Below are 112,469 nucleotides of genomic sequence, written 5' to 3' on the forward strand. Positions count from 1 at the left end.
TAGATGTGTTCAGTCTTAAGTCAATAGAATGGCATGTATGTCCAAATCCTGGAAATTACAATAATCAACCATGCCTCTTTAGAGAAATGAGGCTTTTTATCTTAGAAACTTTCATTTCCCTTAACTATAGATAAATTGCTAGCTTTTAGAAGAGCTACTAGAACACCTGTTCAATTTCTGTGGTCACATTCAAGCTGGACAATTGATTTAGCCTACATGCTACTTCCAATGTTTTATTCAGTTTTATGAGATAAACAGGCTCTTGCTGCTTCCATTCTTCTTGAATCACAATGTGCATGCGTGCTCAGTTTCTTCAAGTCATGTCTGACTCTGCGACCCATCAGGCTCCTCTTTTCATGGGATTTCTCCAAGCAGGAATACTGGAGCAGGTTGCCATGCCCTCCTCCAAGAGATTCGACCCAGGGATGAACAGTGTCTTGTGTCTCCTGCATTGGCCAAGGGGTTCTTTACCACTAGTGCCACCTGGGAAGCCCTGAATCACATTTAAATTCAAATCATCCAAAGGAAAAGGACTGTATAGTCAAAGCTATGGTTTTTCTAGTAGTCATGTACAGATGTGAGAGTTGGACCACGAAGGCTGAGCACCAAGGAATTGATACTTTTGAATTGTGGTGCTGGAGAAGACTCTTGAGTCCCTTGGATAGCGAAAAGATCAAATCAGTCATTCTTAAAGGAAATCAACCCTGACTATTCATTGGAAGGACTGATGCTGAAGCTAAAGCTCCAGTCCCTTGGCCACCTGATACAAAGAGCTGACTCATTGGAAAAGACCCTAATGCTGGGAAAGATGACTGAGGGCAGGAGAAGGGAAAGATAGAAGATGAGATGTTTGGATGGCATCACTGACTCAATGGACATGAGTTTGAGGAAACTCCAGGAGATAGTGAAGGACAGGTAAGCCTGGAGTGTTGCAGTTCACTGGGTCACAAAGAGTCAGACATGGCTTAGCAACTGAACAACAATATCTAAAGGCAAAGCAAAGAAGAGCTTTTGTAGACAAAAGGATTGGGCTAAACACTAATGCTCTGAAGTAGGCATTTAGTCATTAAGAGATACCTTAGCTAAAGTTTTATATTTTCAAGTGTTTTGAGCAAAGTAGTATCTCCAGTAGTCCTATGTTCAGCAGTGGATCAAATAAAAATCATTTGTTGGAACTCAGTCTATTCATGAATATTTTACTTAACAGTAGGATGTTACTCCATTAATACGAAAGTTTACTAATATCTAGTTTTCTCTAGATAGTCACTTTCTAAATCATAGGATCTGCCTTCTAATTGTGTATATCAGTGTCTTTTTTTTTTTTTAAACGAATCTTTACCAAAGTTCAGGGCTGGCACAAAGAAGGAAGTATAACATAATAAATTAGAAATGCCACTAGATATGGCTATTCTCAGGTTCTTTGCAGTTTTTTATAGCCCTAGGATGCCTTCCAGTTAAGCAGGTTATAAAGTAGCCTACTCTCTCTCATGGGAATTTCCTAAAGTACACCTTTCTCTCCTCAGAATCCAGGCCCCGTGAATATTATTTTAAAAATCTTTCCCTTTGGTAATAATAAAATAAGAGCCATTTACTATGCATAAAACCCTAATTTTCTTTAAATCTCTTAATAGGAACCAAGTTACATTCTGTGAGAAGAAGCTTTCTCAACCTTCATCTGTAGGTTTGAAACCTCGATTGATATTCTCGAAGCCCACACTTTCATCCTAGAAAAGATATCAGAGCAGAGGATTCAATTCTTACTCCACCTTCTTCCACTGATTCTGTTAAGTAGAGTCTCGGATAACTGTTTTATCCAGTAATAGAAAACAACTAGAGCCATGTGTGGTCTGGTAACATATATGAGGGATTTTGATGTGCCTAAGGTTAAATGTTTTTGCTTTTTTAAGGGAGGTAAAAAATCTTAGTAGCCAGAACACTGGAAGTACAGGATAAAATCACGGTTTCCTTTATTAATTCACACACACTTAAATAACACAGACTTATATTCTGTAACAAACAGAACAAAGGTTATATATATAGAACAAGTATCTTGATAAAGTTTGAAAAGTTTGGTCATCATCTGGCTCTTATCCACATGATGTCATATACAACCACTTAAAAACATCTTTGGTGTTTGGATTTTACAGTTTTATTCCAGATGTTTTATATTTTTTAGACACAGCATGGCATATATATAGAATATACATAGGAACAAGTCATTTGTTGCAATAAGATAAATTCAAAAAAACTATCTTATTAGGGAGATAATATCTATAGAAGAGTCTAGCTTCCACATTACTTTGTTTTCATTATACTTAGGTTTGTTTATATTCTACTTACATTAAATATTTTTTATAAAACTTTTCAAATTCTAGGTTTACATTAGAAATTTTGCCAGATATTAATATATAGACAATTTGTATATATAATATCTGGAAATCTTTCATATGACCATGTATTTTATATCAATTACTATGGCTAAAGTTGACACTATTCTTAAATATACTTAAAGGTATCTCCATATCTGCTTTTTGCCATCTTTTGTTATTCATATGAGAAGTATAAAGGTTCTTATAGCATCTTAGCAAGTATAAGCATTCACTGCATATATCATATACAATTCAATACATTTTTCTTTTAACACAGTGACACTGTCAATATTCCTTTGTATCTTTCATTCAGGTCTTAGTTTGTGAGATTTCTGGACTTTCAAAACATTAACTTGGACTAAGTAAAACTTAAGCATAACATTATTTTTCACCTTTTAAATACAAAGCTTGATTGTCTGCTTTTACAGATTAGAAAAATTTATTATTAAAAAAACCACACTAAGTAGAACTTTTTAAATTAAAAAATGGCCATGCCAATTTCTCTTTAAGTGCTGCCTGTTTAATATATATCCCAATTTTCTTCTGCAAAAACATTATATTCTTTTTAATAATAAAAATAGAAATTATTACATAAATAAGCAATATATAAACTGACTACATGGAAATTTATTATAGCATTTATTTACATTTGATTGCACAATGCTAGGAGTCTTATTTTTTTTCACTATTTTAATTTCATGTCCACTCAAATAACTAGAGTTGGTTTGCACCTCTATTAGGAAAGAATAAGAAATACATATTTTTTAATTATATATTAAACTTTCTTATATATTAGAAAGAAAACCCAGTTATAACGGGTTAAGTTTTTTTAACCCTGTCTCATAAAGAATAATGAACCACCATTGACGTATATATTTTTGGAGTATTTCACCAAAATGTTTCTGGGCTAAAATATTTATGTTTAGGAATAAGATATAATATAGCACAGTTATAGAATAAATAATACAAAGATAATCTGACACATCCAAAGGCCATTCCATCTATTGAGAATATTTTATTTTCCTACATTAATTTTGAAAGCATGCTGTTTGTTATGGTCCAGTGTTCTATAATTAATTAGAGCCCTAATCAAAAAAAAATCATGAAACAATCTAATTACTCCACTTGTCTTGTATTTTCAGTATACATTTTAATCCCATATTTATAATTCAGGCTTATTTAGTATACACCAAAGCATTTTTTTCTAAAAATTTAATAAATTTCTAGAGTGCAAGAATAATTGCATTTTGCTTCAAAAACAGATTTACATTGGTATTTTTCTTAGGTAATATATTGTAGGCAAATGTACTCTTTGCCAAAATGTTTTCCTGTATTTCCACAGTGCATTCACTAAATTCTGTAAAGATTACGTTACTTCATCTTTCTCTTCAGATATAAAATATTTTTAAAATGCAGGTAGTATTAATGTATCCCCCCAAAAAACCTGTTCCATTTAAATTGTGATGTTTTCCTCTTATTTTATAGCTAATATAACACATCCATGATAGCAAAAGCAGCTTTAATAACTATGAGATCAATGTTTTAGCTTTTAATTATCATGTCCTTTTCGTTATAAGTCATGATATAAAAATGAACTAAGAAGACTAAACCTTAGCCTCATAGTTCTGAAACAACCAATGACAGTACATAAAGGAAATGTTTAATTAATATAAAAAGTATTACCTAAAAAAGCATATCTTTTTTGTTTTGGAGAAAAAATCTAAAGTATAACAATTTTAAAGTATACAGTAACAATTTGAGATTATTTTTAATACTTTCAGTGTGTTTCTTGCTAGTCATATTTAAGATCTTAGTTTTCAAAATGTCTTAACTTTGGTACCAAAGCAAAGAAAGCTACACAATATCCACTTATATAACATACTTTTAACAACACATAAAAGAAACTTCCTAAAATCCTTAGTAATATTCCTATTATGCAAATTATTTTTTTAAAGATACTAATAGATGTAAATTTTTCCTACCCTATAAAGTCAACCTTAGGATTATTTTATTCAGGCAATATCCAATTGTTTATGAGAATAGTTCTCAGTAAAATAACACATTTAATATCCTAATGTCTATGTGGAAAGAAAACTGAAAATAAACTCAGCAACAATCCTATGTTTACAAATACATTTTTATGCCTGTGCCCTATCTATGTGTCTGTCTTTAGAGAATGACTTGTTTAAAACTCAAGCTCAGACTTACCTGTCCTCACATACTGAATATTTAAAACATCTACCTCTACAGACTTACCGATGATGGGTTTTGATAACTTGGTTGAATTTGGTTAGTCTCTTTCACACTTCACTAGTTAAGCAGTAAGTTTTCACTATTTTTCCTTTTTTTTTCTGTCTGAGATTAGGGTGATTTCTTAGTTTCTACACTTAGCTACAGTGTAAAAACTGTTATACATTTATGTTGGGACATTCTTTGTGTCCCAGAACTGATAGATTCATTTTTAGATGATCTTAATACATTATGGAAAAAGGAAGATGTGCTATATACTCTTAGGGTAGAAAATTGATTTTATGACATTAGTTACATCTAAAAATGTTTTACTCAAAATTTGTTATGAATTAACTACCTTCCAGAAGCTGATTTTTATGTGGACATTTTAATAAGAAAAAACTTTATTCTTTGAGGATTATTAACTAATAGACTTTAACTGGGTCAATGTCATCACGAACATTAAGAATATTTCTATTACATTCAGCAAAAAATACTCCATCCAAATCTTAAAATGGTGTGAACATCCAACCATCAACTTTCATACAATTAACCATACATATTTTCAAACAATTCATTTTATCTTAGTACTTAACAATTTTCTTCTATAATACCAAAATGGGCTTCTTATACACTGTAACATTTATTTAATCACATTCCAGTAATGAGTTGTAAAATGAAACTCAACTCAGGACTAAAAAGTTTCTCTTTTTAAAAATTTAGGGAGTTTCCATAGAATAAGTTTTATAAAAATTTAAATATAAAGAGTTAATACAATAATTTGAATTTACCAAGACTGAAGATTCTTTGCTTTAGGAAAGCCTTTGTAAATTCCTTTAGTAAGTGAATTTTAATGGTAATCCTAAGAATGTAGATTATGTAGACTATGTAGGATACTTTTTATATTTCACTCTGATTCTATTAGCAATTCATAATTTACGATGCAAATACTGGGAAAGTACCCATCATGCCTTGCTAACTATGGGACTGGATAGTTTGAATTTAAAGCATTTGGAAGAAATTACTTAAAACATAACATAAAGATGTAGCTGTTCCTAGCTTCCAAGTTAACAAGGACTTTAATATACAATTTAGATGATAACCGAGAGACCTATATACACATAAGTTTCATCCTAAACTTCTTCAGGGTGTAGCCCATGTCCGACTTTAGCTACATTTCATTAAAAAAGTAAAATATGACAGTGTCCTTTATGAAATTCATAATAAAGTCTATATAGAATTTGCAGAAGTTAAAACATGTCTTGACTGGCATATGTGACATATGTCAGATATAATTTACCAGTAGTTATCCAATATGTGGCATTTTAGCTAACAGGGTGGTATTTGCTTTAGTAGTAACTGGAGTCAAGGGCATTTAATCTGGTTCCTGCAAGCTTGTTAGGAAAGATGTCATAAGAATATAGTAATAAATGTTCAGTAAAGTCATACAACTTAAATTGTTAGTAAGTAGATGAGTCTTTTAATAAGTTCATTTGTACTAAAACTGTATGTATGAAATGAAAAAGTTTCAGTGTGACCTCTAATAAAATTCTCTGGCTTTATTACTATAATAGTTAATTCAAATAAAACTTGAATATTGCCATGTTTTCATGTTTAGAGATAAATGTATAAAGTATTAATTAGTAAAATGTTATTTTTAAATACTTGGATTCATGAATTTATGACAACATACTTTCACTTAGAAAACTGTTGGATTCAAAAATTTGGAACACTTCTGAAAATAAGAAACAATAATCTTAAGGAAAAAGAAAAAAGAGATTATAGAGTTATTAAAATTTTTAACCATTTACACCAATACACATAAGCACCATATATAAAGGAAACTGTTGAAAGCAAGAAAAGGAATATATTTCATTATAAGCTAAGTATTTTTCCTAGGTTTCTTTTTTGGCACTTGTATGTTTCATAACCTAGCTATCAAGAACTAACTCATCTTGAAACACTGATTAATGTATTTCAATTAAGTGTTCTTTTTTAGACTTTTCATTTTCAGATCTTTGGATCTGATTTTACTATTTCCTCTTCCTCACAGTACAAGGCTCAGTATACACTCAGAGACTGTTGTGGTGTTGGTGTTAAGGATGGTGCTGAGGCTCTGGCACTAAAACAAGTTTGAGTCTAGGCTTGTTTTATAAACTGTTTAAGTTTAGCTAAGTTACTTAACTTCTTTGGTGTCTCAATTTCTTATCAGTTAAACAGAGTTAAAGGAATACTTACTAAGGTTGATGGAAAGAGTAAATGAGAACACAAATAAGGAACATAGAACTGGTGGTCCTCTCCCTTCACCTTCACTTATTATTGAATTAACAAAAAATTGGTAAAATTATGGCCATGGGATTGTTCTCTTTTAATAATCTAGAAAGGACTCACTGAACAGGTATATTTGTTGGCATTTCTACTGAAAAAGCAAGTTATTATTTTCACAGAAGCATGCATGGAAAAAGACAAGGTTTTAAGAGTCACAAAACCTTACCTGCTATAACTTTTTCATTTTTTTCTGCCCTTAGAAATGATGATACACTAAGTGGTGAGCATTAAAGACTGAAATGCTAACATATAGTGTAAGTTATTTTACTTTCTCATTGCCTAGTTTCTCAGAACTCACAAATGGCAGTTTAATTTCTTTCCAAATTTGAACATTTCTTGTCATCTTCAATTTTAACTTTTTATATTTTGAGGCTGTTATATTATACAAGTTTAATTGTTAAAACTTACTGGTATATTGTTATTTTTATATTCAGTCTAACTTCATCTTTAGTAATAATTATCCCTTCAAAATAGATTGTCTACTATTATGATGCCAGCTTTTTTTTTGGTTAATATATGCCTAATGTTTCTTCATGTCTTATTTTCTGTTATGTTTAAGTATATACCTTTTAACTACATATAGCTAACTTTTAAAATTTAAGCTTCAATATTGCTTCCTTTGGACAGAAAGTCCATCCTATGACATTTTAATTACCAATATATTTGTATTTATTTCTGCCATGCCGTTATGGGTTTTCTTTCACCATATTTTTCATTTTTCTTTGCTCTTTTTTTCACCTTCCTGTCTTCTGTTGTATTGAGTTCTTTAACATTTCATCTGGCTAAGAAGAAATACATTCCAGTTGTGTTATTTTAGTGATTAACCAAACTGTGTAACATGCTTGTTAACTTTTTATTTTTAGTATTTATAGCCTTTTAACCAGTAGATATTTCTAGATTATTTCAAAGGAAGTCAAAACTACTGACACTATCATATTTAATGTGTTCCAAAGTAAAGGTTATTATCCTTTTAAAATATTTTAATTAGGAAAATGTATAATTAGTCACTTTTATTGACTGTATTAAGAGAATAAAACAATGATTCATATCTGTATCAATCATAAACTAGTTCTCGAAGGTTCACTGCCTGTTCAATCCCATAAACCAGTAAGTGTCAACTAATGAAGTGGTATATGTACCTTGAGAGTGGTAGCATAGAGGTTAGTACCATTTTACCCATACCATACACTAAGATAACTGGCATCATCCATTTCCAGTTATTCCTAGAGCTGTCCCTTCAGCTTACCTAAGTGAGTCTTCTAGGCCCTCTGCAAATGTTTCATCCAAAAATCCTTAATGACGTGAAGGCAGATCTCATCTTTCCTTGGGGTTATTTTCTTCTTGCAGATCATACATTTGGTTTCCTGAAACATCCTGACATTTCATACCATCATGTTCTTAAGTAAGAAGCTGTGGACTTATGGTGAATAAACTGTGTCAGGACCAAATGGGAGTGAAATACAGTTCATAGCCAAGGATGAACTTCTCTAGTCTCACCTTACTTTGGTGAAGATCCAAGTAAGGCCGAAGCTCCCAAAAGCGATACACGAGAAGAAGCACAGTAGAGAGTATATTATTTGTAGTTGTCTATACCACAGGAAGATCCTCTTGGTATATACCTCTTCCCAATCCCCTTTACTCACCATGGAAATTTAAGTAGAAACTGATTAATATAATTAATGTAATCTAAAGCAAAGTATTTTAAATATGGTCAACTATTCCATTAGATGGTTCCTCTTAATTCACAGGATCTATACAGGGTAAAACTAAGAAGTCAATTTCACCTCTAAACTGTCTGCTTCCTTCCCCTCAAGCCAAAGTAGTTCTTGATAGAAGAAAGCAGCTTAGGCTAGGATTCTCTTATCCTCTGCCTCAAAAAAGAGTAAGACCCTCTCCTTGAAAGGTTAAAATCCTCACTAATTGACCTTAATTAACTTGGTTGTTACTGTTCTGGCCTTCCAGCAATATTAACCTCCAAATATAGTGTGTTCCTATTGATAGAAGTTAACCAACCCTATCTAAAGCTCCTAGAAGAACAAGGGGCAGGGCCAACTGTGTTTGCTGAAATGACATATTTTATACCGTCTTAGTTTTGCAAGGGGCTACAAGGCTTTGTTCTAGAACTGATCCCCCTAATTTGTAATCTTGGTTACCTCCACCTGGGCCCAAGCTCCCTGCAATCTCTCTGAACTAGTTAACTTTTGCAGCAAAAACAGACACATCACTGCCAGTAGGTCCACATCTTTTCAGGTCCACTGATATTCATTCTGGCAAAAAATGAGGACAAGGACCTATGAATGTTTACAGCATCCCAGACCTCATTAGCAAGAACAGTTATTCTGCATCTGGTAGAACTATGGATGGGGTGGGGACTGCCTCCAGGAGACAAATATTATACAGTAACTTTATGGACCAAGTCTTAATCAAGAGACATGCCTGCTTCCCCACTGTAACTCAAAGTTACACTAATGCATGCTGACACTGCAACTACCCACGCGCTCAGGGATGAAACAGATAGCCAGTAAACTATCCCTACCATAATGCCCAAGAAGCAGTGTGTTGATTGCTCAGTACTGCCGCCTGCTACTCAAAGTTCATGATTATTTCATCCTAGTTGGAGGCCCAAAACCTGACCAACTATTGGCTTTACTTCAGTTTGAGAACTTCCCAGATCCAAAGAGTTATGTGCCAATAATAGATACAGCTATGGGGGGTTGGGGGTCTTTACCTAAGTGTAAGGGTCTATATCTGAGAGTCCTTGTAGCAGCCTAAGCCTTCTTGAGTGATCAACTTAATACTCAATTCCTCAGGCTCTTCTCAGTCCCTATAGAGTCACACAGGTGCTCAAGAAAAATAATAAGGCCTACTTCCAGAATAAGTGTGAGATTTCAATGAAATGAGACTGTAACTATTTCTTGTTCCTGCCTATTCTTGATCCCCATATAGCCATAGGTCTTCTGACTTCTGAGGTGTCTATCTGTGAGTTCACTTGTAGAATAGCCCTCTAATACAATGGTGCCATATATACATTGCCCACAACTTCTTGCATGACTTCATAGTAGACTGTAGTCTTCTGAGCTGACAGCTTATTATTACTTTAACATGACATTCCATGGACACCTGCTCAGTGCTCTTATCACCTCCTGCAACACTGCCTCCAAAAATACCCGAATATCAATATTTGAGAGCCTTAGGGTAATATTGGGAGAAACTTCCCTTCTCGTCAAGGAATCCACAAGATGCCAGATAAGGTGTTAGCAGTTCTGGAACAGGGAAATTCTTAGAAGTCTACATACAAGTTTATCATCTTTTCCCACAAAGTGGTTAAGGTGTACTCTTAGAAGTGCATGTCTTCCAGTTTTAAGTTTCACCTATTCTCTACTTGCCATTCTTAAACTGCTCAATCAAACTGAACATACCAACTCAGTACTCAAAGGATCCCTGCTTTACCTATTCTGCCTCCTGCAGAGAATCTAACTGGTTCATCTTCCATATCACAACAGAATAAGTCCTATCCAACTTACCACATTTCTTCACTCAAAATATCCTGTCTTCTGTAATAATTATATCCTTTCTTCTCGGCTCCCCCTGTTTTCCTGTGTCCTCTGCTACCACAAACACTCTGGTAGAACTTAAGTGCCTACACAAATGACAAGACTGCACAAATGGAACTCCATTAACACCCAGCAAGCCAAGGTGCAGTGTACTAACCGGCATTCAGTTCAGTTCAGTCACTCAGTCGTGTCCGACTCTTTGTGACCCCAGCACGCCAGGCCTCCCTGTCCATCACCAACTCCCAGAGTTCACTCAGACTCATGTCCATCAAGTCAGTGATGCCATCCAGCCATCTCATCCTCTGTCGTCCCCTTCTCCTCCTGCCCCCAATCCCTCCCAGCATCAGAGTCTTTTCCAATGAGTCAACTCTTCGCATGAGGTGGCCAAAGTACTGGAGTTTCAGCTTTAGCATCATTCCTTCCAAAGAAATCCCAGGGCTGATCTTTAGAATGGACTGGTTGGATCTCCTTGCAGTCCAAGGGACTCTCAAGAGTCTTCTCCAACACCACAGTTCAAAAGCATCAATTCTTCAGCGCTCAGCCTTCTTCACAGTCCAACTCTCACATCCATACATGACCACTGGGAAAACCGTAGCCTTTACTAGACGGACCTTAGTCGGCAAAGTAATGTCTCTGCTTATTAGGCCATAGCAAAGACCATTCCAGTGAAAGACACTGTCCCCCCATTCATGATAGGGGCTGTAAGACTTATAATGGCACGACAAAGGCAGAGATTATCAACACTGCTTTCCAAGTCTGTTTGCCTTCATCCATGTAAATATCCCATCTCTTTCACTGCTCTGCTCTCCAGCCCCAAGAGATATTATATGCCATCCTAGGTCCCAGTAATCTACCCTAGTAATCCCAGCAGATAACTGGAATATGTCCTATGGAAAGCCCAAGATTACATTATGAAGAATAAGGAGGATCTAAAGGAACACTGGTAGAAATGGTCCTTCCACCCTTAGAATGCCTTCAAGCATTCTTTTCTAAGCAATGTTCCCAAGCAACCAGAAATCTCTCACTACCCTAATAAACAGAAACTGAAGCTGAACAGTAGCACCGAGAATAAATGTGGGGGAACTACTAGCACAATAGTTTACTTCATAGTGAGCTCTCTCTGCTTGCTACCATGCTTAGAATGGATATCTCAAGGCAAGTTCCCATTTTAAACTTTGCCCTAGCTGTCTAATCACCTATGAGATTAGCCATGAGAGGTAGTCTGGGCAAATAATGCTGGCTTACTATGTTGTAGTCACTGTATAAATTGATACCCTAACATCTTCTCTGTGATGTTCTCTTATGGAGCCTCGGAGAGATCCCTAAGTCCAGTTTGAGATTCCTGGAGCACTGATCATTTCCTCCCTTCACCATCACCTTCAACAAACGCAACAGAACTGATCTGAATAAGGTACTTAGAAAACTTTTAAACTTTTAATAAGTTAAAGGAGCAAAACAAATAATAAAAACTACTTGAAAGTAAATGTATTAAATTTATAATAGCTATTCCACAATTTCTATACTGTATTATACATACTGATTGACCAAAAGAAATCATATAAGGTAAATTATATATGTGGATAACAAAATTAAGACCAAGAAATATAAAGAAAAGATTACCCTTCTGAACTTTCTACAGATTTTTTTAAATCACACCTGTAAACCTAATGTTATTAAAAGTTTAAAAAAATTTTAACATACCAAGTAAATCAGGAGAGCTTTACAATTTATCATGGTCCAAACACATGTGATAGTTACTTATTAGCTGACTAAACATCTAATGCAGTGAATGTCCTTTTTCAGTAGTCTGAAATGAGGATTTTGATCTTTTTTATTGCTTACTGTAAAACAGCAGTGATTGCAGTTATCCTTATTTTAAGAAAATAAATTTTTTTCTTTAAATTATACAAACTTACAAAGCAGAAAATTTATTTTAAATATTCTAAAACCTCGTTAAGTAATTAAATATGTGAGACTAGAGCCATCTACCGGTTAAAGTATAATGGTACAAAGCACAACTACTGGAAAATTAACTAGCAAAACTGGGAGTCAAGATTGTTAAGAATTAAAAATAAACACAGGCAAAAATCATCTAATCTAGGACACTGGTTTTTAAAGGTTTAATGAAACAATGTTTTCAACAGAAGACTCAACATATATAACAAAGTAAAAGCTGAGGTAGGGGGCCTCCAACCCCCACTCTCATTTTGCCTAGCAGAGGCCAGGCCAATGAAAAACAAGCCAAGAGAGGTAGTCTGGGCAAATGACTGTGGTTTGGACGGAGGTACACAATGAGAAGGAATAGTATCAGCAAAGTTTTCTCTTACCCCTGGAGACATCTCAGAGACACTGGGGTACAAAGGACAGTGGTTAATGGACACACAGAACTGAAGAGTAGGGAGTAGGCTCCTGAAAGGCTATCAAAATTCACAGGGACATTACTTATGTGCTCATTTGATGCAACACTTTAGAAAGCATTAATATAATTTCCCTGAAAATGCAAAAAATTAGAAAATAACAAATTTACTTTTTGACAACAAGCTAATAAGAACTGAGTTTCTAGGTCTTGTGGGCTTTTACGAGCCAGGACCTAGACTGGTCCAGTCTTGGAAACAAAACTCCAGTTTCAGGTCCCAGTCTCCTTCCTTCAAAAGGTGATGGATGTCCATAGAATCGAGACAAGAAATGGAGCTCTCCAAGGCTCCTCTCTGTGGAAGAAACCCCCAACCTAGACAGCAGCCTGTCAGCTAGGCTTGGGGTGACAGGCTGGAGCAGAGTTCCAAAGACTCGCAAACACTCCAAGGCCACATGAAGCACAGTACCCAGCCAGGGAGCATCCACCGGGCTCTCCCAGTTCAGCTTCCATGGCGCATGCCTTTGGACAAAGCCGTTAGTCTGCCGGACACAGCTGGACACTGCCTCCAGAGCCTTATAGATCTGAAAGTTATCATAGTGGTCTGCTACCTGCTTGGGCAAAGTGGCCACTGCGCTCACTAGAGCATAGTCCTCTGCCTGAGCACGACCTGACGGCCCCACCAAGCCTGGCTCACTGGGAAAGCAAGTAGTGCAGAAAGCCGGATAGATCCCAGAAGGATTGATCCTGTTGGCAGTACATCGGTTCAGGAGACCTCCCAAAGCATCTGCCAGCTCAGAATCCAACAACTTAACCACCTTTTCATCATAGTAATCGCAATCCCAGCTGGGGACACCCTGCCGAAGAAGAAAGTAGCGGAAGCCATCCACCGTATAGCGGTCAAGACAAGTCCTGGGATCCACCACGTTACCCAAGCTCTTGGACATCTTCTGACCACAGACTGTCCAGTGGGAATGGACATAGATGCGGTGTGGTGGGCTCATGCCGGCCCCTAAGAGGAGGGCAGGCCAATAGATAGCATGGAATTTGAGAATGTCCTTGCCTATGATATGAGAGGTGTTCGGCCACCAAGATCTGAACTCAGCGTTTGGGTAGCCAATTACAGTAAGGTAGTTGACCAAGGCATCCAGCCATACGTAGACGGTCTGTGAATCGTCCCCGGGCACCGGAATGCCCCAGTGCAAGTGGCTACTCCTTCGAGAGACCGATAGGTCCGGCAGCTCCTCCTCCAACCACTGAAGGACTGTGTGATGGAATGGCTCCGGTGTTATGGCCTCAGGGTCGCCCCGCAGCCACTGCTGGAGCGGCTCCCGGAACTGGGAAAGCCTAAAAATGTAGTTTTCTTCCTTGGTCCAGGAGACCGGGTGTCCGCTCTCGAGAGATACAGGACACAAATCCCCCGACGGGCCGGGCTGCCTGGTGACCTTGGCTTCAGGCAGGAAGCACTCGTCGGAGGCGCAATACCAACCTTCATAGAGGCCCTTGTAGAGAAGACCCCGAGCCTTCAGCATCCCCCAGAAATGCTGCACAGCTATCCGGTGCCGGGCCTCGGTGGTGCGGATGAAGTCGGTGGAAGAGATGTCAGCCTCCCGGAAAAGCTGCTGGAACTGGGCAGAGACTCTGTCGCACAGCTCGGACGGAGCCAGGCCCGCGGCGGCGGCTGCCTGCTGAATCTTCAGGCCGTGCTCATCGGTACCCGTGGAGAATCCCGTGGCGGCGTCACTGGGAACTCGGAGGCGATGGTGTCGGCACAGGGCGTCCGCCAGGAGCGCGGAGTACAGGTGCCCGATGTGCGGCGCGGCGTTCACGTAGAAAATGGGTGTGGTAAAGTAGGCGCGCGAGTCGCGGGCATCGTCGCGGACACCAAGAGGGCCCGAGCTGTAGTGGCGTAAGCTAAAGTCCTCCAAGAGCGAGACCCTACTCGCCCCCCGGCGTCCTAGCAGCCGGAAGGCAGAAACTCGCAGCATGACGCCCGCGGATCTCCAGCGGCGGAGGGGGCGTTCTGGAAGCACGTGTGAGGGGCGCATGCGCAGCCGGGCCGCACCGCCGCTTCCGGCCAGAAAGCCAATGAAGTCCGGCCCCGAGCTCCGGCCCTCCGCCGCCCCTCCCGCGCTCCTCCCTCCACGGGCCTCTGAGCAGATGTTGTGAGTTGTGGGAGCGAGCGAGCATAGCTTAGAGGAGCTGAGTGTAGGAGAGGTTGCGAGCGAGCATAGCTTAGAGGAGCTGAGTGTAGGAGAGGTTGTGAAAGCAGATAAGTTTGTATCTGTAATATGCTGCTTGTCCTGCTCTGGGATATAATTTTATATTTATGGATCTGTTTTTTGGTTGTTGTTGTTGTTTTTTTTTTCTCCAGGCTGAGTTGCTTGTGGGGAAGAATTTTATATTCAGGCATTCCTCAAACTGGTCAGTGACCAGTTGCAGGAGTATACCCTCTACATAGCCCGGTCAGCGTAGGAATCTAAAATATCATATACATTTTCCTCTCAGAACCTAGTGGATACAATAAATCCAGAAGGGAGGAGGGAGAAGGGAAGGAAGAAAAATAATGACCTAAATAAAGCACTTGAGGAAAGGGTAAGATCTGAAAAAGTAAAAGAAATATTTTCTTCAAATGCATTTTTTGTTGAATCCATGAAAGAGGTTAGCCTGTGATATGTCCAGTCTTTGCAGAGATTATGGAGATTCAGAAAGCTGGAATGCTTTCCCTGTGCACCTAAGGAGAAAAACAATCTTCAGATTTATTTCTCAGTGTAGTTGCCAGTAGTATTCTAAAATGATCCTGAGGTTCTCCTAGAGAAGTGTTTTTCATGTTTGCTTTTAGTAAGGGAATCCTAGCATTTTTAAAAAGGATGTCTCCAGAGCCCAGAACTGGATTCATATTAAACCTTGCTTCTTGACAAACTCTCATCTTTGGTCTATGACTGGCCATCTTTTTTCTCTCCCATTTAACTTAATGATTTAATAATAACATAACTTTATTATATTATTTTAATAAAGCAAATGTAATGCCTGTGAACCTACAATCCAGTTTATAAACTGGAAGTGGTTTTCTCTGTGTGATCCCAGCAGCGCTGCATTAAAACAGCACCTGGAACCTTGTTAGAAATGCATATTCTTAGGCCCCACACTCACCTCCTGAATCAAAAAACCTGGGGGCTCCCAGCCATCTAGGTTTTAATGAGCTTTATAGGAATTCTGATGCACACTAAAATTTGAGACCCACTGAACTAGGAGATCATTGGCGATTTAGGTCTATGTACTCTTTTTCTCCTTGTATTCCTGTCTTCTTCCCAGAGGTAATCATTGTCCTGAATCTTGCATATATGTTACTATATATATAGTATGTCTAAGTCTATAGAGACAAAAGCCTTGAGAGTCCCTTGTACTGCAAGGAGATCAAACCAATCAGTCCTAAAGGAAATCAACCCTGAATATTCATTGGAAGGACTGATGCTGAAGCTCCAGTATTTTGGCCACCTGATGCCAAGAGTGGACTCATTGGAAAAGACCCTGATGCTGGCAAAGATTGAGGGCAGGAGAAGAGGGGGGCAACAGAGGATGAGCTGGTTGGATGGCATCACTGACTCAATAGACATGAATTTGAGCAAACTTGGAAATAGTGAAGGACAAGGGAGCCTGGTGTGCTGCAGTTCATGGGGTCGCAAAGAGTTGGATAGGATTTAGAAAGTGCACAACAACAAAGCAACATATTGTTTAATTTTGCATGTATTAAACATTCTAAAAAATGATATCATGGGAATTCCCTGGTGGTCCAGTGATTAGGCCTTTTCACTGCATGGCCCAGGTTCAATCTCTAGTCTGGGAACTAAGATTGCAGAAGCCATGCTGGCACAGCCAAAAGAAAAAAAAGATATCATACTACCTGTAGTAGATTCATCCTTTTTGCCTGTAACTCTATAATTCATTTTGACTGCTGCACAGTAATTTATGAGTTGAGGTGTACAGTAAGTTGGATCTGATTTCTGTGGTGATAGAGAAAGTAGATGCTCTATAGGAGTTACAACAGATATACAAATAGCCTTTGGGTACTTAGTTGATATGCTGTTTGGTCAAGTAGTTTAAGAAAGGGCAAGAGAAGGATAGATAAAACTGGAAGGTATGTACAGTACCCTCCAAAACTAGGAGAAAAATCCAGTATCTGAGAAATCAGATTCTCCAGAAATTTTTTCTCCATAATTCTTTCTTTTACCTTGTCCATGTAATCAATTCTTAAACATAAAAATATGCTATTTTCCCCTCATCTTAAAAAGAAAAAAATTCTCAATCTCCACTACTGCTCCATTTTTTTCCTTCCCTTTATAGCAGAACTCCTTAAAATAAATGGCTGGTAATACACATTTAAGTGGTTCAAGTTTTTTACTCTTAGAAACAGTACTGCTATTAACCTTCTCATCTATATATATCTCCTGGTTCTTACATGTTCAAGTTTCTCATGGGTGTATATCTAAGAGTGCTATTGCTCAATCATATAGGATGTAAAAGTTCAGTTTCACAAGATAATGCTATTTTCTAGCATGATTAAACAAATTTATATTCCCATCAGTGCTGCTGCTGCTGCTGCTAAGTCGCTTCAGTCGTGTCCAACTCTGTGCGACCCCATAGACGGCAGCCCACCAGGCTCCCCCGTCTCTGGGATTCTCCAGGCAAGAACACTGGAATGGGTTGCCATTTCTTTTTCCAATGCATGAAAGTGAAAAGTGAAAGTGAAGTCACTCAGTCGTGACTTACCCTTAAAGAATTCTCCCTAATTCTTGATATCATCCACTTCTTCATTTTTGACAGTCAAATAAGTATAAAATGAGTTATCTCACTAATATTCATAGAAACACTAGTCTCAATAACCAAAAGGTAGAAACAACCCAAATATCTATGTTCTGATGATTAGATAATCAAATATCCAGGCAGTGGAATATTATACAGCTGTATAAAGTACCGATAAATACCACCACATAGATAAATCTTTAAAAGTAACCGGACACAAATGACCACATGTTTTATATTCCATTTATATGAAATAGAATAGACAAATGCGCAAAAATACATACTAGTGGTTGCCTCGGGGTAAAGGAAGGTTGGAATGGAAGGAAAGTGAATGCTTAAAGGATAGAGTTTACTATGTGGGGGGTAATAAAAAATTCTAGTGCTAGATAATGATCATTGTACAGCACTGTGAATGTACAGCTGACCCTTGAACAACATGGATTTATCCACTTATATGCAGATTTTTAAATACACACTACACAATTCACTGTTGGTTGAATCCACTGATGCAGAGGGGCTTACTGTAAAGTTACACTCAAATTTTCCACTATATGGAGGTTTGTGCTCCTAACCCCCATGTTGTTCAATGATCAACTGTCCTTAATGCCACTGAATTGTACACTTTAAAATAGTTAAAATGAAACCCTAAAGAAGCCACCAGAAAATTACTAGAGCTAATCAATTAATACAGTAAAGCCACAGGATATAAAATTAATACACAGAAATGTCTTGCATTCTTCCTATACACTATCAATGAAAAATCAGAAAGAGAAATTAAGGAAACAATCCCTTCACCATTGCAACAAAAAGAATAAAATACTTAAGAATAAACCTACCTAAAGAGACAAAAGACTGTATACAGAAAACCATAAGACACTGATGAAATCAAAGACGACAAAAACAAATAGATATACCATATTCTTGGATTGGAATAATCAATACTATGAAATTGATTATAAGATATGGTAACTCACTCCAGTATTCTTGCCTGGAAAATTACATGGATGGAGGAGCCTGGCAGACTATAGTCCATGGGGTCATAAGGAGTCGGACACAACTGAGTCTGCACACCCAAAGCAATCTGCCAATTCAGTGCAATCCCTATCAAATTACCAAGGGTATTTTTCACAGAACTAGAACAAAATTTTTCACAATTTGTATAGAAACAAAAGACCCCAAATAGCCAAAGAAATCTTTTCTTTCTCAAGCCATGCCTTCCTCCCAAACTCATGTCTCTTATGTCTCCTGCATTGGCAAGTGGGTTCTCTACCACTAGCAACACCTGGAAAGCCCTCTCAAAGCAATCTTGACAAAGAAAAATGGAGCTGGAGGAATCAACCTTCCTGACCTCAAACTATACTACAAAGCTATAGTCATCAAGACAGTAAGGTACAGGCATAAAAACAGAAATATAGACCAATGGAACAAGATAGAAAACCCAGAGATAAACCCACACACCTATGGGCATCTTATCTTTGACAAAGTATGCAAGAGTATTCAGTAAATAAAAGACAGCTTTTTCAAAAAGTTGTGCTGGGAAAACTGTACAGCTATATATAAAAGAATGAAACTAGAACACCTAACACCATACACAAAAATAAAGTCAAAATGGATTAAAGATGTAAATGTAAGGCGAGAAACTATAAAGCTTTAGTGGAAAATGTAGGCAGTACACTCTTTGACATAAATCACAGCAAGATCCTCTTTGACCCCCCACCTAGAGTAATGCATATAAAAACAAAAATAAACAAATGGGACCTAATGAAACTTAAAATCTTTTGTACAGCAAAGGAAACAATAAACAAGATTAAAAGACAACCCTGAGAATGGGAGAAAATAATTGCTAATGAAACAACTGACAAAAGATTAATCTCCAAAATATATAAGCAGCTCATATAGCTGAATATCAGAAAAACAAATAGCCCAATAAAAAATAGGCAGAATAAAACAGACATTTCTCCAAAGAAGACATATAGGTGGCCAATAAACAAAAATATGCTCAGCATTGCTCATTATTGGAGAAATGCAAAATAAAACTACAACGAGGTATCACCTCACACCAGTCAGAATGGCCATCATTGAAAAATCTAAAAAGAATAAATGCTAGAGAGGATGTGGAGAAAAGAGAACACTCTTACACTGTTGGTGGGAATGTAAATTAATATAGCCACTATGGAGAATAGTATGGAGATTCCTTAAAAAACTAAGAATAAAACTAGCATATGACCCAGCAATCCCTCCATAATAGAAAAAGACACATGTACTCCCAATGTTCATAGCAACACTATTTACAATATCTAGGACATGGAAGCAACATAGATGTCCATCAACAGATGAATGGATAAAGACAATGTGGTACATACATATAATGGAATATTACTCAGCCATAAAAAATGAATTTGAGTCAGTTCTAGTGAGGTGGATTAAACTAGACCCTGTTACACAGAGTGAATTAAGTCAGAGAAAAACAAATATCATATATTAATGCATATATATGGAATCTAGAAAAATGAAATTGATGAACTTGTTTGCAGGGAAGGAATGGAGATGCAGATATAGAGAACAGAATTGTGACTAGAGTAGGGGAAGGAGAGAGTGGGATGAATAGACAAAGTAGCATCAACATATATACACTTGCTAAGTCACTTCAGTCGTGTCTGACTCTGTGTGACCCCATAGACGGCAGCCCACCAGACTCCCCCGTCCCTGGGATTCTCCAGTCAAGAACACTGGAGTGGGTTGCCATTTCCTTCTCTGATACATGAAAGTGAAAAGTGAAAGGGAAGTCGCTCAGTCGTGTCCAACTCCCAGCAACCCCATGGACTGCAGCCTACCAGGCTCCTCCGTCCATGGGATTTGCCAGGCAAGAGTACTGGAGTGGGGTGCCATTGCCTTCTACACTACCATGTATAAAATAGCTGGTAAGAAGTTACTATGTAACACATGTTGCTCAGCCTGGTACTCTGATGACCTAGAAGGGTGAGATGAGATGAGAGGAGAGAAGGGAGGGATGTGATATACACATAATTATGGCTGAATTGTGTTGTTGTACAGCAAAACCAACACAAAATTTTAAAGCAATTTTCCTCCAATTAAAGAATAAATTATAAAAAATAAACGTTAAAATGGTAAGTTTTTATTGCTTGTATTTTACTGTAATAAAATGTTATCTCACTGTGGTCTTGATTTGCATTTCCCTAAACAGAAGTAGGGGGCTCCCCAGGTTATGCTAGTGGCAAAGAACCTGCCTGTCGATGCAAGTAGACATAAGAGACGTGGGTTCAATCCCTGGGTCGGGAAGATCCCCTGGAGGAGGGCATGGCAACCCACTCCAGTATTCTTGCCTGGAGAGTCCCATGGACAGAGGAGCCTGGCAGGCTGCAGTCCGTGGGGTCGCAAAGAGTCAGACAGGACTGAGCAACTAAGCACACAGCACGGTGCTTTTAATAAGTCATTAATTACTTAGGAAATTTGACTACACTTTGAATCTAACCTTACATTAAATAGTTAAAACTCAATATTGGTCTGCTAGGTTGTGAATTCTGGAGAACATAAACTGGCTTTTTGATCTTTGTGTCCACATAGTGCCTTACTATATAGTAGGCATTTCATAAAACTGGTTGTTTTGAGGGGTTTTTTTTTGCCTTGCTTGCATGCAGAGTCACTTTCAACTCTTAGCGATCCCTATGGACTATAGCCCACCAAGCTCCTCTGTCCATGGGATTTCCCAGGCAAGAATACTGGAGTAGGTTGCCATTTCCTCCTCCAGGGGATCTTCCTGACCCAGGGATCAAACCCAAGTCTCCTGAGTCTCCTGCATTGGCAGGCAGATTCTTTACCACTGAACCACCAGGGAAGTCCTCTTTTTTGGATCAGGACCACATAAAATAGATTGAATTTTAAAATTTTATGATTATGCAAAAACTTTTCTCTCTACGGAATGGGTTGGATGATACATATCTCTTAGAAGCTTTAAGACTTCAGTGAACTCACATGTTCCAAACTTGAGTAGTTACCATGAGAATAATATGCTACCGATTACAAAGAAAGCTGAGCACCAAAGAAATAATGCTTTTGAACTGTGGTTCTGGAGAAGACTCTTGAGAGTCCTTTGGTCTGCACGGAGATCAAACCAGTCAATCTTAAAGGAAATCCACCCTGAATTTTCATTGGAAGGACCGATGCTCAAGCTGTAGCTCCAATATTTGGCCACTTAGTGTGAAGAAGATGACTGATTGGAAAAGACCCTGATGCTGGGAAAGATTGAGGACAGGAGGAGAAGAGGGTGACAGAGGTTGAAATGGTTGGATGGCATCACTGACTCAACTGGCATGAGTTTGAGCAAACTCCAGGAGATAGTGTAGGACAGGGCAGCCTGGCGTGCTGCAGTCCATGGGGTCACACACAGCTTAGCAACTGAACAACAAATTATGGAGAATGGTTTCACAAAGCTCATTCATTCATTCATTCATTCAAAGACTAACTGGGGCCATACTGGAACATAGACAACTGATATTATATCTCCATCATATCTAACCACATAAGAGTCTGCACTTGGGAAAACCCCCTATACAGTACAGAACTGAAAACTGTCCCTGAAATCTATAATTGACAGCAAATATAAATCAATAGAAAAAAATGACCAATGTTAAAAAACATTTATTCCAGAAATGTATCCTACTTAATGTGATTACTCAATATACAACAAACCTGGGGATACACGACAGGCAAAAGATTATCTATGAAAACAAATATGATTGTGACAGTTGAATATCAGGGGAGGAAAGAACTGACTATCTTACCATTTATATTACAATTAGCAGATACATCAAAAGTTAAACAAGAAATAAAGATGGGATGAATAGGTAGAGCACAGATTTTTAAGACAGTGAAAACAATTCTGTATGATACTGCAATGGTGGATATATGTCAATATATATTTGTCAAAAATTTGCTGTACCTATTTGTCAAAAGGTACAACACCAGGAATTAACTCTAATGTCATCTAAGGACTCTGAATAATAATGATGTGTGAGTGATGTGTGATTAATTGTAACAAATGCACCATAACAGTGCCACAATGGTGCTGGGTGTTAGTGGAAGGTTGTGCCTGAGTGGGGATAAGAGGATTTATAGAAACTTTCTGTACTTTCCACTCAATTTTTCTGTGAATCTAATATTATTCTAAAATATCAAGTTTATTTAAAAAACAAAATAACAAAACCAGAAAACAGACATTTTTTTCAAATGGAAAAATATATTATTGAAGAAATGTACGTTTTTCTTAAGTACAAGTTGGAGATGCAAGACATTGTTTAACCAAAAGTATTTGTCTAAAAATGTACAAGCATTAAAGAGATATGGAGCAAAGATGTATGATAACAAACAAAAGCTTACTGCCCAAAATATAGTTATAAAGAAAAATCTAAAACTTCCCTGTTGTTCCAGTGACTCCAAGCTTCCAATGCAGGGGGCGCAGTTTCCATCCCTGGTCAGGGAACTAAGATCCCACATGCCATGCAGAAGAGACCAATAAAAAGAAAAAACATCTAACATTAATATCTTAAACAGTTTATAACCAACTACATATTTCTGTAAATAATGTAAATAAATTATTTACTCATTAGAATACATTTTCTCAGCTTATTTCTGATTTCCTTATATGTAAACTATTTCCTCTGACCATTTATGAAGTAAAGTCAAAGAATTTAGTAATCAATCCAAAGTAGGGAAAAATGTAATCTTTATAAAATTCTTCACCATAAAACATTGAAAATAACCAAAATGCTGTTTATTAAATGCGTAATATTAATATAAATCCTATATAGTTAAAATAGGAGGAATGTGTGTCATATTGACATGGAAATAGTGTTTTGAAATATCATTAATAGTCAAAAATTTCTTTTGTTGGGCTTTTTGAGAGAAAAATGATTAAGCGAAGCAATTCTGAACTAAAGGAAGTGCATTTCCTTTTTCTAGAGATAATAGAAATTCTTTGAGGACATAATGATGCATCTTAGTCATTCATCTGTTCAATCATCAGCTCTCAACTGGACTACTGCAGTACTTTCCAGAATGACTGGCCTTCCCCCATTTTGATCCTATTAAGACCATCTTCCTCAAATCAACCATAGTAACCTACCAAAAACACTTATGTCACTTGCTTGTTGCAAACTCCTCCTTTAATTTTTCCATTTGATTATATGATTTTCCTTTGTTGTATACAAAATAAAGTCAAAATTCCCTTTGTGCAACTTAGAAAGCCCATTACACTGACTCTTGCCTCCCTTAAAGCTTAGTCTTCTTTCAAATTTTATGCTCCAGTAGTTCTCAACTGTGTTGTACTCCTTCAAATTCATGCCATACTTTTCCATGATTCCGTAGTATGGTTCATGCTTTTGCCTTTTCCTGGCACATACTCCCCAGCTCTATTTATCTATCTTATGCATACTCATCCTTGAAAACAGCTCTGTTATACTTTCCAAGCTGAGTTACAGGCTCTTTCGAGAGTTTCTATAGCATCCTATGCATGCTATCTTCAGTTCAGTTCAGTTTAGTTCAGTCGCTCAGTCGTGTCTGACTCTGTGCGACCCCATGAATCGCGGCATGCCAGGCCTCCCTGTCCATCACCAACTCCCAGAGTTCACTCAGACTCACGTCCATTGAGTCAGTGATGCCATCCAGCCATCTCATCCTCTGTCGTCCTCTTCTCCTCCCCCTCCCCTCCCAGCATCAGAGCCTTTTCCAATGAGTCAACTCTTCACATGAGATGGCCAAAGTACTGGAGTTTCAGCTTTAGCATCATTCCTTCCAAAGAAATCCCAGGGCTGATCTCCTTCAGAATGGACTGGTTGGATCTCCTTGCAGTCCAAGGGACTCTCAAGAGTCTTCTCCAACACCACAGTTCAAAAGCATCAATTCTTCAGCTCTCAGCCTTCTTCACAGTCCAACTCTCAGATCCATACGTGAATACTGGAAAAACCATAGCCTTGACTAGATGGACCTCAGTCGGCAGAGTAATGTCTCTGCTTTTGAATATGCTATCTAGGTTGGTCATAACTTTTCTTCCAAGGAGTAAGCGTCTTTTAATTTCATGGCTGCAGGCCCCATCTGCAGTGGTTTTGGAGCCCCCCAAAATAAAGTCTGACACCGTTTCCACTGTTTCCCCATCTATTTCCCATGAAGTGATGGGACCTGATGCCATGATCTTCGTTTTCTGAATGTTGAGCTTTAAGCCAACTTTTTCACTCTCACCAAGAGGCTTTTTAGTTCCTCTTCACTTTCTGCCATAAGGGTGGTGTCATCTGCATATCTGACGTTATTGATATTTCTCCTGGCAATCTTGATTCCAGCTTGTGTTTCTTCCAGTCCAGCGTTTCTCATGATGTACTCTGCATATAAGTTAAATACACAGGGTGACAATATACAGCCTTGATGTCCTCCTTTTCCTATCTGGAACCAGTCTGTTGTTCCATGTCCAGTTCTAACTGTTGCTTCCTGACCTGCATACAGATTTCTCAAGAGGCAGGTCAGGTGGTCTGGTATTCCCATCTGTTTCAGAATTTTCCACAGTTGATTGTGATCCGCACAGTCAAAGGCTTTGGCATAGTCAATAAAGCAGAAATAGATGTTTGTCTGGAACTCTTTTGCTTTTTTGATGATCCAGAGGATGTTGGCAATTTGATCTCTGGTTCCTCTGCTTTTTCTAAAACCAGCTTGAACATCAGGAAGTTCACGGTTCACATATTGCTGAAGCCTGGCTTGGAGAATTTTGAGCATTACTTTACTAGCGTGTGAGATGAGTGCAATCGTGCGGTAGTTTGAGCATTCTTTGGCATTGCCTTTCTTTGGGATTGGAATGAAAACTGACCTTTTCCAGTCCTGTGGCCACTGCTGAGTTTTCCCAATTTGCTGGCATATTGAGTGCAGCACTTTCACAGCATCATCTTTCAGGATTTGAAATTGCTCAACTGGAATTCCATCGCCTCCACTAGCTTTGTTTGTAGTGATGCTTTCTAAGGCCCACTTGAAATCAGTGGAGAAATAACTCCAGAAAGAATGAAGGGATGGAGCCAAAGCAAAAACAATACCCAGCTGTGGGTGTGACTGGTGATAGAAGCAAGGTCCGATGCTGTAAAGAGCAATATTGCATAGGAACCTGGAATGTCAGGTCCATGAATCAAGGCAAATTGGAAGCATGCTATCTTAGCAGCTACCAAATCAAATTAAAATTATCTGTTTATAAGTCTGTCTTCCCCATTAAGAATTCAGTTTCTTTAGGGCAGAGGCCACATTTAGTCAGCTTGTGTACCCAGCCAGCATTTAATTTAGTGCCTGGAACATAGCAGATACTTAATAATACAATGATTATTTAATAAATAATTTACCAAGTACAGCAATAGGGGTTCAGTTCAGTCATTCAGTCATGTCCGACTCTTTGCAACCCCATGAATTGCAGCACACCAGGCCTCCCTGTCCATCACCAACTCCCGAGTCTACTCAAACTCATGTCCACAAGTCGGTGATGGCATCGAGCCATCTCATCCTCTGTCATCCCCTTCTCCTCTTGCCCCCAATCCCTCCCAGCATCAGGGTCTTTTCCAATGAGTCAACTCTTCACATGAGGTGGCCAAAGTATTGGAGTTTCAGCTTTAGCATCAGTCCTTCCAATGAACACCCAGGACTGATCTCCTTTAGAATGGACTGGTTGGAACTCCTTGCAGTCCAAGGGACTCTCAAGAGTCTTCTCCAACACCACAGTTCAAACGCATCAATTCTTCAGTGTTCAGCTTTCTTCACAATCCAACTTTCACATCCATACATGACCACTAGAGAAATCATAGCCTTGACTAGGTGGACTTTTGTTGGCAAAGTAATGTCTCTGCTTTTCGCTATCTAGGTTGGCCATAACTTTTCTTCCAAGGAGTAAGCGTCTTTTAATTTCATGGCTGCAGTCACCATCTGCAGTGATTTTGGAGCCCAAAAAAATAAAGTTTGACACTGTTTCCACTGTTTCCCCATCTATTTCCCATGGGAAAGTGATGGGACCGGATGCCATGATCTTCGTTTTCTGAATGTTGAGCTTTAAGCCAACTTTTTCACTCTCCTCTTTCACTTTCATCAAGAGGCTTTTTAGTTCCTCTTCACTTTCTGCCATAAGAGTGGTGTTATCTGCATACCTGAGGTTATTGATATTTCTTCCAGCAATCTTGATTAGTGAGCTTCAGATATTCTATTTGTGCCATTCTACAGCTCATAGCAAAAGAGAACATGAAAAATGACAGGTAAGGAAACACTGGGAATAGTCAGATCAGTCACACTAAATCAGAATCTGCTGTCTTTCTAGCCAAATTTACCCAGAAGTTGCTTATGACCAACCCTGCTCATCCTTGAGAATGAAAGACTATGGAATTTTCCTCTGTTAAAAAACACTTCTGAGAAGTAAGCTATTTAAAGAAGGCAGAAAGAAGAGACAAGAGGTCACAGTGATCTACAAACTAAATAATCTATCCCTTTTTGAGAGTTTTCATGTGCACTCTTCGATGTAACTGAAAAATCTTTTCAGACTTGTGTTCTATAAAATCTGAAATTGATCAAGATTTGCTTTGTAAATAATGGGAATGGTGGCAGAATCACTTCCTTTCTATTACTATTCTCAACCCTGTTTTATAATGTAAAAGCACATTAACAAATTTATTTTATGCTATTTGCCAATCATGATGTTAAGATATGAGATAAGATTATCTCTTTCAACCTTCATAACAAGCCTGTGAGGTAAGTACTATTATTAACTCCATTTTACAAGGGAGGAAATTGAAACTTGGGAGGTCTGTAACTTGCCCAAGATCACGTCTCTAGTAGGCATTAGAAGTTGTATTTGAACCCAGGTAGTCTGATTCCAGGGCTCACAGTTCTGATTAGTATATCATACTCATCAGAATGATATGTAAATAGTAAAATACAGTAACACTCATTACATTGTTCCATTATGAATTGTTCTTGACTTCAGGTAAATAGCAACTTGTAAGGCTGAATGAATCAAGTTGTCAGTTGTTGTTTAATTGAGGATACTCCGGGACCTGTGGAAGTGTTAGTTACTATCATAAGTCTTCTAACAGAATATTTTAAACTTTATAGATGTTAGTGAAATTAATAATCCACATTAATGTCTCTTCTTTGCAGTTAAATCTTTTTATTATGTTTAATATAAACATTTTATTTGTGGCAGTTTAGAATATGATTTTTCCAACAACAACAAAAAAAAACCTTCATGTGGAAAGAAATCCTCAAAAGTGCTATCTAAAGACTAAGAATGGAGTTTTAACTTTAACTTTTTTCCTTCTAGACTCCAGAAATAGTTTCCTGACTTCCTTTCTGGAAATGATTTTTGTTTCCAACCACGTCGAGAATCCATTTTTTTCATTCTCTCTCTCTCTCTCCTTTTGCTTTCTTGGTAGTAGCAGGGAGGAAGGAGGGGGTGGGCGCAAGAAAGAGGGAAATGAGAAAACAGAAAAAGAATTGCATGCCACTATGTCTGAATATAGCCTCTACTTGTAGGTATTTCCATCTGATTTGCACTTTTGCCTTTTTATTTCCGTTTCTGGACACCTTCTTTATCATCCAGCCAACTGGAATAGACAAAGCACTGTTGGTGCCCTGAGCGACAGAACTCTGGTAGGGGGCTGGCTGTAAATTGACGTGGCATGGAAATTCTCCGCTAAGTTGTAGCAGCTTGCATGTTTCTACTAAGATCAAGCCCAGCCTCCCAGAGCTGTAGCTTAATCATCATGGGTTCAGCGACTTTACAGAAAAATGGATAGAAAAAATCTTCAGCTCCTTTCTTTGGACTCAAATGTTTTCTTTTTGAGTATCTATGTTTTAGCGGAAAAAATCCAAGCAGTTAAGTCTGTAACTTTCTTTTTGCAGCTTAAACAACAGAGTTTGCTGGTCTCCCTCCCCTATTCTGCAATTTAATTCCTTACAGATTTTGCCATGGGGTGCGGACTTAGAAAGCTAGAAGACCCTGATGATAGCAGCCCTGGAAAAATATATTCTACCCTGAAGAGACCGCAAGTGGAAACAAAGACAGAATTTGCTTACGAATATGTATTGCTGGACTTTACATTACAAGGTATTTTTGCTTCTATTTTATTTGTTAAATGAAAAATTTCAAAGATAAAGGACTACTAGTTTTTTAAAGGGTTGATTTGTGGCTTTTTACATGGTGCTTCTTAATTAGATTGTGCAATCAATCTAACAATAATGCTTTGTTTCTTAATTACATTCTGAAAGATTTCAGTTCTGTTTGCTTTGTTTTTTGTAAATTTGGCTCATATGTACTTTATAAAATTAGAAAAACTGCTTGGAAACAGTTCTTTCACTTTTAAATCAAATGCTTATTTGTAGAAGGATACATGAAAAACGCTTGCTTTCTCGGCCAAGTAGCTATAGCCTTAATGACAGTTTATGTTTTGAAAAAGATCTGAAAGGCACAAGAAGGTGGCATGTAGGAAATGTTACTTGCATCATGTGGAAGGATATTTGCTAAGACAATTCTGAGGCCTCCAACTGTGTTAAATGTTGTGATTGTGCTAGTCACTTGATATTTTTGACCAAACTAAACCTGAAGTTTGAAAATACAGTAAAAAAGAAAAAACTATAGTCTTCTGTAAGATACTTCCTTTGCTGGATACCAGGTCTCTAACAGAGAAACTCCCTGTTCCAGAAAGTTGGAAACACAAATAAACAAGCCCAGATGGCAGCCTTGTGCACGGAATAGAGGCAGCTCGACTTCACAAATACTTTACCTCACTTCTTTTGGAAACTTTACTGTACAATGACATTGATAAAACTTAGTTTTTAAAAAGCAGAAGTATATCTTTAATTATAGGGTACTAAAAATGAAGTTGAGTGTCTTGCTTGCTATTAGAATGTCCAGATATTAGTATTAAGTTCTTGGTGGCAAGTTATGCTTTTAAATTCTAATAAGCTGCACATTTATTAGTTAATAGATTTATACTAAGTATATTATCAGGTTGGATATTAATTTCTTTTAAACACAAATTCTCCATTTTTTGGTTTGTTCTGTAAACAGTGCATCTTTGTGCAAATAGCAAGAGCAGCCCATTTTTCTTTGTCAAAAACTGAGCTAGCCAGCAAACAAACTCCCTTCTAGAGGCATATGCAAAGTCTGTACATATTTTTAATGTATTTACTTTTCCATTTTTACCTAAGGTTAAGGCTACCAAAAGGAAAACTGTCAATATTCTTACTTTTCTTTTTAATGATGAAAGTTAAAAGTAGATAAAGATAATGGTGATAATCAGAGAAGTAACTACTCAAATGAATTTTTCTATACTTTTTCAAAAACCATCGTTTGAGAAAATATTTGTAATGCGGTGCTATATTTTCTCCATTGATTGTCGTTGTCAGTTAATTTTTAGGACTGATTTTTATAAATTCAAGGACACAAACACATATTTTCCTTAACCTCAAAACCTTATCTGTTCATAAATATTAGGCCAGAGCCATTCTGATCTGTGCTTTAAGATTTGCTACACAAATCCCCATAGGTCTTAAAGTAACTTGAATTTTTTTTCTGATTTATTTCTTCCCAACAGTGTTAGCAATGTCAAACAAATTTGTTTAAATGCAACCATCCTTGAATCAGAAAGATCTACAGTTTTCTTCAAAAGTCATTTTTGTTTTGTTATTATTAGAAGCCCTTTTCTCTGTGAAAGGAGTAAAATTTCTACCTTTCACTCTACGTGTTTGGATGAGATGATAGAGTATTATAATATAAACTGGAGATATGGGCATAGTTTGCAAACGCTAACTCAGAAAGCAAGCATGTATTTTAAAGTTGCACCTGGTTCCTATTTGGTCCAGGCGCCTAGTCTCCTGGTGTTCCCTTTCTCTCTGATTCTTCCACATGTTTTTGGTTTTGTTTTGTTTGTGTCTCTGCCTTTGCTTCAGAAGCCAAACTCAGTATCAGCCCAGCTCCACAAATCACCTTGTTCTCTTCTGTTGTATCTCACCCCCACCTATTCCTCTAGTGTACAGAGAAGTGAGTCACATGGGGGTTAAAGCACGCCAGCCTTCTAGGTTTAGCCCCAGCCATTCTGACCTGGAGTTGCTGTAAGGACTACTGAATAGTGGCATCTTCTGCCTCTCAGAGGCCATGTGCAGTGAGCAACCTTCCAGGAAACAAAATGGTCTGGTGGCAACAGCTGTGTGTGCTCATGAAGAGCCTGTCTCTTACATTGTTCTCCTCTGTTTTTCCCAATAGAGAACATGGGATAGGGAGTTAGTCCCAGTGGGGCAGGAGACCCTTTGAAATTTTCAGTGCCCTGTGTTATAGTGGCTAGAATTATCTTGAACAATTTGTTTTCCATTTAGTTCCATTCCCTCTATGTGTGTGTGTGTGTGTGCCTTTCCCACACCTGTTTTTTAGTGCAGTGGGGACTTTGAGCCATTATTTATATATCTCTGGTGGTGGTGGTGGTTTAGTTGCTAAGTTGTGTCCAACTCTTGCAACCCCATGGACTATAGCCTGCCAGGCTCCTCTGTCCATAGGATTCTCCAGGCAAGAATACTGGAATGAGTTGCCATTTCCTATGGGAGAAATAATAGTCTAATCATTAAACACACAAGGGTCTGGAGTCAAGTTCCTGGCTTCTGAATCTAGGCTCTTTCACTCACTAACTTAGCAAGTTTATGAACTTTGCTGTATCTCAGCTTCCTCATCTATAAAATGGGGATTCTAATGGTGCTTACATAATAGAATTGTTTTAAGGATTAAAGGAGATTATACAAAATAATCTCTTTGAAAAAGTACTTGGCATTTAGTAAGCAGGGCTTCCCAGGTGGCTCAGTGGTAAAGAATCTGCCTGCAATGCAGGAGACACAAGTTCAACCCTTGGGTAAGGAAGATCCCTTGGGTGAATAAATGGCAACCCACTCCAGTGTTCTTGCCAGGATAATCCCATGGACAGAGGAGCCTGACAGGTTACAGTCCATAGAGTCACAAAGAGGCAGACATGACTGAGTGACTGAGCACCCATGCACAGAATCACTTATTAAAAGTTAAGTATTAAAAAAAAAAAGTTAAGTATTATCCCTCCTAGCTTTATGCCACGTCTACTAATTGCACTATTGAGATTTCAGCACAGTCTTTGTGATAAATTTTCTGAATTATTGTATAGTAATCTATACATGTGTATTTATGAGAGTGTGTGTCAGAGTTTCTGACACACATTACAGAATTTATTAGTGAAAAGTTAAATGAACTCTGCAAATGATCGAGAAGGGTTGGTTTGCCTTCTTGTGCAATCCCAGAAAATAATCTGAATAACCATGGCCTTAAAGATTTTTAGAGCATGTATAGCTTTATGATTAAAGAGAAATTTCTATAATATTAGAAACCCAAAAGAAGGATGGATGGTAACTTCCTTATTTTACTTTCTAATAGAATTAAAAATGCATTGAGAAAAATTTTGCTGGGCCCTGGCTAGCTTTCTTATTATGAGAACAGAAACTCTCATTGTCTTTTGTTATCATTGTTACAGTAATAAATATATTGATGTATGGATTCCATAGAAGATGCTGATAAGTAATGAAATACAAAAAGAAATAACACATAGTTTTTGCCTTATGGTATTTTAAATTCTAATTGGTCAGACTGGACAAGATTATGAACTCCTCAAGGTCAGGAAGTATACCATGTCCACCTTTGCATTGCTGTGTTTGGCACACTGTTTGGCACAAGACTGATGGCCAATAAGTGGTGCTGAAATAATGGGCTTCTCAGGAGGTGCTAGGGGTAAAGAAACTACCTGCCAGTGTAGGAGACATAAGAGACGAGGCCTCAATTCCTGGATTGGAAAGATCCCTGGATCAGAAAGATCCCCAGATTGGGAAGATCCCTTGGAGGAGGGTATGGCAACCCTCTCCAGTATTTCTACCTGGAGAATCCTGTGGACAGAGGAGCCTAGCAAGTTACAGTCTATAGGGTGGCAAAGAATTGGACTTGACTGACAATGTGGACCTGCAATGAGGAGAGGATGCAAGGGGCATTTGTAACAGACATTACCAAAGAGGAACTTAGCCTGTGGCTGGCTGGATAGAAAGGAACAGAAAAAATGAGAAATCCAGGATAACTTCCCAGTTCTGAGCCTGAGTAACTGTGGGAATAACCATGCCTCCCACAGTTCGAGGGGCATCCCACAAAGAGTCAGTGGGTGAAACAGCAATTCCATTCCAGGCACGATGTCTGTGAGGTGGCAGTGGAACATCCTGGCAGAGAGAGTTATAGGTACACGGCTGGAGATGATGACTTCCAGGAGGACTTGAAGTAAATAAAGTCTTAAAAGAGGAGAATATGGGCAGAGCATAAGTGTCTTGGGCTGAGTCATCAGGCATATTTAATGATATTGAGGACTATTCAACAAAAATGACAAAGTCTACAAGTCATTCCCTTGTAGCTCAGTCAGTAAAGAATCTGCCTACAATGCAGGACACCTGCGCTCAATTCCCTGGTTGGAAAGATCCCCTGGAGAAGGAAATGGCAACCCACAACAGTATTCTTGCTTGGAGAATCCCATGGAACAGAGGAACCTGGAAGGCTACGGTCCATGGGGTTTCAAAGAGTTGGACACGGCTTAGCAACTAAACCACCTCCAACAAAAATGACAGAGTCTGAGGACAACTGCAACTTATATAGCACCAGAGAAAACAAGGAAACGAAGAGTTTCAAAAAGCAAGAAATGATCAGTAATTTTAAATACTAGAGAACTTTCAAGAAGAATGAAAATGCAGCACTGAAGAGAATGCATCTAAAAATCATCAAGAGATGAATAAAATATCAGAAATGAGGGAAGGAAGGAAAGAAAGAAGGTCAGTCCAGCTAAATTTTCTATATCTGTTTGACTCATAAGTTCTTGAATATTTTCTCAAGCCATCAAAAGATTTTCAAATGTAAAATGCTGCATAAAAAGAAATTTATAGCAAAAATTGCTAAATTTACTCAAGCATCAACATAATCTTTGACATGGTGCCTAGCGCAAACTCCTACCAGGTGAAAAACTGCATACAGACTTTTATGTTTAAATTGGTGGGATATTTTGGTTTAAAAATGTAATAAAACCTCACAATTTCAGACTGTTATGAAAGAGAAAGATCCCATTCTGACCTGGGGGAGTAGGGAATCTCTGATAATAGCATGCAGTTAACCCACTTGTTAGCTAAGATGGTAAGGCATCTGCTAACAATTTGGGAGACCTGGGTTTGATCCCTGGGTCGGGAAGATCCCCTGGAGAAGGAAATGGCAACCCACTCCAGTACTCTTGCCTGGAAAATCCCATGGACCAAGGAGCCTGGTAGGCTACAGTCCATGGGGTCACAAAGAGCTGGACACCACTGAGCAACCTCACTTTCACTTTTCAACCCACTTGGATAAATATTGATGTTGGGAGGAAAATACATTTCTATTGGCAATCTACATTATATTGGGGTTTTTTCTTATATCTGGGTGGACATTTATTTATTCTCTGAACTAACACTTACTCAGCACCTACTGAGCTCGGAATGAGGATACAGAGATAGGTAAAGCCTAGTCCTTGACTTGTAAGAACCTGCATCCTAGTGAGCATCCTGCTGAGGGGCATTCATTTATGGTGCAAACACTCTATGCTGTGATACAGGCTTCGCTAGAAACCTGAGGGTTGTAGAGGTGGAAAGAAGAGCACCTCCACTTGATAGGTAGATCCAGAAAGACTCCTTAAAAGACATCCCACCTCAGGCTTCCCCCAAGTGGTAAAGAATCCACCTACCAATACAGGAGACACAGGTTGAATCCCTGGTCTGGGACGATGGCACATGCCCATCATGGCGACTAAGCCCATGTGCCACGTATACTGGGTCAGTGCTTTAAAACCAGGAACCACAACTACTAAGCCCATGTGCCAAAACTACTGAAGCCCATGCCCTACAGTCAGTGCTTCACAACAAGAGAAGCCACTGCAATGAGAAGCCCACATATCGCAATGAAGAGTAGCCCCCACTCACCACAAGAAGAAGCACGCACAAAGCAATAAAGGCCCAGTACAGTCAAAAATAAATAAATATAATTATTTTTTTAAGAAAAAAAGCTTGCTTAGTTGCTAAAAAATGTTTAAAAAAAATTTTTTTAACTGCCACCTCCTATCATCTAAAGAATGAGTGGAAGTTAGACAAAGATTTGTATCCATAATACATAAAATGAAATTGAAAATCAAGAAGGAAAAAACAACTGAATAGAAAAACGGACAAGAAATTTGGACAGGTAGATGACAAAACAGGAAATCCAAATGGCCAACAGACATATGAAACTGTGCTCAGCTTCATTAGTAATCAGGAAAAATACATGCTAAAACCACAATGAGAAACCACTACAAATTATCCAAAAAACAGCTAAAATGTTGAGAAAATGAAAGTCATTTTCAACTCTTTGTGACCAGGCTCCTCTGTCCATGGAATTCTCCAGGCCAGACTATTGGGGTGGGTAGACATTCCCTTCTCCAGGGGTTCTTCCCAACCCAGGGATTGAACCCAGGTCTCTTGCATTGCAGGTGGATTCTTTACCAGGGAAGCCCCTAAAATGTCAAAAGACTGCTGATACCAGGTGTTTTTAAACTGGTACAACCACTTTGGAAAAAAAATGCTCTATCATTATATCTTTAGCAAAGATCCATATCCCAGTGGAAGCGTGGCTACGCATTCACCGGCAGCACATACAAAAATACTGATAGAAGGACTACTTGTAATAACCCCAAAAGAGTGAACAACTTAGAAATCTACAAACAAGAGATTAGAAAAGTAAATTATGGTATATCATATGATGCAGGGCTTCCCAGGTAGTGCTAGTGGTAAAGAACGAGCCTGCCAGTTCAGGAGACACAAGAGATGCAGGTTCGATCCCTGGATCAGGAAGATCCTCTGAATTGGGAAATGGTAACCCACTCCAGTTCTTGCCTGGAAAATTCCATGGATAGGGGAGCCTGGAGGGCTACAGTCTATGGGGCTGCAAAGAGTCAAACACTACTGAGCGACTGAGCACATGTACCTGTACATACAATGCAACCCTATACTATGGAAGTAAGACTCAGTTCAGTTCAGTTCAGTCGCTCAGTTGTGTCCAACTCATTGCGACCCCATGAACCACAGCACACCAGCTTTTTCTGAAAAGGGCCAGATAGCAAATATTTTAGGCTTTGTGAGCCATGTGATCTCTGTCCTGACTACTCAGCTCAGCCAATGTAGAGTCAACATACCATATGCAACAAAACAGGCCATAGGCAGTACTTTTGTGGTCCTCTACTATAATGCAATCAGAAAAACAAATCATAACTACACAAACTGTACCAGATGAATCTCACGAGCTTAATGTTCAGTGAAAGAAAACAAACACAAAAGCACATATTGTATGATTCCATTCACATAAAGCTCCGAAAATTGGGAAAACTGAACTATAGTGTTTATTTACATGCTTCAGTCATGTCCGACTCTTTGCAACCCTACGGACCATAGCCCACCAGGCTCCTCTGTCCGTGAAATTCTCCAGGCAAAAATACTGGAGTGGGTTGCCAAGCACTTCTCCAGGGGACCTTCCCGACTCAGGGATCAAATCCACGTTTCTTATGTCTCCTGCTTTGGCAAGCATGTTCTTTACCATGAGCGCCACCATTCTTGTATAGTTAATTAAGAAGAGCAAGGAATTGAGAACCATAAAAGTCAAAGAAAAAGTCAAGTTAGCACGGAGTGGGAGAAAGGGATTGTGATTGGAAAGGGCGGAATGGTAGGCTTCTGAAGTGCCTGTCATTTTCTGATTTTTGAATGGATGGCATTACCAAATGTTGGCACTTTTAAGTATGTTTTGTGCTTTTTGACAAGGTTAAAAAAAAAAAGCTAAGTAGGAAGTGGGAGTAAGGCAAACAAGGCTGAAAGACAAGATGAACAGACTCAGAAACAAGAGAATATTTCATGGTTTGGGAACTGCAAATAGAATAGGTGGAGTGCAGCACATGAAGGAGGCAGCCGTGGAACACAGACTGCAAGAGTTTTAAGTGGTCATGATGTGATCTTTTGCACAGCTGCCTATAATGAACTATGTAGTTCCTCGAGTTGGAGTGTATTTCAAAACTACAACTGTATTACTTCAATTAAATATATTAATGAGTGACTACAAAGATGGTAACTTTTATTGAAAACAAAAAGTTACATAATTTGGATGTTCCTTATATAGTAGTTTATATTTCTAAGTAACAAAACATTTTGACAAGTAGCGTAAACCAGATACTCCTTTTAATATCCATACATTAAATTGCTTAATAATTTATAGAAATCAAAAGCTTTAGTGCAGCTCATGTCTGAATTTTCACAAATTTTGAATTAACAAAATTGCAAATGAAGTTTTACTTTCCTGTAGGTGCTAAAAGGGCTTCCCAGAGGGCACTAGTGGTAAAGAATCTGCCTGCCAATGCAGGAGACATAAGAGACACAGGTTTGATCCCTGGATCGGGAGGATCCCCTGGAGGGTATGGCAACCCACTCCAGTATTCTTGCCTGAAGAATTCCTTGGAGTCATTCTGTCTGGTTCAGTCACAGCCTTTGTTGTTGTTGTTGTTGTTCTGTTGCTCAGTTGTGTCGGACTCTTTGCAGCCCCATAGATTGCAGCACACCAGGCTTCCCTGTCCTTCACTATTTCCTGGAGTTTGCTCAAACTCATGTCCATTGATTCAATGATGTCATCCAACCATCTCATCCTCTGCTGCCCCTTCTCCTGCCTTCAATCTTTCCCACTCTCAGGGACACAGCCTTACCACTCACTAACAATCTGGGCAAGTTACCAAACCTCTCTCTTCCTGAGTTTCCTTATCTGAGAATAATGACAATATCTACTTTATGGAGTTTTTGTAAGGACTTATTAATATTAGGCATGTAAAGCACTTTACATAGTGCCTGATACAGAATACCTTGGTATATGTTACTTGTTATTTTTTACTATAATTGCTAAATAAAATAGGGAGTTTGACAGTCTGTTCCCTTTTGAAAATATGGTAAAATTACTTGCCAGTGTTTGCATATTGTATCTTTATCTGAGGAACTAATGTTTCATAAATATTTCAAAAATACATACCAATCTTCACAAAAAAACACATTTGTATGTGTTGGACTTTTTTCATAGAGTTACATCATCAGGGCGAAGCTTTTGGTATTGAACAAGTTCTTAGCTTTATACTAAAAGAATGTGACTTTTTTTGTATTTTTAAAATTTGATCTTGTCTATGAAGTTTTTAAGCAAAGGACCATAAAAAATTGTACTGATATTTTATTTCAGAAACTATGAGGAAAAATGACAGAACATTACATAACCTTCTATATGTTTACATTTTAATGAGAAAAAAATCCACACTGCATGTGGGTAGTTTTCAAAGCAACTACAAAATACTTTCCTTCACAATGGCCTTGTAAAGTATAATAAAGTATTACAAATCATGTAGCATTGATTGAATAGCAACCAACCCCACCCATTACTGCTGTCAACAACATTTGTTCCTTCTCCCAAGGAACTGAGAAGGAACTCTTGGTGGCTGAGGAGCTAAGAGCAAGATGGCTCACAGCTGCTGCTAACTGCCTGTGCTCTACAGTTCTAGCCAAAACAACCATGCCTCCCCCCTAATTTCCTAAGTTTTAAAGTAATAGAGTCTCTGATATTACCACCCCAGTGTAAGGAGATCAAATCAAAGGCTTGACGCAGACACCAAGCCTATCACAGAGACGTAATTATCCACTCTAGTGAGCACTTAGGCACTCTTGGTGGCTCAGAGGTTAAAGCATGTGCCTGGAATACTGGAGACCCAGGTTCGATCCCTGGGTAGGAAAGATCCCCTGGAGAAGGAAATGGCAACCCACTCCAGTACTCTTGCCTGGAGAATACCATGGAGGGAGGAGCCTGGTAGGCTTCAGTCCATGGGGTCACAAAGAGTCGGACAAGACTGAGTGTCTTCACTCACTCAGTGAGCGCTGATGAAAATACCTCACTCTATGGGTACAGCTGCCCTTCCTAACATCTCTAAGCTGAATCAGGTTGCCAGTCTCTTTTCAGCACAGTTTAAAGCATTATTAAGAATAGACAGGATTACATGAAGGGATGTTCTCAACAAAACTTCCAGATTTATTTCTCTTTTCCTTGCTCCTGGAATTACTTTTTTGAATGACACTGGCATGTTTATTTATTTATTTTATTCTATTATTATTTTTTTTTTTACTTTACAATACTGTATTGGTTTTGCCATACATTGACATGAACCTACCACAGGTGTATGATTCAGTTCAGTTCAGTCGCTCAGTCATGTCCGACTCTTTGCGACCCCATTAATCGCAGCACGCCAGGCCTCCCTGTCCATCACAATCTCCCAGAGTTCACTCAGACTCACGTCCATTGAGTCTGTGATGCCATCCAGCCATCTCATCCTCGGTCGTCCCCTTCTTCTCCTGCCCCCAATCCCTGCCAGCATCAGAGTCTTTTCCAATGAGTCAACTCCTCACATGAGGTGACCAAAGTACTGGAGCCTCAGCTTCAGCATCATTCCTTCCATAGAAATCCCAGGGCTGATCACCTTCAGAATGGACTGGTTGGATCTCCTTGCAGTCCAAGGGACTCTCAAGAGTCTTCTCCAACACCACAGTTCAAATGCATCAATTCTTTGGCGCTCAGCCTTCTTCACAGTCCAACTCTCACCTCCATACATGACCACAGGAAAAACCATAGCCTTGACTAGACGGACCTTAGTCGGCAAAGTAATGCCTCTGCTTTTGAATATACTGTCTAGGTTGGTCATAACTTTTCTTCAAGGAGTAAGTGTCTTTTAATTTCATGGCTGCAGTCACAATCTGCAGTGATTTTGGAGCCCCCCAAAATAAAGTCTGACACTGTTTCCACTGTTTCCCCATCTATTTCCCATGAAGTGATGGGACCGGATGCCATGATCTTCGTGTTCTGAATGTTGAGCTTTAAGCCAACTTTTTCACTCTCCACTTTCACTTTCATCAAGAGGCTTTTTAGTTCCTCTTCACTTTCTGCCATAAGGGTGGTGTCATCTGCATATCTGACGTTATTGATATTTCTCCCAGCAATCTTGACTCCAGCTTGTGTTTCTTCCAGCCCAGCGTTTCTCATGATGTACTCTGCATAGAAGTTAAATAAGCAGGGTGACAATATACAGCCTTGACGTACTCCTTTTCCTATCTGGAACCAGTCTGTTGTTCCACGTCCAGTTCTAACTGTTGCTTCCTGGTCTGCATACAGATTTCTCAAGAGGCAGGTTAGGTGATCTGGTATTCCCATGTCTTTCAGAATTTTCCACAGTTTATTGTGATCCACACAGTCAAAGGCTTTGGCATAGTCAATAAAGCAGAAATAGATGTTTTTCTGGAACTCTCTTGCTTTTTCCATGATCCAGCGGATGCTGGCAATTTGATCTCTGGTTCCTCTGCCTTTTCTAAAACCAGCTTGAACATCAGGGAGTTCACAGTTCACGTATTGCTGAAGCCTGGCTTGGAGAATTTTGAGCATTACTTTACTAGCATATGAGATGAGTGCAATTGTGTGGTAGTTTGAGCATTCTTTGGCATTGCCTTTCTTTGGGATTGGAATGAAAACTGACCTTTTCCAGTCCTGTGGCCACTGCTGAGTTTTCCCAATTTGCTGGCATATTGAGTGCAGCACTTTCACAGCATCATCTTTCAGGATTTGAAATAGCTCAACTGGAATTCCATCACCTCCACTAGCTTTGTTCGTAGTGATGCTTTCTAAGACCCACTTCACTTCACATTCCAAGATGTCTGGCTCTAGATGAGTGATCACATCATCATGATTATCTGGGTCGTGAAGATCTTTTTAGTATAGTTCTTCTGTGTATTCTGCCACCTCTTCTTAATATCTTCTGCTTCTGTTAGGTCCATACCATTTCTGTCCTTTATCAAGCCCATCTTTGCATGAAATGTTCCCTTGGTATCTCTAATTTTCTTGAAGAGATCTCTAGTCTTTCCCATTCTGTTGTTTTCCTCTATTTCTTTGCATTGATCGCTGAAGAAGGCTTTCTTATCTCTTCTTGCTTTTCTCTGGAACTCTGCATTCAGATGCTTATATCTTTCCTTTTTTCCTTTGCTTTTCACCTCTCTTCTTTTCACAGCTATTTGTAAGGCCTCCCCAGACAGCCATTTTGCTTTTTTGCATTACTTTTCCATGGGGATGGTCTTGATCCCTGTCCTGTACAATGTCACAAACCTCCATCCATAGTTCATCAGGCACTCTATCTATCAGATCTAGGCCCTTTAATCTATTTCTCACTTCCACTGTATAATCATAAGGGATTTGATTTAGGTCATACCTGAATGGTCTAGCAGTTTTCCCTATTTTTTTCAATTTAAGTCTGAATTTGGTAATAAGGAGTTCATGATCTGAGCCACAGTCAGCTCCTGGTCTTGTTTTTGTTGACTGTATAGAGCTTCTCCATCTTTGGCTGCAAAGGATATAATCAATCTGATTTCAGTGTTGACCATCTGGTGCTGTCCATGTGTAGAGTCTTCTCTTGTGTTGTTGGAAGAGGGTGTTTGCTATGACCAGTGCAGGCAAAACTCTATTAGTCTTTGCCCTGCTTCATTCCGCATTCCAAGGCCAAATTTGCCTGTTACTCCAGGTGTTTCTTGACTTCCTACTTTTGTATTCCAGTCCCCTATAATGAAAAGGACATCTTTTTGGGGTGTTAGTTCTAAAACGTCTTGTAGGTCTTCATAAAACTGTTTAACATCAGTTTCTTCAGTGTTACTGGTTGGGGCATAGACTTGGATAACTGTGATATCGAATGGTTTGCCTTGGAGACCAACAGAGATCATTCTGTCGTTTTTGAGATTGCATCCAAGTACTGCATTTCAGACTCTTTTGTTGACCACGATGGCTACTCCATTTCTTCTGAGGGATTCCTGCCCGCAGTAGTAGATGTAATGATCATCTGAGTTAAATTCACCCATTCCAGTCCATTTTAGTTCACTGATCCCTAGAATGTTGACGTTCACCCTTGCCATCTCTTGTTTGACCACTTCCAATTTGCCTTGATTCATGGACCTGACATTCCAGGTTCCTATGCAATATTGCTCTTTACAATATCGGATCTTGCTTCTATTACCAGTCACATCCACAACTGGGTATTGTTTTTGCTTTGGCTCCATCCCTTCATTCTTTCTGGAGTTATCTCCACCGATCTCCAGTAGCATATTGAGCACCTAATGACCTGGGGAGTTCCTCTTTCGGTATCTTATCATTTTGCCTTTTCATACTGTTCATGGGGGTTCTCAAGGCAAGAATACTGAAGTGGCTTGCATTCCCTTCTCCAGTGGACCACATTCTGTCAGACCTCTCCACCATGACCCACCCATCTTGGGTTGCCCCACAGGCTTGGCTTGGTTTCATTGAATTAGACAAGGCTGTGGTCCTAGTGTGATTAGATTGACTAGTTTTTTGTGAGTATGGTTTCAGTGTGTCTGCCCTCTGATGCCCTCTTGCAACACTACCATCTTACTTGGGTTTCTCTTACCTTGAGCTTGGGGTATCTCTTGCCGAGGAGGAGCAACCCGAGGAGTGGTAGCTGAGCAGGCACAGGAGGGCCTAGAGGAGCTATCCCATGTTGAAGGTCAGGAATGGCAGCAGTAAGGAGATATCCCTTGTCCAAGGTAAGGAGCAGCGGCTGTGTTTTGCTGGAGCAGCTGTGAAGAGATACCCCATAGGTGTACATGAGTTCCCAATCCTGAACCCCCTCCCACTACCCTCCCCATATCATCTCTCTGGGTCATCCCAGGGCACCAGCCCCAAGCATCCTGTATCCTGTATCAAACCTAGACTGGCGATTTGTTTCTTACATGATAGTATACATGTTTCAATGCCATTCTCCCAAATCATCCCACCCTCTCTCTCTCCCACAGAGTCCAAAAGTCTGTTCTATACATCTGTGTCTCTTTTGCTGTCTCACATACAGGGTTATCATTACCATCTTTCTAAATTCTATATATATGTGTGTTTGTATACTGTATTGGTGTTTTTCTTTCTGGCTTTCTTCACTCTGTATAATTGGCTCCAGTTTCATCTACCTCATTAGAACTGATTCAAATGTATTCTTTTTAATGGCTGAGTAATACTCCATTGCGTATATGTACCATAGCTTTCTTATCCATTCGTCTGCTGATGGATATCTAGGTTGCTTCCATGTCCTGGCTATTATAAACAGTGCTGCGATAAACACTGGGGTACACATGTCTCTTTAAATTCTGGTTTCCTTGGTGTGTATGCCCAGCAATGGGATTGCTGCGTTGTAAGGCAGTTCTATTTCCAGTTTTTTAAGGAATCTCCACACTGTTCTCCATAGTGGCTGTACTAGTTTGCATTCCCACCAACAGTGTAAGAGGGTTCCCTTTTCTCCACATCCTCTCCAGCATTTATTGCTTGTAGACTTTTGGATCACAGCCATTCTGACTGGTGTGAAATGGTACCTCATTGTGTGTGGTCTTGATTTGCATTTCTCTGATAATGAGTGAAGTTGAGCATCTTTTCATGTGTTTGTTAGCCATCCATATGTCTTCTTTGGAGAAATGTCTATTTAGTTCTTTGGCCCATTTTTTGATTGGGTCATTTATTTTTCTGGAATTGAGCTGCAGGAGTTGCTTGTATATTTTTGAGATTAGTTGTTTGTCAGTTGCTTCATTTGCTATTATTTTCTCCCATTCTGAAGGCTGTCAACATAATAAAAGCTATATATGACAAACCCACAGCAAACATTATCCTCAATGGTGAAAAATTGAAAGCATTTCCCCTAAAGTCAGGAACAAGACAAGGGTGCCCACTTTCACCACTACTTTTCAACATAGTTCTGGAAGTTTTGGCCACAGCAATCAGAGCAGAAAAAGAAATAAAAGGAATCCAAATTGGAAAAGAAGAAGTAAAACTCTCAGTGTTTGCAGATGACATGATCCTCTACATAGAAAACCCTAAAGATTCCACCAGAAAATTACTAGAGCTAATCAATGAATATAGTAAAGTTGCAGGATATAAAATCAACACACAGAAATCCCTTGCATTCCTATACACTAATAATGAGAAAGTAGAAAAAGAAATTAAGGAAACAATTCCATTCACCATTGCAATGAAAAGAATAAAATACTTAGGAATATATCTACCTAAAGAAACTAAATATATATATATAGAAAACTATAAAACACTGATGAAAGAAATCAGAGAGGACACTAATAGACGGAGAAATATACCATGTTAATGGATCAGAAGAATTAATATAGTGAAAATGAGTGTACTACCCAAAGCAATCTATAGATTCAATGCAATCCCTATCAAGCTACCAGTGGTATTTTTCACAGAGCTAGAACAAATAATTTCACAATTTGTATGGAAATACAAAAAACTTTGAATAGCCAAAGCAATCTTGAGAAAGAAGAATGGAACTGGAGGAATCAACCTGCCTGACTTCAGGCTCTACTACAAAGCCACAGTCATCAAGACAGTATGGTACTGGCACAAAGACAGAAATATAGATCAATGGAACAAAATAGAAAGCCCAGAGATAAATCCACACACCTATGGACACCTTTCTTCGACAAAGGAGGCAAGAATATACAATGGATGAAAGACAATCTCTTTAACAAGTGGTGCTGGGAAAACTAGTCAACCACTTGTAAAAGAATGAAACTAGAACACTTTCTAACACCATACACAAAAATAAACTCAAAGTGGATTAAAGATCTAAATGTAAGACCAGAAACTATAAAACTTCTAGAGGAGAACATAGGCAAAACACTCTCCGACATAAATTACAGCAGAATCCTCTGTGATCCACCTCCCAGAATACTGGAAATAAAAGCAAACATAAACAAATGGGATCTAATTAAAATTAAAAGCTTCTGCACAACAAAGGAAACTATAAGCAAGGTGAAAAGACAGCCTTCGGAATGGGAGAAAATAATGGCATGTTTAAAGTAAGTCACAATGTCAGATAAGAAAGAGAATCTGCCAACAGAGTGAATCCCAGCCCTCTTCTCACCACCATCCTCCTGTCTCCACTAAGAAGAAGATTCAGTGACACTGGGTCCACATGGCCACATGGCAACTACTGGACCAGGGCTGCTGCACTCTCAGATGTGGTATTAAGTCTTCTCCAGGTCCCTTCTCCAGCACAGCACCTTTCTTTGTTTTATCAAGCTGGTACCTTTGGACATGTGAGTCTGGGACTCCATGGAGTAGATCGGTGTGAGTTAGGGACCCTGGTCTGGAGAGTGAGCTGGGGACACCTAATCTACAGGGTCTAGGGATTTGAGGTCTAGAGTGTGAGTTAAGGGCCTCTGATCTAGAATTCTACAGACAGGGAGCCAGGCTGGGCTTTTGAAGTAAGTCCAGATCTCTAAAATGAACTTCTTCCTGGAGATTTTTTTTAAACCAACAATGACTTGTCTCTGAGAACAGCTTCCATTCAAAACCATATTTTCTGAGCTGGGCCACCAACAGAGACACATCTCTGATGTCTGTGTGTTTATTTTGTACCAGGCCCTGGGCTCATGTTTTACAGTTACTATCAAAGCAACTCTATGAAGTTAATTTGTCCCCATCTCAGAAAGGCAAAGTAACTGATTCCAGATCTAGTACATGGCATAATTTGAGCCCAGGTGATTTGCTTCCTGATCCTAATGCTAACAGTGAGAATAGTGTGCTGCCCCTCTTTGTTCAGGAAAGGACTTTGTTTAACAAAGCAGCCAACAGTTGTATAGCACATGCTAGCTACATGCCAGATACTTTCTAGGAACAAATATAAATTTATAAATATAAATTTATTCAATCCTAACAACCCTATAGAGACTTATTATTCTCACCTCACAGATGAGGAAACTGAGGCACATAGGTACAAAGTACCTTGCCAGCCCTCAGCAGTGAAAGTGAAAGTGCAGAGTCCTAACCACTGGACCACCAGGGAATTCCCCATAGAATCCACTTTCTAAACTGCTGCTCCATGAGCACCCTGGAGCTCTGTTCATTGAATATGTTAATGTTACAACCAATTTTTCATACAGCTGGTCCTTTAATAAGTATATTTTAAGCATTTACGGTAATTGTCGTGTCTATGCTGAGTGCGATTTATCAAAAGACACATAAACCTCCAAATAGAAGAACATGCACATTTGAGACAGTTGAATAATTAATGTAAAGCACTGGGCCCAAAGTGGTATGATCTTTACAAAAACTTATGCTAAGATATGCTTGTAAGTATTGATGTACAACTTTTCTTTACCCCCTTTGTGGCTTTCTTGGACTTCTTAGTTTGTAATTCCTCCCAAAACTTCTCTCTGTTTCTATGTTTGTGTTTTGGGCATTAACATTATTTTGCACTCAACTCAAGACAATAACCTTACTTCACTGAGAGTGCAAGAGGATGTAGATTAGACCAGAAAAACTGGATTTGTTCCATTGTCACAAAATTTCTCTGACATCACCAGAGAACAGGGTGTTCCTCTGAAATACATTCTCTACCTGAATGGAAATCTCTTTGAGCACCAATGTCATTCTGTTACAGCCATCTTCTCCATGATTGCATTTAATGTGCTACAAAAGTCTGCCTTTGAAAACAGTGTTGTGAAACAATAGAATGGGGGGAATGACTTCATTATCATTATCAAGTGGGCCAGTGAAGTGTAGAAGGTATTTTAAGTGACCTCAGACTGTAAAGTTTTTATAGTTCTTTTATCTAGTTTTATAATTCATTTTATTCCCTCTGATGTCCTCTGCCCCCTTGCAGGCCATCATTCTTTCCTTGCTACTTCTATCCAAGTAGGGTCTCCAAGCCTCTACCAAAAGACTTAGCACTAAACATAAGATGCCTTTAAGTTGTACACACAGACAGAATTAACTATCATTGAATCTCACAACCAGAAAGCTGTGCTCTTTTCAGTTCTTTTTAAGCCATCTAATCAGTTTAGAGTTAGACGGCTAATTGTCCCTTTCGACAAAGGTAGAGCAGGGCTGTGTAGCTCAGCCTTTGGCAGATAACAGTCTCCCACTAGAATCTGGTAAGTGTTTTCTTTTTGTTGCATTTATTCACATGTAACTTTCTACTCATGGTAAGTGATTCTGGTTTTATGCCCATAAGGAATTATCAGTCGAATAATATATATCAGCAGAGCCAGATATATAAACAAGTAACTATAATATAGTTTGGTAAGGGAACTAGTTATGCATAGTGCAGAGGAAGGAGTGATTAACTCAGCTTGGGGAGCAGGAAAGGAAATGAAAGTCTGTAGGCATGAAATAGTGTGCCTCGCTCAGGAACACCAGTAATTCAGTCCTGCCAAAGCAAGACATACGAGAAAAAGAACAAAGACTGAAGGCTTGAGTACGTAGATAGAGGCCAGACTCTGAAGATTCTTCTGTATTATGCTAAGTATTCCCATTTTCTACAATAAGCAATGAGATCTATTAAAAGACTGAAATTTTCTTTAGAACTGTATAGGATTAGTATGCTGCTGCTGCTGCTGCTGCTGTTAGGTCGCTTCAGTCGTGTCTGATTCTGTGCAACCCCAAGGATGGCAGCCCACCAGGCTCCCCCGTCCCTGGGATTCTCCAGGCAAGAACACTGGAGTGGGTTGCCATTTCCTTCTACGTCTTAAAATAAGTTTAGGCTACATTTCATTCCTTAGTCTTAACAGTTTATTCTCTTTTATAGTTTCTTAGTTCCTTTGTTTGGAAATCAGGGTTGGTAGTTAAATACTAAAAAAGTAAAACCAAATGAATCACAGAGTGATTGCCACACAAGCAGGCAGAACTGGGTCATTTTGCAATGAAATCCAGCTGTTTCTTCCAAGACCAGGATCACTCTCTTTGTTTTTATTCCTATTCATAATGATGAAAATATATTGTATATAGATTAGTTTAAATCCAAAAAAGGATGAACATTTGAGTAAATGGATTCATCATGGTTTATATAACTTTTCTTGGAGTGCTTTTTTTTATTTGAAAAGTTGGCATGAACCCACATGAACCCAAGTGGTATGTTTCTGTTCCATCGCGTGGATCTGAATGTAAGAGGCCGTGGGGATTTCCTCTGACCCTTCTTCCTTGTCTGCTTCTTAACCTACTTCCGGTGTTTGGGCAGTTGGCAGCAGCTCTTTGCTGGACAGCACTGACCACGCTAACAGAAGGCCAACAACCAGTGCTACCCATACCTGGAGTTAATTTCATATGTTTTGTTACTCAAGAGATAACCAAATTACAGCTCTGTTTATAGCTATTAATTCTTGGTGGTTTTCCAGAACATGAGAAATAATGTTACAGAAAGTGAAGTTGTTTTTAAAATTAATACTGAAAAAATATTCATTTCCCATATAACACACCCTTTTCCTTTTACTGAAAACTATACAGATTCTACTTTTCTATAGTTTCTACAGATTTGTCCTGCTTCAAAGGGATGGTTCAACTGCATACCAAATTTTGCATTTAAATTTCCTTTATGTTTAGAATTTTTGCTCATTAAAAAGAACTTCTCGGTACCTTTACTTTTTCAATTTCTTTACTCAAATATTTATGTAAGTGCCATAAGAAAGCATATTTTTAGTTTCCCAGAGAAACTTAAAACATGATATTTTGAAGTGTAATTGGAAATAAGAAAGCACTTAACAATTCTTGATTAACAAATATCATTTCTTCCATTTTTAATCTTTAAATTTGTATGAATATCACTCTTAAGAAATTTTACATCTCATCTTGTCCAGAATCACAAAAACAATTGGCTTCTAAACCTAATACTTTTATCCTATATATGTCTTCTATATCTATTAATGGAAATATAGTCACTCAAATGAAATCCTAAGATATAAAACTGCCTTAATTGAAATTGAAACATACATATATATATACAAGGTATTGTATTTCCACTTTAAGACATATTGGTAATACTATATATCTGCCAGCTTGTAAGATTGCTAAGCTAAGTCACTTCAGTCGTGTCCGACTCTGCGCGACCCCAGAGACGGCAGCCCACCAGGCTCCCCCGTCCCTGGGATTCTCCAGGCAAGAACACTGGAGTGGGTTGCCATTTCCTTCTCCAATGCATGAAAGTGAAAGGTGAAAGCAAAGTCATTCAGTCATGTCCGACTTAGCGACCCCATGGACTGCAGCCTACCAGGCTCCTCCATATGGGATTTTCCAGGCAAGAGTATTGGAGTGGGGTGCCATTTTGCTTTTTTTTCTGGAATTAACTTAGAAAATATGTAATCCCTGTTAGTGTAACTTTATTTGAGATTAAGACATGAATGAGTGTGTTTTCTATTCATTTGTATTATCACACATAGATAGAAATAATGTATAGTTCAACTTTATGAATGTGCAAATGTCTCTTTGCATTTAATATTTCAGCTTCGCCAAACCCAGAAGTCATCAAGATAAATTCCATTCTTGATATAGCAACAAAAGTGGAAGACTACTATCTTAAAGGATATATTGTTGGAGCTATTCATCCTGTTATACAACCTGTGGGGCAGCAAAAACACTTGCCTGCAAGTTACCTATACAGAGTGGTGCTATCGCGCTTGAAATTAAGGTAAGGCTGGTGCTCAAGAAAACTGTCATACTGAGAAGCTGTTAAGAGAGAAAGTTTTCTTTAGCTAAAAGAAAAGACAGTTTGAACACAGTGATGGAGAATAAAGAACAATTAGGGGGTTTGGCTTAAAGGCACATTTTCCAACAGTTGAACATGGATTGGGAGAAGAAAACATCAATCTCCTTCCTTAAAATTTCTCAGGATTGAGCCCCTTGCAGACATACAGGTCCTTGGTAAGGATGTCAGTGAACAGAAGAAAAGGAAAATATACTCAAGAAGAGTGGGAACACTCCTGTAGCAACTTCACTGAGCTGAAAGAGCTGACTGAACAAGTCCCCTTTCACTGAGCATTTTTTCTGAAGTGTCCAATGTAGTTTTACTAACAGTAGCCACAGAAACTAACTTCCAAAACTTCTACAGCAAAAAGGCCTACATGCTAAGTTCTCATAAACTGGATAGATCTCTTACCAGCTTTTTCCAAAACATAGGAGGTAAAAGTCATCCTTTTTAGATTTTTTTTTTAGCTTTTTAAATTTTAATGGCTGCTTTTCCAGACAATACCACAAATGTTTTCCCTAACCTAGCTTGTACATTTGATAGTATTCAAAATACTGTTGTTCCTTACAGGTGGAAAAGTAAAAATAACCAAACCAATGTCTTTGAGACACATATTAAATATTTGTTACACAATTCTTCAACCGTATCAAAATCATCTCAAAGACCAAGGTAGAAATTGTGTTTTCTCTTTACAGTGATGGACTAACAATCACTTTAACTGTGAAAGGAGTAAGCAGAGAAGGGAAAATGAAATAAGAGGGAAAGAGAGAAGAAAACAGAAAGATTGGGGGAAAAGAAAAGGCTTTTTTAAAAGAATTAAAAAAAAAAATTCCCAATGTGCTTTTTTCCCTGTCTGCTACTGAATAACTAACTGCCCACTTGGACATTCTGAGAGGACATGTATACAACCAGCTTTCTCCATGACAGGGTGCCACATCAAGTCTTTACTAGTTCAAGCATTACTAGGTAAATAGGCCACTTACCACACAGTAGCAACACTTTATGTCCTAACTACAAATCTTATAAACCATGGACAAGTTATTTTTCTCTTTTTGCTTTACTTCAGATAGATTTAGCAGTGCCCTGCCATGGCTAAGAATAATCAAGGGGGGAAGGTGAGAAAAGAAGAAAAAGGAAAAAGATAGGACAATATTTATCTGCACTTAAAAAGGATCACTTTTGCGCAATAATGAGGTATAGCTGTGATCTAAAATCATTTCTCATAACTTATCAAAACAATCGACGTGTAGTTTTTCTTTCATGTTAAATTAGAAATTAAATTCTTAGAGATTTTAACCAAGGTAATCTAAATAGAAATTATTATTTTTTTCTGATAAGTTTACATAAGAAGACAACCATTAAATTTGAAATAACAAAGAAAAAGGGATACCTTGACCTTATTTGTAAGTAGCTCACTCATTTTCACATGAGCTTATTAGTTAAAAATTAGCAATTGGCTTCCAACCATAAACATATTCTCTGTTACAGCATGAAGCATTCGACAGCACCCAGTGGACAAAGACGCCCAAGGCTTGTGATTGAGGAATGTCCTTTAACTTATGAGACACAAACAAATGACGTAACAAAAGAACTGATAGAAAAGGTACTAAAATACATGTTTTTTCATGGGATATTGAGAAATATTTCGTATTTCTTCATCAGTTTCCTTTCCTAATTTAAAAAGAACAGGGAAATGATAGGTGACTTAGTCTACTAGACTTTAAAACAAATTAAAGCACATTACCAAATTGTAGAATTAAAAACAGAAATAGAGGCCAGTGAAACAGAATGGAAATTCCAGAAATAAATTAATACATATATAAGAAAGTTCATAACAAACCTGCTAAATAAAATGGAGTAATAACCATTACTTAGTGAATGGTGCTGGGAAAATGGGCAATCGATTGGTAGAAAATAAGACTCCACACATTTCACATAAAATAAAGAGTTAAGTTTTTCAAGTTCAAAAAATCCAAAAGAAAATGAAAGACTGGACATATTTAATTATAAGAGTAGGTTGAGGAACTTGAGTTTGAATATGTAAATATAATTATATACTAGGAAAAAAAGAATCCGGAGAAATGGTCAAGAAATGTCTTACGGAAGCTTCATTTTCCGAGTGTATAGGAAATGAACACAAAAGCCTGAAAGTACATTCAGTCTTGAATGGACAGACAATCCACAGAAAGTACAAAAGGAAACAAAAATAATGAAGAAACATTTGGCAAAGGGTTCAACCTAACTAATAAATTTTAATGTAAGTAAAAACTGAGACGTAATACCTCACCAGTATGGACTGAGAAATTAAATTGAAAATATTAAATTCAGTGCTGTAAAGACCTTTAAGAAAAAATTCAGATATATTCATATACAATGCAATTAGCATTGGAATAAATTAGTACAGTGAATATCAATTTGGTTATAAAAATCATAAATCTTATTTTATTTTCCTTTTTAGGAATCTATTCCAGGAAATTGACTGAAAAGGGAAAAGTCATGTTTATACAAAGATACCTTAAACAGGGGCCAAATTCTCAACAACTGGAAAACTGAGAAAGAGGCAATGGTCTATCAATAAGATAGAATACTTTATAGGCATTGAACATGACAAGTGCTGTTGAGAGAAAAAAATCTATTCAATAGAACTTCATAAACCTTAAATGAAAAATTAAACACTATATGTATATTGATTGAAAAAATTGTACATTCATAAGTATTTGAAGTTGACAGGATTTGATGGCTAAAGTTTGGATTTTTTTAACTTTAGTTGCGTTGACATATGTGTAAGGTTTAGCTTTATTTAAATGAATACAGCCAAAAACCTAAGGCATTTCCTGTCAAATAAGAAACTGTGAAATTTGTTCACTGTTTCTATTGTGTTGTTCCCAAGCTTTAAATGACCGTGTAAGTAAGACTATCTGTGGCTTGTGTTTTGCCAGTTATAGCAGCTAAGTCTTTCCCATTTAGATATAAAGTCACCATTCATTAAGGTTTTTTAGGAACAGTTTTCAAAACTAGATTTTTATAAACAAGGTACTCACACTATTTACTTCTACTATTCTGGGAAATATTTTTTTATGGGAATAAATTCACTCTAGAAACAAAAATGAAACTGCTAATTTAGTCTTAATAGATCATCATGAGAGCCCTTGTTTTGCATTTGACTTCCTGAACACAGTTAAAGATCTATTTAAACAGGAAAGTACTGTTATTTCAGCAATTAGAGTAATGGGGTTATTTTATGAAGAGAACAGCTTCAGGAAACATAGCATGTGAAATGTTTGAACATTGCCCCCTGTATGAACAAGAGCAATAGATAAGTGCCAAATACTATTTTTGAACAAGTGCCTTATATAAAGAGTTGATTATTGAACAGCTAGATTTTAAGTTATTTTAATATTATGTCAATGTTTGCTCTTTTTTTAATTTAGATTTACAAATGTTTTCCCTAGGATTTCTAAATAAAAAACATTAAAAACATCAGTCTTCTAAATTAAAAATTGAAAAGACAGTACTATTCCATAAGATAACCAAACTTTTCCAGACAAAACTTTTTAGTAATAGAGAAAGCCTTCTGCACCCAAATCAACAAATAAGACCTAGAAAAAGTACTTTGACCTGTCTCCTTACCACATCTCCTCTCCTCTCCCAGGAGTCCTGATATAAAGGACAATTTATGGTTATTTTTGAGGCTTCTTACAGTGCTACAATCTTAATGTGTTAATTTATAGGAGTAAATGATGCTGTGTCAGCAGTGTTTGTCCTAGCTCCATATACCCATAGTCTCTGCCTGGCTCAGAATTCCCTTCTCTTCAGCTAGAGCTAAGTTACAGTCGGCCCCTTTAAGTGGATATTGCAGCCTGATGTCACCCTGCTTCTTCTTTTTTAAAAAAATATTTACTTATTTGGCTGCACGGGTCTTAGGTGGGCTTCCCCAGTGGTTCAGCTGTAAAGAATCTGCCTGCAATGCAAGAGCCGTAGGAGACACAGGCTAGATATCTGGGTCTGGAAGATCCCCTGGAGGAGGGCATAGCGACCCACTGCAGTAGTCTTGCCTGGAGAATCCCATGGACAGAGGACCCTGGCAGGCTACAGTCCATAGGGTTGCAAAGAGTTTGTCACAATTGAAGTGACTTGGAACACACACATGGTCTTAGCTGTGGCATGCAGAATCTTTAGCTGTAACATGCAAACTCTTAGTTGGGCATGTGGGATCTAGTTCCCTGAGCAGGGATTGAACTTGGGCACCCTGCACTGGGAACACGGAGTCTTAGCCACTCGACCACCAGGGAAGTCCCTCACCACTCTTCTTACTGGCCTTTTTCATTCCCTTTCATTTCTGGCTATAGATGTTTGCACTTGCAATCCGCATCATAACTCTTTCTTCCCCTTCCAAGTAAATTTAAAACACTTAAAACATTTAAAGTAGTGAGAATATAAAAGATGTTGCTACTTCTTCATTTTAACGTAATTAACGAATACTTATAGAGCACGTATAGGTACAAAACATTGCAACACAAAAATGAGTAAGATAGTGCCTGCCCTCAAAAGAACTGTGTTTAACACAGGAGAAAGACATGACACAAAAAGAACAAAGAAATGATGCAAAAGCAGAGGAAAAAAAAAAGTGCCAAGTGTGAAAATAATCACTCTTAAGCTCTCAAATGATTTCACTGGCATGTCATGTGTTTCTGAACCCTACTCAGTAACTAACAAGATTGAATCTAATTATGTGTATATGGCCCAGAAAGGAGACAATAGCTTCAAGATATGAGCAGAGCAGAGTGGGAGTATGAATTTGGCTTATGTATATGCATACACATTTGTAAAGAGTAAGTCTTTTAACATTTTTCTTTTACCTACATCAAGCAAACAAGACTGCGTGTTTTCTGCTTTTAAATTAATGTCTCTTCTTTATTAATTAAGATGTATTTGGTAATGTTACTTTTGAGCATTTCTTAGAATAGTTTTATATTTTACTTCAACTGGAGAAACCATTGTTAACAGGGCTGCAAAAATCATGCTATAGAATTATTAGTTCTTCCCAAATAATAACCTTTTGGAGAAAATACAATTCTTGTTTTCATAATTTCTAAAGTATATTAGTTCTGTTTGAAGAAGTCAGAATAACAGTGTGACACTGTCTTAGGCTTGGTGCTGTATTAGAGGTCATTAGTTTGCTTATGAATAGGCCTTTAGTTACTGGTCGATTTACTCCTTTTCTAATGGATTTCCTTAATAAGCCTAAAGATTAATTGATAAAGTAATCAATGTAAATGAAGTTTACATTTTGTTCTACCATCTCTTTTTAAACCTCAGGTTAATGTAGCTGCTAAAAGAGGAATGAAATTTGTTGGATTCATATCACAGCACTACCCACCACTTAAATTCTGCAATGGAACCAACCTCGATGGAGACACTGAATCAACACTGCATGTGAGACACAGTCCAGAGGAAAACTGTAAAAACTGGAATGAAGGAACATTAAGTGGACAATCATCTGAAAGTGGAGTCGAGGAAGAACTGCGTCATGAAAGCGGACAGTGTCAAATGGAACGAGATGGCAGCCCCAGTTTCTCTAAATCAAGAAAAGGAGAAGGTAATAATAGACAAGAAGAGTCGAAATAGGATCTATATTCATTTAAATTTAGCAAAAATATGTTTTGAAGGGTTTTTAACAAATATGAGACTAATCATATCTCTAAAGATTAATGAATAAACTTGTATAAACTTGTCTTGATTTTTTAAAATTATTACAGATGGATGTAAGGTAGGACAGTTTTCCAAACAGTTATCCCTGGCATGGTCATACACCATCCACGTAATGAAACTTTGTGTTAAAAATTGGCTTCCATTTAGTCATGAGCCAATACCTCTGTAAAATGAAGGCTGTGCATGTGTACCAAAACAGTGATTCTGTAAAGAAAGCTGTTCTGATTTATGTTTTTCCCTAAAAACAGTCCGTGAGAATTTTAGTTTTGGCCTTTCCCATTTCATGGATGGTTTTCACCTTTGAAGTTAATTAGCTTCCTTTAATCACCAGTTGGAATATGAGAATGCACATCATGATGAAACAATTAATATAACAATAGTGCCTGCATCCTTAAATAACTTTAAACAATAGTTTTATTCTTCTTTGCAGCTAGCAAGCCTTCCCAAGAAACTGAGAGTATTTTGGACTGTTCTAAGTTTTCTGATACATTTATGGGCATGCTTTAAAAAGCACTAATAGAGAAAATCAAAGACTATGTAAACCTTAGAGTTAGGAGTTTACAGTCAGACTGCCTCAGTGTCTTTATAGAAAGGTGTTGCTGTGATAAATAGAAATGAGATGTCTACAAAGTGCTTATTCTGCCTGGCGCAGAATAGACTCTGTATTGTTAGCTGCTATTAACTGATCCTTTGATCAGTCTTGGTGCTGAGGCCACATGCACTGGTGGTATCAGCTTTCTGGGTTGTGGTGAGATTGCTTAATATTTGCTCGCGGCAGACACTCATTGGACCACAGTCATCATGGCCTCCTTAAGAAAGAACCAAGAGCATTTCCCAGCTCATCATCTCACCACCTCACCACCACCAACACCGTTCCATTTTTTTTTTTTACCAGTTCTTTAGCTATCTACCACCCTGATTTTTCTGTAGTGTGAAAAATTTAGGAATGTAAGAGTGAACAAGTGTTGGAAATATGGTCAGTATTATATTCTATTTTATATCCTATTATATGGTCAACTATTATATTCTATCCACATGTGTGCTGCATGCTAAGTCCGACTCTTTGCGACCCTATGGACTATAACCCACCAGGCTTCTCTGTCCATGGGACTCTCCAGGCAAGAATAATGGAGTGGGTTGCCATACCCTCCTTCAGAGGATCTTCCTGACCCAGGGATTGAACCCAAGTCTCTTGCATCTCCTGCATTGGCAGGAGGGTTCTTTACCACTAGCACCACCTGGTATCCATGGCTACTTTTAAACTTCTGCTCATTTCCATCCTGACTTTGATTAGATCAATTGTCTATTCTTAATCTTTTAAATTCCAAATCAAACATGTTACTTAATTATCAATCTTTAGACTCTGCCTTCTATTTAGTTTATTTTAAAACCCTGATAACTTTTCTATGCCAGGGGTTGGTTCTTAAATTTTGGTGCAGGGGGTTGGGAGTAGACACGTAATAAAGACCTCTTGGAGAGTCTGGTGAAATCCATGGAGACTCACCAAGAAAAATACAGATAACACACATATTCCCTAATACTGTCTGTGATGCAAATGACGTTAGACTTCCTAATGCACAACCAATGATGTGAGTCCATGGAACTCCAAATTAAGACTTTGCTAACTTCCGTGGTGGATTCATGTCAGTGTATGGCAAAACCAATACAGTATTGTAAAGTAAAATAAAGTAAAACTAAAAATTAAAAAAAAAAAGAATTTGCTAACTTTAAGTAGTATGCATTCTAGAGTCACTTTCACATATGTATCCAAGGAATGAATAATGTTTGTAATAACAGAAATTCAGTAATAATGTCTATTTCTATCAATAGGAAAAAAGTAAACTTGAATGCTATGTAACAGTTAAACTAAATGAACAAGACCTACATGTATTAATTATACTTGTAAAGCATAATGTTGAACAAGAAAATTAATTTATAGATTGATACATACAACACACCATTTTTTTTTAAATTTTAATTGCAAAACCTCGTTTATCTGTATGCTGCTGCTAAGTCACTTCAGTCATGTCCAACTCTGTGCGACCCCATGGACTGCAGCCTACCAGGCTCTTCCATCCATGGGATTCTCCAGGCAAGAGTACTGGAGTGGAGTGCCATTGCCTTCTCCTTATGGGTATAGACATGTATTTTAAAGAACAGAAGTACTCTTAAGAGAATGATTAACACCAAATTCATTACAGTAGCTATTTCTGGAGAACAGGATTAGGAGAGATACATTGTGAGTCTTAACTACATACATCTCTCGTTTCCTTGAAAAAGCTCTGATGCAAACATGGCCCAAAGTTAACTTTTTATAAAACTTGCATGGTATATTATTATCTGTGCCCATGATCTTGAAATAGCTTGATTAATTAAATTTTTTAAAAAAACAATTTTAGCAATCCTTTCCCTTTTTTCTTCCTTCTAAACACCCATCCTCAGATAACAAGTTGTATACAGTCTTCAATGTTTTTGATGATGAATCAACCTGCTGGAACTATCAGGAAGGCATCCTGTCAATGAAAGTAACAAGAAAAGGCTCTGTCATTAGTACACTTGATGCTGATTGGCTGGAGTTAACTACATTTTACTATAAACAAGGCTTGTCTTTAATTGATTCTTTTGTATGCTGGGAAACATCGAAAGGTAAGTTTTATATTATAATATGTTGATACCTAAAAATTTAACCTGTGTCAGAGTTGGTGGCAATGTTTTTGCCTCTCAAGTTCAATGGCTAAAAGGACAGATATTATTACTAAGAAAAAAGATTATAATTATTGCACAATACAGTTCAGTTCAGTTGCCCAGTCGTGTTGGACTCTGCGACCCCATGAACTGCAGCACACCAGGCCTCCCTGTCCATCACCATCTCCCGGAGTTTACCCAACCTCATGTCCATTGAGTCAGTGATGCCATCCAACCATCTCATCCTCTGTCATCCCCTTCTCCTGCCATCAATCTTTCTCAGCATCAGGGTCTTTTCAAATGAGTCAGGTCTTCACATCGGGTGGCCAAAGTATTGGAGTTTCAGCTTCATTGTCCTTCCAATGAACAACCAGGACTGATCTCCTTTAGGATAGAATGGACTGGTTGGATCTCCTTGCAGTCCAAGGACTCCCAAGAGTCTTCTTCAACACCACACTTCAAAAGCATCAATTCTTCAGCGCTCAGCTTTCTTTATAGACCAACTATCAGATCCATACATGACCACTGGAAAAACCATAGCCTTGACTAGATGGACCTTTGTTGATAAAGTAATGTCTCTGCTTTTTAATATGCTGTCTAGATTGGTCATAACTTTCCTTCCAAGGAGTAAGTTCAGTTCAGTTCATTTCAGTTCAGTCGCTCAGTCGTGTCCGACTCTTTGTGACCCCATGAATTGCAGCACGCCAGGCCTCCCTGTTCATCACCAACTCCCAGAGTTCACTCAGACTCACATCCATCGAGTCCGTGATGCCATCCAGCCATCTCATCCTCTGTCGTCCCCTTCTCCTCCTGCCCCCAATCCCTCCCAGCATCAGAGTCTTTTCCATTGAGTCAACTCTTCGCATGAGGTGGCCAAAGTCCTGGAGCCTCAGCTTTAGCATTATTCCCTCCAAAGAAATCCCAGGGTTGATCTCCTTCAGAATGGACTGGTTGGGTCTCCTTGCAGTCCAGGGGACTCTCAAGAGTCTTCTCCAACACCACAGTTCAAACGCATCAATTCTTCGGTGCTCAGCCTTCTTCACAGTCCAACTCTCACATCCATACATGACCACAGGAAAAACCATAGCCTTGACTAGACGGACCTTAGTCGGCAAAGTAATGTCTCTGCTTTTGAATATGCTATCTAGGTTGGTCATAACTTTTCTTCCAAGGAGTAAGCATCTTTTAATTTCATGGCTGCAGTCACCATCTGCAGTGATTCTAGAGCCCCCCAAAATAAAGTCTGACACTGTTTCCACTGTTTCCCCATCTATTTCCCATGAAGTGATGGGACCGGATGCCATGATCTTCGTTTTCTGAATGTTGAGCTTTAGGCCAACTTTTTCGCTCTCCTCTTTCACTTTCATCAAGAGGCTTTCTAGTTCCTCTTCACTTTCTGCCATAAGGGTGGTGTCATCTACATATCTGAAGTTATCGATATTTCTCCTGGCAATCTTGATTCCAGCTTGTGCTTCCTCCAGCCCAGCGTTTCTTATGATGTACTCTGCATATAAGTTAAATAAGCAGGGTGACAGTACACAGCCTTGACATACTCCTTTTCCTATTTGGAACCAGTTCTAACTGTTGCTTCCTAACCTGCAAACAGGTTTCTCAAGAGGCAGGTCAGGTGGTCTGGTATTCCCATCTCTTTCAGACTTTTCCACAGTTTATTGTGATCCACACAATCAAAGGCTTTGGCATAGTCAATAAAGCAGAAATAGAACTCTGGAACTCTCTTGCTTTTTCCATGGTCCAGCAGATAGATGTTGGCAATTTGATCTCTGGTTCCTCTGCCTTTTCTAAAGCCAGCTTGAACATCTGGAAGTTCACAGTTCACGTATTGCTGAAGCCTGGCTTAGAGAATTTTGAGCATTACTTTACTAGCGTGTGAGATGAGTGCAATTGTGCGGTAGTTTGAGCATTCTTTGGCATTGCCTTTCTTTGGTATTAGAATGAAAACTGACCTTTTCCAGTCCTGTGGCCACTGCTGAGTTTTCCCAATTTGCTGGCATATTGAGTGCAGCACTTTCACAGCATCATCTTTCAGGATTTGAAATAGCTCAACTGGAATTCCATCGCCTCCACTAGCTTTGTTTGTAGTGATGCTTTCTAAGGCCCACTTGACTTCACATTCCAGGATGTGTGGCTCTAGGTGAGTAATCACACCATCGTGATTATCTGCATCGTGAAGATCTTTTTTGTATGGTTCTTCTGTGTATTCTTGCCACCTCTTCTTAAAACCTTCTGCTTCTGTTGGGTCCATATCATTTCTGTCCTTCATTGAGCCCATCTTTGCATGAAATTTTAACCTTGATATCTCTAGTTTTCTTGAAGTGATCTCTAGTCTTCTCTATTCTATTGTTTTCCTCTATTTCTTTGCACTGATCGCTGAAGAAGGCTTTCTTATCTCTTCTTGCTATTCTTTGGAACTCTACATTCAAATGGGTATATATCTTTCCTTTTCTCCTTTGCTTTTTGCTTCTCTTCTTTTCACAGCTATTTGTAAGGCCTCTCCAAACAGCCATTTTGCTTTTTTGCATTTCTTTTCCATGGGGATGGTCTTGATCCCTGTCTCCTGTACAATGTCATGAACCTCCATCCATAGTTCAACAGACACTCTGTCTATCAGATCTAGTCCCTTAAATCTATTTCTCACTTCTACTGTATAATCATAAGGGATTTGATTTAGGTCATACCTGAATGAGCTAGTGGTTTTCCCCACTTTCTTCAATTTAAGTCTGAATTTGGCAGTTGCACTGCTGCTGCTGCTGCTGCTAAGTCACTTAATTCGTGTCCGACTCTGTGCGACCCCATAGATGGCAGCCCACCAGGCTCCCCTGTCCCTGGGATTCTCCAGGCAAGAACACTGGAGTGGGTTGCCATTTCCTTCTCCAATGCATGAAAGTGAAAAGTGAAAGTGAAGTCCCTCAGTTGTGTCTGACTCTTAGCGACCCCATGGACTGCAGCCTACCAGGCTCCTCTGTCCATGGGATTTTCCAGGCAAGAGTACTGGAGTGGGGTGCCATTGCCTTCTCTGAGTATGCATCTGACTAGCATCTACCTCACCATCCAAGATGGATCTCATCTCGTCCTCATCATCCCTCCATCAAGAAAGGTAGGACACACCTGGGAACTTTCTTCACATCTTTTGGAAAATAAGAACCATATCTTCACTTTTTCCAGACTCCTGAGTTTCACATGCAACTTTAATGTAAAATCTTAACAACCCTGTGTGGTACTATTGTAATGGTTGCCTTTAGGTTGTAACTATCAGAAATAGACAAACCTCGGTGTGATCAACTAATAGAATTTTCCAAGTAAAATGTACTACAGCAGCCCAATCAGGAAGCATATGATGGCATTTAACAATTACTATCCAAATTTATTACACTAACCCAGTTTTGGATCAGAGAAGCCAATGGCAACCCACTCCATTACTCTTACCTGGAAAATCCCATGGACGGAGGAGCCTGGTAGGCTGCAGTCCATGGGGTCGCTAAGAGTCAGACACGACTGAGCGTCTTCACTTTTACTTTTCACTTTCATGCATTGGAGAAGGAAATGGCAACCCACACCAGTGTTCTTGCCTGGAGAATCCCAGGGCCGGGGGAGCCTGGTGAGCTGCCATCTGTGGGGTCACACAGAGTCAGACACGACTGACACACAGCAGCAGCAGCCCAGTTTTGAATACTACCTACCATGTCCTCCTCTCTAAACCCGACTCCTCCTAAAATTTGTATAGAAAAATAAACGTTGGTTCAGGAAATGATTTATATTTATTTATGCCATTCCCTTATCTTTTGTCTCTATCTAATCTTCTTTTAGTTACAATGAATATTTAATCATCTGTCAATCACAAAAACAAGCAAAACTTTCCAAAAATTATTTCTAAAAAAAGTGTTTTTTGTTTTTTTTTTAAAAGAGATTAGTGCCAAAAGAAAAGAAAAAAAGATAGGAGACTGGAAAAATGCCTTAAGAAGGATGAAGTTTATGCAGATCAGGATAGTTAGGGACCATGTTTCACTGAGGTTAGAGAGAGGAATGAAAAAGCAAACCAGATGAGATCTCAATAAACCTCATTATTATTAGATCAGCCTAGTGATGCCTTAACTAATAGAACTGAAGATTTTGGCTATTTAAAATTGTCAAGTCATGTTCCAATAGGTCCCTTTAACTAGCAACCAAGAGTAAGGATCTAGCTTATTGGAGCACCCCAAAATACAGCCCTTTGCATAGGGTTTGGCACTTAGCAAGTACTCAATAAATATTTAATAGTATTTTTGGTTATTGGAAACTTCTTCCAAGTTGATCTTTTATGGAAACAGCTAGATCTGATATAAAGTCTGTGGACTTTAGGATTTAAACAGTTTAAATTCTGTGTCTTCTACTTAGAGCTGTGTGACCTGGGGAAGTTAGTTGAGCTCACTGAGCCTCAGTTTCCTAAAAGGGGTGTAAAAACATTTCTACTAACTGTTGTGAGAATGTGGTACACTTTGTACAAAGTGACTCCCACAGTGCCTCACCCACTGTCAGAGTTCATTTTCTGGGATTGGTTTTCTCTCCTGACACTTACAAGATGTTCTTACAATACTTTTAGTATGAATCAGCTATTTGGAGGTCAGTTTATGCTTCACATATTTCTCTCTCTGTGTCTATGTCTTGCTCTTCCCTCCAAAGAGTCTAAGTTAGAGCCATTCAAAAAAGGCACTGGGGTGTGTGGAATTCCCTGGCAGTCCAGTGGTTAAGACTCCACGCTTTCATTATCAAGGCCTGGGTTCCATTCCTGGTCAGGGAACTAGGATATCCTGCAAGCTGCGTGATGTGGCCAAAAACAACATTAAAGAGCCATTCCAAATTTTGGATTATGACTAATTGCTGAAGGAAAGACAAAGAAATCCTCCTTTCACAATGTCTTTCAGGCATCCCTGCCTTGAGCCTTGCCTGGTGGAAATAAAATTAGCCACAGCAGTTGCCAAGCAGAGGCTCTGTAAGGCTTTTGTTCTTAAAGCCTCAGAAGCTATTTAGAGAGCCCCAGGGAGAGTCTCTCCCTGTCAGCAGCTCCGGAATGTCTCATTAGGCGTGTTGCATTGCAGGCCATGCCAAGCCCTAATGAGCCATGGTCTGTAAGGTCTGGTGACTGGGTGTGTCACTCAGGACTTTCCTGGGAGTACACAGGGAAGCTGTGGAGGGGAAATTGTGACCTGTGCTGTGTCACCGTAAGAAGCAAGTCAGAGGAAGCAGGGCTGAATGGGCCACTTTGTCCTAGAACATCTGATGCCTGACATCCAAAGCACGTAGGGGACAATGCATATTTTGTTTTGCCTTGCTTCCATCCTCTTCCAAAATACTGTCAGAAGCCAGCCCACACATGAGGAGAAGTACAAAACCAGATATTGCTCAGAAATTTAAATATATTACTCCACAAATCTCATTCTATAAAATTCTCCAGAAACAGAGAGAAGTAGGAAAAAAAAAAAATTTAAGTCAGGAAAGTCATGGTGGAAATATTGTAAGGTCTGTGAAATTCCTCATCAGTGCCCTTTCCCACTCACTTTCGAAGCTTTTTCTGTTTTGAAAAGTCCCACACACAGGGGTACCCAGCAACTCTCCTGCTGTTCTTGTGGCCCGAGGGTCTCACTGCATGACCTTCTCCGGTTCCTGGCCTTCTCCAGCATCTGGCCTTCTCCAAACTGGCCTGCAGCTGGGTTCTCTACACACTTACAACTCCCAAATGAATCCAGAGGAGCCTACAAGAGGCTTATCCAATTATGCCAACAGAGGCAAAGCACTTTACTCTACCAGAACATGTAGAGATCCAGCAGGCAGCTGACATGGATGAGATGGCTAACTCTGCCAACTGGTACAGAACACACACACACACACACACACACACACAAACACAACCCTTGAGGTTCACTAGTCTACCAATGCCCACCACCCTCAGAGCATAGCCTCTTCCTACCCATGGTATACACACATCTGAAGGCTATACTTTCATTTTTGTGGATTCTTTTCAGACTGCACTTGATAGTCATTTCAGTCTCTTCACTCCTATAAAAATGCTTGTGTGGAGTTGGAGGTGTATCAGAATGAGGAGTAGGGTAGAGTAATGACACTGAAACATGTATGTATTCATTTCATATATACATATATGTATGTATGTGCTACTGTGCATAGTTGCTCAATCCTGTCCTACTCTTTGCAATCCCATGTACTGTAGCTCACCAGGCTCCTCTCTCCATGGGGATTCTCCAGGCAAGAATACTGGAGTGGATTGCCATGCTCTCTTCCAAGGGATCTTTCTGACCCAGGGATTGAACCCAAGTCTCCTTCATTTCAGGCAGACTCTTTACTGCTAAGCCACCAGGGAAATCCCATATGTATATGTATACATACCAGGCCCTAGACCTGGCACATGGGGTTTATACTGATGAGCAAAATGGACATCTTCCCTATTCTTAAAAGCTAACCACAGAACTTCCTTGGCAGTCCAGTGGTTAAGACTTGTGTTTCCACTGAGAGGGCACAGGTTCTGTCCCAGGTCAGGAAAAACTAAGATCTCACATATTACTCACAGCAAGGCCAGAAAAAAAATTGAGAAGCAGTGGATCAGGTCAACTCTTTGTAACTTTTTAATACTATGCACACATGCACGCTCAATCACTTTAGTCGTGTCCAACTCTTTGTGATGCTATGGACTGTAGCCTGCCAGGTTCCTCTGTCCATGGGATTCTCCAGGCAAAAATACTAGAGTGGGTTGCCATTCCCTCCTCCAGGGGGTCTTCCCAACCCAGAGACTAAACCTGTGTCTCCTGCACTGTGGGCAGATTCTTTGCCCACTGAGCCACCTGAGAAGCCCTCTGCACACATAGAAAATGATAATATTGTACATCATGCAAAATGCCAGGCTGGATGAAGCACAAGCTGGAATCAAGATTGCTGGGAGAAATATCAATAACCTCAGATATGCAGATGAAACCACCCTTATGGCAGAAAGCCAGGAGGAACGAAAAAGCCTCTTGATGAAGGTAAGAGAGGAGAATGAAAAAGTTGGCTTAAAACTCAACATTCAAAAAACTAAGATCCTGACATCCAGTCCCATCACTTCATGGCAAATAGATGGGGAAACAGTAGAAACACTGAGAGACTTTATTTCCTTGGGCTCCAAAATCACTGTAGATGGTGACTGCAGCCATGAAATTTAAAGACCCTTGCTCCTTGGAAGAAAATCTATGGCAAACCTAAACAGTGTATTACAAAGCAGAGACTTTACTTTGCCAACAAAGGTCCGTATAGTCAAAGTTATGATTTTTCCAGTAGTCATGTATGGATGTGAGAGTTGGACCATAAAGAAGGTTGAGTGCCAAAGAATTGATGCTTTTGAAATGTGGTGTTGGAGAAGACCCTTGAGAGTTCCATGGACTGAAAGGAAATCAAACCAGTCAATTCTAAAGGAATTCAATCCTGAATATTCATTGGAAGGACTGATTCTGAAGCTGAAGCTCCAATACTTGGGCCACCTGATACCAAGAACCAACTCGTTAGAAAAGATCCTGATACTGGGAAAGGTTGAAGGCAGGAGGAGAAGGGGATGACAGAGGATGAGATGGTTGAATGGCAGCACCGACTCAATGACCATGAGTTTGAGCTCCAGGAGATGGTGAAGGACAGGGAAGCCTGGCATGCTGCAGTCCATGGGGTCACAAAGAGTCAGACACGATTGAGTGACTGAACAACAATATTATAGGACACGTGGATATAAGAAGAAAAGCTGCTCTGGGCAGGAGGGGGAGCCCTGTACCTTAGCTCATTTGAACCCCATTCTAAGCACACCAGTGGGCCAAGGCACACAAGGTGGGAAGGTCTGAGATACGTGCTGTTAAGATGAGTCAGTTCAGGACAGTTGTTAAGTAATTGTTTAGAATTGTCACCTTACCCCAATACCTGGAATATAACACACCAAGCACCCCAATGGTCACTCCTCATGAAGTCTTCCCTGCCACCCTCCCCAGCTGCCGGTTCTGTCAGGGAGAGTTTCTTAAGAGATAGAAATAGTCCCTCCTGGGAAGTATCATTCTTCTGTGGCTCTGAGGACCAGCATGGTCCCTAAGAAAGCTTAGCCAGGGGACTTGGGGAGCTCTAAAGTGAGAAGGAATGTCTTTTGTTTTTAACTGAAGTTATAAGATACAAGGAGATCCAACCAGTCCATCCTAAAGGAGAGCAGTCCTGGGTGTTCATTGGAAGGAGTGATGTTGAAGCTGAAACTCCAATACTTTGGCTACCTGATGTGAAGAGCCAACTCATTTGAAAATACCCTGATGCTGGGAAAAATTGAGGGCAGGAGGAGAAGGGAATGACAGAGAATGAGATGGCTGGATGGCATCACGGACTCGATGGACATGGGTTTGGGTGAACTCCGGGAGTTGGTGATGGACAGGGAGGCCTGGCGTGATGCGGTTCATGGGGTCACAAAGAGTCGGACACGATTGAGCGACTGGACTGAACTGAACTGAACTGAATAAGATACATAGAACAAGAGGCATTTATCTTATGCGTACAACTGAATAGAACACAAATGTTCAAGATACAGAACATTTTCTTATATGTCAACTATATCTCAATATTGAGAGGTAAAAGGCAAAAAAAAAAAAAAAAAAAGGATACAGAACATTTCTGAAATCCCAGAAGGCTTCCTCATGGCCCTTTCCCATTAATACCCTCCCATGCAGAGAGAAGCATTGTTCTGACTTCTAGCACCATAGATTAATTTTGCTTAGTTTTGAACTTCATACAGATTGAACTAAACAGTATGTTTTCTTTGTCTCCTCATTTCTTTTCTTCAACATAGTATCTCTGACAGTTATCAATGTTGTTGTATTCCAGTGAGTCTTTCTTTTTTATTCTTGGCGGTATTGCAGCGTGTGAGTCTACCACATTTTCATCCTTTTAGCAAAGAGAAGTTTAGAAGTACTAAGGAATCTCAATACTGAGAACAAGAAAATGGATACCACAAAACCCATAGTTCTCCAACTATATAATCCTAAAGTAAATAAGAAGAGATTACAATTAACTACATAATTATCACAGTATATAATTATTCTTAAAGTTCATGTTAACTGCTACTGCTAAGTCATGTCAGTCGTGTCCGACTCCTTGCGACCCCATAGACAGCAATCCACTTGGCATCTCCGTCCCTGGGATTCTCCAGGCAAGAACACTGGTGTGGGTTGCCATTTCCTTCTCCAATGCGTGAAAGTGGAAAGTGAAAGGGAAATCTCTCAGTCATGTTCGACTCCTAGTGACCCCAAGGACTGCAGCCTACCAGGCTCCTCCGTCCATGGGATTTTCCAGGCAAGAGTACTGGAGTGGGGTGCCATTGCCTTCTCCACTTAAAGTTCATACCCCCACTCTAAAAAAGGATTTGAAGCAAATATACAGTTTTAAAGATGATCTTGTGATGCTCTAAACTGACAATCAAAAACAGATTTAATTCTGTGGGTCACTTTGATATGACAGTAGACAAGTACATTTAAAGGAAGTGGAACATATATTGTAGTTAGAATAGCAATTTCAACAAGTAAATTAAACTTTACTGGATTTTGGGAACCATGCCAAACAAAGTAAATTCTCCATGTTATTCTGCCCAAACTGTAACTGATATAAAAATAGTAATAGTGATTTTCTCTTAAAGTTTTATAGCTCATTAATAAAAATAAAAACTGAAAATTACACTTGAATTACTTTGGTGTTTGTTTGTTTGTTGGCCTTTAAGCTTAATAGATGTTTTGAAAATTTTGTAGGTTATTATTTGGATAATCATCCATCAGGGAAACTTTGATGTGACATTGTGCTGTATAAAAACAAAATGTTTAACCAGCACATGATCATGGGAAAATTGTCTCCTACTGCAAAGTAGGAGACAAAAGAATTTCCATAAAATCAGTTTAGTTTTGGCCAGCTGGTTATTGTCAACTGTTCAAAAAAATGTCAGAGAGGCCCTCCCTCAAAACTTCCTTCCCAGCAGGAATTCTTTTGACAATGACTTCTGTTTAGGATCTTCCTGTTACCATTCTTTTTTTTTTTTTAAGCATCATTGAAGCAAAGAATTGTTCTGTATTTATATTTTTTTAAATAATCTTACCTCACCTTGGTTTTGATCTCACACTTGTCATTTCAAGGATTAATATTTTTGATGTTGTTTTTCTTAGTGGTATGATTGGCATGCATACAATATGTAGAACAGAAACCAACATTTGATTTCCAGGGGAAGGTGATTTCCAGATGTTTTTAGGCTTAGGAAATCCATTTGCTTCTCACTGTATGATATTATTTTATCTTGTGTTTGTTATTGTAGTCTTCGTGTTTACAATTTGATTTTAATTCAGTTAGGTATAAAACTGTCTTAACTTTTGCAAAAAAAAAGAAAGAAATTACCTCAAAGAGAAAGGAAATGTCATAGATTCACCTAAAACAAGTATTTATTAATTGATATTTTTTTCTTTCAGCTTCCTGTAAGGGTTGTTTATTAACATTTTAGATGCCCTGAAAAGACACTGAATATGTGCAACTCTCCTTAATTGTATCTTTTTCCTCATAGGGGATCACTTGTCGAAATCTTTGGAAGGATTCTTCATCTATGAAGAAGAAGGCTCTGGAGTACCAGGATTCAGCAGGAAGGGAAATGATGCCATCGTAGTAGAACAATGGACAGTTATTGAGGTAAACTGCATTTTTTATATAATTTAGCTTTACTTTTATATTGAGTTTTACATTTAGATCTTCATTGCCTAACACAGACAATATTCTTCAAACACATGTTTATTCCGTGTTCAGAATTTCATCACAGATACTTGAACAAACTTCTTGCAAATTTGGGAAAAGGTGATTTGTTTTACCCAATGTTCAGATTTGTTTAAAGATAGCAAAATAATTATACATAAATAGCAGTAGATTCCCAAATGTTCGACATTCTTATTCTAAACAACATCCCCCACACTGAAATTCTCTGTACACAATGCCAAGACAACTAGATGAAAGTGAAGAGAAATTCAGTCAGTTTTGTCTTTGAGCAACCAATGTGACTGACTTTTTCACCTTTTGAATTGACTTTCAAAGGCAAAAATATCCAAAGGTATTCTCTCTCTCACCAGAACAAATGTATACACACAGCATTGTGCTTCCTAATAAGAGGTGACTTTGCTGTAAGCATTGTGCGCTCTGAATTCAGGTATCACCAAATGGACTGCCGTTGAGGTGTACAGATTGAATTCAGGTATATTTGCTGGTGTGTGAGGCCCTCACTGACAGCCTCTCTCAAGGACACTTTCACCTTTCTGGCCTTGCCGAGCTTAGAGAGACATAGACCATTTTCAAGGAAACTGGAAACCCTATTGAGGGGGGCACAAGGATGTGGGATAAGAAGAAAAACTCCAAGTAAGAATCAATTCCAAGTGAGTGAAAAGCAGTGAACATTCTTTGCTCACTCTCTGCTCCAGTCCTCACTTCCCAGGCCCTAGACCAGTGTTTCTGAAAGTGTGGGCTCGACTTGGATCCAAATCACCCAGGGAGCTTTTTAAAATGCAAATTCCTAGCCCCCACCCTATACATTAAAGTATGATGCCCAAACAAGACCTAGGGAAGGAAGGCACAAACCTTAGAGAACCTCACTCCACTCAGATTCCCAGGGTTTCTAGCTCGGTTGAATGGTTGGGAAGCAGCAGGAAGCAGAAAAGAAGACTGGAGCCGGTGAAACTGCACTTAATGGAGCATGAATGCCCCTTATCCCAACACTCCTCACCCTTATCCATCACTTGTGTAGCTGGTTGTCTTTGTCATTAGACTATGAGCTCTGTGCTTATTCACGCAGGGCTGTGAAATCAAGACAGATTATGGTCCTCTGCTGCACACTCTGGCTGAGTTTGGATGGCTCCTGACAAGTGTGTTGCCGACTCCTATACTGAGACATGACAGGTAACGCTGAAGTACCTGACACACCCTTATTTCATGCTAAAACAGAGCTCATCTGTAAGATAATGCAACCTAACAGTGCTTATTTAAGGCCTACGAAAAGCATTTCACTGAACTTCTAATCTGATTTCATGGGCCTTGGAGATCAGCAAATCTAACCCTCTCTTGTTGTATATATCCCTCAGTATCCATGAGGGATTTGTTCAGGACCCCCACAGATACGAAAATCTGGGATGCTCAAGTCCCTTGTATAAAGTGGCATGAAGTGTTAGTCACTTATTTGTGTCCAGCTCCACAAACTGTAGCCCACCAGACTCCTCTGTCCATGGATTCTCCAGGCAAGAATACAGGAGTGGATTGCCATTCCATCCTCCAGGAGATCTTCCTGACCCAGGGATCAAACCTGGGTCTCCTGCATTGCAGGCATATTCTTTACCATCTGAGCCACCAGGGAGTTTTCAAATGTGGGCAGGGAATGGGGCAGGCAAAGAGAGGATGATGGCATGTCCTGGTGTTTTCCAATGGACTGTCTATTCCAGGGCCCAAAACTATTTGCTTGGTTTTTTGTAACCCTTTCCTGACCAAAGATAAGTATGTTAGCCACAGTTTATTGTGATCTACACAGTCAAAGGCTTTGGCATGGTCAATAAAGCAGAAATAGATGTTTTTCTGGAACTCTCTTGCTTTTTCCATGATCCAGTGGATGTTGGCAATTTGATCTCTGGTTCTTCTGCCTTTTCTAAAACCAGCTTGAACATCTGGAAGTTCACAGTTCACATATTGCTGAAGTCTGGCTTGGAGAATTTTGAACATTGCTTTACTAGCGTGTGAAATGAGTGCAATTGTGCAGTAGTTTGAGCATTCTTTGCAATTGCCTTTCTTTGGTATTGGAATGAAAACTGACTTTTTCCAGGCCTGTGGCCACTGCTGAGTTTTCCAAGTTTGTTGGCATATTGAGTGCAGCACTTCCACAGCATCATCTTTCAGGATTTGAAATAGCTCAACTGGTATTCCATCACCTCACTAGCTTTGTTCATAGTGATGCTTTCTAAGGCCCACTTGACTTCACATTCCAGGATGTCTGGCTCTAGGTGAGTGATCACACCATCATGATTATCTGGGTCATGAAGATCTTTTTTGTACAGTTCTTCCGTGTATTCTCGCCACCTCTTCTTAATATCTTCTGCTTCTGTTAGGTCCATACCATTTCTGTCCTTTATCGAGCCCATCTTTGCATGAAATGTTCCCTCGGTATCTCTAATTTTCTTGAAGAGATCTCTCGTCTTTCCCATTCTGTTGTGTTCCTCTATTTCTTTGCATTGATCGCTGAGGAAGGCATTCTTATCTCTCCTTGCTATTCTTTGGAACTCTGCATTCACATACTTATATCTTCCCTTTTCTCCTTTGCTTTTCACTTCTCTTCTTTTCACAGCTATTTGTAAGGCCTCCCCAGACAGCCATTTTGCTTTTTTGCATTTCTTTTCCATGGGGGTGGTCTTGATCCCTGTCTCCTGTACAATGTCATGAACCTCCATCCATAGTTCATCAGGCACTCCATCTATCAGATCTAGTCCTTTAAAATCTATTTCTCACTTCCACTGTATAACCATAAGGGATTTGAGTTAGGTCATACCTGAATGGTCTAGTCACTTCCCCTACTTTCTTCAATTTAAGTCTGAATTTGGCAATAAGGAGTTCATAATCTGAGCCACAGTCAGCTCCTGGTCTTGTTTTTGTTGAATGTATAGAGCTTCTCCATCTTTCTTGAGAAACCTTTATGCAGGTCAGGAAGCAACAGTTAGAATTGGACATGGAACAACAGACTGGTTCCAAATAGGAAAAGGAGTACATCAAGGCTGTATATTGTCACCCTGCTTATTTCACTTCAGAGTACATCATGAGAAACGCTGGTCTGGAAGAAGCACAAGCTGGACTCAGGATTGCCAGGAGAAATATCAATAACCTCAGATATGCAGGTGATACCACCCTTATGGCAGAAAGTGAAGAGGAACTGAAAAGCCTCTTGATGAAAGTGAAAGTGGAGAGTGAAAAAGTTGGCTTAAAGCTCAACATTCAGAAAATGAAGATCATGACATCTGGTCTCATCACTTCATGGGAAATAGGTGGGGAAACAGTGGAAACAGTGTCAAACTTCATTTTGGGGGGCTCTAAAATCACTGCAGATGGTGATTGCAGCCATGAAATTAAAAGACACTTACTCCTTGGAAGGAAAGTTATGATCAACCTAGATAGCTTATTGAAAAGCAGAGACATTACTTTGCCAACAAAGGTCTGTCTAGTCAAGGCTATGGTTTCTCCTGTGGTCATGTATTGATGTGAGAGTTGGACTATGAAGAAGGCTGAGTGCTGAAGAATTGATGCTTTTGAATTGTGGTGTTGAAGAAGACCCTTGAGAGTCCCTTGGACTGCAAGGAGATCCAACCAGTCCATTCTAAAGGAGATCAACCCTGGGATTTCTTTGGAAGGATGATGCTAAAGCTGAAACTCCAGTACTTTGGCCACCTCATGCGAAGAGTTGACTCATTGGAAAAGACTCTGATGCTGGGAGGGATTGGGGGCAGGAGGAAAGGGGACGACAGAGGATGAGATGGCTGGATGGCATCGCTGACTCAATGGACATGAGTCTGAGTGAACTCCGGGAGTTGGTGATGGACAGGGAGGCCTGGCGTGCTGCAATTCATGGGGTCTCAAAGAGTCAGACACGACTGAGTGACTGAACTGAACTGAACTGAACTGAACTGATGTTAGCCACATCTGACTCCTTGCGACCCCATGGACTGTAACCCACCAGGCACCTCCATGGGATTCTCTAGGCAAGAATACTGGGGTAGGTTGCCATGCCACCCTCCAGGGGATCTTCTCAACCCAGGGATCAAACCCAGGTCTCCTGCATTGTAGACAGATTCTTTACCACTGAGGCATGAGGGACACCCTATAAAGTGGCATAGTATTTGCATATAATCTACATGCAGCCCGTATACTTTCAGTCATCTCTAGAGTACTTATAATAGCTATACAATTTAAATGCTGTGTACACAGTTGCTGGCAAGTTCAAGTTTTGTTTTTTGGAACTTTCTGAAATTTTTTTCTCGAATATTTTCCATTGGCAGTTGGTAGAATCTAAACTGCAGATGCAGAGAGCCAACTGTGCATACAAGCTATTATTAAAGGCACTGCCTACTTAAGGGCATGTGAGTTCACATTGGCAGCGCCAGAGAAGGGGCAAAGTAGATCAACTCCCAATTCACTGCGGCTTCCAGCACTCAGAGGTGCCCCTCCCTTCAAAGGCCATACTACTATACCTTCTTTTTTCCAACTTGAGATGCTGACTCTTCCCTAGAGTGAAGATTGAGTCCATATGAATCTGCAAACAGAAAATACAGCCCCCTTTGCAGGACCCTTTGTGCTGCTCTTGTGCACTGTCTATGTGAAACTGCCCTCAGTCCAGCACACAGTTGGCGTTAGAGCTGCAGTGGGGCCCAGAGGGTGGGGTGGAGAGGCAACAGTGCTTCTGCCTCCATTCCACACCTCCAGTGTGGGAGGAAGGGTAGCTTTCTCCTGCAGCATGAACTTGTTATCTGTTTCCACTAAAATAAACACTTACATTAGAACCACTTCATAAATACCAACTTTTCCTTTTGTCCCATTTCTGGGTAAGGAAAAGTTCAAGTTGTTATGTTTTGTTTGTTTGGAAAAAGAGACAAATTAAGCCCTCTGTATGAAGTGCTTTGCTATCCCTTGGACTCAGAAATATTCCCTCTGCTCTATTTGGCATCCAGAAAATGACTGACTGCCAAGGCTGTCCTGTCTGGGCTGGTACAGCCTGCAGAGGACAGCACAGTGTTGCCTGCGCCTTCCCTTTGAGCAGAGACAACTGGACCATAGCTTAACACCGATAGCGTAGCTAAGGGAAGCAACTTCCCTTTCCTTGGTTGCATCCACCCTTTAGTTTAGCAACTTTACCCATGCCCAATAATGCTACCTCCCCACAAACTTTAAAAACATTGAATTGACATGGTTCTATAATAAAGCCACACTTTCTTCAGGTGGGGAAAGGGATAAAAGTGGATTCAGGGTAAAGACACTCAGGCTTTAAAAGAAGAGGTTCAGTTCAATTCAGTCACTCAGTCATGTCCGACTCTTTGCGACTCCGTGAATCACAGCACGCCAGGCCTCCCTGACCATCACCAACTCCCAGAGTTCACTCAGACTCACATCCATTGAGTCAGTGATGCCATCCAGCCATCTCATCCTCTGTCGTCCCCTTCTCCTCCTGCCCCCAATCCCTCCCAGCATCAGAGTCTTTTCCAATGGGTCAACTCTTCGCATGAGGTGGCCAAAGTACTGGAGTTTCAGCTTCAGCATTATTCCCTCCAAAGAAATCCCAGGGCTGATCTCCTTCAGAATGGACTGGTTGGATCTCCTTGCAGTCCAAGGGACTCTCAAGAGTCTTCTCCAACACCACAATTCAAAAGCATCAATTCTTCAGCACTCAGCTTTCTTCACAGTCCAACTCTCACATCCATATATGACCACTGGAAAAACCATAGCCTTGACTAGACGGACCTTTGTTGGCAAAGTAATGTCTCTGCTTTCAATATGCTATCTAGGTTGGTCATAACTTTTCTTCCAAGGACTAAGCATCTTTTAATTTCATGGCTGCAATCACCATCTGCAGTAATTTTGAAGCCCAAAAAAAGTAAGCAAAACAATCTTTTCTTCTCAGAGATTTATTGGTAACTGTTCTCAAATTATGAGTGAAGCTCTCTGAATCATTACTCAGCTTCTAAAAGTCTGTGACATAGGGGCTTCCCTGGTGGCTCAATGGTAAAGAATCCTCTTGCCAATGCAGGAGACACCGGTTGGATCCCTGGTCTGAGAAAATTCCTCCTGTGGAGGAGCAGCTAAGCTGGAGTGCCACAGCCAATGAGCCTGTGCTCTAGAGAGCTCAACTCCTGAGCCCACATGCTGCAACTGCTGAAGGTTGTGCACCCTAGAGCTGTGCTCTGAAACAAGAGAAGCCACTGAAATGAGAAGCCTGCACACTGCAACTGGCAAGTAGCCCCTGCTTGCCATGACTAGAGAAAAGCCAGTGCAGCAACGAACACCCAGCACAGCGAAAAATAATTATTATTTTTTTTAATCTGTGACACACCTGTCAGATCACAGGACAGCAGTAATTCTCAAGATTTGGCCTTCAGACCAAGCGATGTGCATACTGTGGAATGCCCAGGAACATACACATGCTGGAGGCTTATCCCAGCAGGACAGTCAGAGGCTTCAAGGGTAGGGTCCATGCAGCTCCATTTTCACAAGCTTCAGAATCACATCAACATTTGAGGAACTTTGCATAGGTGGTGAAAAAAGAAAGAAATTCCACTTCCCTGCCACCCCTCACCTTCCATCTGCCAAGTCAGTGGTCTACCTGACTCACCCTCCAATCTCCCTCAGAATAACTTCTGTATTTAGCCTCCTTATTTCTCCTAGGTGTATAATTTAGGGCATTATTGACCCTTCCTAAAAGTGCTCTAAGTTCTGAACCTTTCATGTTCCTTTTTTCCCCAGTGGAAAATATATTTATCATTCCTCCTTCCTATTCACTCAGGACTTCCATTCCTATGAGTCTAAATAGTTCCTAAAGTGATATGAATGACCAGAAGGGCTCTAGATTAGATAGCAAGACTAAAATGTTGGATGCTGAGCCATAGAACATGGGCTGCCACTCACTGAGCAACTCCTATTTGGTTTGGGAATGAGAACAGGACTGAGACCACAGGTGGGAAAGGAAGACCTCTCAAGTATACTGTGATGGGAGAGGGTGGTGGAGCCAGAGCCATGCTTTGCCTGACCACCTTGTGCTGTGTGTCACAGGCCAGATCAAGTGATTAGGAGGCTCTCTGCAGTGGGGAGGGGCCGTCTGCTGTCCTTGGGGCAGAGGTAGCACCGCTGCCTCACCACAGTTCCAGTTTCCTCTGGACCCCTGCGTGCGCGTGTGCTTAGTCGCTCAGTCGTGTCTGACTCTTTGTGACTCTAGGTACTGTAGCCCGCCAGGCTCCTCTGTTCATGGGATTCTCCAGGCAAGATTGCTAGAGTGGGTTGCCATGCCCTCCTCCAGGGGATCTTCCCAACCCAGGGATGGGATCCAGGTCTCCCACATTGCAGGCAGATTCTCTACCATCTGAGCCACCAGGGAAACTCAGTGTACTGCTAGTATCCACCAAGGTGCTGTGGAGACAGAATGGACCTTACAGGCCCTCCTTGTGAAGGCTCATCTTTATGTGCAATTAAACCAGCAACAGGGCATGAATTCCCTGTAGTCCAGTGGTTAAGTTTCCGTGTTTTCACTGCAGCGGCCCGGGTTCAAAACCTGATTGAGGACCTGTGCCTCACACTGAGCTGGCACAACCAAAAAAAACCAAGCAAGGGGGCTACTAGGACCCTCCAGGGCCCTGCAAGCCAGCAGGCTTGTCACCCAGCCTCACCCACCAGTGTCTGGCACAAACCTCCACACAAGGTTGGACCTTTTTATTCCTGTCCAAATATGCTGTCCCTGTGACAGTCACACGCTGGTCTTAGCTGCTTCACTACACACAGAATAGTAGTCACCTTCAGCCAGGTCATCTTTTTTTTTTTTTTTCAGGTCATCTTTAAACATCAATAAACATATTACATACAGTTCATCTTGGTCCATGTAGAGGATAGAGCCTAAAAGTTTTTAGTTTCTGAAACTAGAAGAATGGTTCAGGCTTTAAGATACACAGATCTCATCTGAATTACACCATCACCATTTACCAGCTATATGATTGGAGAACTTCTCTGAGTCTCAATTTCCTCATCTGGAAAATGATATAATAATATCAGTTTCACTGGATTATCATGATGTTTGAGTGTAATAAAGCAGGGCCTGTGCATGGTGTCTGTCCTAAATCAAGATAGTTCAGAAAATGGAGACACTGTAGTTCACTGTATACAAAATCAGCACTGAGTATTCAGTTCAGTTCAGTTCAGTCGCTCAGTCATGTAAAACCAATTAAAAAGACAAAAATAAATAATGACACTATAAAAGTTCATGCCTATACTTGATGCTTGCACTCAGAAAAACAAATGTTATCATCTTTCTTTTTGGGCCCACATGTCTTAAAACATAACTTAGAACCAGTGAAAATTTTCTTCCTAAATATTTTCAACTCATATACAACAATTGTGTCTTAAACAATTTTCAGTTCTTTTCGACTCTTCTATCATGTAAGCCATAATTTGAATGGTCTCTACATGAAGTATTTTCTTTCATTACTCAGATATATCCTGTTAGATACAGAAAACAAGCTTATGGTTACCAAAAGGAGGAGAGAAAGCAGGAGGAAGAAATTAGGGGTTGGGACTAACAGATACAAACTGCTACATTTACAATAGATAAGCAACAAGGATATATATTTTTTATTTATTTTTAATTTAAGGATAATTGCTTTACAGTATTGTGTTGGTTTCTACCAAACATCAACATGAATCAGCCATAGGTTTACCCAACAAAGATATGTTGTATAGCCCAGAGAATTATACCTGTTACCCAAAAACTGCATTTGCCTCTTGGTGGGTGTCTAGCCAAAAGTTACAATGAAGCCAAAGATCAGGAAAAGGAAGGATTTATTACTTACAGCAAGTAAGCAGACCATGGAGGATCTTTTCCAAAGTGGTGACTCCCCAAACAGCAAAACTGGCCTGGCGCAGCGGGAGTGGTAGTGAGAGGGGGAGAAGTTTGGTAACGTGCATTCATGAAGGGGCTTGAGCGGAGGAGAATTCTGCATAGAATGAGAGTAAATGTTGACCAGAGTCCAAGCTTTCAGTCAGGTCAGTCGCTCAGTCATGTCTGACTCTGTGCAACCCCATGAATCGCAGCACGCCAGGCCTCCCTGTCCATCACCATCTCCTGGAGTTCACCCAAACTCATGTGCATTGAGTTGGTGATGCCAACCAGCCATCTCATCCTCTGTCGTCCCCTTCTCCTCCTGCCCCCAATCCCTCCGAGCATCAGGGTCTTTTCCAATGAGTCAACTCTTCATATGAGGTAGCCAAAGTATTGGAGTTTCAGCCTCAACATCAGTCCTTCCAATGAACACCCAAGACTGATCTCCTTTAGAATGGACTGGTTGGATCTCCTTGCAATCCAAGGGACTCTCAAGAGTCTTCTCCAACACTACAGTTCAAAAGCATCAATTCTTCAGCGCTTAGCTTTCTTCACAGTCCAACTCTCACAGCCATACATGACCACTGGAAAAACCACAGCCTTGACTAGATGGACCTTTATTGGCAAAGTAATGTCTCTGCTTTTTAACATGCTATCTAGATTGGTCATAACTTTCCTTCCAAGGAGTAAGTGTCTTTTAATTTCATGGCTGCAATCACCATCTGCAGTGATTTTGGAGCCCCCCAAAATAAAGTCTGACACTGTTTCCACTGTTTCCCCATCTATTTCCCATGAAGTGATGGGACCAGATGCCATGATCTTCGTTTTCTGAATGTTGAGCTTTAAGCCAACTTTTTCACTCTCCTCAAGAGGCTTTTGAGTTCCTCTTCACTTTCTGCCATAAGGGTGGTGTCATCTGCATATCTGACGTTACTGATATTTCTCGGGGCAACCTTGATTCCAGCTTGCCAAGCTTTAGTTGATTGAAATCACAAGGATCAGATAAGGTCTCACCATCTTTCCTTAGGTTCTGACCAGGCTGGGATCAAAGCGCATAGTCACAGCCCTCCACGTGGGTGGAATCTTAGTTCTGCTCAACCTAAGATCTGTATCAGATTGTTATCCACAACCTTTGAGGAGGAATTCAGTTCGGTTCAGTCACTCAGTCGTGTCCAACTCTTTGTGACCCCAGGAATCGCAGCACGCCAGGCCTCCCTGTCCATCACCAACTCCCGGAGTTCAATCAGATTCACGGCCATCGAATCAGTGATGCCATCCAGCCATCTCATCCTCGGTCATCCCCTTCTCCTCCTGCCCCCAATCCCTCCCAGCATCAAAGTCTTTTCCAATGAGTCAACACTTCGCATGAGGTGGCCAAAGTACTGAAATTTCAGCTTTAGCATCATTCCTTCCAAAGAAATCCCAGGGTTGATCTCCTTCAGAATGGACTGGTTGGATCTCCTTGCAGTCCAAGGGACTCTCAAAGCCTTCTCCAAAACCACAGTTCAAAAGCATCAATTCTTCAGCACTCAGCCTTCTTCACAGTCCAACTCTCACATCCATACATGACTACTGGAAAAACCATAGCCTTGACTAGACAGACCTTAGTCAGCAAAGTAATGTCTCTGCTTTTCAATATGCTATCTAGGTTGGTCATAACTTTTCTTACAAGGAGTAAGTGTCTTTTAATTTCATGGCTGCAATCAACATCGGCAGTGATTTTTGGAGCCCCCCAAAATAAAGTTTGACACTGTTTCCACTGTTTCCCCATCTATTTCCTATGATGTGATGGGACTGGATGCCATGATCTTCGTGTTCTGAATGTTGAGCCTTAAGCCAAGTTTTTCACTCTCCTCTTTCACTTTCATCAAGAGGCTTTTTAGTTCCTCTTCACTTTCTGCCATAAGGGTGGTGTCATCTGCATATCTGAGGTTATTGATATTTCTCCCAGCAATCTTGGTTCCAGCTTGCGTTTCTTCCAGTCCAGCATTTCTCATGATGTACTCTGCATAGAAGTTAAATAAGCAGGGTGACAATATACAGCCTTGATGTACTCCTTTTCCTATTTAGAACCAGTCTGTTGTTCCATGTCCAGTTCTAACTGTTGCTTCCTGGCATGCATACAGATTTCTCAAGAGGCAGGTCATGTGGTCTGGTATTCCCATCTCTCTCAGAATTTTTCACAGTTTATTGTGATCCACACAGTCAAAGGCTTTGGCATAGTCAATAAAGCAGAAATAAATGTTTTTCTGGAACTCTCTTGCTTTTTCCATCATCCAGCAGATGTTGGCAATTTGATCTCTGGTTCCTCTGCCTTTCCTAAAACCAGCTTGAACATCAGGAAGTTCACATATTGCTGAAGCCTGGCTTAGAGAATTTTGAGCATTACTTTACTAACCTGTGAGGTGAGTGCAATTGTACGATAGTTTGAGCATTCTTCGGCATTGCCTTTCTTTGGGATTGGAATGAAAACTGACCTTTTCCAGTCCTGTGGCCACTGCTGAGTTTTCCCAATTTGCTGGCATATTGAGTGCAGCACTTTCACAGCATCATCTTTCAGGATTTGAAATAGCTCCACTGGAATTCCATCACCTCCACTCGCTTTGTTCGTAGTGATGCTTTCTAAGGCCCACTTGACTTCACATTCCAGGATGTCTGGCTCTAGATGAGTGATCACACCATCATGATTATCCAGGTCGTGAAGATCTTTTTTGTATAGTTGCCACCTCTTCTTAATATCTTCTGCTTCTGTTAGGTCCATACAATTTCTGTCCTTTATTGAGCCCATCTTTGCATGAAATGTTCCTTTGGTATCTCTAATTTTCTTGAAGAGATCTCTAGTCTTTCCCATTCTGTTGTTTTCCTCTATTTCTTTGCACTGATTGATGAAGAAGGCTTTCTTATCTCTTCTTGCTATTCTTTGTAATTCTGCATTCAGATGCTTATATCTTCCCTTTTCTCCTTTGCTTTTCACTTCTCTTCTTTTCACAGCCACTTGTAAGGCCTCCCCAGACAGCCATTTTGCTTTTTGCATTTCTTTTCCATGGGGATGGTCTTGATCCCTGTCTCCTGTACAATGTCATGAACCTCATTCCATAGTTCATCAGGCACTCTATCTATCAGATCTAGGCCCTTAAATCTATTTTTCACTTCCACTGTATAATCATAAGGGATTTGATTTAGGTCATACCTGAATGGCCTATCGGTTTTCCCTACTTTCTTCAATGTAAGTCTTAATTTGGTAATAAGGAGTTCATGATCTGACTTGGATTTTGTTTTATCGCTGAACTCTTGCTTTATGACTACTTTTCCTTTGTCCTTACATTCTTTCTTCCTCTTACAATCATTATTTACTGACTCACATAGTACAATAGTAGGCAATCAATGAATATTTGTTAAATGAATGGTTAAATGAAAGAGAGCCATGAAGGAAAAATAAATAGTGGTAACAAAAGTTTTAAAATATTTTTTAAAAAATTATTTACTGAGACCTGTTCAAGGGCAAGCATTGTGGCCTGGCTTAGATTACAGATGGCTTAGGCCAAAAATGACTTTTTTTCTTTTGTCAAGAAAGCCGTGCCTGTTCTCTTTTTCTGGGGATCCCCACCCACCCACCCTATTTGCTCACATACTCATTATCTTGTAATAATGGAATATGACCTGCAAAAGTACTGAATTACTGTTTTATACACCTGAAAGTAACACAGTATTGTAAAGCAACTATACTTCAGTAAGAACAACAAAAAGAAAAAGCAAGAGAATTCCAGAAAAACAGCTACTTCTGCTTTATTGACTACAGTAAAGCCTTTGACTCTGTGGATCACAATAAGCTGTGGAAAATTCTTAAAGAGATGTGAATATGAGACCTCCTTACCTGCCTCCTGAGAAATCTGTATGCAGGTCAAGAAGCAAAACTACGAACTGGTTCCAAATTGGGAAAGGAGTACATCAATGCTGCATATTGTCACCATGCTTATTTAACTTATCTGCAGAGTACATCATTTGAAATGCCAGACTGGATGAAGCACAAGCTGTAGAAATACCAATAACTTCAGATATGCCAATGACACCACCCTTATGGCAGAAAGCAAAAAGAAACTAAAGAGCCTCTTGATGAAAGTAAAAGAGGAGAGTGAAAAAGCTGGCTTAAAACTCAGCATTCAAAAAAACTAAGATCATGGCATCTGGTCCTATCACTTCACAACAAATTGATGTGGAAACGATGGAAAGAGTGAGGGACTTCATTTTCTTGGGCTCCAAAATCACTGCAGATGGTGACTGCAGCTATGAAATTAAAAGACACTTTCCCCTTGAAAGAAAAGCTATGACCAACCTAGACAGCATATTTAAAAAACAGAGGCATTACTTTACTGATAAAGGTCCATATAGTCAAAGCTATGGTTTTTCTGGTAGTCATGTATGGATGTGAGAGTTGGACAATAAAGAAAGCTGAGCACCAAAGAATTGATGTTTTTGAACTGTGGTGCTGGAGAAGACTCTTGAGAGTCCCTTGGACTGAAAGTAGATCAAACCAGTCAATCCTAAAGGAAATCAGTTCTGAATATTCATTGGAAGGACTGATAATGAAGCTCTAATACTTTGGCCACCTGATTCAATGAACTGACTCATTGGAAAAGACCCTGATGCTGGGAAGGATTGAAGACAGGAGAAGGGGATGACAGAGGATGAAATGGTTGGATGGCATCACTGACTTAATGGACATGAGTCTGAGTAAGTTTTGGGAGTTGATGGACGGGGAGACCAGGCTTGCTGCAGCCCATAGGGTCACAAAGAGTCAGATACGACTGAGTGACTGAACTGAACTGAACTGAACTGAAAAACAGCTATATCTTGTTATCAGATTATATAAAGTTGTTTTCCTAGGGTGTCCTTAAAGTTATTGCTTCATTGCCAAGGGCAAGATCATACCACTGAGATTTAAAGCTGTGCTACCATGGAATCATCAACATGTGGTCATCTGATATCACGACTTCATTCCAGAGTTATCAGTTCTGAAAACTTGCCAGAAGGCCTTTTAAATATGTATTTAATATATACATATTAAATTAAATACATTTAATATGTATTTAATATATATATTAATATTTTATATATATATAATTATACAAATAGGTACAATCTTTTTCCAAAAAATCAAGGTGAAAATTTACATCAAATTCTTCAGGACAAATCTGGTTAGGGGATCAGATTAGCTGAACCAGCAGCTAATATTGCTGACCTCAAAATAATCACCAAGAAAAAAATGAAAAGAGGAGACAAAATTCCTTCTGTCTATCTCAGATCAGCTCCCCTCTCTCCAGTAATAATCTAGAGCAGGCAGGGAAGGGAGAATGTACATTTCAATAACAATCCAAGGTGATTCTGATGTACTCACAGAAATATGGAATTATACTCTTACACTGAGAGAGAAATAATTTTTAATCTATTAATTTTTAATTAGAGGATGGTTGCTTTACAATATTGTGTTGGTTTCTGCCACATATCAACATGAATCAGCCATTGGTATATGTATGTCTCCCTCCTCTTGAACCTCCCTTTCATCTCCCTCTGCCATCCCATCCCTCTCAGTTCAGTTCAGTTCAGTCACTCAGTTGTGTCCGACTCTTTGCGACCCCATGAATCACACCACGCCAGACCTCCCTGTCCATCACCAACTCCCAGAGTTTACTCAAATTCATGTTCATCGAGTCAGTGATACCATCCAGCCATCTCATCCTCGGTCGTCCCCTTCTCCTGCACCCTTCTCCTGCCCCCAATCCCTCCGAGCATCAGGGACTTTTCCAATGAGTCAGCTCTTCACATCAGGTGGCCAAAGTATTGGAGTTTCAGCCTCAGCATCAGTCCTTCCAATGAACACCCAGGACTGATCTCCTTCAGAATGGACTGGTTGGATCTCCTTGCAGTCCAAGGGACTCTCAAGAGTCTTCTCCAACACCACAGTTCAAAAGCATCAATTCTTCAGCGCTCAGCTTTCTTCATAGTCCAACTCTCACATCCATACAAAACCACTGGAAAAACCATAGCCTTGACTAGATGGACCTTTGTTGGCAAAGTAATGTCTCTCCTTTTTAATATGCTGTCTAGATTGGTCATAACTTTTCTTCCAAGGAGTAAGCGTCTTTTAATTTCATGCCTGCAGTCACCATTTGCACTGATTTTGGAGCCCCCAAAAATAAATTCTGACACTGTTTCCCCATCTATTTCCCATGAAGTGATGGGACCAGATGCCATGATCTTCGTTTTCTGAATGTTGAGCCAACTTTTTCACTCTCCTCTCTCACTTTCATCAAGAGGCTTTTGAGTTCTTCACTTTCTGCTGTAAGGATGGTCTCATCTGCATATCTGAGGTTATTGATATTTCTCCCAGCAATCTTGAGTCCAGCTGTGCTTCTTCCAGCCCAGCGTTTCTCATGATGTACTCTGCATAGAAGTTAAATAAGCAGGGTGACAATATACAGCCTTGACGTACTCCTTTTCCTATTTGGAACCAGTCTGTTGTTCCATGTCCAGTTCTGTTGCTTCCTGACCTGCATACAGATTTCTCAAGAGGCAGGTCAGGTGGTCTGGTATTCCCATCTCTTTCAGAATTTTCCACAGTTTCTTGTGATCCACACAGTCAAAGGCTTTGGCATAGTCAATAAAGCAGAAATAGATGTTTTTCTGGAACTCTCTTGCTTTTTCCATCATCCAGCAGATGTTGGCAATTTGATCTCTGGTTCCTCTGCCTTTTCTAAAACCAGCTTGAACATCTGGAAGTTCACGGTTCACATATTGCTGAAGCCTGGCTTGGAGAATTTTGAGCATTACTTTACTAGCATGTGAGATGAGTGCGATTGTACGATAGTTTGAGCATTCTTTGGCATTGCCTTTCTTTGGAATTGGAATGAAAACTGACCTTTTCCAGTCCTGTGGCCACTGCTGAGTTTTCCCAATTTGCTGGCATATTGAGTGCAGCACTTTCACAGCATCATCTTTCAGGGTTTGAAATAGCTCAACTGGAATGCCATCACCTCTACTAGCTTTGTTCGTAGTGATGCTTTCTAAGGCCCACTTGACTTCACATTCCAGGATGTCTGGCTCTAGGTGAGTGATCACACCATCATGATTATCTGGGTCATGAAGATCTTTTCTGTATAGTTCTTCTGTGTATTCTTGCCACCTCTTCTTAATATCTTCTGCTTCTGTTAGGTCCATACTATTTCTGTCCTTTATTGAGCCCATCTTTGCATGATATGTTTCCTTGGTATCTCTAATTTCTTGAAGAGATCTCTAGTCTTTCCCATTCTGTTGTTTTCCTCTATTTGTTTGCATTGATCACTGAGGAATGCTTTCTTATCTCTTCTTGCTATTCTCTGGAATTCTGCATTCAGATGCTTATATCTCTCCTTTTCTCCTTTGCTTTTCACTTCTCTTCTTTTCACAGCTATTTGTAAAGCCTCCTCAGACAGCCATTTTGCTTTTTTGCATTTCTTTTCCATGGGGATGGTCTTGAATCCTGTCTCCTGTACAATGTCATGAACCTCCATCCATAGTTTATCAGGTACTCTGTCTATCAGATCTAGTCCCTTAAATCTACTTCTCACTTCCACTATACAGTGGAAAAATCATAAGGGATTTGACTTAGGTCATACCTGAATGGTATAGTTGTCTTCCCTGCTTTCTTCAATTTAAGTCTGAATTTGGCAATAAGGAGTTCATGATCTGAGCCACAGTCAGATTCTGGTCTTGTTTTTGCTGACTATATGGAGTTTCTCCATCTTTGGCTGCAAGAATATAATCAATCTGAGTTCAGTGTTGACCATCTAGTGATGTCCATGTGTAGAGTCTTCTCTTGTATTGTTGGAAGAGGGTGTTTGCTATGACCAGTGCGTTCTCTTGGCAAAACTCTATTAGCCTTTGCCCTGCTTCAATCCTCATTCTAAGGCCAAATTTGCCTGTTACTCCAGGTGTGTCTTCACTTCCTACTTTTGCATTCCAGTCCCCTATAATGAAAAAGACATCTTTTTTGGGTGTTAGTTCTAAAAGGTCTTGGAGGTCTTTATAGAACCGTTCAAATTCAGCTTCTCCAGTGTTACTGGTTGGGGCATAGGCTTGGATTACTGTGCTATTGAAATGTTTGCCTTGGAAATGAACAGAGTTCATTCTGTCATTTTTGAGATTGCATCCAAGTACTGCATTTCGGAATCTTTTGTTGACCACGATGGCTATTCCATTTCTTCTAAGGGATTCCTGCCCACAGTAGTAGATATAATGGTCATCTGAGTTAAATTCACCCATTCCAGTCCATGTTAGTTCGCTAATTCCTAGAATGTTGACGTTCACTCTTGCCATCTCCTGTTTGACCACTTCCGATTTGCCTTGATTCATGAACCTAACATTCCAGGTTCCTATGCAATTGGCTCAGCTGGTAAAGAATCCACCTGCAATGCAGGAGACCTCAGTTCGATTCCTGGGTTGGGAAGATCCCCTGCAGAAGGGAACAGCTACCCACTCCAGTATTCTGGCCTGGAGAATTCCATGGACTATATGGTCCATGGGGTCACAAAGAGTTGGACACAACTGTGCAACTTGCACTTTCACTTTCTTTTGGCTTCCCTGGTGGCTCAGAGGTTAAAGCATCTGCCTCCAATGTGGGATACCTGGGTTCGATCCCTGGGTCAGGAAGATCCCCTGGCGAAGGAAATGGCAATCCACTCCAGTATTCTTGCCTGGAGAATCCATGGACAGAGAAGCCTAGTAGGTTACAGTCCACGGGGTCGCAAAGAGTCGGACATGACTGAGCGACTTCACCTCACCTCACCTCATGCAATATTGCTCTTTACAGCATCGGACCTTGCTTCTATCACCAGTCACATCCACAACTGGTTATTGTTTTTGCTTTGGCTCCATCCCTTCATTATTTCTGGAGTTATTTCTCCACTGATCTCCAGTAACATATTGGGCACCTACCAACCTGGGGAGTTCCTCTTTCAATATCCTATCATTTTGCCTTTTCATACTGTTCATGGGGTTCTCAAGGCAAGAATACTGAAGTGGTTTGCCATTCCCTTCTCCAGTGGACCACATTCTGTCAGACCTCTCCACCATGACTGGTCCATCTTGAGTGGCCCCACACAGCATGGCTTAGTTTCATTGAGTTAGACAAGGCCGTGGTCCATGTGATCAGATTGGCTAGTTTTCTGTGATTATGGTTTCAGTGTGTCTGCCCTCTGATGCCCTCTTGCAACACTTACCATCTTACTTGGGTTTCTCTTAGCTTGGACATGGGGTATCTCTTCCCATCCCTCTAGATTGTCACAAAACACCAAATTTGAGCTCCCTATGTCTGGCTAAGACAGTAAAGAATCTGCCTGCAATGCAGGCAACCTGGATTCAATCCCTGGATTGGGAAGATTGCCTGGAGGAGGGCATGGCAACCCATTCCAAAATTCTTACCTGGAGAATCCCCATGGACAGAGGAGCCTGGCTGACTACGGTCCATGGGGTCGCAAAGAGTCAGACATGACTGAGTGACTAAGCACAGCACAGCATCATACAGCAAATTTATTGGAACTCAGGGAAAACCTAGAAAACTAAAGCCTTTTTTTTTTTTTAACAAAAAACAGGGGACATGGAGGGGCTTTGGGCCCAACAAAATGTCATAGTACATAAACAGATACATGGTATATCTTTGTCATTAAAATTTAATGGGACAAGTGGGAGGAATTCCAGAGAAAATATATTAAAAGGCTCCTTGGGGAAGCAATAATGCAAAAAGAGTTGCATGTCAGGCCAATGGATATGGTAGAAAACATCTGTGAAAAAGGAGAGAAGGTCGTTGGAGGCTGAGAAGTCTGAGGTGTAGGGACTATTATGAAAGAGTAATGCTTCCAAAAGTAGTTTTAGAGAGGATATTCCTGGTGCCAGATAGGGCTAACCAGGAATAGTGAATAGGAGTAATCTCATGTAGCAGCACTGGTCTGTTGGTAGTAGCTGCCCAAACACCATAAAAACAAAGATTGTAATACCAGGATCAGCAGAAAAAAATGGAATCAGTTGGTGAGCATGTGTCTGCTATGAGCATGAAAAGTGGAAGTATGAAGATTGCGAAATAGTTCCTCTCTCTGGAAACCATAAGCACAAAGCAGAGTCAGCAAAGTGCAGGACTTATTCAAGGAGAAGTAAGTGCATGTGAATGAATTCTTAAAGACCTCTCATAATTTAAGACTCATAGATCTAACAACAAAAGAGTAGGCCCACACAGATATAGAGAACGAGCTAGTGGATACCAGTATGGAGAGGAGGGTAAATAGAGATAGGAGTGATAAATAGAGATAGGTGAATAAGAAATACAAACTACCATGTATAAAATAAATAAGGTGTGAGGATATATTGAACATCACAAGGAATATAGCCAATCAGTTCAGTTCAGTTCAGTCGCTCAGTCGTATCTGACTCTTTGCAACCCAATGAATGGCAGCACACCAGGCCTCCCTGTCCATCACCAACTCCCGGAGTTCACCCAGACTCATGTCCATTGAGTCAGTGATGCCATCCAGCCATCTCATCCTCTGTCGTCCCCTTCTTCTCCTGCCCCCAATCCCTCCCAGCATCAAAGTCTTTTCCAATGAGTCAACACTCCGCATGAGGTGGCCAAAGTACTGGAGTTCAGCTTCAGCATCATTCCTTCCAAAGAAATCCCAGGGTTGATCTCCTTCAGAATAGACTGGTTGGATCTCCTTGCAGTCCAAGGGATTCTCAAGAGTCTTCTCCAACACCACAGTTCAAAAGCATCAATTATTCGGCACTCAGCCTTCTTCACAGTCCAACTCTCACATCCATACATGACCCCTGGAAAAACCATAGCCTTGACTAGATGGACCTTAGCCAGCAAAGTAATGTCTCTGCTTTTGAATATGCTGTCTAGATTGGTCATAACTTTTCTTCCAAGGAGTAAGCGTCTTTTAATTTCATGGCTGCAGTCAACATCTGCACTGATTTTGGAGCCCCCAAAAATAAATTCTGACACTGTTTCCACTGTTTCCCCATCTATTTCCCATGAAGTGATGGGACCGGATGCCATGATCTTCGTGTTCTGAATGTTGAGCTTTAAGCCAACTTTTTCACTCTCCACTTTCACTTTCATCAAGAGGCTTTTTAGTTCCTCTTCACTTTCTGCCATAAGGGTGGTGTCATCTGCATATCTGAGGTTATTGATATTTCTCCCGGCAATCTTGATTCCAGCTTGTGTTTCTTCCAGTCCAGCGTTTCTCATGATGTACTCTGCATAGAAGTTAAATAAGCAGGGTGACAATATACAGCCTTGACGTACTCCTTTTCCTATTTGGAACCAGTCTGTTGTTCCATGTCCAGTTCTAACTGTTGCTTCCTGGCATGCATACAGATTTCTCAAGAGGCAGGTCAGGTGGTCTGGTATTCCCATCTCTTTCAGAATTTTCCACAGTTTATTGTGATCCACACAGTCAAAGGCTTTGGCATAGTCAATAAAGCAGAAATAGATGTTTTTCTGGAGCTCTCTTGCTTTTTCCATGGTCCAGCAGATGTTGGCAATTTGATCTCTGGTTCCTCTGCCTTTCCTAAAACCAGCTTGAACATCAGGAAGTTCACAATTCACATATTGCCGAAGCCTGGCTTGGAGAATTTTGAGCATTACTTTACTAGCCTGTGAGGTGAGTGCAATTGTGCAGTAGTTTGAGCATTCTTCGGCATTGCCTTTCTTTGGAATTGGAATGAAAACTGACCTTTTCCAGTCCTGTGGCCACTGCTGAGTTTTCCCAATTTGCTGGCATATTGAGTGCAGCACTTTCACAGCATCATCTTTCAGGATTTGGAATAGCTCTACCGAAATTCCATCACCTCCACTCGCTTTGTTCGTAGTGATGCTTTCTAAGGCCCACTTGACTTCACATTCCAGGGTGTCTGGCTCTAGATGAGTGATCACACCATCGTGATTATCCGGGTCGTGAAGATCTTTTTTATATAGTTCTTCTGTGTATTCTTGCTACCTCTTCTCAATATCTTCTGCTTCTGTTAGGTCCATACTATTTCTGTCCTTTATAGAGCCCATCTTTGCATGAAATGTTCCCTTGGTATCTCTAATTTTCTTAAAGAGATCTCTAGTCTTTCCCATTCTGTTGTTTCCCTCTATTTCTTTGCATTGATCGCTGAAGAAGGCTTTCTTATCTCTTCTTGCTGTTCTTTGGAACTCTGCATTCAGATGCTTATATCTTTCCTTTTCTCCTTGGCTTTTCGCTTCTCTTCTTTTCACAGCTATTTGTAAGGCTTCCCCAGACAGCCTATTTGCTTTTTTGCATTTCTTTTCCATGGGGATGGTCTTGATCCCTGTCTCCTGTACAATGTCATGAACCTCATTCCATAGTTCATCAGGCACTCTATCTATCAGATCTAGTCCCTTAAATCTATTTCTCACTTCCACTGTGTAATCATAAGGGATTTGATTTAGGTCATACCTGAATGGTCTAGCGGTTTTCCCTGCTTTCTTCAATTTGAGTCTGAATTTGGCAATAAGGAGTTCATAATCTGAGCCACAGTCAGCTCCTGGTCTTGTTTTTGTTGACTGTATAGGGCTTCTCCATCTTTTGCTGCAGAGAATATAATCAATATTGTCCAAATCTTTGCCACCCCATGAAGCACAGCATGCCAGGCCTCCCTGTCAATCACCAACTCCCGGAGTTTACCCAAACTCATGCCCATTGAGTCGGTGATGCCATCCAACCATCTCATCCTCTGTCGTCCCCTTCTCCTCCTGCCTTCAATCTTTCCTAGCATGAGGGTCTTTCCAAATGAGTCAGCTCCTTGCATCAGGTGGCCAAAGGATTGGAGTTTCAGCTTCAGCATCAGTCCTTCCAATGAATATTCAGGACTGTTTTCCTTTAGGATGGACTGATTGGATCTCCTTGAAGTCCAAGGGACTCTCAAGAGTCTTCTCCAGCACCACAATTCAAAAGCGTCAATTCTTTGGTGTTCAGCTTTCTTTATAGTCCAACTCTCACATCCATATATGACTACTGGGAAAACCATAGCCTTGACTAGATGGACCTTTGTTGACAAATATGCATAATTATAATTATAAAAACACTGTGTAATTACCACTGGACAAGACAGTGGCACCCTAGAAGTACCCCATCATACCCACTCCCTTCATGCAGAGGTAACATGACCCGAACTTTTAGGATAATCACTTCCTTCTTTTGCCTAATAGTCTTACCTTTCATGCTTGTATTCCTAAATAAACAATTTCGTTTTGCTTGTTTTGAATCTTATAGCAATGGAATTATATATATTCTTTCATGGGCTTCCCTGGTGGCTCAAATGATAAAGAATCCACCTGCAATGCAGGAGACTCAGGTTCGATCCCTGGGTCAGGAAGATCCTGAGAAGGGAATGGCTACCCACTGCAGTATTCTTACCTGGAGAATTCTATGGACAGAGGAGCCTGGCAGGCTATAGTCCCTGAGATCGCAAAGAGTCAGACACTACTGAATGGCAGTTTCACTTTCTTCCTAGTCTTTCACATGTTGCTTCTTTCACTTAGCGCTGTAAGAGTTATTCACAACTCCACTGTAAGAGTTGTGTGTAGGTGTTTATTTATCCATCTTGCTGCTGATGCTTTGGTTGCTTTCAGGTGTTGGCTGTGACAAGCATGCTGTTCTGAACCTGCCAGGGTCCAGCCCCAGTGGATCCAGGGTAATTCGAAGCAGGGACGGAGTCAGCATCATAGGAATTAATTGCTTAATTAAAGCTATGAAGGGAGATTAGAAAGAAATAGTGTAGTAGGAAAATACTAGTGGAGAAAAAGAGGCTGAATAGCTTGGTTTATGTGGGATACCAATAAAGCTTCGAGACAAGAAGCTTGCACCACCTACATAGGCCACCGGTGCCCACTTGAATAGCAGAGGGTGCCCCTCCTTGGGCTCCCTCTCACGTGGATCTTAAAAGCCAGGGCAAAATTAGCAGGCATGGCGAGCACCCATGCTCCAGATGGGAATTCAGCCAGAAAAATGGAGAACAAGAAAGAACGACAAGGGGGAATCAGTCTTTCCAGAAACTTACCATTTTCTTTATTTTCAGGTTTGCTTATATACCTTTTGTTACACATAGCAACAAATGGAAATTTTAAAGTCACGTGGGAGTCAGCAGTCCTGACCTTTATCAAAATCAGGTGCTTCATATAAATGTATACAAAAAGGTCTTAGGGGTTTTACATCATCTTCCGGCCAGGAGGCCTACTAACATTTTATGATCCTTTCTTTCTGATAACAGTCAGTCAACCAAAAACTTATTTTCCGGGGGTGATTTTTCTTAAACCAGGCACCACCCTCCAAAGATACCAGATAAAGTTGCATTCCTATAGGGTAAGGGTGTAGTGGGTTACAATTAAGAAAGGAATTTACTTAGCCTAAGGTTAACATGATTAATCTTAAAGGTTAATACTTATTTCTCCTATATGCTAGTTATATTCATTATAAGAGCAGGGAATATGGAGACTTAGCAGCAAATATTGGCTCAACAAATGAAAAACCCTTCACCAACATGATTTTTATCTTTAGAAAAACCCAATGCTAACTAAGACTTTCAAAATACTCCAAACTCTCTGTGCTGTTTATGGTTGAGAGGTCGTAAACAATCATGTACATAGCAAGAGTGTGGATAATCCTGTCACACAAGCTAGTCTGCCAGCAGAGAGGTTTGACCTGAGACACCCTTGTCACGCCCAGGAATTTTTATTCACTGGAGCTGTAGGTTAACTCCTTCTCCGAGAGAGGTGGGGGCAGCCCCCCGTAAAGTCAGAGGTGTAGGTGAGAGCATAAAGCAGTAAAGTAGGCAGACTCTGGTTTTGGGGGTAGATGCTTGGGAACAGGGGTTTCCTGAGGCTCAATCCTGCCTTTGTGTATGCCGAAGCCTCCTTCCTAATGACCTTTGCCATGGGTGGATTTCCTCACCCTGACTCCTGGCATGAACCTGAGCACATATGCCCAATTTTCTCAAGGGTATAGACCAGGAAGTGGAATTGCTGGGTTATAGTTTATTTCTTTCGCTTTATGGATATAAATGCCAAACTCTTTTCAAGTAGAATATTGCAGCTTACTATCCCACCAGCAGAACATGAAAATTCCCATTGCTCCAACAAAAAAATATTGTCATACTTTTAAATTTTGCCATTCTGGTAATTGTATATATAGTATGATCTAGTGTGGTTTTAGTTTGTACTTACCTAATTGCTACTAAAATTGAGCACATTTTCATACATTTCTTGACCACTGAGATTTTTCTTTTGTGAAGTACCTATTTAAATCTTTTGCCCACATTTAAAATTGTATTTATAGGAGTGTTTAAATGTATATTTGATGAGGCTTTTTATTGGTTATATGTGTGTTGTGATGGTCTCCCTAATTCTGTCTGAGGCTTGTATTTTTTACTCTCTTTATGGATGTCTTTGTTTTAAGGGTTTTTTTGTTTGTTTTTTAATATTTATTTATTTGACCGCACCAGGTCTTATTTGTGGCATGGGGGATCTCCTCCCTGATCAGGAATCAAATCCAGGCCCTCTGCACAGAAAGCATTGCACAAACTGAGTTATTTTTCTTAGTTTAGTTCATGAGATTTTCTGTTATCGGGAAGCTAGTCTTTTTCTTGATTGTTGACACCATAGCAAACCTCCCTCCCTTAAAAATAACCAAGTAGAGAGTCTTCTTTTTGTTTTCTTATGAAATGCATAGAAGAAGACAGGAAAGGGAGAAGGAAACATTTACTGAGCATCTGCTATGCTCCAGGGTCTGTGCTAAGAACTTTATATCCACCACTGGTATTCTTAGAACCATCTTTGTTTTACAGAAGAGGAACAGGGGGCTCAGAAAGATAGGACGACTTCATCAGTGTCACATAGCTAGTAAGCAACAAAGCTAAGATGCAAACCCAGGGTCAGTATGACTCTAAAGTCATACATGATGTTTCTCCCAGACTCCACTGCCTCTCTGTTAAACACATCACAAAGAAATGATGTGTCCGGATATTGTGTAGTACAAAGTTGTAGAACTGGTTGAACACATTTCTCCCCCTTCTGTGTTCTGGCTCCTCTGCCTGTACTATCAAGACAATCCCTGGCTCACTCTCCCCAGATCCCACAATCCTATCTGCCCACATTGAAAGATGAGCTTATTACCAAGGCAGAGAGAAGAAGCCCCTTGTCCCAGGGACAGCAGCAGTTCTGGGGGCTTCTCTTGCCTCTCACAGGTCCACATCTGTCCTCTGATCTTTGCTTAATCCTGGGTGTGACCCCAGAACTGACTCAGCCTTCATGCTTTCACTTTGTTGCAACTGGTTTCTTCTGGTCAAACACCTGGACCTGACCTTGCTTCTCCCACTAGTTTCACTTTTCCAATCAGCCTCACTGATTTGACCTTTGCTTTTCTTCCTTCAGTGTGGCCCAGGGTCCCAGATCCTACCTAGGCTTTGGCCTCAGGTGTCATGGTACTTTCCTGGATATTATTCTGGACTGATGACCCTCCTTTCCCCTCTAGGCCCTTGTATCCATTCTCTCTGCTTTCCACCATTGCTTCAGGGAACCCAGCCCCCCAGGCTGCCCTGGCTAACCTGTACCTCATGATGACAATGGCACCAGGGAGCTATCTACTGCCCTCAGGAAGGAAGGACTAGCAGATATTTTCACATCTTCTTTGAAGACTATTCTCTTGAGCAGCTTTTATGTGCAGTCTATGTGTGTGTGTGTGTTAGTTGCTCAGTTGTGTCCTACTCTTTGCAACCCCGGGGACTGTAGACTGGCAGACTCCTCTGTTCATGGAATTCTCCAGGCAAGAATGCTGGAGTGGGTTGCCATTCCCTTCTCCAGGGACTCTTCCTGATCCAGGGATTGAATATAGGTCTCCTGCATTGCAGGCAAACTCTTTACTGTCTGAACCCCCAGGGAATCCCCTACTTGCAGTCTATACTCTTCACCAAAGCAGGTTGTGCCATAACTTTTACAGAGTTTATGCGGAAATCAAGCATTTTCCAAAAGCTGCATTGATTTTCTATTATATCAAAGCATGATCACCCATTAATAACACTCTAAAAGAGAATCTAAAGGTTCTTAACTCTCAGAAAAGTATTAAGTTACTCAGTTAACTAATAGTACTTTCTGGGTAAAAAATTTCTGTAGGTAATAGCAGGTGTAGGCTCTGTCCAGGAACTTCCAGGAGAGCATTTGAAGACCTCTCTGATCCCATAATGACTTTACAAGTCAAATCCTTTCAGAAACCTGTGCTACAGAGCAAATGTCTTATCCAAGCTCAGTAAACAGAGTTACCTCTGGAGCTCCTGGAGACTCTGAGGGACTCACTTGCCCTGTCAAACAGCTGTCCCTCTGTATGGTTTCAGACCTCTTTCCCTTTCATTCTACCATGATTATCATTCTTCAAATCAAAAGGCATTCCACATCTCACAGATGTTCTGAAAATAGCAGGGAATCTTCCAGATCCAGGAATCAAAACTGTATCTCTTACATCTCCTGTATTGGCAGGTGGGTTCTTTACCACTGGCACCACCTGGGAAGCCCAAAAATAGCAAGACTTTTTTTTTTATTAACAGAAAGCAGTTTATTTCATGGAACTAATTAATTAATTTTTGGCTGCTCTAGGTCTTTGTTGCTTTGCGTGGGCTTTCTCTAGTTGCAGCGAGCAGGAGCTACTCCTCATGGCCATGAAACAGCTTCTCATTGCAATGGCTTCTCTAGTGTGCAGGCTCAGTAGTTGTGGCACTTGGGCTTAGCTGCTTTGAGGCATGTGGAATCCTCCTGGCCCAGGGATCAAACCCATGATCTCTGCTTTGGCAGGTGGATTCCCATCCACAGCGCCACCAGGGAAGTCCCAGGAGGACCTATTTTATATCAGAATGTCCTTTAGAAAACCAGAGACAGTGAGGTCTCAGACATATTTCAAATTAAGTCTAACTCTAAGGACCTTCTAAAGTCTTACCTGGGCAACCAAAGATTGTCCTAAGATAGTCAGCCTTTGAGTAACTGTCTCCACACTTACTGTTTTACCCCATTCATAAAGGTTGAGAAGCCTGCTATCAGCCAAACATCACACCCTAGTACACTCAGATTGCCCCATCCTATAATCTTTTGAGAAAAACTCATCAAGGGTCACCCCCAGTCCCTACCTCAGGGCTCCAGGAGGCTTTCCATTCAAGAAGACTAACTGTCGCCTGACTCCTCACCTTTGGATAGTTCTAGGCCTGGTTCCTGCATGTGATTCTCTACCTGCGTCACATACCTTGAACATTATCCAGAAACCTCTGCTCTATTCTTGTGCCCCCTCTCCCTTGACTGTTCTCTCTGGAAGATGTTCTTGATTCTAAGATATTTTCCTCCCACTCAACCCTACCCCACATTTCATTAAATGAATGGGGGAACTGGGAGGAAATCCCATTTGCTGTGCTCCTTCCAGTGGCAGGCACAGTGGAGGCTCTTCATATCCACTGACTTATTTATCTATCACAAAGCCCTTGATAGGAAATGAAAGAGAATTTTAAAACTTCTTCAAAGTCACCAGGTATTAGATGGTATCATCAGCCATTTCAGTACTGTCAACTGGGAGGGTGGGGGGGAAGCACAACCTGAGAGCTGTGAGTTCTGAGGGACTTACTAAGAATTCTAGTGCAGGATACAATCTTTCAGAGAGCTCTGAGGAATGCTCCCAAGAGGTGAGGCAGACAGGTCAGCATGTGCATAGTTTTGGAAAAGGGTTACGTCCAGTCAAGCACACATCTTGGTAGAAGGTTAGTCATAAGGAACAGGTATCTCAGTTCATGACCTTAGATCTTTTCTAAGTATGGGAAGATATAAGATACCAGGTTCATTAAAAAAATCCTAAAATATTTCTAACTATGTGAGGGCCTGTTTTCCCAGAGCACCAAGTGCTTCATTCTGATCTTCACCTGAATTCCTTTCAGAGTGAATTGTAAGTCAGTGGTTGCATTGGCTAATGACTTTATTCTTGTAGAACTAGATGGTGAGCAACATTCTTTGTTTTACAGTAGAATTGAGCCTTGAATCCTGGGCCGTCTGCTTCTAAAGCCCTTTCCAGTATTCTCCTTGCTGCCCAAATAGCCAGCCTGTTCTGTGCACCGCCAGTCTCTTCCTGCTCTCATGCTGACGTCTCCAGATGACTCAAGCTGTTCCCCAAAGCTAGGAGATATTTCACATCATGTCTTTTTTTCAAAGATAGAGTCAAACTAAAATGAGATTAGACTAAAAGCAGTCTAATAAAAAAAAGAAGCAATCTCTCATTACCACTATGTGGGAAGATTTGCTTTTTCTCAAAATTCAACAGTATCAGTAAGTTTGGGATTTTCAAATTGTGTGGGGTTGACCACTAGGGCCAGAGTTTCAATGTTTCATTTGTTTTCCAGAAAAAAGAGCTGAGCATAAAATGCAGCTAATAGTGAGGTTTTGTTGGGGTTTTTTGCATAATAAAAGTCGTAACTGAGCAACATTAGCTACAGACACTCCTCCCCATAAATCCATGGAGACTCTGTGAAAAGCATTTCAGAGAAATCCAAACCCCAAGTAGTCTTTGGCAAGGGGTAATTTGCCATGATGGTAGTTAAATAAGGAGAATATTGAGTAGCTGACTACAAAGAAGCATCTGAAAATGGAACTAGCTGTGGCTAATGTATAATGAAACTAGCAGTGGAAAATGTATATAAATTTCTCACACATGGCAGTCCAAACTGGTCTCTTTCTTTCATAAGACAAATTTGACAATGCATACCAAGAAGCTTAAATCATACCCTTTTGGCCTAACAATCCCATGCCTATGAATTTATCTCAAGGAAATAAGTCATAAATAATAAAGAAGACTATACATATTTCTATAGCAGCATTATTTATAATTAGCAGAAAGCCGGAAGCAACCTAATTTTCCAGTAATAATCGAAAGGCTTAGTACATTTTGGTATCTTAATTCTTTGGGATATCATGCAGCTATTAAGAATATGATCATAATGTACAAACAAGAAAAGAGATAAGCATAGAATACAAAATACAGAATGCAAATAAGTATGCAAAACCAAGTATGTTAGCACAGTGAGATTATAAGTTTTAAACATTAAAAATTTCTAAGGACCATATTTAGCTTTTAGGGATTTTTTTCCCTTGTTTTATCTGCTGCAACTTATATAGACTATTTCATAATTATTATTGGATCAGAAGATTATTTTACAAAGAACACATGTGGAACATTCTAGGCAAGTGTGAAATATAGAGAATTACTAATTTAGAAATGCTAACGCTGTTGTTTTAATTTTCAGTGAAGGGAATTTGGCTACAAAGCAGGTTGTATTCCTTCAGAGACCAGTTATGTGGAATTCAGCAGCTCAGACACCAGAAGTGAGTAAAAGTGATGCTTTATGAACTGTTAAACTGAACCATTTAATCCTTAATCTCTCACTGTAATTCTAAATGGTGAACAGATGAGGAAGTGGGAACTTGATAAGGAAACAGCCTTCTGAACCAACATATAACAAGGGAAATGTGCCAGCAAACAGGAACATGAGACAGTTCTGAAGGAAATCAGAATATGACCCCAAAGTATGCCATTTGGGTGTGAGGATTACTATTTTGAGCTAAAGGCAACGAAACAGAACCTCTCCCTTTCTGACGAAAGCAGGACATAAATTTTCCTTTTGCCAATGTGACAAAAATTTCCTTGTGTAAAATTGCTTCTCTCTCCTGTACCGGAATGGAGAAGGCAATGGCACCCCACTCCAGTACTCTTGCCTGGAAAATCCCATGGATGGAGGAGCCTGGTAGGCTGCAGTCCATGGGGTCGCTAAGAGTCAGACACGACTGAGTGACTTCACTTTCACTTTTCACTTTCATGCATTGGAGAAGGAAATGGCAACCCACTCCAGTGTTCTTGCCTGGAGAATCCCAGGGACAGGGGAGCCTGGTGGGCTGCCGTCTGTGGGATCACACAGTCGGACACGACTGAAGCGACTTAGCAGCAGCCTGTATCGGAGATGACGCATCACTGGGAACAACACCTGTAGTCCCCACAACTTACTAAACCCTCCCTTGCTTTAGTTTCCCCAAATACATGCTCAGTCATCTCCAGACTCTTCACAACCCTATGGACTGTACCCTGCCAGGCTCCTCTGCCCAGGGGGATTCTCCAGGCAAGAATACTGGAGTGGGTTGCATTCCCTCCCCCGGGGAATCTTCCCCACTCAAGGATTAAACCTGGGTCTCCTACACTGCAGGTGGATTGGATTCTTTACCACTAAGCCATTCCCAAATGCTTAACTTCCCACAGTTTACTGCCCCTAAAACCCCAAATCCCTTTTTATTTGTCTGGTCACTTCACCACAGTGTATCAACCTTTGTAAAATGAAAATCATCTCCCAGGTCTGTCGCTTTGGGTTTTTACTTCTCTGTGCAGACCTCGTGTGCATCCAAAATAAACCTTTTCTCCTATTAATCTTTTTCTAGTTTAATTTGCAGGTCTGAGATGCTGAACCTAAGATGACAGAGGAAAAATTTTCCGCTCCTACAGTTATAAGCTTCATTCACATAAGTGAATGTGCCTGATATTATGATAGATCTGTGCAATCTTGACTTCTGATGGCACTTTTGTATTCTCTCCTCAAGGTCGTATTTTTTCAGTTCTTTACTGAAGGGCTCTGATGAGTCTCAAGTCACCTTATTCTTACTAGACTCCTAGTAGATGCACACTTAGAATAGTATCATTGAATGAAGCAATCTTAATTAAGGCCTGCTGCTGCTGCTGGTAAGTCACTTCAGTCGTGTCCGACTCTGTGGGACCCCACAGACAGTGGCCCACGAACACTGGAGTGGGTTGCCATTTCCTTATCCAACTCATTAAAGTGAAAAATGAAAGTGAAGTCACTCAGTCGTGTCCGACTCTTAGTGACCCCATGGACTGCAGCCTACCAGGCTCCTCCGTCCATGGGATTTTCCAGGCAAGAGTACTGGAGTGGGGTGCCATTGCCTTCTTTGTAACTAAGGCCTAATTAATCTTAATTAATTAAGGCTTAACTTTCAAAAGAGGAAGTTTGCAAATGGACCAGAAAATTATTTAAAGTGAGTCTGTATTATCAAGAAAATAATGTTTTATAAAACTTCAAAGTTTTTCTAAACTAGCAAAGCTATTAATAGATTAACAGTATATGTAATTCAACCATGCTGTTGTCTCACATTGGTTTTGAACAGACTCTAGCTGGCCCCACAGGCAAGCAGGTAGAGGGGCTGTAAGTGGATAGGACGATAACTCCCTTAGGAGGAGAGCAGAGTGATCAAGTTAACAAAGATTTCAGAAAGACTGAATTAGAGCCCAGAGGTGAGCAGCGCCTTCCAGTCCTGGGGAGAATGGCTCAGGTTCACAAGTTCACAAGAAATATTCTGTCGGATTTCCCTGGCAGTCAGGTGGTTAAGCCTCTGCCATTGCAGGGGGCACAGTTACAATCCTTGGTCCTTTGTAGTAAGATCCCACAAGCTGTGCAGTACCACCAAATAAAAATAAAGTATTATATATATATTTTTTTTAAATAGGAGATATATATATATATATATGTATATATATATATATATTTATTTATTTATTTATTTATTTATTTTTCTGTCAAGAAAAAGCCAGGGTAGACTTATATAAAGAATGGCCAGAAAAAGTTTTTGTTCTTTCTCCTTCCCCAAAGCAGCTTTTCACCATGCTGTAGCCTTCTCTTTTTCTTTTTTTTCTTTTTTAAACATTATGCAAATAGTCATCATTTCTGAGAAAGATCAACAGAATTCACAGCCTAATAGGATTTTGACTAACGAGGGCTGTGTACTTGATGTTTGTGAAGATATAAGACCACATTCAGCTGCTTCACAGCCTCCTTTCTTAGGGTTATATATCAATTCTGTGATTCCCTGAAAATATCTGAGCTCTTTTTGTTTAAATACCATTCAGTACTCTAGTGACAGCTTTTCTTTGGGTAATCTTTATACTTGCATCCATTATAATCTAAAACTACTTCTTCATTTATTTAATAGTAAGGAAGTACATAAATGGTCAGTTTGGGACTTTCCTCATAGTCCAGGGGTTAAGACTGTGCACTGCCACTGTAGGAGGCAAGCTTTCGGTTCCCGCTCAGGGATCTAAGGTCTCCTATGCTGTGTGGCACAGCCAAAAGAAAACTTTTTTAATAAAAATTAAGTGGTCAGTTTGCATCTCATGAGGATCCCAGCAACAACATATTTTATAACTTAGAATTCTACTTCTAAATGGATTTAGTATTTTTTCCTTTGACAAATGTTTAATTTTCCTAGCAGGAAACCTCAGGATACTGAGATTATTTCAGGGCAGAACATGTAAGTGGTTCAGTCTGGAGCTAAAGTATCTAATAACTATAACAGAAAATCAACTTGTAAATACTTTTTATTTTCATAGTGGAAATAATTTGTTATTTTATTTCAAGAAGACAGTAGAGTATCAGTATCACCACAGAGTTAATTTAGCATCTAATATGTATTTTGTAAAAGTTATACATTTATAACATGCCTTAAAAAAAACTCTTATATACTTTTAAGACCATAATGGCACCATTCTTTGCTTGTACCTTGAAATCAATTGTTGTTGGGAAGGGGTTGATGGGGGATTGCTTCATTTATACAGGTTTACAAATAATTGTTTCAAAGGTGAAAACTGTTAGTCACTCAGTCTTGTACAACTCTTTGTGACCCCATGGACTGTAGCCCATCAGACTCCTCTGTCCATGGAATTCTCCAACAAGAATATTGGAGTGGGTCGCTTCTTCAGGGTATCTTTCCAACCCAGGGATTGAACCTGGGTCCCCTGCACTGCAGGTGAATTCTTTACCATCTGAGCCACCAGGGAAGCCTTTTTCAAAGGTGTTTGGTTCTAAAAACCAGTTGGTAGAAATTTGAAACATTACAAACATTGCCTTATGATTGTCAAGAAGTTTTAATAACATTATAAATTTCATGGGCTGTTGGAAATTGATCTAGGGTTTAATCCTTGAAAAAAAATTTTCTCTTTCTTTTACTGAGACTAATGTTAAGATATATAAGACTTCTTGTTTCAATTACACTCAACATGGAACAGTACTTTTATGTTAAGCAAAGCCATTTCATGCCTCTGTTATACAAGAGGGAATTGAGAATTGCATAATGAAGAAAACATATCACTGGAATTTTTTCTTCTGAAGTTATAAAGACCTTTACTTTTGGAATTTGTTTCACAGATGTTTTATACAATATTCTAGATAGCTTGAGAAATTTTAAAATATGGTCAATATAAATTCAAATATTTATACTCCCAATTTCTGCTGCAATTTCTTTAAGCTATTGAGGCTTCCCAGGTAGCTCTAGCAGTAAAGAACCTGCATGCCAATGCAGGAGACAAGAAGGTTCAACTTCTGGGTTGGGAAGCTCCCATGGAGCGGGGAATGGCAACTCACTTCAATATTCTTGCTTGGAGAATCCTATGGACAGAAGAAACTGGCAGACTACAATCCATAGGCCTGGACAGAGGAAACTGGCAGGCTACAATCCTTTGCAACCATGGGGTCACAAAGAGTCAGACACGACTGAAGCAACCTAGCATTAGCACTAGCATTGAGAGATAGTTTGTTTTACGAAAATCAGAAAACTTTTAGAAAAAAAAATAGGAAAAAATCTTCATGAACTGGGGCTAAGCAGAGTTCTCAGATTTGACTCTAAGAGCATAATTCATTTTTAAAAATTGATAAATTAGACTTTATCAAAATTTAAACTTTTGCTTTGTGAATAACACTAAGAAAATAACAGATAGCCACAGACTGGGAGGAAAAAAAAAATTTTGCAAATCACATATATAACAAAAGACTTGTATCCAGAAGGTATCTTAAAACTTAAAAAATAAGAAATAAACAATGTAGTTTAAAAAAATAGTTAAAAGTCTTGAACCAATGAGGATATGTAAAAGAGAAGTAAACACATAAAAAGACATTTAAATTATCGGTCAAGGGAAATGCAAATGAAAACCATAATGAGACCATACATCTACTAGAATGACTAAAATTTAAACAAACATTGACAATTCTAAGGACTATCAAGAATGAGGAGCAATCAGAACTATAAAACACTGCTGGTGGGAAGACCAGGTAGTACAACTACTCTGGAAAATGATTTGGCAGCTTTTTATGGGGTTAAATGTGCACTGAGATATGACCCAGCAATCCCTCTCATGAGCATTTGCCCTAGAGAAAGAAAAACTTTTGTTTACACAAAAAGCTACACATAAAAGTTTGAATGTTCTATTCATCATCTCCCAAAACTGGAAACAATCCAAATGTCTTCAACAGATTTATGGATAAACAGCTGTGGTATTTCCATACAATGAAATACTACTTAGAAATAAAAATATATGTGCTCTTTTTCTTTTTTTGGCCATGCAGAATGTGGGATTTTAGTTCTCCAACCAAGATTAAGTCCTGTGGCCCCTGCAGTGGAAGCCCAGAGTCTTAACTGAACTGCCAGGGAAATCCCCACATACACACTTAATAGCCACAATTACATGGATTAATCTCAAAAATGGGGAAAAAGTGGAAACAGTGGCAGATTTTATTTTCTTGGGCTCCAAGGTTGCTGTGGACGGTGACTGCAGTCACAAAATTAAAAGACGCTTTCTTCTTGGAAGAAAAGCTATGACCAACCTAAACATCGCTTTGCTGACAAAGGTCCCTGTAGTCAAAGCTTTGGTTTTTCCAGCAATACTGTACGGATGTGACAGTTGGACAATAAAGAAGGCTAAGTGCCAAAAAATTGATGCTTTTGAACTGTGGTGTTGGAGAAGACTCTTGAGAATCCCTTGGACAACAAGGAGATCAAGCCAGCCGGTCCTAAAGGAAATCAACCCTGAATATTCACTGGAAGGACTGATGCTAAAGCTAAAGCTCCAATACTTTGGCTTCCTGATGTGAAGAACTGACTCATTGGAAAAGACCCTGATGCTGGGAAAGGTTGAGGGCAGGAGGAGAAGGGAGCGGCAGAAGATGAGATGGTTGGATGGCATCACCGACTCAAAGGACATGAGTCTGAGGAAACTCCTGGACATAGTAAAGGACAGTGAAGCCTGGCGTGCTACAGTCCATGGGGTCACAAAGAGTAGGACACGACTTAGTGAGCGAACAACAACAGCAATCTCAAAAAGCATGCTGATTAAAGGAAGCCAGTCTCAGGGAGTTCTCTGCTGGTCCAGTGGTTATGACTTGGCACTTTCACTCCCTGGACCTGAGTTGAATCCCTGGTCAAGGAGATAAGATCCCACATGCTGCAGGCCAACTAAGCCTGCACACCGGAGCTAAGACCCAACGAAGTCAAGTAAATAGTTTTTTAAATATTTAATAAATAAATGGAATATAATCTATAAAAATATTGAATCACTATGTTGTATACCTGAAAGTAATGTAATATTGTAAATTACTTAATGTTTAGGAAGAACTTTTTTTTTAATGCTTTTTTTTTAACTGCGTTTGGTCTTCATTGCTGCTCCCAGGCTTTCTTAATTGTGGTGAACTCTAGTTGCAGTGCTTGGTCTTCTCACTGTGGTGTCTTCTCTTGCTTCAGAGCACAGCCTCAAGGGTGGGTGCACGGGCTTCAGTAATTGTGGCTTGAGGGCTTTAGAGTGCAGGCTCAGTAGTTGTGGCACACAGGCTTAGTTTCCCTGCTTTATGTGGAATTCTTCTGTACCAGGGATTGAACCCATGGATTCTTAGCCACTGGACCACCAGGGAAGTCCGGAAAGAGCTTCGTTATTCTAGAGTCAATTTAGCAATCCCAGAGAAGGACTCTGATTGAATCTGATTGGGTCATGTGCCTACACTGCAGTAGAGAAGGTGGATAAGAAAGCTGGCTAGAAAAGTGGTTGTCTGACTGGAAAAGTGGTTGTCCACGACACCTTTTCCCCTCCCAGGCTTGACTGATTTTGACGGCACCAAGCTTGGATGACCTGACCCAGGAACATACTTTGTGAGCAAGCATATTCTGTGGGGTTTCTCTGTGTAATTCAAAGCCTCTGACTCTTCTAACTGGTACTAGAGCTACACTTAGCCTTTCAGTGGCTTTCTAATCCTCCCTCAAGCCTGAAACACACAAGGGGGAGAAATCCTGAATGTCCACTCCATGTTTTTATTGTTATATAGATCGTATTTTTTAGGTACTCTTCCACTCTATCCATCATGACACTGTACAAGGCATGTGATATCTTATAATTGCTGGTATAATTCTGCTTATGTTTTTAAGACATCATGTGTGGAAAATGAAAGCTAGACTGGCAGGGCACCCTAAATGCAACTGCTTTGTCACTGAGTCTCATGTATTTGAAATGGGTAACTCATTTTTAGTAAATGAGGATGATTCTCAAAAGTTGATCAATTGGGGACTTCCCTGGAGGTGCAATGGTTAAGATTATGCTTCCAATGTAGGGGGCCCGGGTTCAATTCCTGGTCAGGGAATTAGATCCCACATGCCGCAACTAAGACCCAGCACAGTAAAAAAAAAACAAAACAAAAGTGACTGACTATATCAATGGTGGCATTAGATCTGCATGCAAATCTTGATAGAATCTCCCTAAATTTACAGTGAAATATCAGAAGAAAGAGAACCCGTATGAATTCTGAGAACCTATAGGAATAAGCCTAGCAATGTAGCATGAAAAATCTCTTTATAACATAGGGAAATACTCAAAATACAGTGAACGCTAAGTGCTAAAGTGAGCTATACACCTCTTTGTGTGCATATGCAAATGCAGTGTTGTTGCTCAGTCGCTAAGTCATGTCTGACTCTTTGCAACCCCATGGGCTGCAGCATGCCAGCCTTCTCTATCCTCCACTATCCCCAAAGTTTGCTCAAACTCATGTTTATTGAGTCAATGATGCTATCTAACCATCTCATTCTCTACTGCTCTCTTCTCCTCCTGCCTTCATTCCCTCCGAACATCAGGGTCTTTCCCAAAGAGTCGGCTCTTTGTGTCATGTGGCCAAAGTATCGGAGCTTCAGCTTCAGCATCAGCCTTCCAATGCATATTTGGGGTTGATATCCTTTAGGATTGACTAGTTTGATCTCCTTGCTGTCCAAGGGACTCTCAAGAATCTTCTCCAGCACCAGTTCAAAGGCATCATTTCTTCAGTAGGCCGCCAGTCTCTTCTGTCCTTGGGATTACCCAGGCAAGAATACTGGAGTGGGTTGCCATTTCCTTCTCCAGGGGATCTTCCCCACCCAGGTATCAAATGTGTCTCCTGCATTGGCAGGTGGATTCTTTACCACTGAGCCACCAGGGAAGCCCATAGAAACATAGTAAAACATGCCAAATATTAACAGTGGTATCTCTGTGAGATGGGATTGTGGATGGGCTTTGCTTTTTTTCTTTGTTTTTACCAGGTTTTCTACACTGAGCATGTATTATTTTTGTAATTGGAAATCTTTGAGAAACATACAAATCTTTGACCATAAATCTACTCACATTTTTTGCATAATGAAAAATGTAAAAAGAATAAGATAAGACACTTAGGTTCCAGTTCAGAGCCAGCTACCCTTTGACTTTGGACAAATGCCATCTTGTTTCTGGGTCCCATGTCGGTAGAAGGAAGGATTCGAGTGGATGATCTTCTTGGACTGGTCAGGTTTCCATCTCCTACGCTGTAAGTTATAAGAACATTGCAATTTGATTTGTTGGCAAAGCTATCATTTCATGTGGAGTTGTTGTTCAGTCACTCGGTTGTGTCTGGCTCTTTGCAACCCTGTGGACTGCAGCATTCCAGGCTTCCCTGTCCTCCACAGTCTCCCAGAATTGCTCAAACTCAGGTCCGTCGAGTCGGTGATGCCATCCAGCTGTCTCGTCCTCTATCATCCCCTTCTCCTCCTGCCTTCAGTCTTTGCCTGCTTCAGGGTCTTTTTCAATGAGTCAGTTCTTCGAATCAGGAGGCCAAAGTATTGGAGTTTAGCTTCAGCATCAGTCCTTCCAAGGAATATTCAGGACTGATATCCTTTAGGATTGACGGATTGATCTCCTTGCTGTCCAAGAAACTCTCAAGAGTCTTCTCATGTAGAGTAAGAGAGGCAATATCATTGCTGAAGATGTATTTATTAAGAGTCATTTAGTAAAAAAGAAAAGCATTTGTTGTGACATTTTGTTGTTGTTGTTCAATCCCTAAGTCATTTCTGACTCTTTGTGACCCCATGGACTGCAGCACACCAGGCTTCCTTGTCCTTCGACATCTCTTGGAATTTGCTCAAACTCATGTCCACTGAGTCAGTGATGCTATCCAACCATCTCATCCTCTGTCACCCCTTTCTTCTCCTGTCCTCAGTCTTTCTGAGCATAAGAGTTTTTTCTAATCTTTTTTAGAGTTAGGTATTTAATTATCTTCTAATATTTGAAATTTGTATTTGGTGGTGGTTTACTTATTAATTCTTATCTAAAAGTGAATTACTCTGTCTTATTATCCTAATACATAATTTTTATTAAGAAATTTCTCATTGAGTGTGTGAGAGTAGGCCTATATTAGCTGATACACAATAAGGAATTTATTGCAAAATTTACCTTTGACCCTGGTGCTTATGAAGAAGGAAAGATCCAGACTGCCAAGTGCTCCTAGGCACCCCCTCATTCCTATTTCATTCAGGCAACAGGAGAGGTCATTCAGAAGTGAATGCATCCTTTGTGCATATGGAAAAGAGCCAGCAGCCAGGCTTGAGAAAGGAGCAGTACCCATCAGGCCTGACTGCAGCCAAAAGGCTCTGTCCTCATCCACCAGCATCCCAACACCAGGGAGAACATGCCATTCTCAACTTCTGTACCTTGAGGTTAAGTCTGTCAGGTTCAACTGCTTGTGTTAAACTCGGTACATTTGGTGAATGAGAATAAAAAAGAAAAGGATTTGAGATCTAATATTTGCACTTGATGAATGCAAATGCAAATGTCCCCGCCATCAAGTTATATCTGACTTGAGACATGAGGGTGGGCCTTTATTGAGGCAGGTCCCACGGCAGACTTGTTCCTTTAAACTTGCCCAAGAACTCAGGTAACCAGCCAAGAAAAAGATGAGCTGCCAACACACTCCTTTCTAGACAGCACACTGCAGCCTGCATCTCCCTATATAAACAATGCTGTCAACCACCATCAACCATGGTTATATTCCCTAGCAGTCCATAAAATTCAGTTTAATACAGCTGCTTGTTTGTATTGTGTATTTGCCATGAAAACCAGTAGAAAATACTTTTGTATTTTATACACAGGAGTTCAACAAATCTATGGTCTAACAAACTTTTGTAAGGCTAGCCTAGGAATCTGACCTCTATATTTTTTTCTAAGGGTTTTTTAAATTTATTTTAGTAATTTTACCTCTCACATTTGAGAAAATATAATCCTAGTTCTCAGCTAACATGTAAATGAGCTTTAAGAAAATAAACTCTTGATAGTATGGAAAATACTGGGCTTTAAAGTTTTTTTTATCTTATCATGGGCTTCCCTGGTGGCTCAGCTGGTAAAGAATCTGCCTGCAATGCGGGAGACCTGGTTTGATCCCTGGGTTGGGAAGATCCCCTAGAGAAGGGAAAGGCTACCCACTCCAGTATTCTGGCCTAGAGAATTCCATGGACTTTTTAGTCCATGCGGTCACAAAGAGTTGGACACGACTGAGTGACTTTCACTTTTCACTTTATCTTTTATTATGTATCCTTATTCAGTTTCTGTGCCTAAGTATATGCACATGATCCAATATATGTCATGTTGTCAGTATTAAAGAAACCCCCATAAGAAAATTTCATCAGAAGTCTGAACATGAAAGTTGTCTCCCTGAGCTCTCCTTCTACTGACTTAGATATCTTTGTTTGACTTAGTTTCCTTGGCAGGAAAACCATGTCCTTTTATTCTGAACCGCACCAAGGGCATGGTCAGGCCTCAGTAATATTTCATAGTGAAAATATCTACAGCTTCTCAGACAGCCTGCAGAATGAGCTGGTCCTGTCACTGAACAATCCCACCATGCCAGGCAGAAGCGGTCTGTAGTAGGACAAGGAGAGGGGTCCACCCCACCTGGAAAGGCACCCCTTCTTCCAATATGATCTCTATCTGAATTATCTGTGCAGACTATTTCTATAGAAATGGGGGTGAGGTGGCCTCTAAGGCACTTTTTCTGCTGCTCAGATCCTAACAAATACCAAGATGAAAAATGGAAGCTTCAAGTGTATCTCTATTTGCTTTCTTCCCCAAAATATGATCTCAACAGGTCTCTATCCTCAGAAGTATTGTTGAGGGCCCAGACAGGGCCACACAATCAACCTGACAACGAGAAGTGTGGGCCAGGAAGCCACAGATGGTTATTAACAGAGAGGGGAGCACACCTTCACCTGGCCGGGGGGTGGCGCTGAGCTGGTCCTTGAAGAGGAGCAGGATTTCGAAGAGAAGCGGACAGAGAGCTAGAACAGAGGGGCAGGACGACAACCAGCCTTTTATTAACTCCTAGTTGCTAATCTCTTGTGTTTCAGAGGAAAGGCAGCCGGCACGTGAAAAGTGAAGACAGGAGTAAAGCCCCAAGCAGGAGCGTCAGCTTGGACACAGACCTGTTACAGCCTGCAGAGAGCAGAAGCCCGCCTGAGGAGTGCCTACTCGCGCCTTCTAGAGAATGTTGGATGAAAAAAAGGCCAGGCCAGCCCAGCAGCTTCTCTGGGTTCAGCAACAGTGACAGCGTCCTGCGGGAACTAGATGATGGACAGTTTGACCAGGAAGACGGAGTAACTCAGGTCACTTGTATGTGAGCAAAGAAGGAAAGCAACAGACGTTCTGTAAATAATTATTTAAGTATTTCCCAAGTTACTTTACTGTATTACTTTATCTGCATTTATGGGATACTTTGAATCTTTCCAGACTCAGGCTTTCCTCTAATCTACATGAACTTTGGCTCAACCTCCCAGGCAAGGAAGAGTAACCAACATATTTGTAAATTTAGAAGCATGTTTCACAGTTTTCTCAACTAAAACATCTGTTTAAACAGATGCCTCATTAGGATATTAACCAATAATGTACTTCAGTTTCTCATGAATATGCAAAGTATATTTTTCTTACAATTGCTGGTAAGACAACTAAATATCTCAATCAGTATTTTTACCCAATTAGAAAATTCTCAGGAAGTTAGAGTCTTACTTAAGCTGAAAATTTTCTTTCCCTCTGTCTCATACACATATAAAAGGCTAATTAATAAAATACCTATTTCTTGAATATAACAATTAATCCAAGTTTTGTCTTTAAGTATGGCATGTATATACAAAGCAAATCCTTATTTGTTAAAACGTCCTTGAAAAAAATCTTTTTTTTTTATGTCTTTGGTTTTAAAAGGTCACCATGTTACCAACATTGTACTGATTCATCAAGCTTAAACTTTCTTGCATCTAACAGTGTAGAAATAGAGTGAAGCATCATCCCTTAAAATTCAATACGAAAGGAACTCACAATGTCCATGTTTAAAAACCTTAGTAGACAGAATTAATTCTCTTTTTAAAACTGTAAATAGTCTGAAAAGGGAAACACCAACTTTAAATGAAAACTGAAGCATTTTACATCTATCTAGATGTAAATTATGCTTTCATTTTGATTGCTAAAGCATGAAAAATGTTAGTGTTAGTTGCTCAGTCGTGCCCGACTCTTTGCAACCCCATGGACTGCAGCCCTCCAGGCCCCTCTGTATTCCATGAGATTTTCCAGGCAAGGATACTGGAGTGGGTTGCCAACCCAGAATTTTCAGTCCTACAGGAGTAAAGAGGTGCTCACAACATATGTGATATGTATGGTGACCTATTTGTTCCATCTCTGCTTTTTTTCCTCTGCTAACAGGGGAAACTTTGCCTTGCCAAACCTTTAACAGGTAAAGATTAAAATTTTACAAAATAGAAGAATTTCATTTTACCTATGAAAGACTTTGAAATGTGGGAAACTTCAAATGAATTACAACTGTACCATTGATGAGTTCGGCCTATTATATATTTTTATTAGCATTGGTGTTGACATTATAAGATCATTTGAATAACAAAATGTCATTTGTTACTGGGCTATTGTCTTACTGAACACTAATGCTCATAATATGTTTTACACATATGACAGGTATGTATTACATGTTATCAAATATATGGTGTAACTGATCTCTGTGAATTGATGGTAAGATTGACGTGCAATTATTCCGCTTCTACCATGCACAAGCATTACCTTTGTATGTATAAAGGAACGTAGAATATTCTGCTCAGTACTATTCTGTGGAAATAGCTACTAACATTGTTTGCAGAAATGTTTTTGTTTTGACTCTTAGAGAACCTGAGTTCCATATTTAAGAGTTGGTGAATTTTTGGTAGAAATAAATACTGCTGCTGGAGCCCACAAAATGCCATGAGTTATGAAACACAAGTAATAAACTCAGAAAAATGGGACTGTTTTTCCCAAAGGCAGGGTTTACAACAGGCAGAGATTCTGGTATATATTCTGTCAGTCTGCAGAAGGAATTTGATGTATTAAAGACAGAGATAAAAATTTATATTGGCTAAAGAAAAACTCAGAAATCTTGCTTTTAATTTTTTAAAATTTGCATAAGAATGCTTTCTTTTCAGTTTGTTTTTATGTTATTTCTTTTTTTTTAAAGAATCTTTTATTAGAATAGACTTAGTAGTTGTACCCTGAAAGCCTATCTTATAAGCATTTACTCCAGTATTCACCCCTACGTTATATGACAAATTTTTATGACGGTGAATAAATCATTACCAAGTGGTTCTAGAGCATTATATGTAAGTAGCTCTATCTTTTAAAAAACAAAAAGTAACAAAACTTGGACTGTATATGCCTAAGGAGTTACATGTGACTAACCTTATAGTTAGTTATCTGCCAGTTGCACAGTCAGTTCTTTTCATAATGCTATGGAATTCCTTAGGGGCTCTGGCATGTGATTTTTTTTAATACTTGTAAGTTGTAATGAGAAAGTATGGAGATCATAGATGTTGGTGGGAGGTTTTGACATTCCCCTTTGGTAGAGCATCTATGCACTTCTGTCTAAGGTTTCCATAGCCACCTGTTAGTTCCATCCCATTTGGGTTGAATATCCCCGTTATTTCCGTGGACACCATTTAACACCTAATCACCAGAGAAATAGCCACTGAGCTAAGCAGCAGCTCTATCAATGTCACTTAAAGACAACAGAAACATCACTCTCTTTAAGAGACTCAGCGCTTTCAGGGGGTTCAGACACCCCTAGAAGCAGGAGGCAAGCTATGATAAGTCCATATCACATCTCCAAATTGTTTATTTTGCCAGGACCAGGTGTTTATATATTTGACTATAAATGTACCAGATGTATTTGCATTTCTTTCATAGTGGAAGAGCTCAGGAGCTGTCTCCTTCCTAGTCTTTCCTCACTATCGGGACATCTCACTACCATTCCTCTGGGCTGGCAGTATCATGGCTCTTTCAGCATTATGATTAAGAAGGTTTCCTCCTCTCAACTTCTAGAGTGAGTGAAGTCGCTCAGTCGTGTCCAACTCTTTGCGACCCCGTGGACTGTAACCCATCAGGCTCCTCTGTCCATGGGATTCTCAACTTCTAGGGCCCCAGCAATTCCCTGTGTGGAATGACTAAATTTCAAGTGAGCACTGAAATAGAGTAGGTGATAACAACGGGGAGTCTCTAACCAAGAATGTTAAATCAAAATACACTGGTGGATATGTAGGAAAATAAGCTAAATACAAACCATCAGAACCATATTTATTTGAATAGTATTAACCGTGGCAATTTATCATACCTCTAGAGTGAATTTTACTTGTGCAATAGCCCAAAGTTTATAAAGCCAGTTCTGACAGATGATTAGACATAAAACAAATATAAGATGACCAGTGGTGAACTTCTTGGTTTTATTTTTGGCTCATATATCTCACTCAGACTTGGAAGCTGA

The 112,469-nt window shown here is 39.9% G+C and overlaps 2 protein-coding genes across 3 annotated transcripts; one reads left to right on the forward strand and one right to left on the reverse strand.

Moving 5' to 3' along the window:
• On the reverse strand, nt 11,890-14,871 carry MARS2 (methionyl-tRNA synthetase 2, mitochondrial). Its single transcript, XM_018061259.1, has one exon. It carries the CDS (start codon nt 14,819-14,821, stop codon nt 13,040-13,042), a length of 1,782 nt encoding a protein of 593 aa, XP_017916748.1. The 5' UTR covers nt 14,822-14,871; the 3' UTR covers nt 11,890-13,039.
• On the forward strand, nt 28,093-110,857 carry RFTN2 (raftlin family member 2). 2 transcript variants are annotated; one of them, XM_005676308.3, is made up of 10 exons: nt 28,093-28,189; nt 28,563-28,767; nt 49,132-49,315; nt 50,861-50,975; nt 54,692-54,971; nt 57,527-57,730; nt 68,367-68,488; nt 69,636-69,739; nt 97,794-97,872; nt 109,033-110,857. In XM_005676308.3, exons 2-10 carry the CDS (start codon nt 28,629-28,631, stop codon nt 109,300-109,302), a joined length of 1,497 nt encoding a protein of 498 aa, XP_005676365.1. In that variant the 5' UTR covers nt 28,093-28,189; nt 28,563-28,628; the 3' UTR covers nt 109,303-110,857. The 2 variants fall into 2 exon arrangements, with proteins under 2 accessions (XP_005676365.1, XP_005676366.2); XM_005676309.3 differs by having other exon boundaries at nt 28,112-28,189; nt 28,621-28,767.

The sequence above is a fragment of the Capra hircus genome, chromosome 2 (assembly GCF_001704415.2).
Source record: "Capra hircus breed San Clemente chromosome 2, ASM170441v1, whole genome shotgun sequence".
Classification (NCBI taxonomy): Eukaryota; Metazoa; Chordata; class Mammalia; order Artiodactyla; family Bovidae; genus Capra; species Capra hircus.

Bases quoted from the DNA above. Each gene is read 5' to 3' on its own strand.
- RFTN2 (XM_005676309.3), top strand. From the start codon at position 28,135: ATGAGAAAACAGAAAAAGAATTGCATGCCACTATGTCTGAATATAGCC. The intron at 28,768-49,131 runs GTATTTTTGCTT...TTAATATTTCAG, and splicing joins GCTGGACTTTACATTACAAG to CTTCGCCAAACCCAGAAGTC. The intron at 69,740-97,793 runs GTAACGCTGAAG...TTTAATTTTCAG, and splicing joins CCTATACTGAGACATGACAG to TGAAGGGAATTTGGCTACAA.
- MARS2 (XM_018061259.1), bottom strand. From the start codon at position 14,821: ATGCTGCGAGTTTCTGCCTTCCGGCTGCTAGGACGCCGGGGGGCGAGT.